A 110,471-nucleotide genomic window follows, 5' to 3' on the forward strand; every position below is an offset into this window, starting at 1 on the left:
GAAGAGAGGGATGTGGAGACCACAGTGTGTGTGTGGTGAGCACAGTACCTTAGGTGCAAACTTGGAATGACTTGTATGTGTACAGTCAAGAGAAACTGCCCAGGACATGGATTTTGATGCTGTAATTCAGGCACGCACAAACACCTGAGGACCATTTCTGACCACAAGCAAGCAACACTTCTGTTTTGTGTCTCAGCCAAGAGGCTGAGCTTCCCCATGTGATGCCGCTGGGGTGCACTTTTAGTGCTGAGCTGATGAAATACTGTCACTGATGAGCTCAGCAAACACAGTGATCTTGAATTATGAGCCCCTGTGAGAGCTGAAGCCACAGTGTGCTTTCCCTATCGGCAATTATTGACCGGGATCTCCGTTTCTGCCCTGTGCTTGCTTTCTCTTTCTTGCCCCTCCATGTGCTTGGGAAGCCTGAGATGGTGTGACCATCTGAGCATACGCCAAACTCTTCAAAGGGCATCTGTAATCTCCTGTGCTAATCCTCCTGCAAGAGGAAGGATGCTTGTAGGCAGCACTTGCAAATCCACACCCAGAATATTAAGCTTGTTATAAAACCTGGCCTGTCGTTGTGTCTGCTGACTCCTGCTTCCAAAGAAATCGTTGCGGGTGAGTAAGTTTCTCCTTCCTGTCCAAGACTTCCCTTGAAATGTTGCTTCAGGTTAAAGTAATACTGCTGTTTTCACACACCCTTATGAGAAGAAATGGCTAGGGACAGCTATCATTGTTCACTGTGCTAATAGTGCTAAACATTATAGGCCACGTTCTTAAAGTGACCTCTAAAGCTGCACAGGACTGCATACACAGCAAAAGCAGGTGGCTTGATCCATGTGTCCAGACATGGACTGCTGGCCCCATGCATGGGGCATACACAGGGCCCCCAGCAGAAGGGCTGAAGTTCCCTTTACCAACACAGACTAGGGCATGCGCCCACATGGCAAATGTAAGGGGGCTTCAGCACCAACTAATACATGCAGTTGACACGAGTTCGGTGTTGCTCTGAAGCTTTAGAAGTGGTGCAAGTGCAGAGTGCGCTGTAAGGTCTGTGTTGTTTCAGCTCCCTGTTGCCTTGTCTTGTGTCGCAGTTCATCTGCTGGGGTGTGGAAGAGCTCCAGCTGGCTGTGGTGCAGTGGTGCAGGGCTGGGACTTGGCTGGCTCGCCTGGAAGCGTGAGGTGCTTCAGAGGTCGCAGGTGGCACAAAGGGAGGGGATGGCGTCTGTGCCTGGAAGGCACATCCACATGTCCCATTGACACAGGGATGGGTGGGCACCAAGGAGATGGCCTGCTCCAGCTGATCTTTGGCAGGTGATCAGCTGGGCAGGTTCCCTGTGCTCAGGAAATACAATCCTATTAACACACACCAGGCAGGGGCTACAGCAACCCAAGGACAAAGGTCTGGCAGAAAGCTGGGACAGCAGCTCAGGCAGCAGCATTCATCTGCTGCTGAGCCTTAGATGCACTCACAGAGGGAGGAAGGTGTAAGTTGGCTAACACCTTTCAGACACATCACAAATTAACAAATACTTAATTCATTAGCTTTTGCCCTGGGGTGGGGACCTATTACTGTGGAAAATGAAGCAGAGGCAATAAAAGCATGTATTTTTGGAGGTGGCCACATGTTACCTGCTGTCCTCTGCCCACTGGGCACTTAGACCCTGCTCTCAGACCTTCCCAGAGAAGCAGCACTGCTAAGTGACCACCTCTGATGAACACACCCAGCACCTTCATTGAAAATCCTGGATACATCAACACAGGAGGCCCCGATCCAGCCTCCCTCATGCCTCTCCCAGGCATGGGACCCTTGCCCTCATGAGGAAGCTTTTGGGGCTGCAGCCTGAGGCTATGTGCAGTGCAGAGTACCTGTGGGTATTGCCAGAAGGGATGTGCATTTATACTGGATTACTCCCGACGTCAGGCTGCTTCTTTGTCAGCATGAGCTGGCTGACCTGGGCGGGAGCTTTTTACAGCCCCGGTCACAGAGCACGGCAGCTTGCTGCATGACGCATGGCTCTGCATGGTGTGGGCTCTCTCACTAGCAGGGAGCTAACTCCTGATGGGACAGATCTGCTCAGCAGCTAAGGCAACGCCCAAGCTCCTGGCTGGGACGCGCTACACAACTTCACCTCAAGCACTCAGCTGGAAAGATTCCCTAAGAGGACTGACACGGGGAAACAGCAAGCAGATGAGTAAATCCTTATCTATCAGTTTCAAGCAGACATCAACTGGAAATCAACTGGACATCAGTAGTGTGCTTTTAGAAGAAAACCCCAGGCTTCCTTTAGAAGAAAACCCCTGTGCTTCCTTGGCAATGAGCACACGCAGCATCCTGCTGCGAGGATCTTCATGCCTGTGACATGCAGGGCACAGGCACAGCAAAGACAAGCAGGGGCTGAGTCACTAGCCAAAAGTCAGCAGTCTCCACAGTTACGGAGCCTTGGCCACACTTTGGTCTACCTGGTTTCCACCTCGGCAGTATTCGTGACAAAAAGTGTGGAAGAGGTTCTCCTTCTTCACAGGGATTATGCTTAATCACAGAGGGTGTTAAATAAATGAATATGCTCGAAGCCGATGGGGACTGTGCCTATCACAGGCCATTAACAACCCAGGAGGAAATGGCAGGTAAGCAAAGAAAGGGCAGAAGGAGCAGGCAAAGGACTGAGAATCACAGTGCAGCAACTCTGAAGGTGCTAGGGCTTAAACAGAAAGACCCGTGCAAGCTCAAAACCACATATACTAAAATTCCATTGTGCAACAGGACATTAGGTTTATTTCTGCCTGTTTAATGGTGAATTCCCAGCTCTGTCAAGTGAGAATGTTTTCCATCAGTATTCCTGCAGTGGTATGTCTTGTCACTATGTTTAAGCACAGATGGTTATGTAGCTTCCACAGAAATCTGTCATGCGGGGTCAACACCAAGCTTTCAATTGCTTTGTCTTTAAAGATAAGGATGATACTAACCTGATAAACTGATCTAAGTCTGCTGACTCCACGAGACATCACGTGGAGATAAAGAAAGAGAAATCAATAAGGCATTAACAGATGCTGGAGCTGCCACCTGTATATCGGTTTGGAACCGTCCCCTGTACTGCAGTTCATAAAATACACCTTAGGCTGCAGTTGCTAACTGGACTAACATACAAAAGGGTAAAGATCTAGGAGCCAAGGACTTGCAGCAGGCTCTGAGTGATACACAGCTGAAGGAGTAAATCAGCTGCACTCCCCAGCAGAGAAGGTCTGAGCAGTCTCTTGACTTCCCTGGTTGCCATCAGCACCTGTACTGCTCCAGACCAGCCCTTTGGGATGAGCTAGATTTAAACTAGAACTTGGAGAGCAAATGATGAAAATAAACTCTGGTCAAGGGTCCAGACGGGAACTAGGGATTGCCTATGTCATCAAGAGTATTTCTGTGAATCGCTTTATGCATGCTACAGAAATTCACCTCGTGTCCCTACAGATAATGAAGCTGATTCAGCTGAATCTGTGCCACAGATTTTGCATGCAGCATCTTAGCTGTGGTCTAAGACAGCAGGGAGCTAATAGCAGCAGTGACAGAAAAATGAAATTCAAGTGTCTATGTGCTTCATCTTTACAAAACCTCTCTCTATCCACAGTAGCTTTTGCTGAGTGACGCCCATGCTACCAGCTTGGGTACCACATCTTCTTCCCTGGAGGAAATGAGTTTGACACACGGGCTCTAGGGGTAAGGGAGGAGAGGCAGCATCACTACAAAGGTAAATGAGCAGAGCTGCTCTGAGATGAGTACCATCAGCCTCACCAAGGGGTGCCAGAGGCCCCTGCCTCCCGTTTATTACAGCACAGGTTAAGTTGCAAGGGCAGCTGGGAAGGAAGTCTTCGTTGTAAGTATTCTGTACCGCGTGAAGTCAAAGATCCCCAGGCAAACGCAGCTAGAGGCAGCAAATCTCTCCAAGGGCTGAAATTCCAGCTGAGTCCCGAATTCACTGTGCAGGAGAGCAAGGGCTGTAATCTGCTAACGACAGCAGATGTGCAAGAGCCATTCTGGCAGCTGCATCTGTCGCGCTGCCTCCCCCACCCTGCCTTGTTACACCCACTCTTCCTTCTAGCCATATGTGCTTTTCTCATAGCGAAAGCAGGCAAGCACAAATGTCAGTCAGGAGGCAGTTATCCGGTAGGACAGTAGCTGTTTCTCCACCCTGTGTTACAGTCGTACTGAGTTCTGATGCTCCCTCAGCCTCCAGGCGAAGGTTCTCAGCACCCTGGCCCAGTGACGGGCAGGAGTAGTCCCTGGGGCATGCTGCAGCCATGCAGCTCCCCCTGCCCTGAGCCCTGCGCTGCTCCTGCTCGGGAGGGGTGCTGGGAGGAATCACGCATCCGGGCCCTGCACGGGGTACTGTATTCCTTACGGATCCCCTCACGCACCACGGGGCTGAACCGCTGCCTCCTTGCTTCCTCCTGTCGCAAGAGGGAAGCAGGTACCAAGAGCTCGGTGCCGCCGAGGCTGACGTCCCCCTGCCCCGTCGCTAACAGGCCTGTGCTTCGGTAGCGCGGTTCCGCGCAGCACGGCCGCACCACTCCCGGCCGCACCGGCCGCTGCCCGACACCCGCGGAAGGCGGCGGGACCGGCGGTCCTCCCGCACGCCGCCGCATCGTCCCGCCGGCAGGCGGCGCCCTCACCACCCCGCCCCTGCCGTGGGTGCCGTCACGACTCTCCGGATGTGAGGTCAGGTGTCCCGCCTCCCGTGGTGATGGAGCTTGCGCGCCCCTCCGCGATGGCGGCGTCTGGTGCGGTGTGGTTCGGCGATGTGGTGAGGCGGCGGTAGCGGGGGGGGACGCGCTCTGCCCGCGGCAGTGGGGCTCGCTCTGACCCGTGTCCCGCCGCAGGTGGAACGGGTGCCATGCCCCTACGATGTCCATCATCGCGTCCCGCCGGCGTCGCTGGAGAGGCACGCCGCGTCCTGCCGGCTCCGCAAGATGGGCTACTCTGCCGAGGAGGAGGTGGGCAGGCGGGGGGGGCCGGCTGCGGGGAAGGGGCACGGGGCCGGGGGTCCCCGCTGGCTCGGGGGCGCTCGGCAGCAGAAGCCGGAGCCGGTGTCGCTGGGGGGTTCCCGGGCCCTTGACTGAGGCGCTTGGTCCCGCAGGCCGAGATGTACGACTCCAGCGTTTTCTACGAAAACCTGAAGGTTCCCACCGTCACCATGGGTGAGCGGCAGCGGGGGCCCCGGGGGGGGTGGGGACGACGACACAGCTGGGGCTGAGGGGAGAGCGGGGGGAACACCCTGGGGGATGCGCGGAGGATGAGGGGAAGTGCCCAGGGGGAGACCCGCAGGGGATAATGCTGCAGAGAGGTCACTGGGGGAAGCTTAGGATGGGGTTTAGGGGAGACCCCATGGGGTAGAGTCTAAGTCTTGGCAGTAGCACACCCCAATGCCTGGTCAGCTTTGCCAGGCTTCCTAAAACTCCTGCGTGTTTCTGTCAGTAGGTTTATTTTCTCACCATTGTAGGTTGCCTTATTTTGCTATGCTTCTGTTGCCGTGCGTTTCTGCTGTGTAGGTCACTTTTCATTTTGAAATCCAAGGAGGAACGTTTTTTTTCCTCTTAGATTATTTTCCAGGTTCTTCCTATGGTCTTGCATCAAGTGCAAGAAGTGGACTAAAACACATGCTTAGAAGGTGAAAAAACTGGCCCTACAATTTGGGGGTATATAAACAGTAGAGAAGAGAGTTGCAATACACATGCATGTCTTTTTCTATATCCCTGTAACTCAGAACCCCCTTTTTTTTTTACTTTATTTTTTTTCCCTCAGTTCAAATGTGTATTAGATTCAAATGATATTTTTAGTTCAGACCTTCCCTTATGTGTAAATACAACGTTCTGAAACATACCGTAATAGAAGCTGGGGAATAAAGACTAACCTTCCCAAGTACTCAGCGTAAAAGTTCTGTGATATTTCTGTCTTCTCTGTCTGCAGATAAAGATCTACAGTTTCAGATTGTTAAACAAGCTAGAGCTCAAAGTGCCAGAGAAGGCACAGGCTACAGCGAAGGTAAGTAACAAGCAGACACTGAGGCAACTGTATCAGGTCTCATGGAGAGCTGTTCTTGTCTCTCCTGTCGCAGCTTCCTCGTTCCACTTGTGAGCTGCTATGAGACTTTTTTTACTTATTTTAAATATTTCTTCACTTGTATTTTTTTGAGCATAACTACTTTCTCTGATTGGAGAGAAAACCTGATAAGAGAAATCGAGTCCGTTGTGCTCACACCTCTAGTTCTCTGCAGGACTGGAAGATCAAAACTGCAAAATCAAGGAGTTTCTTAAAGCACTAGTCCTTCACTTCCTATCCCACTACGTACGCTTTACTTTCTGCCTGCGTTTCCTTCTGTGCTTTGTGGCTCAAACTATTCTAATGCTGCCTTCAGCCTTGTTCTTTGTGTGATGGTTCTTCATGTAATGTTTTGTTTAAGGATTAATTGCTAGACATGAGTTGTTTGTGCTTATCCACCACTCCTCAGATCAAAACACAAGCAACATGTCTATTATTATGTTGGATTGTTGCAAGACTGTCCTAAGCTGTCATGGTTTAAGCCTAGCCTGTAACTTGGAACCGCACGGCTGCTCACTCACATGCAAGTAAAGAAACACATAAACCCTTTAAAGTGGTGCGTTGCAAAGATACATCCATGACCCACTAGGTGCCAGCGTTTGCTACTCACTGCAAGCGTGTGTTCCTCTGTGTTCCAACTGTGTTGGGGTAGTTCTCATTGTGGTATCTTGGCCTATTGCAAGATTTACTGACTTAGTATTCTTTATTTAATTTAAAGCCTTCTTTAAGCTGGCTATGTAATAGGACAGGAAGGCTGGTATTAAGTCTTATAAAATTACAGGCGCATTACAGGGCATTTTTATGGGCTTCTGTGACCCTGTATAACAGTGCCTTTTAAAAATGAAATTCTTGTTTTCATGTTTAAATCTGTTAGTTTGGACTGGAAAAGTTCTGGTTTTGGCTTCAAGTACAGTAATGACAAAACCTTGTCTTCTGCGTTTGTTGCAGAGTTATTGTGGCTCCTCTTCTTTGGTGTCTTTAGTGGAATCAGGAGGTGAAAGAATGCCCAGCTACTGTTAGGTGCTGAATAATGTAGAGAAGCAGTAGCTTTGCTGTTGTGCAGGCTCCTGCATAAACCCCACCTTACTTGCTGACTGTTCTGTCTATCTGGGTATGTCTGTGTCATATCATCTGGGTATGATTGTGCCTTGCATGGAGAAGGTTGCATTGTGGAGAGCAGGATTATGGAGATCAGGTCAATAGTTGCTGGGAATTGGAATGTTCTCAAGTAAAATGCTTTTCTGCAGGCAATATCCTAGAATACTGCATCCTGTGTCCTTAGGGAGGTCACTTTGCTGCTGTTGCAATGGATTGAGAATGGATTTATTATTTGTTTGGAGGATATGTGTTTTAACCAGGTAATGGAAATTGCGAGCATTCAGGGAAAGAAGAGTATGCAGGCAGTGTGTGTGTTTCCATAACATTAGTTATCTGAACTAATCTGAAGTATTTTGAAAGTGCCTTTGTAGCCTTAGCTAGAAATGCCTGTGTCAGCCTAGAATAAAGAGCTCTGTAAAGAAAGTGACAGTGGGAGTGACACTGATATGCATAGTCCCCAGCTGTTTAGTCTCCTAGAAGCTTTCACTGTTGTTGGCAGAGGAGCAGGTATTTTGCAGATGGTACTTTAAAGAAAATTTTAGGAGTAAGACAAACCCACAGGTTGGAGCTCTGCCTCTTCTCTCGTGTAATCCCAGAGCTGAAATTGATGGGACAACACAGAGTGTTGTTTTGAACTAACCTAGTGTGATCCCTTCAAAGCATATGAAAACCTGTAAATAAAAGTATAAGAAAGAAAGGTTACACAGCCTGCATAGGGCTGGGGAGGGATTTGGACCTTTTTTTTTTTTTTTATAATTTGAGCAATTTTTATCCTTTCAGATTCAGACAGGTGAATTCAGACAGTATTTCCTTCATTGTTGTTTGTTGAGCTTCTGTGCTTTCCTATACAGTTATGCTATTTTACTAATAACAGCTGTCTGTTCTGCCTCTAGGATCTTACTCGGTACTGCCTGTAGAAGTTCCCCAAAATCACAAGCGTTTCACCTGTGACCTGACTCAAGCTGATCGCCTTGCTCTTTATGATTATGTTGTTGAGGAAACAAAGAAACAGAGGTCTAGGTCCCAAATAACAGAAAATGACAGTGACCTCTTTGTGGATTTAGCAGCAAAAATCACCCAAGGTTTGAAGAACTATCTGTTGTTTTGTGTTGGATCTTTCATTTTGTGTAGTTAGATGAGTTTTGTTGCAAGCCAAGCAGAATTGCTTGTGCTGTTTTTAGTGTGAAAAGCATGCTTTTCTTAAAAGCCTCAGTGAAGACTTAGCATCAGAAAACACTAGTTTGGTATCCTTTATGTTGTGTTCCATCTGAGAGAGCCTCAGTGCCCTGCTCCAGGCACACATGTTGTGTATGTTGGTGGATGAATCTTTTGTCTTTGCTGCAACTGACAGGTTGCTTAATGTTGCCAACTTACTACGCACTTGAGAACAGTATTTGCTGTAAGAGCTGATGAGATTAAAGATCACTTAAGAGTAAAAGCCAAACAAGAAAGTTTGGCAGTCATCCGATGGAGCTCTTGAGCAATATACAAACAGGAGTGTTGGACTGAGGTCTCTCATCCCTGTTGAGTCATGCCAGTTTGTAACTGTACCAAGTGCAACATAAGCATCAGTGTTACCCTGTGGGCCCTGCTCTGCATGGAGGTAGGAGATAGTGTTTGTGATCTACACAGGTATATTATTTACAGAATCTGGCTTTCTCAGTCTCTGTGCCTTATTGTAATACTGGCTATGAAAACATGGCCTGTATTTTGTAGCCATTTGATGAAATTGCAAGCCCGTATGTTGATTTAGATCACTGTTAGGAGACTGAGATCACGTAAGAGATTTGCTCAGTGGCTTTTTAGTCTTGTGTAAACAGCTAGCAAAAAGGTTGGAGAGGAAGCTTGTGCTGAATTCATAGTAGTTACTAAGTACTGGGGAAACTTCAGAAAGAACACAATATATTTTCTGTTTCAGACTTGTTTTATTAAAGCCCCAGACTTGCATACCTGCAGGTGCTAATGTCCTGCTAATGACCATCTGTTTTACTTCCAATTTTTCACTAGATGACAGTCAGAAAGGTCCCAAGTCCCATCTTGAAATTCTGGCTGAAATGCGAGATTACAAAAGGCGGCGGCAGTCATACAGGGCTAAGAACGTTCATATAACAAAGAAGTCTTACACTGAGGTGAGATCTGAAAATAAGGCGTTTTTTGTACAGAAGTGCTTATTATATATCAGCATGAACAATGCTATACCCTTTCAGGCAAAGAAAATGTCTTGTTTATTTCAGCAAGTTACAAATAACAGGGGCATTTCTGACTCACATTTTGAATGTGAAAATGGCAGCAAGATGTAGTTGACTGTCTGTTGTAAACTGTAGTTAAATAGTACTGACTGCTGTTTAAATTGCTGCTGAAATACCTGTTTCTGCAAATCAGACTTTCCATTCAACCATCCAATTATAGGTTTGGGGGGGGATGTTTACTTTCTCCTGTCTAGTTGCAAATTCAGGCCAGTACCATGACATGCTGCTTTTCTTGTTTCAATATATCTTAATCTCCAGGTGATTCGGGATGTGATTGGTGTGCATATGGAAGAACTCAGCAATCACTGGCAGGAGGAGAATAGGTTGGATAATGCAGAGATGTGTGAAGGAGGAAAGTCAAAGTCTTCAGGAAGGTATGCCGTAGTTGACAAATTCCTTGGGCATGTGAGTGAGCTGATGGCCTGTGATTGTGTCTTACCACCTTCTTCTAGAAGCACATTATCGACCTTGGCTGAGACACGTGCACAGTTTATTTTCTGCTAATGCTATTAATTTCTCGCTTGAGAAGTTCTGCCTGCATGAGGGATGAGGGGAAAAGGAATTATTAGCTTGCTTTCAGGGGTAAGAAGGTAAGTTACAAGTGATCCAGGTGAAGAGGTAGGTTTTGGTGGAGCTGGGGAATCAATAGTGCTCCCTCTTGTGTCCAAATACGTATGCATGTGATAGCTGGGGACAGAAGGGTACTTGAAAATAGAAGTGTACAGTTTCTTCCCCTTCCCTACCACATGACAGGAAATGCTATGGTAGATATAAAATGCTTCAGAAGAAAGGTCTTCCTGAGTTACTAAACATGGGGACCCTTTAAAGTTCTTATCGTTGTGAATGCTGCTGTGCTAACTGGGAGTGTGTTTCATATATACATGTATCTTCCTGTATCACGTAACACCGCACACTCTTCCAAACATTTGTCACTGAAATGAAGATGGAATCATGACCTGGCAATAGCCTATTTGTGCTTCTTCAGAAGGTCTTTGAGATGAAAATGGTATTGAAACAAATTAAAAGGTGATAACTCGAGGTGTTTTCAGCATTAAAATGAAGGTGAATGAAAAGGCCATACAGGATATCAAGCTTGCTGCGTTCTCCAGCTGTAGGTAGTGGCTTAAAGGCGGGTTGTTGAAGAGTTAGGCACTGAAAGCAAAACAGAGTGAACCCCTTCTACTGCCTCCTGTTCCATGGGCAGAGAATGTAAGACTGAGGGGCAGTGTTTGCAAGAAATAACTATTAAATAGTGTGCTGAGAGATGCATATACAAGAAAACGGACTTTGGGCCTCTTTTGGGATGTATCGTGTTTCTCAGGGAGATAGAGAGCCTTAATAAAAGATGCGTTCTCTGTCTTAAACCTTTACTGGGCCATTATATGATAAATGTGGTGCTGAAATCAACAGTGACTATGGAACAGTTTTTATTGAACAGACTCAATAACCTTTGTTTCAGGAAGGAAGACAGGCGGTCAGCTTCGGTGGACTCCCGGCAGTCTGGAGGAAGCTCCAAAGATACTGAATGCACCAGGCATAGGAGAGAGAGCAGCAGGAGTCCAAGTAAACGAAGGAGGAGTCGTGAAAGAGGCAAAGACAGAGATTCTAGGAGAAAAAGAGAGAGGTGAGCAGACATGGTGACAGCTGAAGTCTGCTTCTGAATCAGGCAGCTGCAGCATTGTCTGTAAGAAATTAGTGCAGAGAATTAGACTATTTAGTTCGGTTAAAAAGCTGGGCTCAACTCCTATACTGTGTAACAAGCCAATGGCATGAGACTACTCATACTAAACAGGACATGCTGTGAGATCATAAACTCTGATCCCCACTTCAGGATTTACCCTCACATCTGAAAGGTGACACTTTGAGCTGCATGCTGCAGGATTAGCACAGTACTGTTGCTGGCTATTCTACTCCTTGATCAATATATGCACAGGGGAGCATGCTGTCTGTTTAACCAGTGATGTGGGCTTGTCATGTCTTGTGCTGATCTCTGCTCTAGTTTGCACTGGGACTTGACTTAATCAGTAAGATTGTTTTCACCAATACATATATACACATAATCACTTGAGTAGCATTTCAAAGGTAGTTGCTTTAAAACAGTGTTGGGTTTTTTTCAGTAGTTCTGGATATATTTTTAGGCAAAAGAAAACAAATCTAGGCCACACTTCTAATGCCATCAACAAGGGCATGTTTGCACCTGCAAGTCCATAGGTGTGTGGGACCTGTGTTTGAGCAAAGAAACTATTGGCCAGCAGAAATGTGGCATTGTTCCTGGTGTGTATGGAAGAAATACTGTAGGTAAGTGCACGGAAGGAGATGATTGCTTATCTCAAAACTGGCTTTATTTCCCAGTGATGCAATTCATCCTAAACTAATTGCCACTATGGCACTGCTTGACAAGGCTTTGATTAAACAGCGTGGGAAATAAACTGCCTTAAAGTAGGTTACTTTCTTTCCTTAGAAGAAAGCAGCATTACATTTAATGAACGTTTTCCATTTTCCAAGTATTTTTTTTCCGTCAGATTTTGTCAGTCAGAGCCTAACAGCCCACACAATGTTTATGGTTTTGTTTCAGGGATGAAGAAAAGTATCACAACTATAAAAGAAGAAAGTAGAAGCAAGAACCTGATTATTTTGTTTGTCAGCTGTTCAAAATATGACTTGCACAAGAACTATTATTACTGCTGTTGTGCCAGGGACGGTGATGCTGTGTACATATTATTGGTGCTACAGCTGTGCTGGGAGACCAAAAGTGTGAAGGTTTGTCAGGATGGAAGCAGTATACATCACAAAATGTGTATATTTTTTCACTAATGCATCTCTTAATAAATTACATTGATCTCATCTGAGTTCAGTCTCACAAGGCTGAAGAATGAAATCTCAGAGAGGCTGTACTAATTTGCCTTCCTGGCCCATACATGATGGATAGAGTACTAATTGCTGGAGTCTGGCATCAATCACAAATGGAAAAGGCATGCAGAGAGCTCCCTTCGTACCCTCCCACCTGACACTGTCACCTCTGGGACTGGGTTCCAGAACGGCAGTGCTTCCTGCCTGGTTACCATATGAACCAGAGGGGAGAGGGCACATTTCAGAGTTTTCCAGCAGGCTGAAGTGTCTTCAACTGCAGCTAGTGGTAAAAGGACCACAACGGGAAAGTTGCTGTTCCTAAGCTCAAAGAAATTTAGGATCAATGTCATGTGGCAAAGATGACAAGAATATAGCTCTCTACGGAAACCAGTGGGGAGACACCAAGGACACCTCTAATATTGCCAAATGCCATTCTCAAACACCAGGTGCCTACCCATTTACTTCCAGAAATAACTAGGAGGAGTTCCCATCCTGCAGACTAGCAAGTAAGTGTACATACTAAGGGCATGCAGGAGGATTCACTTAACTTCAGTGAGATATTTATTATAAAATTTCCCAGTTAATTCTTCACACAATCTACTACAGCAAGGTCAGACATCACCAGCCAAGCTTGCTACCTTAACAAAGCAAGTAACTATAAAAGAACAAGCTTTCAGATTCATCTTTCCTATGACACTCTTCTGCTTGCTCGAGTTGCCAGGAGAGGGCACTCCGCATACTCCTGATTTTGGCCTTTTCTGTCGATGGAATCGCTCTAGTTTTGCTGTACACTGTCTCACCTCAATCGTTTCTTCAATGAAGTGTGATTAGATGTCACAAATAAGTCTAGTTCTGATTTAGACTTCTGTACCTACTACAGCTATTCAGCTCAAAAGAACGCTGAACTCATGTCACCTACATGACAAATGCAGTAGCTTTTCTTGTCAGAAAACAAAATGTATTTTAAAGCAGATCCTGAATTAGACAAGTCTATCTAAGAATGGAAAAAGAGGCTTACTTAAGTTATGTGAAAGGTCCTAATTAGAGGGGAAAAAATAAGGAACCATTGCAGTTCTTTCTTGAGTTAATATTTCTTCTACCAGCTCAGTCACAGGGTTCTCATGAACTTTCCTTAAGGCTTGGTAGAACTACTCATTTAAGAGAGCGTGTTCGAGTAGACAAGGTGGTCAAAAGACAAGCTGTATTTGTGTAAGAGTCAGAAAGTCAATGCTAGCAGAAGCATAATGAGAAATACACCAAGTACAGCTGTCCAGTCTAAGTTTAATTCTATTTTTACTTCTTTTCTTACGACACTTGCAAGGTATAGGTAGGAAGATCCATACCAAAATACGGAGTGAAGGTATCACTCCCTAGGTGTAAGCATCAATATTTGAGAGGCACACTGAAGGAAGAGTTCAGGAGTGCGATAAAGAAAAGAAAGTGCCAGGAGAGGGTGGTCTTTTATTGTGATGTGCAAATAACAGTCCTTTGAACACAGATTCTTTTCCTGCACATTTGTTTCTTACCTTTCTTTTTTAATTATCTCACCCGATGATGAAGAGTGGTCTTGATCAAAACAGTGTTGAGGCCTGGCTCAGAAAGTTTCTGAGCAGCACCATGCCAGATTGTTTGTCACTGGAAAAGAATAAATGAAATGCTTTAGAACAACATTTGAACATGGTAAGTCCAAGTGTGTTGGACAAGATAACTGAGGGTTATATTTCAAGCCAGAGCAGGGTGATTAAAAATTGGTTCTTACTAATAAATTGTCAATCTGGTAATTAATGCAAAACAAATAGTTCAGGTGTGTGCTTTTCTGACCCCCCATGTATGTGGACCTGGGTTTGTGTGTCAAGGTTTTGGCAGTGACAGAGGGAAAGGTGAGGGCAGGCTACATGGGGTGGCTTCTTTGAGATGTTGCAAGAAGCCTCCCCCATGTCCAACAGAGCCAATGCCAGCCAGCTACAAGATGGACCCACCACTGGCTGAGGCCGAGCCCATCAGTGATGGTGGCAGAACCTCAGTCAACCTTTACCCCTGTCATGATGGCTGTGCCCAAAGTGAAGACAGACTATTCACCTGAAGGTAAAGGCTTATGGAGAACCCAGAGGTGCTCAATACATTAAAATTGCATGCATGGATTTTTACTTACGCTTCCTCTTTAATTTTGTGGAGGAATACTTCAGCTTCCTCCTTTGGTATCTCTCCATCGATACTGGCCAAATACAAGTAAAGAAATGAGAATGTTTCGAAGGGTATGCGAGCTGCTCCACCTTCTGGGTCCTTTGTTAAGATTTCACAAGCATGTTTCACTGAACTCAGCAAAGACTGCAGGGGGGTTCAATCAAGAAATGAAAGGAACAGTATCAGAGCCATGAACGTCCTTTGCACACTATGACAAAACCCACACTGTAAGCCACTAATAGTGTAAATGAGATGAAGGCTTTATCATGGTTGCCTAGGTTTCAAGCTCAAATGTACCCTCTGTATCACATGGTGTAGCCTGAGCCCTAGTTCCTGTATGGCCAAATTGCTCTGCTACTGTAAAAGCTCCAACATCACTATACCTAGTGACAGAGATATGTGTGTGTATTTATTATCTCAATGGATCTAACTGAATTCTCAGCAGCAGTTAAGAAAGAAAAATCTACAAAAAAGCCCAGAAAATTGATAGGGGTTTGATTTTTATTATGGCATTATAATATTATATTAATTTTTAGGAGTGCTGATATTTACTGCATTCCTTATTTGTGTGCAAGTCCCATTATAGTAGTTAGTGGAAAAAGCACTGAGGCAAAAAGCCTTTCAAGCATATTCCAGTTTAGTCAAAGCCCAATAATGTCTAAGTTCCCTTAAAATCAAACATGCCTCAAGGTATTACTTCCAAATAAATATACTTTGAAAAAATCCTTTATTCAGTACACTGTTATGGTAACACAGTGCCCAATGCATGCTAAGCTATTCAGGGAAATATGTAGAAAAATGCAGCACAGAGCTTCACTGAGTCAAAGACTGGTTGCATGCCATTAAAACAAACAAAACCCCAAACAGGCCTTTTTTAACCCAAGTTGTAACATTTTTGCTATAACCTTTTCAAAGGGTATCCTTACCTATGTATTAACAAGCAAGCAATGCCTTTGGAAAGAGGTAAGTATTTCCTAAGAGTAGAACAGCAATATTTAAAATAAATACAGTGTCTGTTCAATATGTAGAACACAGGCCAGAGAAGTGACACTTTATAATCCTTCAACAGTTTATTTAGTGCAATTCCTCCCGTGGGTGGCCTTTCTGCGAAAGGAGAGGTAGCTGCCTATACGATGGCAGACTTTATCTACCTACCCCCTGCACTTTCCTACCCCACTACTGCCATTCCTGCTCCTGCCACTCCAAGCGGCTGCTCTCTCACAACACAGCAAATTTATTCACATTGCTTTTGCCATCTTCGAAAGAATTTAACCTGTGTGGTCATTTCTCCAAGGCTGTAAAAACACACTAGTGCTTTGCAGAAAGATACCTCAGATCACTGGTGTTCTTAAGAAGTTCAGACTTGTCCACTCTTGTATCTTAACTGTGACCTTATTCAACTATGAACATAACTTACACCGAAGGAAATAAATTTCTTGTGTGTGTCTTCCTCTCTGGTTTAGGAAACAGAAGTTTAGGTTTCATTACATACAGCTGAAATCAAATAATTGACTTGATATCTGAAAGGATGGATAGATGGAGGTAAATTTAGGCTGTCTAGCTCCATCAGAATGAGGTTCCTGTCACTCTGGTTTTGTTTTTTTTTGTTGTTTTTTTTTTTTTAATAAGTAATGTTGCTGTTACTTTTTTTTTTTAATTCAGAAAAGAGCCCAAAATACAAAATCATGTTGGGGGGTGGGATTAGAATCAAGAAATACACAGTTGAAATGAATATATATATATATATACACACACACACATAATTCTACCACCAGGCCAGGACAGCATTCAGGACTTCCAGAGATTGCAATGCTGTCAAAATATTATCTAATATGTACTTTCTTTTTAGTACCCCTTCTTCCCTACTGCAGAAATCATTAGCAGTGTTATACTTCATAAAATCATCAGCATAGTGCATTTTATAATCTCTCATTCTGTGGAAATGCTCTGCTGAGATTTTATTACTGACATTAAAAGAATTAAATTTAGATTTAGTAATGTTAACTGCTTCTGTGAGAATTTAATTGACTGCACAATCAATTATGAATTGATGGTTTAATTTCTCCCTCCAGTTCTCCTTCACAGACATTTATACTGATGCCATAAGCATCATTAATTTGATGCCATAAGCATCATTCCTCCGTGATCCTCTCTCTCATGGTCCAAGCTCCCTGCAGACATGCTTACTCTTCTAATGCCCTCGCAGTAAGCTGAGGACTTAGCTGTCCTTCTGATTAAGCTTTTCTGATCAAAAGCTGATGGGGAACAGAAGTAAACACAGAGGCCACTTTTCCAGCTGCTGCAAAAGCAATCCCCAAAGTCCATTTGCACTAATTGTTCTGTGGTCTACCCCATACATGATCATATATGACCATTTGTGTTTGGATACGAGGGCTGCTGTTGCTGTTACCGTACCTTGCCGAGCATGCTGCACCCAAGTGCCAGAAACTTCATCCATTCCACCTCCTCGCCGAAGTTGTCCAACTGCAGGATAACTTCCAGCTGCTCCTCTGGCAAGCACAAGTGCTTCCATTTCTCCTTCAGTTCTGCAACATTCACCATGCCTTTCGGAGAAAGCTTTAAACAAAATCGTGGTACTGCAGTAAGAACTCTGAAAACCAGAATGAAACTAAGAACACTATCCCTCCCCAAAATACATCAGATATTTGACAATCAGTCTCTCCAGCTATCCCCAATGCATCAGCATTCCTCAACAGCATTGTGCATTTGATAAAGGCTGGTTTATACCTGTTTGTGCAAGACTTTAAGGAGTCCTGGGGTCAAAACAGCATCCATTTCCTCTATTGCTAAAGGCATTTCTAGCCTCTCCTTCACAGGAAGGGTCTCACCTTTTGACAACGCTGAAAAATACCTAAGTGAATGGGAAGAGAACACACTTGAATGCCTATGGCCATTACAGGCTGTACATAAATAAATGCTGTTACAGTCCAGTGAATGAATCCACACACTCTGATGCAGGAGTGGCAGCACTCGGCAAGCTACCCATGCACAAAACTCTCATCTCCCCATGCCCTAGATACCACCTTTCTTTTCAGTGGAAACCGTGATCCTTAGGCTTTACACACTCCTTTTTTAAGATATTCTAATAATTCTTCAGGCATTTACCTTCCTTTGTGCGTGACATACTCAGCCCTTCTTGGCAAAGGCAATGATTTATTAACATCAGAGTGTGCTTGCAAACTGAAGCGCAGGCTTTTCCTATTTGATTGATGAGCACCTGAGGGCTCATTTCCTTAACATTCTCCTCACACACTACCCAAGAAGCACAAATGGCTATTATTGCAACTCTCTCGTCAGTGTTTCTGCTATCTCTGTCAACTCCAAAATAAATTGTAAGACTAGAGCAGAAAGGGAATTAGATTTAGATCCTTTCACTTATAAGGCCACCACAGCCTTAAGAGAAACCACCTCTGCCATAGCTGGCCAGCAATCTGAACTATGCAAGGAAACCTCAGTTTTCATTCAGTTAGCGGTAGGTCTAATTTAAGGGCTTCTCTATTCATCCTCCTTCACCTGCCCTGGCACATATGTCCATGCCCAGGCTACCCCATGTTGTCCAAATACTGGCTGAAATGAACAGCAAACAGCACAGCAGAACTAAGCATTTGCCCTTCTGATCTCTCCTGATTATTCACAGGGACAAGCACTACAACACTGTAACATCCTATACAGAGATGGCCGCATGCAAAGAGTTGTGGTCAATGGCTCAATGTCCAGCTGGAGACCAGTAACGAGTGGTGTCCCTCAGGGATCAGTGTTGGGACTGGTCTTGTTCAGGATCTTCATCGCTGACATGGACAGTGGGATTGAGTGCGCCCTCAGCAAGTTTGCCGATGACACCAAGCTGTGTGGTTCGGTTGATACGCTGGAGGGAAGGGATGCCATCCAGAGGGACCTTGACACGCTTGTGAGGTGGGCTGATGCCAACCTTATGAAGTTCAACCATGCCAAGTGCAGGGTCCTACCCCTGGGTCGCAGCAATCCCAGGCACAGCTACAGATTGGGCAGAGAAGAGATTCAGAGCGGCCCTGCAGAGAAGGACTTGGGGGTGCTGGTCGATGAGAAAATGAACATGAGCCGGCTTCAGTGTGTGCTCACAGCCCAGAAAGCCAACCGTATCCTGGGCTGCATCAAAAGGAGCATGACCAGCAGGTCGAAGGAGGTGATCCTGCCCCTCTACTCTGCTCTTGTGAGACCTCACCTGGAGTATTGTGTGCAGTTCTGGTGTCCTCAACATAAAAAGGACATGGAACTGTTGGAACAAGTCCAGAGGAGGGCCACGAGGATGATGAGGGGACTGGAGCACCTCCCGTATGAAGACAGGCTGAGGAAGGTGGGGCTGTTCAGCCTGGAGAAGAGAAGGCTGCGTGGGGACCTCATGGCAGCCTTCCAGTACCTGAACGGGGCCTATAGGGATGCTGGGGAGGGACTCTTCATCAGGGACTGTAATGATAGGACAAAGGGTAATGGGTTGAAACTTAAACAGGGGAAGTTTAAATTGGATATAAGGAGGAAATTCTTTCCTGTTAGGGTGGTGAGGCACTGGAATGGGCTGCCCAGGGAAGTTGTGAATGCTCCATCCCTGGCGGTGTTCAAGGCCAGGTTGGATGAAGCCTTGGGTGGGATGGTTTAGTGTGAGGTGTCCCTGCCCATGGCAGGGGGGTTGGAACTGGATGATCTTGAGGTCCTTTGCAACACTTAACTATTCTATGATTCTATTCTATGATTGGCAGTGAGTGTGAAACCACAGCTTTGCTCTCCTTCACGTGGCTCACCGGTCCAGACTTTGCCCTGCCACACGTGGCTCGCAGGTTGACTTTGCTCTGCCACAGGTGCTCTCACACCAGAGCATATTCCAGAATGACGGACGTGCAATCAGCAGCAACCACCTACCCATTTGCAGGGACTCCTCTCATCGAGCTAGTGCAATCTTCAAGCAAAGGTCAGGGTATGACTGGTGGCATGGCCATGGCAGTGTCACACCGCCCCTGCTCTCACCAGCCACATACCCTTGCAGGCTCAAGCTACCTTCCTTGGTGTTTGCTGCTTTTGTCTGCTCAGCTGGGGCAAACTCACTGCACATCCATCACCCCAAGCATCTTAAATTAACTTTACAGTGAGAGGTTTATTATGTGTACTGTCACCTAAGTTGCAACTTTTCAGGATTTTTTCCTGTTTCAGTAAAATGTAAGGACACTCCTCAATTTTGTGTCTGGAAACAAAAAACAGAAACCTAAGCAAGCTTAAGAATGAGAAAACTAGTTTCTAGGTTTCCTTTAAATTACCATAATTAAAGTCTCACATGAGAGGAGGAGGAAAATTAAAAAAGAAAAATATTTGGTCTTCAGGACAGAGAAATTAATAACCAAAAAATTAAGATGCATTTTTCTGTCTGGAAACCAAACTATTCCAGAAATATGCCTGCCCTAAACCTCAATGAAACAGGAAATGTATCACCATTTTTAAGGCCCAGAAGCACACAGGCAATATACAGGTTGGTTTAGTAGTCACAGCCAGCTTCACTGTACATTAAACAGCAGTGAGATTTTGTGGGTCCATATGCATAGCACTCCATTGTTATGTGAACACCATACTTACGCAGCTGACCACTGCAAAACATCATGAGGTTGAGTCCTAACAGCAGCTTTGGTGAATTCCTTCAGAATATTAGGTAGCTCAGGGGGGATTCTGATCTGCTCAGCACAAAACATGGTTTCTGGAAGAGGCATGGTCCGTTTGTGTTCAGACACACAGACCTGAAAAAGAGTCATAAAACAGCAGTTCACCGACACACAATGTGAATACAAAGCTGCATGTGCACATGGGGCTCACCTCGTACCCAAACTCTCTCCTGTCCTACTCAACAGACAGACTCGGAAGGGTGAGCAGACAGGCACTGTGCATCTCCAAACAACCTTGGTGTCAACACCGAGCAGAAGACTGGAGTTGAGACACCAGCCACAGATCCGGGTAAGGCTTTAGTATGTGTCTTTAGGTAGTTTTAATCTAACCTTTCTCCTCAAGCCTACCACAGTATAAACTTGTGAAGCTGGTAGTCCAGACAAGTCACACCACTCACGCCCATGTGAAAGCTAGCTGTGTTGACAACTCACTACTGCACACCAAGGAGTCTTGTCGTTTTTGTACAGGAGCTAGAGTATGTGGATTACCAAGTTTATAATATGTTTACGTATTAAAACAAACCAAACCAAAAAAATGATGTAGCAAGAAGTGACTAATCTGTGCTTCTGGCAGACTTTACATGAAAACCTTACAGCCTGATGATCAAAAAGCGTGCTGCAACTGCGCGCTGCGCTTTGCTCATACAGGTAGGTTCGTCCCATTCAACTCCCTCGCTGAACACAGAGGTCACCTCATCTCTGCACCCCTCCTTGCTCTTACCTCCTACTTTTCCGCTCACTCACCCCCACCAGCCGCACGTACCCGGCACAAAGCTGAACCCAACGGCTGAAGGCACGCAGCTCAGGCTGGCTCAGCCGTGACACCGGTCACCCGGTTTGCCGGCAAGCGGGCCCGCGGGCTGAGGGCCGGCCAACCGCTCTCTTCGCCGCCAGGCCCCAGACAACAGGCCCGAACCGCTCCGCCGGCAACAGCCGCCGCTCCTGCCCCCGGCGGCGCCCCGCTGCCGGGCAACGCGGAGGGAGGAGCCGGGCGCGGGCCCCGGGGCTAACGGGGCGGGCGGTGTTCCGCAGCCGCGGAGAAGAGCCAAGAGCCCGCTGAGCTGCACCGCCGAGCGCCCTGTGCAAAATAAGCAGCGTCCCCTCTCTAAACAGACGTGGAGGGGGTTTCGGGAGTCCTCCTTCAAACAGGCGAGGCTTGAACGAGATGTGAACAGACGCTGACTGAGCTGCAAAACAGACCTAGCCAATGCATTCCCTAAAATTCCCGTCATAGCAGCTGCTGCGTCAAAGTCCTGGCGGTTCAGGACTGCAGTGCTGCCGATGGACTGTCGCACCAGGCACAGCACGGGCCGTACCCGCTGCTGCTCCAGACCTGGCAACATGGGCGCAGACAGGGCAGCGAGGGCTGTCCCGCTGCTCCAGCACCGCAGTGCTCTCTGGTTTTGTTAAGCAAGCCTTTTCCTGCCAGGTAAAAGTAGCGTCATTTTCCAGGAACAGAGGTGCTCCTCAAAGCCAAGTGGTTTAACATAAATGAGACCAGGAAGGGTAAGTAATGCCCCTGCCCCAACCTCATGGTATGTTTGATTTCTCCTTATACAGGGGCAAAAAACCTCAAAAGTGGCTACGCAGCTCTGGCACTTGCCACTACTCAACAAGCAAGAGGTAACAGCAAGTAAGCGTGTAAACTGCGAAACCAATGCGCAGCGTTGTGAAATTATGTTGGTACTGCTCCATGCCTGAGTGTTACACTGAATTCCAAACATTCCATTTAGTTTGGAACAGAATTTGACCTTTGGAAATGCCATCTTCTAGAAATGTCTATTATTGAGTAACTTTGATTTCAGCCTATCATTTCTCAATTTATGGTGACTTCCAAACTAAGAACTTATTCCAGACAAGCTCTGCTTCTTAATCAGACTTAATAAAATCCCTGTTAACCATGCAATTCTTTAGTTTCAGTCAATCCATGCAAGAACTGAAACATCAGAGAACTCTTAACTTACCATTATACTCTGTAAAAGCTGTTCCCTTACCCGTTTCTGAAGAGGGCTTCCTTTTTTTGGTGTCCTGAACTTCATACTTCTGAGATTCAACTCTCTGCTTGATATTTTACTACTGTAACACTGTTTTTACCAAGAACCCCGCTCATTGCTCAGGCTGTACGCTGCCCTTTCACAGGGTGAGCAGAACAAGAACACTGCCCCTGCCATGGAGAATTTCCAGTCTAGACATAAATGAGGAGACAGTGCAGTATGCGGAAATGAAATGGCACTGATTAGTATTGTCAGGCAGTGGAGTCAACACACCAGGCAGAGGGCTTCTTACAGAGTCCTCCGAAGAACCACAGGGCTGCTGTGCAGTTTTATGAAGACCTTTGCTTGAGCTTAGGAAAAAGCAAGGAATTAATGCACTCGGCTGAAAAGTGAGTGCTGTAACTGATGTTGGAGCTGGCATCACTGAAAATTTAATGGGAGAGTAAGGTTAGATACAAGGATAAAACTTTTTACTGTGAGAGTAAAGGAAGTTGTGAATGTTCCATCACAGTGTTCAAGGCCAGGTTGGAAAAGGCCTCGAGTAACCTGGCCTCATGGGAGGTGTCCCTGCCCATGGCAGGGGGGTTTGAACTAGATGAACTTAAGGGCCTTTCCAACACAAACCATTCTGTGATTGTATCTTACTGAGGTAAGGGCTGATAGAAAATAGTTACAGGTCTTGGAGGGCCCTTGGAAACTGAACAAATAAGGTAGGCTTTACCCAGCAAAGAAGAGGGAATCAGAGAAAAGATGCAGAGTTTTTACTGTTTTTAATCAAAATAATCTGTGTAAAACCAAAGCTGTGCCACAATTAACTTCTTTCAGTAATCAAAAAATGTCTACAGAGCCATCTGACAGTTCTTTGATGAAGGCCTGTAGAACTGCTAACAGCAGCAGATTCTCAGCACCACAGAAGGGATACACAAACGAGGCCAGGTTGCTTCTCCAACCTCTCCAAGATTCAGTGTCAAGTTGTGGTAAAACCACATGCACACACAGAGACTTTTTCCAGCTTGCAGAGTAATATGACCACTGCATGCTGTATTACTTTAGCAGAGATGGAAGCTTCTGGTACAGAGCTCCCAGCTGTCTTAGTAACAGCCAGTTAACTTACTTACATGCTTACTATCAAGTTTCTATGCCAGAGGAGTACACACAGCACAGTAAGGCAAACTTACCAAAATTTAAACCAATAGAAAAGCAGTGTTACTCAATTCTTGTTCTATACAACTTCATCTTCTTTCCCAAAACACATGCAAAAATAAGGATATAGGGAGATGAGATTTTGTAAAAATTCACAAAGGACAGTTTCAGAAACAAAGTTCACCTGGAAGCTATAAAGCAGTGCAAAAGCAAGCACAACTGTTGATTTGAAGCCAGTTCTCCCTAACAAAGAGTGAATACAGATAATGTAAGTTACAGTAAAATAGCTACAGTTCACACTGCATGACTGGTTCATGCCTCGTTCAGTTTCTTCTGTTACGACTTGCAAAACAACAGCAATAAGAAATTGCAAAAAGTCTTTTTCTTAATAAATTTTAATGTTAAGACCAGTCTGTCTGGATAAAAACACAAAGTTACAAGAACCACACTGCTGCAAATTCCGCATGATATGCAGGAGTGCTCACAATCTTTGAGTGGTAAGACCATTTTGGAACTGTTTATGAAAGATATGTCAAAGAGAGAATCTTGGTGTAAGAAAGAATGTATGTTACCAGTGAGTTTAATATTGTGAAAATGTATCTGTCCCACAATGTACACCACTGTAAATAGTCAAATGCAGTATTTATGAACACCAAAAATATATCGGGCAAATACTGAATTTAGCATTTAGTCAGCAATAGTGAATGAGAGAAAAACATTTTGGTTATTTTTCTATGATTTCAGTTCACTGGAAGTTTCCTAATAAATCGCTCCAAAGGGTAATATTTATGGTTCAAAACCATCAGGACAACAGTGATTCTGTGAGATAATAGTTTCTGACCTTCTGATAGTGAGAGCCCAATCCTCCTGCCACTAGATTCAGATGCATTTGGCTTGTGCTCACTGCCTCCAAACATGAGTACAGACACTGGAAAATGAACTGCCACCATCACAGCCTGAACCACACTAACTCAAAACACATCAGATCAGAGATGCAACATCAATAAAAGGAGATGACACTCTCAAAGCACCTGCCAAGCGATTCTCAAGTATTAATCATATACACATATGGTCAAGTACGGAACACTGAAGGACAGTGTACCGAGCAGCAAGTTTAATGTTCCATTGATCTTCTGATTGCTGCAATGGATACTCACATTTCCCCCGTTTAATCTACAAGAGATGCTGCAATCTAAGCATATGAGATTTGATGCTATTTAAAGCTTTGCAATACTGTTATGTAGTTTCTTTAAAATATATACATAAAAATCCCCTAAACATTACTGCAAAAGAACTCTTATCTACATATAGAAATAGCACAGACTTGATTTGGTGGCTCTTGTTTTACTGTGTCCTTGCAAAGAAATCTGCTAACTTTTCCTTGCTTGTTTAATAGCATGTGTTTCCCTGCCCCACAGGCAATAAATGGTACAAGGTAAATTACTTCCCAAATATTATTCCCATAAAAATTCACAGTGACCAATTCCAAAAGAAAAGAGATACTTGTTGTAGGTCTCTTTTTTTTGTTTGTTTGGGTTTTTGTTTTGTTTTGAAGTAACTGTGCAATATAAAATTCATACTAAAATTTGCAACTTTGGTAACTTACAGGAAAAAAGATTTCAGGCTCTTTAGTTAAGGACCAGGTCAAAATGGCGCTTACACTGCTGTTTCTGTGCAAACACATCAGATAAGGTTCATCCCTCCCCCTGAGGTCCTGAAAATTTCTATTATTGATAAGAAATTGGCTACAATTTCAGTTATGAACCTATCTAATTTTCCTTGGTACCTTTAAATGCTTCCATCACCTAACCTTAGTAAATTATTTACTGTCTCAGTTCAGGAAATCCTGATTCCTAAAGCCGATACCACCCCCTTTGTGTCCCCCCACATGAAACACCCAGCTGAGTCTCAACAAGTACATCTGAATTTTCAGAAGAGGAAGTATTTTCTTGATTTAACAGCAACTGTACAATATTACAAACTCAGACACATGAAAAACAATCAGGCAATAGAAAAATGTACAACAGCTTTGGTGTTATACAAAATAATAAAAAAGACTTGACAGCAAGATACATAGTTCATTATGTTCTCACCACAGCCACTTCATTGCTGACTGTAAGACACTTACTTACTTCTGATATTCTCTGTGTGGCTCTTCCACTCATGAAAACTCATACTATATTACTACAGTAAGAACTGTTATGAACGCCATAAAGTAAGCTCCAAATTTTATAAAAACATCTTGCCTCTGCAGTATTGCTTTGTGGCACATTGTCAACAGAACAGCAGTCCAAAATAAAGTGACAACTAGATTTAATAAATTAATATACTTTTTTAAAGATGTACAATGCACATTCTTTTTAATCCAAGGTTTTAGGGTGTCAGGATACTTCTATTTACACATATACAGACCTCAGACAGCATTGATAACATCAGAAAAATGCAGATAAGGAACAGAGCCTTAACTGCTATCTGGATGCTATTAACAGAAGCCAAAACACTGCTGAGAGCATTACTGGAAGAGATATCCAAAGACTGAAGAAGAGTCTATGAAAAAAAAGGACATGTAAAGGCAAAGGGAAGGTCAAGATGTTTATGACCATCTATTCTTGTGAAGACTGAGGTGGAGTTGTTGATGTGCCTTGTTTACCAGACTTCCGTTCATAATTCACAAGTCGTTGCCCGACAAGGTACCTGGGATTATAGTGAAAACAGTGAGAAATTAACACAAGTTAATTCAATTCTGTAACACAAATGAGCTTTATCTCCTTTGCTGCAGAAGTAGGTTATCAGTTCAGTAAAAGTTGTTCTACATGTGATTCCCCCGCCCCTCCCAACAGTCTTCATTTTTTCTCATCATCAACCATCCTCATCTTGCATGGTATAAAGGAATGCAGGCATTACAGGTTTGTGTTTACAGCCTCAGCTTCGGTACTCATACAAGTTAAATGAAAACGTGAAATATAAAGAATGTGTTTGCATTATTTTTATACCCAGCCCTTTGCTGGATGGCACTTTTAAGAGCATCTTCACAGTGTTTGTTTGAGCCACTGTTCCTTGAACATCTGGAACAATTAATCTAAAACCAGTGATGGCTAAATGAAGTTCTCAGCTTGAAAAAAGAACCTGTCACAATGCAGAACATGTACTGGGTGAGACTAAGAGGGGCTTCCGTTTATAAAGAGTATCTTATAGATAAAAGAGTATCTTCCATTTATAAAGACAGTCTGTTCTGTGTTTATCTACCTGAACTACAGATAAAACATTTGCCAAGAACAGTTCAGGTCTGCCTTAGAGGGTTGTAAGTCCAGAAAGCTTCTCAAAATCCCTTTTAGCCCTAAGTATCTACAACGCCTGCATTCAATCTGAAGTTGTTATCACAATTTCAAGTGTAAAAATTAACACACCCCCCCCCACTGTATACTTACTTGTCATTTTTAATATGTTCATAAAGGCGCTTGAACTGGCGGACTTGGAAGGAGAGAATTCCCATCAAAACCACCACCATAAGCAGAAAAGGATAAATTCGTCGCTGAACAAGGTTTTGCATTTCAGCAGTAACTCCTGCAAAACAGGACACAACCCCCACATAACCTAACATTGCTAAAGTGACTCATGCATCTCTGCTTCTCTGTCTGCTTCCACACTTCGTTGCACTGTAACTTCAGTAAAAGGGATGTAAAATGAATAGCACAACCATTTATCTCACAGATCCAACATAATAGCTACTGTTCTTTTACATCTAAAGCATTAAAACTGGAAGTTTTCCATTAACATAGTAAAAAAGAAAAAAGGGCAGCTTATCAGCTTTTCTTGCTTATTGACTTCTTTATAACTTGTGTCAGAAAAAAAGTGACACTAAAATCTGCATTCAAGTGAGAGGCTGAAGAATAAAATGGGACTTCTTGAACATGTAACTTCAAAACTAACTAGCAAGAGACAACTGTTGATGAAAAAGCACACCCGCCCTGCTTCTAAGAAAATCTTTCTCTCAACTATGAAGAGATAGGAAAGTCTGAAAAAAAAACAACCCAAAACAATTTACATTTTAATACTGAATGAAAAACTCAACCCATATTTTCACTTGTTCTAAGCTTCCTTTAGAATCTGATAAGTCAGAAAAGATGTCCTCAACTCAGTATAGCTTTTAAACAGAGATTAAAGGTTGTCTAAACAAGAAAGGAATTAATCGTCCTTTCCCAAAGTAGCTAGATATCTAACAGGAGAAATGTAGGTATTATGCAGTCCCATACTCTCAATGTATTCTGCACTTAGTTTTTAAAAGCCAGTCAGAATAATATATTGCATTTCTCAAAAAATCCCAAACTTTTAAGATGACACACCAACTCTTAAGGATTTATACTTGCTGGCAGAATAGTGGTGTGTGTTTGTTTTTAAATAACCCAGAACATGAAGTTTTATTTCCACAGATATATTTGCATTGCTCTAAACCATCAGATAATGAAAAGTATTCTGAATATATACATACCTAATAAAGGTACAACACCAGAGGCTATGATGTATGGTACACACAGGGAAAGCAACAGAACAGAGATTACGGGTGCTGCCAGTTTACGGATTATGAAGTGTAAATCAATGTTACGAATCCCATTTGCATATACCTAAGAACAAGAAGTCAGAAGGAGAAAGGATCAATTAAAAAGCCATGCTTCCCACTTACATTAACAATTACAAGGTTTTACACAATTCTCCTTATGAGAGGAAACAAGTGTTTCCAACTTGAAGAAAACCACAATGGCCACATTCAAAGAAGGAAAAACTCCATACTGATCTACATTGGGGTTCCAGGAAATCATTTAAACAGTGCCTGGGAGAGCAACTTAATCTTGAGTAGTATCATGATTTGGTTGCAGGAGTGCAAGAGACCAACTGAAAGATCATTAAACATAGCTGTGGATGGTGGTTTTATGGATGATGACCTGAGATCGCTTTGTGCTGTTAGCTTGCCAAAAGAGGATCCTGTGTATGCCAGCAGAGCAAATCTATTAAAGTTGGTAACACGGGCAGAAAATAGGATTTTACGTTGTAGTTGACTGGGCAGAACAAAGCCTCTGCATGTGGAATCTGTGCCTGAAGAAAAGGCCTCCATAATTCTTAAGTTTCTGCAGCTACTATCAGGAGCCAAGGTCTCAACATGACTAATCACAGGAAAACACCAGTTCCAAATGGCTACCACATACAACTAGACAATGGCCTCTGTCCCACAGCCTGGATGCATCCATTTCTAAGGATGGCTCAGGAGAATGTGTACAACAAACAGCACCAGGGACAGTATTCAGAATGGAAGGAAGAGCTGTTGTATGCATGAAAAGGTACTCACAGAATTAAGATTAATTTCTCCAATGTGACACCTACAGAGATTAGTAAGTGGTTTAATATCTGGGACTATATGCTAGATTTGAGAGGCCACCTCCTGTACAGAGGTCAGGACATGCACCATAGCCATTACATATAAGACAGGGTTGAAAAGTTACTTTCTGACAAACAACTGAGACACTTCATTGAGACAGCAACCACAGAACTTTAAAGATTATTATCAAGAAAAAAACTTCTGCCAAAGAAAGCAACAGGCTGTGACTCAGAACTGCTCACAAAACCTGTTCTGTCTTTATAATCACAGGGGAACAGAAAGACTGTCTTTCATATGTACTCATCTATGAATGAGCTAATCTCTATAGCTGTGGAGAAGGCAGAAATTCTGTTCTTGAGTGGTGGACATAAATAATATCCAGTACTTGGGACACATGTGAATTCATCTGATGAAATAATGATGTTTCTCACTTTAATACAAACCTGATAAAATTGCATATATATACACTCCACAATTGCTTGATTTCACATTTCTGAGGTTTATTTGTTTTATTATTAAGTGTACCTTAATGGATTAGGCTATACAATTTAGAAGGATTCTACAAAACTAGTTGAGTTTTACTCGATTACTCAAATTACTCCATTACTACAACAGTAGCTCCATTTTCCAACTCACACATTCATAAAACATTAAAAATGTATTATATAGACAATATACACGGAAAATTTTCCCCTACCTGTTCAATAACAGTTTTCAACCACCACTGGGGACCCATCAGTGTTATGGCAGCAATTATTTTGGCATGCAAAACTCCAAGAGCCCAGTCCTAATTTTATAAAAGTGGACAGTTAGCATTAACATCTTTTTAAATAGTTTGACAACCAAAAGCTTTTAGAGCAACTTGCTAATATTACTTATAAGTGAAAAGACAATTATTTTTCTTTTTATATGGGATATTGTTTAAAAGATGTGACATCTTCTGCAAACTCATAAGAAAAAGAGGATACTCTCAAGCTTAACTGACATCTATAAAATACTCAGCTCTCTGGAACATGCTAGGCTTTTTTAATTCTTCTTTTAAATTTTAACAGTCCACAAAACCCTACCAGATGTGTGAAAAGCTAAACAAGGCAAGGCACTGTTCCTCAAAAAAGAATGTCATACTATTCAGGGAAGAATTTATGCTTTTTACATAATTTACAATTAGTATGGCATGTAATTAAAAGAACACAATTTAACAACAGGCTTCTAGTAAACTCTGCATGTCATGTGTCAGTCTCTTCTGGATTACAGATATTTGTGAAAAGTTCTTCAATAAAACCCACCCAAATTAGAATGCAAAGGCTGACAAGGGAAAACAAACAGCTGCAGAACTGGTAAGACATCATATGGTAATTAACTTTCTTAAAATGCTGGGGAAATGTATTTTCTTTAAGCAATTATTTAAAAATACAGCTTTTATTAGCATTAGTTACCCCAGATACATTAAAAAATTTAAGAACTTGTTACAAAAAAGTCCATGTTAAAGTTCCTATGTGTTTGCTCAAGCATGTAAACTTTGTATAACTATTCTCTTTTGTGAAAAATGGGAATTATTCCCTATTTCAATAGCTCCCTGTTAATTTAGAACAAGACTCAAATCCCACTGATCTGATGTTTTGAGGAAGCTCTGCCACATGAATGTAAAGTCTTCCAGTATATTTAACTGCAAATTTTTAAAGAACTAAGATGATCCTAAAGCATGTAAAAATTCCATTCACAGCATGTATCACCACTGAATTGAAACCTTGTATGAAAAAAAGTTCAGCTAAAACTCTTGCTGCATAACTGCAGGCAGAAAGCTTTCCAGAAAGGTCAGAGTATATACATCTGTGCTTAAGTGCATACAACTATACTAACTTCTGTATATATCTTTACAATTATGCTACTGAAAAAAAAAAATCCAATCACTAAAATGCAAAGACCCTCTAATGTCATCTCACAGAGTGCAGCTTTTCATACTTTGAATTCTAACCATATCCCTTTGGTTGAAATAATCCTCACATCCAGACTGGATGTCTTTGCCACATAGAAACACTTGCAGAAAATGCTCTGAAGCACACAATCAACATGACACAAGAACTTCCATACTCCTGAATTCTAAGTAAAGAAATGTATCAACAGCAGAAGAATGTGAGTAACTGACCTGCCAAGGATAGAAGAGAGGTGTTTGATCCAAAGGAACTCTCAAAGGTGCAACAATAACTAGTTCAAACAGAAGACCAAGTAAAAGCGGAACCACACCAGCTAGCAGTATAGCCACTATTAATGTCTTCATTATCTAAAAAAAAAAAAAACAAACCAAAGGCACCTAATTAATATCTTCATCAGAAGATTCTTTTAGTTTAAACTTCAAAATGTCATTTAAACTATACAGAGAAAGCTGGAGGGTAAAAAAAAAATACACAGACCTTTAACTAATACATACATACATACCCCTATAAATAAAGTTCTTACATACACAGTTTTGCAATGCAAGTTTTCAAGACTGGGTTCTACTCCAATGCTCCCTCCAGAAAAAGGAATAACTGTGCCTGAATATGTAATATTACTATACTTAGGCAAGAAATCTACTACAGAAATCTTCAAAATCAAAACTAAAACGTGGGATATAAATTTGTTGCAGTGGAGAGAATCTGAACTCATAACAATAATAAAAAATATTTAGAAACATTAATTTGAACAGCACAAAGATCCGACGAATTATCAAGATCTTCCTGAAAATATGCATCAAGCTACTTTGTAGGGACATGTTGTTCATCATCATCTGTCAGCTTTACTAGTTGTTTTTCTTACTTGATAATGTCAAGTTGCTAAATGAGTAATAGTTAAGCCTCCAGGTATATGTGAAAATGTATTCAAGGACACATCACACAGGGTAATCTAATGAAACATACTTTTAAAGGAAAACAGAAAAAAACCCAGGCACATACTATAAAAAACCATATATATATATATATATATATATATATATATATATATATATATATATATATATATATATATATATATATATATGCAAACTTATACTGATGGCTTAATATTGTGCTAAGTGGCTTCCAAAAATATGGTTAGCCTATGCAATGAGAATGTAAGCTGCAAAAGTTTCAAAACAGTCTGAAAAGGAAAGCATAATATACATAACAGAGTAAAACCTGGAAGCAAAACCGTTTCATTACAAGTTTCATTAATTACTGAATGAAATTACATGAAATGTTTTTCTCTGGACTCACCATGAGAGACCATTCTTTAACCTTCTGAAAAATCACTCGGCGACCCTGCGGCATCCAGGCGACCAGCACTGTCACTGCTCGGATAGTTAGCCAACATACATAAAGACCACACGCAGCTGTGTACAGCTCGTGGATTTTGGCAGTCCCCGTCCAAAATGACATTAACCATCGGCCAGCAAATACTGAAAATACAAACACTGTTAAATACAGTAATGCTTTTTGATGTATTAAGGAAGGATGCCTATTAAAAAATACTTACTAAATTTATTGTTAAATACTAATGCACAAATATTATTCAACATAAAGCAGCATTTTAATACTATACCCGTACAGCACGAATGCGTGAAGCACAATGTAAATAGTAACTCAGAGAATGCCAAATACATATGTGGAATTTTTCCCCCCTAAAATGTCATTACACGAGCAATGAGATCTGAACTACAGCAAAACATAGCACTATTCAGAACTCTCTGACAAAAATGGGAGACTCATTTGCTACATTTCACTTTTTAATCATGTTTCTATTCACTAGTATTATACTGGAATTATTTTACATAATAATATTAAAACCATAACACAGTTAATATCATTATTAATACAAGGAAGTAAAAATGTTCATGGTACAATGGTAGCCAGGTTACAAAAATCAAATGAGTTTCCATGTCTTAATTTATTCCAAATTATTTTTAAAAATACCCTACAAAGTGCTTTCGATTTGGTTAAAGTACTTATTCGTACAATTTTGGGAAATGGCATGTATATCACTTCAAAGTCTCCCAGTGACCTGTCATGATGACACCTTCAGAATATTTCATTGAAAAAGATACCATAGAAGAGCTGGTAACAACCTATATATTTTCCTTCTCTAAATGGCAAAGCAGGTGCAAGAGTTTTAAATTCTCTCTCTCTCTCAATACTACTACAGAGATTGTCTCAGCATTTGAAGCCCACCCTTAGAAGAAAATTACAACAAAAAAAAAAAAGAGATGTCAATCTCTGTCATTTAAATACAGGTATTATCTCTCATTATTTACATTTTAGATTATTAAAATATGTTGATGCACCTTTAAAAACAAGATATCATTTTCCATGCTTCCTCCTTTTAACTTAAAACAATAGTTTCAAAACATCTGCCACTGTTGAGCATGGCAATATGCTGAGGTTGTTTCACTGTAGTTTCACAATAATGGACTTACCTGGTAAGGTAAGGCAGATAAGACTAGCAATCAGTAATGTTATGCACATGAAAACAATCAAAAGAAATATCTGAAAGAGGAAAGAAAAAGAAACAGTTTATAAAGAAGTTATTTAACTAAAGCCAATCAAAACATAAAAATGTGTCATCGTAGAAACACAGCTAAACTAGAACACTCAAACACCAACTCACGTTTCACTGTATAAATAAATCAGCAACAAGAAACCTATCCACAGTATACAAAGCACATCTAGTGCTACTTACTTATTTTAAAAGTTCACATCAGTTGTCACAACAGTAAAAATTAACATTTGAATCCAGAATGACTTAAGGGTTTTGTTGTGTTATATTAAAAATAATCTGTTTCTGCACTGATCAGCATGACTTTCAATTAAAGGTTTCTCTGTGTGCCAGATATGCAAGACAGTGGCTTCACAACAAGGAAAAAGCTTGCTGAGAGAGTTCTTCCAGATGCCTTCAGGTTTATGTGACCAGCAAAGCTGGCAGCTAGTTAAGTCAGGTTTACATCTTACCAGAGAATTCTCATGTACTTGATCTCTTTAAGTATTTGTCTCTAGCACCACATGCTATGAAATTCTGTTTCACCAGTCAAAGCCACACAAAAAGCAATGGGGAAACTTAACAGCTTATCATAATAGACTACTGAGAAAGTTAAACCTGTAACACACATTTTCCTTGACGGGACTTTTTGGGACAATGTAGATCAGTCGTATCTCTACATTAGGATCTCCAGTACTGCTTAAAGAAAGGAAAATCTTGATTTTGTAAATTTTATTTTTTTTAAAAAAGATTTGATTTTTTGTACAAACTCATGTGATTTTGTAAACATTAGCCTGAGTGAAGAGGAATGATTCCACAATACCCAGCTACTTGCCAGGTGATAGCCATGTACCCTTTTTCACACAAAATACTCTCTCTAGGGTCAGGGGTCCCAAATGATTGAAGGAAGAGAACTGGAGTAGCTGACAACTGGACTGCAGACAAAAAAAAACCCTCAATGGTGAGGAAAACATGGTGTGAATTGCTTGGGACCAGTACTGTCTAAATAATTTGTTACTTAGGGAATGCCAGGGGAAAGTCAGTCCATGTGGGAATAAACAACACATGAAGGACTAAAGCCAGAATGAAGCTTTTGAACACTACAAACAGCTGTTTCTTGGATTAGTGAGAACATACAAGAGGAAGAGCAACTCCTGATTTGGACCTAAATAATGCACAGGCAGCCAGTCACTCTTAGGAGAGACGCAGCACTGACAGTAACTGCAATATATTCAAAGATCTTGCAAATCTCCCTGAAGTTGCCGCAGCAAACAGTAAACTAAAAATGGCTTCCAGAAGATGGAATAGAAATAGATCAGTGTGTGTGTGTGTGTGTGTGTGTGTGAATAAATCAAACCAATCCAAACCAGACCAGAAAATGGATGAACTTTGGTAAGTGAAATTCAAAACTACAGCCAAAGGGATTTCAGAAATAGCATACCAAAATCCACGAGGAGTAATTATAAATTTATTTGTATAGATAGGGTGTTGGTTTTTTTAATTAAAAAGGATCAACAATAAAGTAATAAAATCTAAAAATCCTCAGAAGAAAGTCTGCAGACTCTGCTGACAACAGTGGATTATGAAAGGAACGCTAAAAGGAATATAAGGCAGTAGCAGGAAAATTCAACGAATTCCATGCATCCGCATTTGTTCAAGAGGCATTCGGAGGTTTGTTTAGAAAAGAAATGAGTTGGAAGAGTTATACAGATTGTTTGATAAAACTGATGATAGTTTATTCTCTTATGTAGAATACTACTACTACTAAAAAAAATTCTTATCTTTTAAGATTAGCAGTATAAGCTTAATTAAATAATAAAAAAAAAAAAATCAAAACCACAGGTTTTTACCACATGCTTATTTGTAACTGAAATAACAAAGGATCAGTTCTGTTGCTTGCTCAATCCGTATGGACATGATGAGTGCATTCTAGTAGAACACATTCTTACATAATAAAAACTGAATATAAACCACCTTCACTTCAAGGTTCTTACAACTTGGATAAAATGAAGGGGGGGAAAAAAAGAAAAAAGAGCACAGAAAAGATCAGGTATTTAACACTGGGGTTTTTTTCCTTCTCAAATGCTTAAAATCCCAACTGAGAAACTAATTAAAATACAGCACTGTTCCCTAATGTAAGTCTGTGTGGGAAACACATTTTGATTAAGATGAAGTTATCAAAGTAGAACCAAGGTTAGTATACTAAAAATTACAGCTGAAGCACCTACAGTGATGCTGAGTGATTCATTACTTAAGTCTTTCTAACAAGTAGAAGAAGGGACGTAAAATTGCATCAGTGAGTTACCATGTGTCTGAGATTGTGCAAGTGCTTGAAAACAATCTCTTGAAAACAGTGGATCAGATTTTCTATTAATTTCCACATTCTGTCGAATGTCTCCAAAGAACTACTTAAAATATCTAGATGAAGGTAAGCAGACCAGAAAAAAAGAGTCTTTGGCAGCTGAATATGAAACTGCTTAGTTATTATCACCAGGTCAGCAACCCAAATTACTGAAAGCTTATAGTATGATGATTTTAGCACATGTCCTTATCCAGAAGCATCCACAAAAATAACTCATATAAAGGTATTTCTAGAAAGTATTTAATGAGTCCCTAGGTTAACACAGCCCTTACTTGAGAGTCATTTTAGAGGGTAAAATCAGGAATCAGGTATAGGGAATTATTTCCCACCTCAGCCGCCCTGACCCATCCCAAAGCCCCAACTTCAAACACCCAGAAGCTCAACAGTATCCTAAAATGCTTCCAAAATTTGCTTGCGGTTCTACTAGGTTGAGAGAGGGGAGCTGGTGAGAGTATGGTGAGAAAGAAAAAGCTTTATTTTATACTTTGTCATGAGAATTCTGGTAGAATCTCCATTTTAAGAAAACTTCATAAGCAATACTGCATTGTACTAACTTTGGCCATTACTTCCACTCTTGAGCTATACCTGGAACCATAGTAAATGAGTTGTATCTAAGTTTATATTTATTAACTCAGAGTTCTGGTAACAACAAAACAATTTATCTATGTATTATTCTAGAAATTGAAGTATTTGCCAACAACAAACTGTATGTATCCAGAACTTTCAAGTATTGTAACACCTTTCTGTGTTTAATATAGATGCAATAAAAGTTCTCCATTACATTCTTTAATAAAGCAAAATACCTTAAAATACACTTAGGCTACAAGACTGAAGTATGCCCTCTTGAAAGCCATGCCTCCTGAACTACCTGTTTGCTGGGGAGTTACTCTGTTTCTCTTCATTACCAACAATTAGGAAAATAAGAACATGAACTAATAGATAATACACAACAATTATGGTAATTGAAGGTCTTAAGTTATAGGCTGAAAAAAAGCTGTATACGAGAATAACTCTACTTTGTAAAAAGCAGAAATACACAAAACAACATGACCCACCACTTGATTTCTGGTAACATGTGGGCCAAATTTGTGCCTTTCCCTTTTCTCTTAATGCGTTAGATATACCCACCCTGAGCGGGAATTTTAAAGGCCTACGATAAGGCTGGAAACCCACAGGTCCTCCTTGTTGAAGTATGGCTTGATGGGCTGCATGAAGACCTTCCCCCACAACTGGAATGGCATTATTATTGCGAGCATGCTGGTTGTTAGCTTGCTGGTTTGCATTGTTTTCATTCTCTTCCTGGTCACCAAGAAGGTAAGAATGGAGATCCCTGTAACAATCAAAGTTTCAGTTTTGTTCCGTTTGATATGAATGATAACCTTACAGAAAAAGAGTCCGACCCAGAATGTGCACAAGCTGCATAAAACTTATACAGGCAGATTCTTGATAAAGTAAAATAAACCATTTTCTGATAATGTACTTAATGTCATCCTAAACACAGAATTTAGAAGAAAAATCTGAGTCTGGATGTAAATTAGAACAGTGGGAATACAGCCACAAATAAATTACTTACCTGTTTGACTGCTTTAAAAACATGGTATTAAAGTTGTGCATATAAAAGGAAAATTGCATCGATATTTCAGTTCACGTAAGCAGGCAGTTCAACTGCCAGCTTTTATTTTACTGCTTCTAAGCTCTATTGGAAACAATTGCCTTCAAGCCTAAGCTGTACAAGGACAGTATTGAACTGCTACAGACACATTTTCCACAGTACAGTCAGGGAGAGTTTTTCAAGAAGATTCTATATTGCTCAAAACCTGTTCAGAGCTTTCCAAGAACATCACCGTAAAGGGAGTCAATCTACTTTAAAAAGTATTCTGTTGATATTTCTGGCATACATCAACCACAAGCAGACATTTATTTGAGTCTGATTAAAAACGCCTAAAACCAATATGAACATTTAGAATCTGATTTTCCTCAGCTTTAGCAGAATTTTTATTAGCAGTAAGATGCATGAAGATATTCTACTGGCAAACAATGGAAACATTTTTCACAGCAGTCTGCTTTTTAAGAAAGGCAAGGGAAAAGATTTTCATCTTTGCTCAATTAAAATTGCTGAAGAGATTTTCACAACTATTACCAGCTGCAACAGCAGAGAAAGCAAAGATATTTCTATCATCATGTCCAAAATTCTCGTCATACTTAAACACTATCAAAGCATGGACAAATTAAAACTGTAAGTTTCCAAAATGCAAACTAAGAGAACAGGGTGGGGAGAGTTTCCTTATGAAAAGCTAAAATAAATATTTTGGATTGCAGTGGAAGACAAAAGTCTTCCACTTATCTCAGTCTCAGATATAGCAAAAAATCAATCTTTGTTTTAATAGTGCTGCGTTGGGACAATCCACAATGAACAAGACATGATGAGAGAATGACAATATACTTTGAAGTTAAATCTAAAATTTTATGGAAACAAAATCAACCTAATTTTTTTCTTGGCTAATGTGGCAAACAACATATGAATTAAAAAATAATTTCAAGTTCTAGAGCTCTGCCTGGCAGTCTAAATTAAAGAACCTCACTTTGTATGAAGATTTATCTGACAAGTATAGTTTTATCCTTCTTTAGAGACTTTTAACTTGAAAATCTCCAATTTAAAAGGCACACACTTTTTCAGTTTAGTGTTCTAAACTTTTGTTTTCTTCTTCTTATAGTAAGAAATGCATGACTCATGGAAATGAACTGCTGACACCTCTAATTTTTCCATATAATAGGAAGTTAACAAGCTGTTAGTGGTACTATTACAGATTTTTTTTCTTTCTAACTAAGCAAATGCTGTAAGAGCATACCAAAAGAATTACTTGTCAAGAAGCAGGTACAACTATTCCTTAGAAGAAGAAAATAACTACAGAAGTTTTATATCACATATTTATCTGTAAAATAGCTTGCTTGTTAGGTAACTCTCCGGAAAGCAGGCTGCTTTCACGGTGTTCTGGAATCCTTGAACTCCAGAACACATGGTAAAAGGCTAAGCTGGACACAATGTTTGTAGTTGATTTTGGTTTTCTGTACTTACAGCAAGTATCCAGCAGTAACAGTCCATGCTCGTACAAGACCTTTCAACCACTGTCTTGTATGTCCTTGTTCTAGCAAAGCTGGAAGCACTACCTGAAGCAGAAGAAGCTCTAGGGAAAGCTCACTTACTGGAGCATCACTAGAAATAATAGGAAGAGCAGAAAGTCAGACATGAGGAACATTCTGATAGTGATCTTTCACACTGAGTCACATTAACACCACCACAATAAAATAAAATACACTGGATGCCAACAGGAACAATTCTTAAGTTTTTTGCTGTCATTTTTCTTTATATACTATTCCGAGGTGAAGTGTTCGTGAGTGTTTAGGCATTAAGACAGAAAAAAATGTTGACAAGGATTGTATCAGAATATGATTTGGTCTTCTACTTGCTTTTATCATTGCTGTTTCAGTTATTGCTCAGAAAGAGAAAGATACTGGTATCATTTAAAAGACACAGGTACAGATATTGTTTTAGTCTCAAAGCAATGATAATCAGGAATGAGTGTGAAAACAAACAAGACAGCAACTTCACTATCAAGAAGTTGAAGGGGAAAGTGTTCTAAGGGCACATAAAAGCCTAATAGCTATCATCATGGAAGTAATATAAAATGCCTTTTATTTTTCTTACTGGCTTTTTATTTTGATGCATCCACATCCTTTACATTTTTATTTTCTAGAACAGTGAAGTTTATAGATTAATTGAAAACAAAAAAGTTACATACCAGTGTCACACTAATGCTCAAAGAGTGCAAATACTTTTTTTTCTAGTTACAGGGAGACTGAAAAAACATCTTTTAAAAAATAAGCGCTTACCTGTAAAGCATAACATTATATGGAAGAAAGTTAGGCAGAAGATATTTAATAATGCGTATAGGAAGCCACAGCATGAGCAGTACAATTGATCCAAAGACAATCTGGAACAAAGAAGTTAGAGGTTAGTCCAAATAGCAGAAACAACCAAACACAGCTCCCTACCAGTCCCTCTGACATGTTGCTTGTGTGTGATGGGTTAACCCTGGCTATCAACCAAGCATCTACCCACCTGATCACTCATTCTCCTCTGTAGCTGAATGGGGAGAAAATACAAGGATGGCAAGAAAACTCATAGACTGAAATAATGACAGTTTAACAGAGAATGCAAAAGCTGAGAAAAAGCCTTGATGCTGTGCAAGCACTCTTCAGCCACAGCCAAAACAGCAGTGTGTTAGCAATACTGTTTCAGCCACTAATACAGTGCAGGATATGGGCCACTATGAAGAAAACAAATATATTTATATATATTAAATGAATATATAAATAAATACAAAAAGCTCCATTCCCTATTCCAGCATGAGGCTGGTAAAAGTTCTGAATTAATTAGCTAAGTAAATTAGAACTGTGAGGGTGTTAAGGCACTGGAACAGGTTGCCCAGGGAAGCTGTGAATGCTCCATCTCTGGCAGTGTTCAAGGCCAGGTTGGGCAGAGCCTTGGTTTGGGTGACATGGTTTATGTGAGGTGTCCCTGCCCATGGCAGGGGGGCTGGAACCAGATGATCTTGAGGTCCTTTCTAACCTAACTATTCTATGATTCTGTGATTAAAAGGTGAAGTTCAAGTAACCATCACCTCTAACACAGTAACAGAACGTATCTTTTAAGACTCTTCAGTAACAAGCAGATCTTTGCAGTGTATAGGGGAGGCAATGTATGACATTTTCTTCCCAAATAAAATTTTGAAAAAAGTCCTTACCACTGATAAGATAAATCTCCTGAGATGTCTATAAATGGGCAAGTGAATCATTTCCTGCACAGGATTAAAGTCTGGATCATTCAAATTCCTGAGAAACCATAAGACACCAGGTCTCAATACCTGAAAGAAGAAATAGAAAATGATATATGAAGAGAAAATTATCTTTCTATTTTTTGGTTTTGATTTTGCGTAAGACTGCTGCAATAAATAAGTTTTAAACGTAATAAGGTTATTTGTTGAACAATGTTCAACAAAATGGTATATAGAACAAAGAAAGCATTATCAGAAAGACATAAAGAAGCAATAACCAATTACAAGCTTATTTCTCAAGTGTTAATCAAAAAGAACTGAACTATATTTAGATTCATTTGCAGTCAACACCTATGTTTAAGGACTCTCTGTAACTAAAAACCTGTAAATAAAATATACTCTTATCATCATTTCCCAGTGCAGTAATTAACAGTGTGACCCTTTTTACATAAGGTTGAAATCCAATATACACAAACAAAACACAGTACCAGCAATACGCATATGGGAAATATTTAACCAAAAGTTCAACATCCAAGGTTCTCTGTGTTCCATACCAATCTTGTTCTTACGGACTTACCTCTCTCAATAAAAGGATGAAGGATGCAAAATAAAAGACGTAAACCATCCCAACTAACCAGTGCAGAAACATTGTGGTACCTGGGGCAGACTGAAAGCTCAATTCTCTATCTTTCAAAGTGGCATCAAACATCTCCTAGAAGATAAGAAGTAAACAAATATGAATAAAGTTTGGCAGTCTTCCACAGTTACTCATTTTGTTTCCCCTACACTTCATATATACTACTAGGCATTTAATTTAAATGTCTGCCTTGTTCTAACACATAAATAATTATAACAATTAGGAAAAAAAGAGGGAATAATTTAAAATAAAAACAGCAAATAAAGATAGATTTCTGATCAATTTCTTTCTTCTGACAGAAAGAAGTAAACTCAAACACTAACATACACTACGTAAGTTACAAACCAGCTCAAACGAAGTGGCACTGTGGTGGAAGCAAATACTTATTCCCTTAAGTAAAATTCTATTTCAACTAAGACCAGAAGAAATTAATTTTCTCCATTTCAAATCAATCAGAAACACTGTCTTTCTCAATTCAAAGTAAACATAGCACCTATCTTGTGCAAAACAGAAAGAGACTGGATAACTATTAAAATATGATGTCATTACCATTTTCCATAAGATGGCTACATAAATAAGTTTATTCAGTACACAAGTTTGCATTTGTATCTAGTAACATAAAGGAAAACAAAATTAGCATTAAACAGTACCTAAAAATCTCTTTCCTGCTCGAAGCACTAAGTTCATAAAAAGAGAATAGTGTTGTCAAACTCTTTAACAACTCTGTTCTCAACAAAACTTTTCCATTAAATATAAACACTGTTAAAAAAGATTTTATCCCATTTACTTCCATTCTTACCAAAGAGCATATATCCAGCCACCAGCCACAGATGAGAGGAAACACACCAATTTCAACCACTACTAACAAAGAAACCTTTAGGAAAAAAAGAGAAAAAAAACATCTCAATAGTTTAACAGAAACTGCTAAGACAATTATAATGTAAGCTTAAATTGAGAGGATTTTTTGCTACACGCACACACACACAGGATTACCTTGACAACAATATAGCAAACTCCTAATAAACGACGTGATCGCTGGAACTTAACAAGAGCTGCCAAACCCTGAACAGTCTTGTCAAGAAAATAATACTGAAAAATCCTTTATAATACAGTTTGATTAACAGGAAACACTATATTACGTGGCTTTTATAAACAGAAAATTTTATAAAAGACAGCTCTGAAAGAGGAAGTATGTATTTTATTAGGGTTCTATTTTTAAAATTGCCCATAACTCTGGAAGTTACAACTTGGATGTGCTGGATAACTCACGTCAACATGCATCTAAAACAAGCAAACAAATACTAGCACCCTTCTTGAATTAAGCACCCAAAAGTTCTCTCAAGAAATAAACAGTTGCCTTTGAATATGTCTGCCATGAGTAAGGATGTTTCAAAACTGAAGGCCTGTCTTAAATGGTAGCTTTCCTTTTTATTCAGTCTGAAACAAATTCACACCTTTTCCAAGAAGAGCTGGATGCATATTATACTTAGGGGACTTGTTTTGTTCTCTTTTAGGAAGTAAACCAGAGACATGCCATCAACTGTTTTACCACATTTGCACTGGACATTGGTATAGTGTGTCTGAAGTTGATGTTAGCTTTTCTTAAACAGAAAATTGCTAACAAATGTTTATTCTTTCTAATTGATTTCCGGATAGTCCCTTTAAAAACATACAGCTCAAATGCAGACATTTTACTCGCGATCAAATCCTTCTAAGCTTTCAGGACTCTGCCGTTGCTTAATGTTCTCTGTGATATCACCTGAAAGAAGTCCATGCTGCAAATTCTCAGTGGTTCAGAGACATGAAAGAGAAACTAGAGCAATCTGCACTCTAAGGATCTGACAAGATCAAAAAGATGTGAATAAATTTCCCATCATACCTTACATGTTTTCATAAGCCCATTTATCTTTCAGCTGAAAGTACGTAGCCCACAGCAATTGTGTAAGGATTGTGAGAGAAAAAACTAATGATTCTACCCTCCTCAGACAGACGAGATCTTTTCTTCTTATTTCACCGAAACAGCAGAACAAAATGGTAACTGCATCTATATCATGTCTGTGCCTCCTCAAAATACAGCCAGAAAATTTATTTACATGTAAACTCTAAACCAAGTAACTACTGACAAAAGGATACATGGCAAACAATTAAAGTCACTGCTAGCAGAACATATCCGACTATAGTTGTAATCAGGCCTTCAAAGTGAGATGCTTGAACCTGGAGGGGAGGTAAAAAAAGGTAGTATTTATAAGTCTTTTAAGAGATTACACCTCTTTCTTATGTAATTAAGATAAATCCCAAATCTCAACTCTTCCAAGAAGAACGCCATTTTTCTTTAGTTTTAACACATTTTAATAATCTACTACTTTTTTTGGTATCACCAAAAATAGAAAATGTTTGTATTTTCGGGGAAAGCCTGACAACTACTTTCTTCGAACATGAAGCAACCTCTATATATGAAATAAAAAGTGTCACCTTACAACACTAGCTTTTGCTACCTAGTATCATCAACTATGAAAATTACTCAGTACACAATTAAAAATATACACGGGGAACGAAAGACTCTTAAACCCCCCTCAAAACATATGCAGTTTTTTTGTAAAAGGAAACATCGCTTGTAATGTATATAATGGAGGAAGTGGGAAAGAGTAAGAGAACATTTTTAATCACAGATTAAAAAACATGAGGAGAAAAAATGAGACACTCCAGGTGACTTTTGCAATCACAAATGTAAGTAGAAGGATGCTGTAAAAATATTGTGACTAAATAAATAGTGGCAGGGTTTTTTTCATTTTGACACTATAAACCAGTACTTACATACTCTTCAAAGCCCAGGCCAACAATGGAGAAATGACCAATATGGTATGGACAAAATGCTGCATAATACAAGTGGGAAGAAAGCAGAAAAAATAAGACCATGAAACAGAGCCTTATTTACAGGATGTGTATAGTAACATGGCAATTATTCTATTTCTCATCAATTTTGGGAAAGCTACTGAAAAAAATTACTTTCTATGTTAATATTTGAAAGTATTATATTACTATAATTTTAGAAAACACAATCAGATCAGAATTCACACTGTAAGACTATAAACAATACAAACCTACACAGAAAAAGATGACAGTCTTTTAGGGTTTTATTCATCTTGCTGTGTGTAAATTAATTCAATTTCTCAGTCTTATGTACTAGGCTGGTATGGGTTTCACAGACTGCTGTAGGAACCTGCCCTGTATATTTACTCTTTCCCATGCACTAAAAGGCTTAAGTAGCCATTTAGGGTCAGGTGGGACTTGATTTAGCAAGTTTCAGTTTTAGTGCTTTAATTCTTAAGAATACTGTGAAACATGTAAGCCCTGCAGAAATCTGTCAACAGGAAGAGAAGATGATGGGGAAAAAGACAATGCTCCAATGAAGGGATGAGGAGCAACTGAGAAGTCTTTACTGTGACTTAACACACTAAGGACAGTTATAATCCCTGAGAGCTCACTCCTGCCAATTTGGAGGTCTCAGGAGGAATGAATAAAAAACCCCACAGCACTTTCCCCATTTTTGGACACCTGTGTATTTACAACAGGATCAAGTAGTTCTTCTATCTCTCTTTGTGGTCTTTTAACCAAGCCACAGAGGACTACAGAATACAACATCTCTTTCCTACAGGAGTAGGAGTCAGTAATGAAGTAAAGGGCTGCAGTAACTGCAAGCTTTTATTTTCACCTTTATTGCCTTCACTGTATCATGATAATCAACTCCAGGCACTACTGCAGACTAAACATACCCTCAAATGAAAAGCCTGATGATTTTCTCTTTCCTCCTAATTTCCATATGACTGACACATTTAAAAAAACCAAAACAACCCAAACCCTAGGAAAAGACTGCAGAGGGCATATATTACCCCAGTCAGTTTTCAGAAAGTGTTAATTTATGCCCCTTTCAGAGGAATCAACAGTTACCAGGAAGAGCAAAAATATAAAAGATAAAGAGAGGATTTGAGCTCTCTTCCTGCCCCATAAGAACAAGAAAAAGTGAGGAGGGGAAAAAATAAATAAATATCAGACTCCTATAGACATCGGACTCATTTTATCTTTTTGATAGTGTTTTATGAGATTATAGTGCACAATTTATAATGCTTTTTAAGTAACTTTCTTTAAATCAGAATTTCTAATAGATAGCTTTTAATGAAAAGTGTGAAGAAGTACAAACTCCTCTGAGCACTAAAGTGAGCTACAAAAATTAAGAGAAAAAAAATAAGAATTAAGAATTAAAGAATTAAGAATTAATTCTAAAGAATTAAGAATTAAAATTAAGAATTAAGTCCAATTTAATTAACTTGTCCAAGAGAACATCACAGGAGAATTTCTGGACTGGCAATTAAGGTTTCAAATGCTTTCCTTCCATCTTATCTTCTAGAAAAGACCTCCTAAGACATCTAAACTCACCAGGACCATAATTAAAATTAAGAGATTTGGCAGTTGTAAATTAGGCAATATTACTTAATAGGAAAGATACTAAAAATAGGCTTGAGAGGCACATATTAAATTTCCAGAACTCCTGCTCGCTTGCTTGGGAGAGTCATTCCCCTTCTCTACCTGTTAGTTTCCCATTTGTTAAAGCACACTTATTGTTCCTGAAAACACATCTATATGACAACTTCATTAACTATTCTTGTTACTAATTTAGTTTAAATCAAGAATTTAGAAATTTCATAGTTATTATCTACTTCTTAAAAAAGCCTGAATTTTTTTAGTAACTAAAAACCTAATTAACTTGTGAGAACTACAGATTAAAATAGACTACGTATCAGAAATAATTCCAGTATTTTCCAATTCTAATTAGAACAGTTACAGTTTCTTGTGAATTAAATATACATAATATTTCTTTTTATTTTCTTAATCAGCTGATTCATTTAAATAACTAGATGCTCAAATCACTGGTTCAGTACATGAGCTTTACTCTGCTTATTTATCTACAGTATGACTTCAGTTTTTAAAGTTCAAACTCTTCTGCCAAGAAAGACCACTGAAAAAACCCATGCAACATCATCAATGTATAAAATGCTCCATCTTGCCACAACTATGCTATTGCTTCTACACACAGTTCTGTCAAATTAACAACACTAACAAGGCTCAAGCACCATAATCCAAAAGCTTTTGTTGCGGAACAGGTAAAGCGGAGGCACAGGGAAGAGCTGTTACTCTCTCAGGTTACTCAACAGGTGTAAGATACCAATAAGAAAGCATTTCTAAATTTGTTACCTCTCTTTCTGCAGTAAAACCAGAGTGGAAATGAAAATTTCCCCTACATATCAGCAGTAAATATGAAACAGGAATTCCAGAAACTTTCAAGGGGGAACTTACTGCTATGTACAATGCATATTATCCTAAGGCAGGTATCTTATCCTTTTAGGGTTCAAATGATTGAGAAATATACACCTATGATTTGGGGATTTATATACACACACATATATGTGTCTCTGGGAAGGAGAAAGAAAAATAAAGTAAAATACACAACTGATCAGAATTTACTATTTTCTAAAATTAATCAAATTTGTATGAACTAAGGAAAGTTGTTCCATAGTAATTTTTGACACAAAATGGAGATACATTTGACAGCTCTATAGAGTCAGCTACATTCTTACCCTGCTCCCTCTCAGTTTGAGCTGAAAAAAATGAATTCTTGATGGAAAAATGGATTCTTGATGGAAAAAGGGATTTAACTATATCTAGCAAAAAATGTAAGGAGAAAAAAAAAAAAATCTGGCCATTCCTAAAAGTACTTCACTTGCTCACTAAATTAAATTCCAGGAGTTTCCTCCTTTAATTTAATAGTATTCAAATATTATTTTCCATGCTCTGGTTGACATCATTAAGCTTTTGGTAGATTTCCTATTTTAAGCCTATTAGCTTAAAGGAACTAAAATGACAAAACTAGAAGCAACAAAGATTTATTATTCATATTCTCAGCTTGTTTGTGGTTCCATTTTTAGATGTCCCCACTTTATCTATTCTGAAAGAATAGCTTTAAAATTAACCTGCATTACTGCTACAGAGAAGGATCTTTATAAAACTCAGGAGCAAATGATACTTACCAAACACAAGTATGAACAATGTATTTAAAGATACCACCCAAAAAACATGTTCCTGCAAAGGGTATGGGAGAAGGAGGAAGGAAGATGACAGTTAGTATCAGTCATTTAAGTACACAACTTTAGTTTTGTATCTAAACTTCTTTCAACTGCCTATTATTACCAGAAATTGCACATCACTTGTCAGAGCCAAGAAATTCACTCTTACACAAAGACCAAAACATGCAGGACAGATTACGAAAGCATCTGTTCACATTCATGGACATTTATCTAGATGACAGTACTTATGTTTGCTTTAATACTCTTATGTTTTTAAAGTAAGCTTTTATTTTAAAATCTATATGAACAGTTCCACCCTCAAAAACAATTACATGAAATATATGTAATTGTTTTATAAATGAGAAAATGTTCATATTTAACAAATATAATAAAATTAATAGTGATATAAATTAGAATAATATTCAAGAAGGAAAAAATTCTATGAAGGAATAAAAAAACCCCAAACCAAATTAAGTCAATTTAAAATCCAGTTTATGGTAAAAATTCACTAGTGGTAGTTATGGTGGTATTAGGACAAATCACAAGAGTCTGAATGAGACCACTATATTAACCATAACATAAGCAAAACTTGAGGCTAGAACAGATGTGTATTTTCAGTGTATACAAGGGAGTACATGATCCAAAGCTACCTATGTCTTTTAAGAATCTCCACTTGTAAACTGCACGAGAGTAGATTCAGACTGGATACTAGGAAGAAGTTTTTTACTGTGAGGGTGGTGAGGCACTAGAAGAGGTTGCCCAGAGAAGCTGTGGCTGCCCCAACCCTGGCAGTGCTCAAGGCCAGGTTGGATGGGACTTTGAGCAACCTAGTCTAGTGGAAGGTGTCCCCACCCATGGTAAGGGGGTTGGAACTGGAGGATCTTTAAGGGTCCTTTTCAACTCAAACCATTCTATGATTCTATTCTGAATACGTATTACATAAAAATAGGGCCTTCAAATAGAATGATGTAATTTTAAAACCTAGTTTTACTTTAAAAAAAAATAAAAGAGCCTTCTATAGAAATTCTTGAAATGCAGGATTTCACTTACTAAAAAAACTAGAGATCCATCAAGTCCAAGCATCTGGGAAAATAAGAAAGTTGGTTTTTTTAATTCATCAGGAAAACTAAGCAACACACATCTAAAATAAGTTTCATAGAAGTCTCTTTAACACCAACTTTTTATGTCCAATACAGGCCTTTTTTTTTTTTTCCTAATTGCTCAACCAAGAGAACCAGGACATAAATTCTTACAGTAAGTTCTCATTCAACACAGTAAACTCAGTTGATCAAAAGCACTGATATACATGTGGAATATCTTAATACACGTGTACTTATATGTTGCAGACCATACAGATAATCAATTTATAGGCTATTTCTCTCTAAGACTTTGAAGACTGACAAAGATCTTCTACATTCATAACATTTTAGTGACTGAACTGTTGTTTAAACACACTTTTAAACAACATTAAAACACAAGAGCAACATTATTTTTTTTTGCTTCCTAATTGCAAGGTATCAGTTTATGTTGCACTGAGAAAATCGGAAGGTTTGTATTTTACCTTCATTGTATAAAAGCAACTAGTAACAGGTTAACGTTGCTACACTATGTAATTAAATTTAGAGCAGAAGTGGTCTACAGCTAGGGAAGACAGGAATCAAATCCCATCACAATGAACAGCTGTTACGGGAAGCATCCACAGAACAGGCAGAAGTAAAGCATCTAGTGAAAAAAAGTAACAAAAATCTCTCCTTTCCCCTCCACTTTGCGGTTTTCTTGCTATTCCAATACAGACACTTCTACTCCATGATTACTGCTGTGAAGAACCAGGAGCAAGGCTATATTTTTTTAACCAGGATTTTGCACTAAGTTACATGTAGTTCACAAAATAAAACAAGATGCAAGTATTTTCAAAAATTCAGAAAGCTTGCATACGATTTTCACAAGATGAAATAACAGAAAACTCTACCCCACTTCTGATGCTAAATGCCAAGTAGATGGCTATTGCCTATGCCAGCATGTAGGATGGGAAATGGTTATGAAGCCAATTTACATTCCTGGAGAGGCATCAAAATATTTTCAATTAAGAGTACATCGACATTTCCCAGCACATAAACTGGGTTCGGAAACATAACACTTTCATTTTGAGATCTGCAGCAGAACAGTTCAGTAAACCTGAATTTATGTACGCCCTTTTTCACTCAAAATCTTTCAAAACAAGAATTTTTCACTAGATACAAAACAAAGTTGAAGACCTGTCACTTATGATGAAAAATTTATTTCTACTACACGGCAATCAGGGCAACAATTGTATCACAGCCTGGGAACACAATGACTAGTTTTACAACTGTTTGCCCATAGGCACTAGTAAATGATGCTGGTAAATCCCACGAAGCTGCTCTATCTACCTTCAAGTAGATTTTGCTGCGTGTGGTGGACTTTGAATTCAAATGTTGGCTACCTCTAAACCAGCTACAAAAAACTAGCTCTTGAGTCTCTACACTACTCTATGATTACAGTGTACATGATTTCATGCTTTAATTAAGGGATTTATGATCCATAAACAAGACAGATGCATTATATTAAAATGCTCCATAACGTTTTAAGAAATACATTTGTCTTTTGCAAATACATAAAGTAGTTTACTGCTTTCATGAATACAAAGATTAAGCATTAATCTACATACAACACCTATGTGCTCCTAATCTGGCCTAATATCCTCAATGCAAGCTGCAATTAATTTCTAAACCTGACCAAGTTGAAAACTTCAGAAAAGTCTGTGCTTAAAATAAGTCTTGTTTTAAGCTGCTGCTATATTTCAAATCAAAGAAACACCTTTTGGATAGTTAACAAGTAGCATAATAACATTTAGCTTTTAAATACAATGAGTTTTAGATCACTAAAGCCTCTTGCTGATAGTTTTCACACTACAAAATGGTATCAATATTTACCCCAAATGGATTTTAACACAGCAATAATACAAATAATTTCAAATATGGGTCTTGATTATTCAATTCAACAAAATGATTCTTACTCACTCGCTCCCAAGTAAGCTCTTCTGCTGCTCGATCCCATTCCAAAGCATTCCAGTTCATATCATCTGAGGAAACAATGGCCATTTTTGCAGCTGTTAGACTCACCCAAAATAAGATGCAACCACTCCATGCTATGTTTTAAATGAACAAAAAGACTTAACATAACATACAACTTATAATATTCAACTTATAACTGCTGACAGCTTTTCTCCAAGCAAATGATTCAGTACTCAAAAGAAATACATGAATTTTACAAAAACAAGGGTTAATAATAAGCTGAAGTAGGAATTTTCACAGCTTCCTTGAATTATGTATGACAGTTCTGTTTTCGATGGTTTCACTTTTATTTCCAAAGAACTAGAACATTACTGTTTTGAGTCACCTGTTACCTTGTGCTCCATTGTTTGCATCTGCTGCATCTTCAACTACAGCATCTTCTTCATCTTCATTATCCTCCTCCTCTTCATCTACTTGTTCTTCTTGAATTTCAGGGTTCTCACCTACAACTGCATTCTCAGCAGCTGGGTTAGCAGGTTGATCCAGCACAGCATTTTCAACGCCTCCATTGACAACAGCCTGAGCCTGCAGAAATACGATTTAGTATTCAGTTAAATTGATCAACCTCACTCCATACATTTATTCTGCGTATAGAAAAAAAGTAAGAGCATTTTAAAAAATTTTACTAATGTCTTTTTCTAGACAAACATTAGATTTGGGACTACTAAACCTTTTAAAAGGGGAAGATAAAAACTCAGACTTCTTCACAGAAAGCTGAGATTGGAAAGAGCCTTTAAAGATCACCTAAGTCAACCCAACCCAAAGAATGGTCAGCTATAGCAAGTTGGTTGGTCCTGTTTGCAGTTGGCTTTTGACTGTCTCCAGGGATGGAGACTTTACAACCTCCCCCAGCAACCTGTTTCAGTAGTTGATCACACTTACAGAAAAGGAACAAAACTCAACAAAACCCCAATCAAGAAATAAAACCCAAACAAACAAAAAAAAAACCCCAAAACCAGTATCCAGACTGTTCTGGTTGGTTGGTTTGTTTGGGGGCTGTTTGTTTCTTTGTTTGCTTAGGGCTTTTTTGGTCTAAATGAAATTTCCTGTGTCCTGATTTGAGCTTACTGTCTGTTGTTCTGTCACTCAATTCTACCAAGAAGACATTGGCTCTGTCTTCTTTACATCTTCCAATCAGGCATTTATACACACTGGGAAAGTGTACCCTGGCCCTTTTCATGTCCAGGATGAACAGTTACAGCTCTCACAGCCTCTCATAGCATGTCAGATGCTCCAGTCCTTCATCTATTTTTGTTGGCTCTTAACAGCATGCACTCCACTATGCCCATGTCTCTTGTACAAGGGCAAGCCTAAAACTAGATACAGCACTCCAGATGCGGTATCACCACTGCTCAATATAGGGGAGCTCTCTTATCTTATGAAAGCTATCATTACACTAGAAAGACAGTAATGCAAGGACAACCCAAGCCAGTCATCAAGCTGAGGATCTCCATCTCTGTCTTTAAGAAACCCTGACATTTATTACAAAAGAAAAAACTCTAATTATTTCCTCCCTATGCACATGTTGCCCATCTCTGCTGCTGCCCAAGAGGGTCCTGTAAGCAGTAAAGGGGTGCTGCATGTGTGTTGGGAGATCGGGGGAGGGCAGAGAAGCTTCAGCTTCAGAAGTTCCAGCAACACCTCCAACTGCTTTGAAAACAATGAATTGTTACCTCATGAACTACAGAAATACATAAGAAAAAAAAAAAAAGCAAGCTGCATCTTCCCTCATTGTGGCTGACAACTCGGCTTTACAAAATTATCTTAAAAAGTGTAAAGATACAGACATAAGAATGTAAAAACATTACAGTTGCTTTACAAAATACATACTATAACATCCATTAAAATTTTACGGAATTTCAAAAACTAACAGTGATATCACCAAGTTTATACAGGAACAAAGGTTCAACTTATACTAATGTACAAAGACACCCTGCAGTAAAAGAACATTACTGTTGGGTTCTGAGAATGTATTCATTCACAACAGCACTTAACTACTGAGCAGTTAAGTTTTACCTCATTTTGTTGACCAACACCATTGAGTGGCTGTTGCTGATTTTGTTCCAACCACTGTGGTGCTCCTCCATGGACAATCTGTTCACGTAACCAAACAAGGCTGATGAATGCACACAGAGTACACGTTACCACAAAACAGCCCTGCAAGCAGTCAGCCAGCAAGTTCTCCCTGTTAAAGAAAAAAATCCCAAACCAAAATATTAATGACAAACATATTTTGCTAAATTAGTAAATTTGGTCATTGTAACTACCAGAAATATAACCTCCTAGTCCAAATCAACAAATAAACTGGTATTTGTGCAAAAAAGCTTTATTTATTTATATGTCATAGAATCATAGAATAGTTAGGGTTGGAAAGGACCTCAAGATCATTCAGTTCCAACGCCCCTGCCATGGGCAGGGACACCTCACACTAAACCATCCCACCCAAGGCTCTGTCCAACCTGGCCTTGAACACTGCCAGGGATGCAGCACTCACAACCTCCTTGGGCAACCCATTCCAGTGCCTCACCACCCTAACAGGAAAGAATTTCCTCCTTATATCCAATCTAAACTTCCCCTGTTTAAGTCTGAACCCACTACCCCTTGTCCTATCACTACAGTCCCTAACAAGGAGTCCCTTCCCAGCATCCCTATAGGCCCCCTTCAGATACTGGAAGGCTGCTATGAGGTCCCCACACAGCCTTCTCTTCTCCAGGCTGAACAGCCCCAACTTTCTCAGCCTGTCTTCATACGGGAGGTGCTCCAGTCCCCTGATCATCCTCATGGCCCTCCTCTGGACTTGTTCCAACAGTTCCATGTCCTTTTTATGTTGAGGACACCAGAACTACACACAATACTCCAGGTGAGGTCTCATGAGAGGAGAGTAGAGGGGCAGGATCACCTCCTTCGACCTGCTGGTCATGCTCCTTTTGATGCAGCCAAGGATATGGTTGGCTTTCTGGGCTGCGAGTGCACACTGCCGGCTCATGTTCATTTTCTATCGATCAACACCCCCAAGTCCTTCTCTGCAGGGCCACTCTGAATCTCTTCTCTGCCCAATCTGTAGCTGTGCTGGGATTGCTCCGACCCAGGTGTAGGACCTTGCACTTGTCATGGTTGAACTTCATAAGGTTGGCATCAGCCCACCTCACAAGCGTGTCAAGGTCCCTCTGGATGGCATTCCTTCCCTCCTGCCTATCAACTGAACCACACAGCTTGGTGTCATCGGCAAACTTGCTGAGGGTGCACTCAATCCCACTGTCCATGTCACTGACAAAGACGTTAAACAGGACCGGTCCCAACACCAATCCCTGAGGGACACCACTCGTTACCGGTCTCCAGCTGGACATTGAGCCATTGACCACAACTCTTTGTGTGCAGCCAGCCAGCCAGCTCTTTATCCACCAAGTGGTCCACCTATCAAATTGATGTCTCTTCAATGTAGAGACAAGGATGTCGTGTGGGACAGTGTCAAACGCTTTGCACAAGTCCAGGTAGATGACATCAACCGCTTTACCCCTGTCCATCAGTTCCGTAGCCCCATCATAGAAGGCCACCAAATTGGTCAGGCAGGATTTCCCCTTAGTGAAGCCATGCTGGCTGTCACCAAGCACCTTGTTTTTCATGTGCCTTAGCATGCCTTCCAGGAGAATCTGCTCCAAGATTTTGACAGGCACAGGCGTGAGACTAACTGGTCTGTATCTAGACGTAATTTTTAATTGATTTTGAGAAATCTGTGCAAAGCAAGTTTCTTTTAGGAAGGCTGTATGTACCTGCATATAAATAGTTTTAATGCCACGATAAACACTTGGAACAGATTTTATTTCCCACTGGTTTGGTTTGTGAAATTACTGTTTAAACACAAATACTCCTGCAAAACAGGATTTGACTCAATATGAACAAAAGCTTCAAGAACAGTTCAGGAAAAACAATCTTCAAGAATAGCAAAGGAAATACAATAGTTGCTAAGTAAATGCTACAGTAAAAGGTCTGTGCAAATGGCTAGATGCACAATATCCACTCCACTGAAACATTTAACCTGCTGAGCTACCCTAACCAAAAGAATGGAACTGCAGGGTTTGTCTTCCACAGCTCTATTTCAGGTAGTCCTTACCCCATATATTATCTCTATACTTTAAAAAATCCTCATTTATCAAAACATACATAATTGTAAAGCAGCAGTAAAATAAAATACACTTAGCCAACTGAAATCAGGGTTTCATGCAATGCAAAGGTACTTAAATTGGCTTAATCAACTCTCATCCCTAATGCCAGGTACCCCCTCCCACTTGTTTCCACCCTTGCACTACTCCTTGACCGCAGTGGATTTGCTTAGGGAACTAACTATAGTATGTTCTTTAAAATACGCCACCATAGCATTCTGCCACCCCTAGAGAAGTGTTAGTCTAGCTCTCAATTCAGCCACACAAACACTTCTGCCTGCACAGCAGAGTGAATACCACAGGGACAGGATGTCTAAAATGAAGAGATGATGCAAGATACTATTGTCATTGACTCTATCAAAGAAATATGTGTCAAAGTATAGCTTCACATGCCATTAAAACCTGACATTAGAGTCCTTTATTTTCTCCCTAGACTGTGAAAACAGAAGAATAGGTGCTCTAGGTTCAGTTGTTTCAGATTCTTTTCAAAAATCTAAACTTACTGGGAGATAACAGGAAAAAAACTGCTGCTAATCTCAATCTAGCATCTCTCTTTATTAATAAAAAAATAATTAAACATAACATCACCTGATGTCTCAAATCAAATAGCCCAAGTGAGACGACTCAGCTGAACCACACAGGACATTCACTCAAAATTTACTAGATTCTACTCATACAGTTTCAGTTTCTCATGTTCAAGATAATAAAAGAAAGTAAGAACCAGCCTGAAACTTTGTTATGTTGGTATTTCTTGCTTTAAGTAAAACTGATTTATAAAAAGACAAAGATAGACAATATTCAATAGAATATGGTGACTGAATCACTCAAAACTAAGTGTCAGGTAGAAGGAAATTGAAAAGGAAAAAAAAATTTAAAAAATCTCTATCACATAGGAGACCCAGGTGGATAAACGTAAACATGTAACAAAGCAAGCAGAATGTGACATCAATATTACTAGCAATATATATTAATATCCTATATGTGGCATCTGAGTCACACTGTAGGAAAACAATTTTTTTTTTAATTATCAAGTATAATTTTCCAGTGTAAGTTTTCTTGGCTTCAAATATAAATCTTCATTACCTAGGGCCCATTTTGTAAAATCAGCTTTCCATCTCCAAAGATCCTGCATAACAGAACTTCAAAGTAAAATGATTTCTACTGTAATACTTTGGCTACATATCTCGTTTTGCAAAGGGTAACGGACAGCTGCTTGAGTAAGATGATGGAAGATAATAGGCACAACTGGAAGAAAGGGGTGTGATGTTCCAAAGCAATCATTTTCACAGTAATCTGACTGGAAAAGTTATTTGTATCGACCTGTTTAAGTACTTACGTTGATAGAATATCTAATGGCAGCGTCAGTAGTGAGCTCACAGAGCCAGTAAACAAGCACTTGTAGATACGACCTGCATGTACAAACAGAAGCATGGTATAAATTAAATTTTGGTTACAGCTTTTATTTTTTTTTTTTTTTTTGTATAACCAGCTTTCTCATGCACTAATGTAAATACACTTTGTGTTAACACAACAGCATATGATAACCTGCTGGGATTAGGCTGAGGGCATGCACAGATGGATAAATTCCTTTTACTCAACCATGTAAGTCATGTACACAATAAAAAAGTGAAATTACCAAAAAAGAATGTAGAATTTATCCTACAATGGGATAACTGCATGATGAGCAAGTTAACCTGGAAGACAAATTTGTTCAACCATACATCTCATTTGGTATGTTTGACAGATTTTTTATGCTGCACCTTCTTCTTCCAGGTATTATAAGAATATTCCTTATGAAGCCAGCCTCACAAAATTATGTGAACCATATGAGAGAAACAGGGAAGGCAAAAGATTACATTAAGAAGTATTTAAGTATTACAGAAAATGAAAGATTACAGGCATTTGAAGTAAGAAGACAAGAATTATACAAAATCAATCCAAGACAGATACTGACAAATTTCAGAAGTAAATGGATTTTTCAAGGTTTGTTAGACTGAATGAATCTATCACGTTGGATATCATCCTGTGCAAATACGCTACCCTTCACAGTATATTAATTCTTAAAGGAATCCATAAACATGGGTACATGTGCAACATTAGAGACAGAAATTAAGACAAAGTAAAAAAAACCTCCACAAAACAAAATGATCACTCGTAAATCAAAATCATAGGTAAGTTATATTGGTTTATTAAACAAGTATTAAACCCCAAGAATGACATTTGTAAAAAAAAAAACCAGAACAAAGACAAAACAAAACGCCCCCAACTCTTATATAACAATGACGTAGGTGGTGACTTTTGGTAACATTTCAGTGTTACTGAAGAGCCAGCATTAGGTTTTCAGACAGTTACGAAACAGAACTACCTTAATTAAGCTACTGAATATGATTCTGCTGTCCTTCAGAAGTTTTAGAAAGAAAAACGCACATTTGCATTTTGAAAGAAAGTGCTAGGAAATCAAGATTCATCTAAAAACCTAAGGAAGAATTTTCAGATATTTTTTATTGCTAATTCAATTTATAAAGCTTGTTTTCTCAAGCCCTAGAAAAGTTATTTTTCTTGCACAGGAAGGACAGGCAGCAGAAACAGGATCACTTTTTCATAGCTGCTGCCAGTATTGTGCTATTCCCAAATTAAGTCAGTGCCAGCTACAAATAAAAGCAAAGAACATATTGAGAAACTGTCTAGGGAGATGCATTTACTGGCTCAGTGCTATTTTGTTCAAGCAGTAATTATTGTTTGGAAAGATGCACTTCCAATCATTTTCTTCACTGAGCACTATATCCCTTTTACTTCTTTTCATCTTCTCTATATGTTTAGCTTGTTGAAACATCAATAGTTCTCTTTCCATTTGTTTTTGAAAAGTAAATTTCAAACTGAATACTACAGTAATTTAAACACGTGCTCTTTGTCTACTGAATTCCTTCAGTACTCATAGTTCTTTATTTCAGTTTTTTTTTTTTTAAGAGGAGCTTTACTAATCAATTTATGTCTGACTGTAGAGGGATTTTGGGTTTCATACTAAAAAGTAAAAATAAATCTTGCACTTAGATTTACAGATAGTTAGAAAAAACAGGACAATTCTTCTATCCTATTAAATAGTATAAAATAAAGCTTCCATGAAATAAGATAATTGAAAAGAGGCATTTTATTGGAATAAGAAGTTTAAAAGCCCATTTATACATTTTCTTCTATCTCTTAACACCTTCCTGCATTGCACTACTGGCATAAGAGTCAAGCAGCTAGAACTTCCAAGCAATAAATAAGTGAAATAATGTCTTTGAACTTAGGATTTTTTTTTTTTTTAATAAACCAACAATGGTCTCACAAAACTTTGCTGCAACAAGCAGCATATTTTCCTGCCTGTAAGACTATTATAGTACAAAAAATTAATACTTACATGCAGTAAGGGGTACTACTCCCAACCATGCAAAGGCCACAAGTGTATAATGAAACCAGTATCGTATTGCTGTGCCAATACTTGTAACCAGTCCAGCAAAGATGTCTTGGATTGGAAGCCGTGAAGGCATATCTGGGGAATAAACTGTGTAGAAAAGGCACTTATGAAATAGTTCTTCCTTTAAAGAAGCATTTATGTAAAATTCCTGCCAAGTACAAAATGCTCGCATTTGGCAAAAGCTTACTAGAAGAATAAACACATTTTATAGATTCCCAAGAGATGACCCAAACAAACAACAGAAAAAACTTCACGACACATTTCTTACATTGTGTACTGAGTGGAATGAGAAAATTAATAAACTCCATGCTCGTTTTTGACTTACAGAAGTTTTCTTAATAGCTTTATAACCTGTAAACTGATTACCTCAAAATAAGCTCAAGCCTGCAAGAAAAAGCAGATTCTAAATTCAGCAGCCCTCCTGCTCAGCAGTACCTCAAAGATATCACTGTCTGTTATTCATAAACTTAGTTCAAGGAAAGAGTACAAGGAACAAGAACAATTAGCAGTTTTGTATACTGACAGTCTGTTTCTGTTAGGTAACTTAAGATTCCCACTTGCTATCCAACAGCACAAAACCAAAAGGTCAAAATGAGAGCACCTCATGCACAGGAAAACAAAAGGGAACTGACTGAGTATTTACAGACCTTGAAATTTACATAGAATGCTTTTTACTTTCAATAGGTATCTATTTCATACCATGAAAGACTTCTCTAAAGGTCATTCCTATTACAGAACACAATGCAAATCTTCCAGCCACTACAGACATTTTCATAATAGTACATTTTCACAACTTTTAAATTCAACACCTATATATTACATAAACCTGTCCTTACTCAAAAGCTAAGAAAAACAGTGACAGAGCTTCTTCTTTTGCAAACAATTAGAAAACATTAATCTCTAATGATTTAATTACATTTCTTTAGCTTCTGCACACTTACACGTATAACCAAGAAGCGGCTATACAGTGTCAATCACAGATTTGAATAAAGAAGATAAACTACAGTTAGGAGTTGCATAAAGACATTGCTGGCTGGATATTTAAGTTATGTTGAAAATAGCTGAGCTTGAAGACTCACACATTTAATTAATGGACTACTTTTCAAAAAGAATTACAAAAAAAAAAAAAAATCACATGCTTATAAAACTTACATTTCTTTATGTAGTTACAAGAATGACTAGAGAAAAGTTTCCCTTCCCTCTCATGGACAACCCTTTGAAAAGTCTGAGAAACACTGCTTCATACAATACACTTGCATCCCCTCATTTTCTCTAATGAACATCTACTATTTTTACCTACACTCCTTATCATTCTTCTACTAATCCCAGAGAGGAAGCTTCTGTAGGAGAAAAAAAACCCCTCTCTTTTCTCTCCAGGGACATTTCCCATAGTTTCTGTATTGTAAAAAACCCCCTCAAGAACACAAAGAAGTAGCATCAATGTGCGTAAGTAGTCAAAGAATGTGGACAGATTAGTGCATTTCAACATGTGGATTATATTTGACACAAATTAACAACAAAACAGTAACCATAAGGCAAACAGTAACTTGTTTTAAATTTCAAAGGTTCTCAGTTGTCAGGTATCTGGCAAGGAACTGGAATTCATAAAAAGAGGACTACAAACATATCACTAGGGAAGCGTAGCTGTGAGAACATAAAGCAGTGAATGAAAGCAGGATGGAAACGTGTTTTGACACTATCTACCAACTTACAATTTTCTTATTACAAAAATAGATTTAGTATACAATTTGGTAGTATTATAGAAAATGCCAGCTGAAACAAAACTGTACTCACAGCAGACACTCAAGAGGCTTATTTTTTTCATTTTACAAAAGTGCATTTTAGTCAACACTTTGGAACTTTGTTAACAGAGCCTACAAGGAAAACATTAACTTCGCATTAATCATTTATTTGTTAGGGAGAAGCTGGGAGGGTTTAAAGTTTGTTGTGGGTTTTTGTTTTTGTTTTTGTTTTTTTTTAGAAAAATGCATATTTCAGGAATTACTCAACACTTACACAGGCAATTGTAGAAAATAGATGCCCATCTCAACTCAGGAAAGCTGAAGTGGTTGTAAATGTTAGCACCGCTACAGACTCACTTTTCTAAGGCTTTAGGATTACAACTGAGCATTCAAATAAATGCACAGCACATCTACTACTCCGAGAAGACAAGCTACATCCCCCAAATTTTAACAATTTGGTGACTTTTGATGATTTCAGGAGTTGAGAGTGGGGCAGGGGAAGACTGCTGATTTTCCTCTGACACAGCTCTACTACTAGAAGCTTTATACCATGATGATAAGATAAAGCCCTTCTATGTCATACAACATTTGGTGTGTGAAATGCAAAAATTCCTAGGACAACAGGAACCCCTAGTGTGCAAGCATAACGCAGCAGTGAAGCTTGCTGCCAGTGATTTTCACAGCTAATCCTCCTACTTGCATCTGTCATCTACTGCCATTTTCTCCACATTCCACCTCTTTATCCACTCTCCACCACCACTGTGAGGCCTGAGACTCTGACCTGTCACAGCTATATACATCCTCTTTATTCCCTTTCACACATTTGTTCTCCTCATCCTTCCTTCATCCCTTAATTGCCATCTCAGTAATCTTTCCTAATTCAGTTTGATAAAAAAAAATTCCTGTATTATTTACCACAGTTTGTCCAAATAAAAGTCTCCCAACTAAAGTCCAATTAAAGGAATAGCTTTTTTCTATTATAGCAAGAAATTCAAACAGACTTTGGTTGAGCATAAGTGAGCTTTGATAGCTTTAGCTGTCCAGGTCATGGACTAGAAAGCTTTTTGGATACTCGGGTCACACCTGCAGAGTGTAACAGCTATTTTACTTATGAATACTAGGTTTGAGTGGTTGTTTTTTGGGGGTGGGCTTTTGTTCAACCCAACTTCTCCCCCTTAAGCCTAAGATTTTCAAGAACACAAATATTAATTTTGTTTCTCCAAACTAGACAGCTTAAGACAAAAACCTGCTGTTATGCTGATACAAGTAAGGTAGGAAAACCACAAGGCTGTATTTAGAAACGTTCCTTTTCCTAGAAAAAATAAAGAAGAACGCAGACAATGATGATACATAGTTTTCAAGGAAACAGTGTGAAAACAGACTTCAGCTGACAAAAAAAATCCAGAACAGGAAAGTGGAAAAAAAGTCCCCAAAGTGATACCTTTAAGTTTATTACAGGAAGCTTTCTCACCATTCCCATTTCCTCACAGGCTATTTAGTAAAAATATCACACAACTGTACTTCAGCAAACACAACAGGGACAATCTGCTCAACTTGAATATTCTAACTCATAGCAAGCTTACAAAGAAATAAAACAAATTAACTTTCAATTTAACCTCTCATAATTTCCCTTGCAAGGAGATATGAGAGGCATTTGGTCATGGCATGGGCAGTACAGAAACGAACTCTTATCAGAGCAGTATCTGAGCAATAATAGGGGCTTTCTGAATACCCGTATGTTCTATTCTGATAATATAACACATAATGATAATTATAAATATTAGTAAATATGAAGAGTTTCATACTTAACTTCTGTTGCTTGCATTAAAAAAAAAAAAATAAAAAAAAAAAAAAAGGAAAAAAGAAGCAGCAACACCAGAAGCACTGCACCTTCTGTATTTATAAATGCCACCTGCACAACAGAAAAAAATGACCAATACAGAGAGAACACCAGGCTCTTTCCAATTCTGAAATTCTCTTGCTTCTCTTTCCTGTCCCACACCTGCAGTAGAATCCCTGTACAAGCCCACCTTTGCAATGAATCATCAGCAATGGGCAACTGGTCCCAAAGCAACTGTCCAAGACTTTCCATGTCTCCGAAAGGCTGAGGGCAACAGAGCTGCAGAAAGAAACTAGAAAAGCAACAGCCTTCTGACATGTATAAAACCCCCTACCAGTATTTATTATGAAGTTTTAAATTTTTAAAATAGTCTTATTTCTCCCCACAGCTGCCACAATGCAACTGCATCCTATTTCATGTCTCACTCTTCCCATCCATGTCTGCCTATTTACTTGCCAATAACCTGAATGGGTGCAGATCTAGTGTGGAAGAAAATAAAACATCTTTCTTTTGATTAGGTAAAACAGTCATTTAGCCTACTCCACAGAATCTCCATACTTAACAGTCCTCTTACCCATAAATTTGCTATTCATTATTACACTTGCAAGCCATTTACATGCCACCTCCCTCATCCATGTGCACTGATCATGAAATAAGAATTAGAATAGGTAGGGCTGGAAACGACCTTAAGATCACCTAGTTCGAACCCCCCTGCCATGTGCAGGGACACCTCACAATAATGTGAGGTGTCACCCAAGGCTCTGTCCAACCTGGCTTTGAACACCTCCAGGGATGGAGCATTCAAAACTTCCCTGGGCAATCCATTCCAGACTATGTAACTCACAAGTAAAACCTTGTGTTTTATAGATGATGGATTAAAGCACTGGTTTGGTAAAACAGGGTTTGTGAGTTACTCTTTAGGCTGGATAAGATGATCTTCAAAAGACCCTTCCAACACAAACCATTCTATGTTCATTTTACACTTCCGAGACATACACAGACTTTGCTGCAGACTGCTAAGGTAAAAGGAGAAAAATGACACCCCTTCTCATGCAAGCCATGGGTTTAACAAAACATACGACATGACGCTCGAATGTATCTCACCTGCATGTTTACCCCACACCCTGAAGCTGGCAGCAGACATGTTGAATTCTGTGCCAGCATGTAGAATTTTCTTTCAGAGGTTTGTTTTTCCAAACTACAGTTTCTAGAAATGCTGAAGCTATGGGCTATTGTGTTAAAGTTTGTCAAAATGAACAGGTAAAAAAAAAAAAAAAAAATCAGCCCATTATACCTGTCAATAAAATCTTATATTACTTCAAATGACAAGCCCAAGAAAATGGGTCACTCAGTATAATTACATACCTTCCTACAGATACTTTTGTGCAAAATTAAAGATCCAAACTCTTGGAACTTGATGAAGTCTACAAACAACATGCAATTACTAAGTGGTGGTTTTTGCACAAGTTTCTTAAAAATACAAATAGATAATTTAGTAATTTACAATTATGCCAGAGAGCTACTAAATTTTCTTTGCCTTTAAATCTGTGACCATGAACACTTTCATATTAAGCTAGATATGTTAGTCACATCCAAAAGGCTTTAAAGATGATTAAAAAAAGTATCAAGGCTTATGGCTTAATAAAAAACCAAAACAACCCCAAACAACAGCTGTAAGTATTTAATGTGGAGAATCTCAGTATGCCATAGGATAGCTTAGGAGCCCAATCAATCCAAATGATCAAAGGAACAAACAGTTCCCAATCCAACAAACTTTCAGATTAACTGTTACATGTGAACAAAGGCGGCAAATAACAAGAGGAAAAACAGTAACAAAACAGGATTACAGGAATACAGTGAGGTCCAAATACATGCAAGCCTTGAACTAGTAACTATGCATGCAGAAATCAAAATCTTACTATAAAATAATTTATAAACTGAAGAGTAGCCTACCCATGTACCCTCCTATTTTACAATCTTCGTATTAGCTATGCTTGTGACATCATAATGACCACTTAGGAAGAAGTGGAGAGAGAAATAAACCCCAATCCCCAGACAAAGATCAGGCTAGTCTACCTCCATATTTGTGTTTTTAAAAATATTTATGTTACTGCTACCTTCTACAGAAAAGAGAAGTTTTGAAAACTATCTTCTCTTGGGAAATAAAGTCTTTCACGGGTCAGTGCGTATGAACATTTAGTGTAGCATCTAGAAAAGTGCACCCTAGCACATGATAAAAGAAAGTACATGTGTAGGGAGGAAAAGAATACACAGTAGCTAGCTCTTTAAAAACTCAGAAAGAAAACATCCAGGTTAAAAAGGAACAATCGCTTTTTAAAACAGCTGCATTAATTCGTAACTGGAGAACTGCAGAAAATGAGTATTTAAAACATAAATTTAGCTTCAAAGTGTGCATTTGAAAATAGAGTCATTAGCCTACATGACTAAACATTTTTAGAGAATGGTGCTATTATCCAGAAGAAAAATCAGTTCCTTTGTACTCCTGCCAAGATGCAAGTTGAACCTTCTACTCTTTCCTTCCTCTACAAACAGTAACTAACTTTGTAGCTCAGGTGCTAAAGAAGTCACAAGATGTTACAAAACTTAAAGAATATATGCCCTAGGAATATTTTATAAATATTCCACACACAAAAAGTTATGCTAGCAAAGGAGCCTTTTTATCAGGATGACAGCAACAGCCTTAACAAGAAAACAAAGCTAAACTAAAAGAGAAGGTGCTGCTATTACTGCACTATTATTCTCTGCACTATTACTGCACGCCTGTTGAAGCACAGATTCTAATTATATACATGTGTTTATGCACCCACATCCTGTGGAGAATTATATCTGAAAAGTGATTTAAACACGACATGGTTATAGACCAGATCCACCTTTGTTCTGGATGACTGGCACATACATCAATCCTGCCTCTTTCCCAGCTCCTGCAAAGAGACCCAGCTTCCAGACTGGACATCCACATTATAGTCCAAATAAAAAAGAATATGAGAAACTAAGGAAACCGTAACTGCATGAGTGCTGGGTATGAGGGAAACAATGAAACAAGAAGTGCTGGGTAGAGAGGGCTGGAGGAATCTGTGCTAGATACCTGACATATGCTACTGTGTGCAGCCTGGCAAAAAACGAAAAAAAAACCAACAACCAAACCAACCAAACCACACTGTGCAATGTGAAAGCCAGGAAGAAAACATTATCAGCTGAAGGTGCTCAGCCTGGGGAGTGGCCAGTGTGTGACAGGAGGATAAGAAGACCTTTGCTAGAGGCTGAATGTGGAGGAAGTACTTTATAACACAGTGAAGAAAAAGGTTCACTTACTACCAATTCCAAGGCTCCTCTGACAAATGCTAACTTGTTAAAACCACAGTAATTCAATTACGTTTTCTCATACATCCATAATCTGCAACTACATTACAAACTGTGCTACCAACAGCTGTGCCAGGCAAGGATTAAACTTCTGCAGGAACATTTCTACTGATAAGGACAGTGAATAAGCTTTCTAGTGCAAACAGTAACACACATATAAAGTGCATTTCAATTAGAACTTCATGTCCTCTTTTTTCTCAAGACATGAACAGTGCAGATACTCAACAGCTTTTTGTTTTTTTTAAATACATGTCTGCACCATGAAGAATTGAGCTCAGCAGCTGTGAAAGAATAAATTGGCACAAATAGATTTAATGCGAAAAACAGGTATACAAGAATCGCCTTACCCATTCAACAGGCAGTAAGTTGGCAATACTAAATAACGAGCCTAGCCTGCCACCAAGCCAAATGACCTCATTTATTTCTACTACTATCGGTTAGAATGTAATTAAGAATCCTCTGGGAACTACATAGAGATAAAGCTGTTCACCATAAGCTGCCTAACTTACTTAGCTGAATCTAACATAACAAGTGATGTAATACTGGACATTTACTATATTTTGACTGAAATACAAGTGGAGCATTTTTTTGCATTATCTGTCAAGACCATTTGAATCAAAACTGACAAAAGTCAGGCGGTAGTGTTGCAGATGGACAGTCCGAAGGTAACTAACAACTGTTTTTCAAATTCAAATTTTGCTGTGGTTTCCCCCTAACATTCAGACTTTCAAACATTCTAAATTTATCAATGAAGCTAAAACATGCCATATGCTGTAATGATGGCAACAAAAGACTGGGACTGAGGCAGTCAGAAAAGGTACAGAACAACACTTCTTTTATGGCTCACGTAAGATTATGAAAGACCAGATTATCCATTATTTAAACAATTCACAGTCTGCAATAATATGCATAAGAACTGCAATTCAAACAAGAATGTATGTTAAAATGCAAGTTTAGATCTACCATGCTGAGTGAAAAAGTAATCATTTCATATACACTAAGAAACAAATAACAAGAGAAATTCTGAAAAAAATAGGAGCAGTAAAACATACTTACTTGGTGTGAAAGCAAATCTGTGCTTACATAATTCACAGTATTCTTTTCTGCTGTGTTTAAGCCACTGAACTAAGCTGCAATAAAAAATGATCATATTAACACATGCTATTACATCTCCTGCTTTACCCCTCCATTAAGGAAAACACAGTAATTCTCTGTTTTCAAACATAAATCAGGCTATTTGTACTATCAAGCAGGACTTCAATCAGCATGCTTATTAATGCCATTTAGGCCATCAAGTAAGTTTCCCAAAGTTATAAAGATAAGCTGACTATGAGAAATAGCGATTCCTCAAGTCCATCACTTTATTTATTGATAAAGTACATTCTTCGAGTATGTTATGAAAAAAGCTAATAAACCGAAACATACATCCCAGCATGGACACCCACAAGTGACACTATTCCTTATAAATACTTTGAGATGACACATATATGCACATAGCTAAGATTTAGAACACTTGTATTTGCAAAAGAATGGCTATTAAAATACCTTCAAGATGAATGTGTGCTTTAGGCCAGAATTACTGTTTTCACTTTAGCATTTCCTTGATCAAACACACACCTCAAAATGATCCAAAAGTACTAGGGTATTTTTATTTCTTGCTATGAGGTTAGTTATTCTTTTTATTCACAACTAGAACTGGTCAGAAAACACCCCAGCATACTGACTTTTCTGCTTAGTTTTCATAAAGCTGACATATGAGCAGAACTGTAGTCCTAAACACAAACAATCGTCAGTACTTCCTTTTCACATAAAAATCACTAAATTCTTTGTGAACTGTAATGGACCATCACATAAAAAACATCAAACCCCTAACATTTCTGGCAAAACCTGGATTTTCTTACTAGCTAACCTGAAGACTTAGGATGTATTGGTTTTAGAAACATGTGATGTCTTATTAACAACAAATAATTAAAAGCCCCACAAAGACAGAACTCACCATTCCTGATGAATAAATTTAATACTGCCAGTACACACACATGGATGATAGAGAGGTTTCTCAGGAGTTCCTTCAGACCGACAGACTCTGCATATATCTGCCGACAAGGACACAAAGCTTATTACACTGCTGCTTAAAGAAGTCAAATTTACAAGACAAATTATACAGTTAAATTCTAGAAGCTTTGCCATGTAACAAAATCAAGCTAGAATACATTGAAAGAGGATGAAAGATTTCGTCTGAAGCAAGACATGAAGTCTAACAGATCACCAAAAAAAGCAAGAAGAGCATTATCTGCCTGTTTGCGTTGTTAAAAAAAAACCACCACACCAAAACCAACAAAAAAAAACCTCAAAACAGTGTATTTTTACCATTTCTAGGAAATAAATACAGTGAAACTCCACACAGAAGTGCTCTTTGTCTAAAAACATTATTGCTAAACAAACATAACTGTTAAGGATAATCTTCCAGCAAGCAGAGACTTAAAAATGGGAAAAATTTCATTTACATTTTGGACAATTTAAATGAAGACTGAGGGGAAGAGATTTACTAACCCTAACAATGACTTAGACATGGCACTTGCTACTCTTGAACCTAACATGGATGGTCCTTGGTGCTCCTGAATAAAGGAAAAAAATAATCCATCAAAATAAACAGAAATAGGTATTCTGCAAGTATTAAGTTTACCCAGGTTGAATAAGGCCATCCATTTAGCAGTCTACACTCTAGTCACAAAAGGAAAGACATTTTCCACTTCTTATTTCATGATTTCAATTTCAGTAATATTCCAGTAGGTCCCATACCTTCTTTATTCTATTTTTTTTTTTTTTTGACATTTTCTTACACCTGAGAGTACAAGATGTTTTATGGACAAAAAAGGTTTACACTCAGTGTAAACCTCTTCCTCTAAAGAACAGTTGGTATTTTAATACCACTCAGTTATCCAGAGCATTTAAATACACAACTAAATATAAATAGAAAACAAGTATTTGATTTCACAGAATCATAGACAAGTTTGGGTTGGAAGTGACATTAAAGATCATCTAATTCACCCCCCCTGCCACAGGCAGGGCACCTTCCACCAGACCAGGCTGCTCAAAGCCTCATGCAGCCTGGCCTTGAACACTTCCAGGGATGGGCATCCACAGATTGCCTGAGTAAATTTACTTATGGAGAAATTATATCTTCCCTTTACTACTTCTTTTACTTCTATTAAGAAAATGAACATAACCCATCTATTTTTATAGAACATTTTAAGTTCAGGATTTTCTCTTTCGTAAGTTACTTGTCTATCAACCACCATTCAGCAAACCTGCATGACTGTAACATGCAGAAACTGTCACACATCAGAGACCCTCATGAGAAAATTACCAGCTTAAAGTACTGACGCAAGAATATTGAAAATATGTAGTTCCAAGTGTGAACCACTTATCTTTGTTCTTGGTTGAAACCTCCAGAAGTTAATGTTTTTTACAAAATGTTCCAAAAGATACCAAACATTCAAATGTGAATATTCTTCTATATCCATAGTCTGCACAGTATTAGTAGTTTCTACACAAAAAGTGTAAGCATTTAAATGATTCTAAAGTAAAAAAAATAATTTTCTATTTATAAAAAAGAGATTTAAAATTATTTGCATAGGCCAAACCCCTCGAATTAACAAAAACATGTATTCAATACCATATTAAAGATGCTACAAAGAGACATAAAAGAGTACTTCTGTCACAGCCATATTAGGCAATGACATATCGCTGCAAACATCAAGAGCCCCTGGTTTCTCAGAGGACAAGACCGACCAGACCCACCACTTCAACTAACAAATGATTTTTTTTTGCCATAGAGATTGTTTCCAAATGGCTGCTCAGGACAGGTCTCTTCATCTGAGAGGCAGGACCCACCCACCGACTGCAGTATGCCCACCTTTCTCCAGCATTCCTTCCAACAGAGCTATTTCAACTATAGCAAGCTGACAACTTTGTACACTGGATAAGCCTCATAAAGGGTCAAACGAGCACAAGAGACAGGATGTGAAACCGCTGCTCTAAGAACACTCTGGCATGAAAGACAGCAAGTTAAGAGCACACTGCTCTCTGGAACAGCCCCAGAGCACTCTGAACCCACTCATTAATGGTCTGTTGGCTTCCACAGCAGTTCGCTTATCCTCAACACTGCTGAGAAAAAAAACACATAATTTACTGGAAGCAAATTAATTCTTTCTTTGGAAAAGGTTTTCTTCTGCTAGCTTACTAAAATAAGCTAAACCTACATTTTAGTTTTTCAAAGGATATGAGAATTTCTAGATATTCCCACTTGTTTTATAAATCCAAATAAACATATTATAAGTTTAACAATCTGGACTGTTACACAGCTGATATCTTCAAATCGATAAACCCTGCTGAGGGCCAAAACGTAAAGCTACTTATGACCTACTGTCACATTCAGAGGGAATTCCACTGCGTCATACACGCTGTTTTTCCATTTGCACAGACACTTTGTGCCCTGTCCTTCATGTATGTGTTTTGGAAAGAATGACCTTGGGTAACAGTTCATTTTTGTTCCCCCAGAGAGCAATTCTCCATCACCTCTCTAACTGAATGTTCACTGTTGTAGCACTCAAAAATGGAGATTATGTTATTTTGCAACAAACTGATTTAACTAGAAAGAAACAGAGGCACCTCTCAGCAAAACCTGGTATCTGGCCCTTTCAGGTGCTAGAGAAGAAAGTCACAATCATTCTGAGGTGAAGCTGCTCCTTTGATCTATCCTTTATTATCCTCCAGGGCCTTTCTTATCTGAGCTCTCACCATCCAGTCACATTTTCTAGCTCCACAATGCAATTCAGTCAAGCACGAAATCCATCAGAAACACAACGATCATAATGGCATTAGTGGGCTATCAACACCTAAGGAAGTGCATCTGACAGAAGTTCAGACACACACTAACACCAGAGCACAGACTTCCTCTTCCTTAAGGCACAAACACAGTCTTTTCTGCTACTCTTGTTTAAAGCTTTATAACCTTGGGAAGCCTCTTCAGCATCCTGGCAAGTGTTGTGAAATTCTAATAGTGGGAACTGAAGTTTGAAACTGTAGAAGTTGTAACATTCTCGTGGTATTTATGGAAAGTGAGTGTATATATAGACTACTTACTTTCATGCTACTATTCAGAGCTTTCAAGGGTAACATTGATAAGGCTACAAAATGATATCTGAGACTACATGTATGTATTTGTGTGTTTATATATATATGTAAGAACAGAGAAGTCAAAATTCCAATTCCAACTAGACACAAGGGTTTAGTTAAACGAGACAATGCCTTTAGATACAACAGCCCTCTCTGCTTTCTCTTTATTACCACTGTTAATAACAGCTCGTTAGGTACAAAGGTACAAAGACGGTGTCTGAAATCCACCAAAATAGATTCACCAACTACTGCAGTGGTGGGAACTCAGCTGGACATTTCCAAGAATCCACAGTTTGCAACAGTCCAGGTTTCTCAGGCAACTGCAGACCAAGCAATCAAAACTTCAGGTTGCTAATTTCACCAGTGTGAGCAACTGTTGGTCTACAGAGGCAGGCCAAGGTTGCAGCAACCAGTCTGAAGAGTTGTTAAGATATTAAACACACTAATATTTTGATAAGTATTAGTTTGGACAAGCACAAAAGATGTCTACAGCACAACCTAGGTGCTGCCTTTCTTCATCCAGCGTTTCATGGCTTTGCATTCTCTTTAGTTTTCTTCTTTTTAATTCTCTCAAGCTGGAAAATCCAGCACCACTAGATAAAAAAAAATACATTCAGAATTATGCCAAAGCAACAAAAGCCAAGACACAAAGCACTTTCCTTGGAACTGCTTCCCCGCTGCAATATGTATTTGTAGTTATTGCTTAGGATGACAAACAAAGCTCAAATACTTCAAGAAACATGGCACAACACGTATCCTTTATTTATTTTGGTTTACACTACAATACGAACTACTGGCTTATCAAAGTTCCACATCATCAGCTTGAACTATGCAGTTCCTCAACAATCTCTGAGCCGAGCAAAAGTGCTGATGAAACATACCCGCCTTTATCCCAAGTAAAGCAATAACCTTAAAAACGCTAACTACGCATTAAAAGAACATGACTATGACCTCTTTGACAACTTACTTTTTAAAATGAGGTAAGTTGCTACGTGTTACTCCCTTGTGGAAGAGACAGTGAAACATGCAAGCATCATTTCGTTATTTCATTTTTCAAAGCACATTTTCTCAGCATAAAGTTAAGGCTGCAAAACAAGCAGCAGCTAAAGCTTCTGGAAGTCTATATTTTGCACTCGCTAAGCTACAGGGCCGGGCACAACAGCGTCTGCCACCTAAGCGGAGCCGGAGACCTGGGGAGGGTTTCACAGAGGCTCGGGCCGGTCCCTCCCTCACGGCCGCCCACGCTGCGCCGCCGCGGGCGCCCCGGCTCCCGCAGTTTCCCCTCACATCGCCCCCTCCCTACAGGCGCACGGCCGGCGGCGCCTCGCACCGGGTACCGACCGACCCGACCCGACCCGCCAGCCCTGCCCAGCCCCACGCCACGCCGGGTGCGGGGGGCCCACAGCACCGCGCTCCCCGCCCCCACGGCCGCGCAGCGCCCAGCTCACAACGGCCGCGGTTATGTAAGGGGCACCCGCGCCAGCCCCCACGCGCGCCGCCCGCCCCCTCTCTCTCTCTCTCTCTCTTTCCCCCCCGCCCCGCGCCGGGCCCAGCAGAGGAGGGGCTCTGGGGCAGTGGGGAGGCCGGCCCGGGCACCTGCAGCCCCGCTACACCAGGTATCCCCGCTTCGGGCGTAAACAGCGGCCGGCCCGCACAGCGAACACTGGGCCGCGGGATGTTCCCCCCCCCACGGACGCCCCACGTCCACCCTCCACCCCTCGAGGCCGCCCATGCAGAGCTCCCCGTCGGCCGGGACCCGGGGGTTGGCGACGGCCGCGGGGCGAGCGCCCTACCTTCCTCGACGGTCTCCATCTTGCCGGGCTGACGCAGCGCCGGGCGAGCGGGTGGTGTGACCGCGGGGGGCGGAGCCGCGCGGGTACGCGGTGCGGGCACCGTAGAGACCGCGCCACCGAGCAGATGGGATAGAGCGCCGCTCTTGCTGCGGGCGCCGCCTGGTGGAGTTGGTGGAGCCGGGTGACCCGAGAGAAAGGGGCCGGTGTGAGGCGCTGGGCCGGGCCACGCAGGGCTTCAGGGCAGCCCGATGGTCGCTGCTGCGTGGCTGCCCCCCTCCGGCAGCGCCTAGGCCTGCCGCCGCCGGCGGGGCCCCCCGCCAAGGGTGAGCGGGACGGGGCGGTTGGTATCCGTGGAGGCTCCCGCCGCGGCAGGAGGACGCGTTCGTGCCCTGGGCAACGGTCGCACCCGGCAGAGCGCGGGGGCAGGCACGCTACTGCTAATACAGGTCCTACATTGCAGCTCAAGCCAAGGGCAAACACGGCGTGCAACTTGAGGTCGGACAGGCTTTGGGGATGGTGGGTGCCGCAGGGCGCCGAGCTCGTGGCCCTGCGAACAGCCTTCCACCCGTCATGCGGAATGCGCTCCGTGCGAGTGCTCCTCTTCAAACCCCACCTCTCCTTCCTCAGCCCGAGGTTTCCAACAGGAAAATAGGACTCTTCAGTAAAACACAACAACCTCTTTCAGCTTAATAATGCATGTTTTCAGGTCTTGCCAGCCTAAGTAGCTGAGGCAGCATACATTAAAACTTTGTACTCTGCAGGGGGGACAGAAAGTTATCAGATGGTCTCTGGCAAGCTGGAAAGAAGCTTATTAAGGGAGAAAATGCAAGTTCGTTCGTTAAGGATAAAGCGAAACTCTATGCTGATGAAGTGCATGCGTGTATGTATTATTTCGTTTTCCATTGTGGCACCTATTTTTACCCTTCTAGTTGATCAACGAGTTGTAGCAACTTTCATCTCTCAATGTCCAAGCAGTTATTAAATCCTTTGCATTAAGCCTTTGGCCATCGTGTCAGCAGCAGAGTGGATGGTAGTTAAAGTGTGGACTTGGAGTGCAGAGGTGGCACGTGGACAAGTTACACTTTTATAACTCTTTTTCCCTGAACTTTAACCACACCAGTGCCTTCAATAGTATTGTTTTCAAGCTGGTGCAATAAATGAGACTGGTCTATGCAAGCAAAATAAGACCAGGAAATTGTGAAGGCTTGGTGTGACTCTCCAGTAGCTGTATAATTACAGCAAAGTGCTGCAATAAAACGTGGGCTACGCTGTTACATTCAGCTCTTCCGTGTTCTCCCTCTCAGAAAGGCAAGGCGAGAAAACTCCTACTTAAAACTTTAAAAATCAACTTTAATTTAAAATCAAGCTCATTTTCATCTTGACAAATTATATTGGCATGTTAAGAAGTGCAAGCGCAGTGCTGAGGATATGAGAAATTCCAATATATTCAGTTTGTCTGAATGAGGAAAAATTGATTAAAAAAAAAAAAAAAAACCAAGAAATGGGGCACTTCAGTTTCCAGGTGCATTTGTAATTCCTACTCTTTATTTCCCAAACATGTAACCATTGTTGTTACTCTGCTGCAATAAATCAAACGTCATAAAATTCACCTTTAAGAAGCCATGGCAGGATTAATGTATGTAATACTCCAATTTCAGTCATTCATGGTAGGCTTTTTTAAATTAGATGAAACCTTTTGAAATGAGTCGCTGTAAGTTGCCAGTGAATAATTTCATTCCTGCCTGTATCTATTCAGTCATTTAAATTACATAACAGATATTACATGTACACCGTCTTCTCAGCATGTAGAGAGAATTAATCCCAAAATTTTGTTCTTAGTGCTTCAGTATGGGCTACACAACAGCTCACCAGTAACCCTGAGCTGATGGCAGGCCATTATAATTTAAACAGAAAAGGAAAAAAAAATTATTATAAGTTAAATGAAATTAAATCTCTCTCAGCTTTCTTGGTGGTTTTGGTGAATGTATTATTGATCCTTGTATATTTGGTAATATGTTAGGTGTTCTTCACCTGAGAAATACACACGGCTTAAGTAGTTCTTAATTTTTGGTACAGAAGAGGATGTTAGGAGATTGTTATTAGCTTCTGTCATCTCAGTCAAATGCCAACAGCCACTGAACAAAGGTACTGGAACAAAAAACTCTGCTCCAAACAAGTTATCTATCTGGATAACAGAGGAAATACAGAAATTCTACAGGTGAAAACTGAAGACAGTAATAGATGTAACCCAAACCACAGAAGGTTATGGCAAAAGGAAGGGCATATATAGAGTGGGTGGGAGGAGTAAAAGACAAGATTATTTCAAACATGGTTTTATTTTGGTAAAATATTTTGGGTTTGTAATATTTCAATACGTAGATTTTTTTTCAAAAACTCTCTTAAAAGAACACAAAATATATATTGTAAAATTAAAACTATCCAGCTTTTGTATTAGGACATTTCCGTTTTTAATTCCATTTTAAAATGACTTCGTTAAAATGCTTCACTTACATTTTTTAGAGTTATTTTGAATGTTCGGAGCATTGAAAAAGCAAAAGCTAATGCTTTTCAGGGTTGTTTTGGTTTTTTTAGCTTAACAGTTCAAAATACATTTATTTTCTTACCCAGCTGTTTGGCTTTTTTCAGTGCTGTCCTAGTTCTTTTCCTCAGCTGGTTTCCTGACTCACCACAAAAATGGTTCATCTGGTTATGAACAGCAAGTAACAGAGATATGGAAACCAGTAGACTATCTTAAGGAAACCCAAATGTACATCAGTTTATATGAAAAGAAAAAGGCAGTATTTGGGGTGAACATGTATCTGGTTCCTGAACAACTGATTCACCACTGCTAGGGAGGTCTGGCACTTTCATGGCAGGAGAAAAACTTCTAGAGCAGGCACTCTGGTATATAGCACAAAGTATGGCCTCCAGAAAATTAGCCTGGCACAGTCAGAAAGCACAAAGGTTTGTGGAATACAGAAACATACAGTGAAAGCCACTGGCACCCTGGATCTTCCCCGTGCACTGCAGGGCCTTTTGAGACCATGCTTCGTGATGACTGTCCATTTTGCCACTACATCTCATAAAGCTGCCCCTAACCAACAGGTAGCTGCTGTGCAGGTAGATTCCCAGCCTGAAGACAGGGAGCAGCCGTCTTGGGTGTACTGCGTACACAATAATGTTTACTGCTGCACCAGGAGCATGGCCCAGGCAGTTACACTGATGCTAAACGCTGGCTCTGAAGCCTCAGTATTGATCAATGTGTTTCCTTCCCACTGGCATTTGCTTCTTACTGAGCAAGGCTATGATCAGCAGCTACCTGAGTAATCAAACTTTCTGAATAAAAATGTGACTTGTGATTCCTGTTTTGCACACCCACTATGTGCTGTAAAATACGTAGTAGTACTGCATTGAACATAAATTTAGGGACAGACATAATGACTCTGCACCATCAGACACAGCCATGATATAGACTCCAGATCTGCTTATTTTAGAAACTACTTCTGAGGAGGTGCTTGGCTATGCACTAGGGTTTGGCCTATGAATTACTGACATTTCAACCAAGAAAAAAACTATGCCCACTAGATTTTTCAGCGAGAGATGAGGCTTTTCTAGAGTTTAAAAAAACCTGGTCTGGAATTATATTACAGGAGAAATCACTGCTTAATAGTTTTGACTAATAAGGAAATCAAGTCTGTTTATATAAGTCTAGATTTCAAGCTAGGTAATACTTGAGTGATTGACACCTGTTTCCACGCAGAAAGAAAGTATTTTCAGAACTTCACGACTCTTCTCAAGGTTTGCAGGTTGTGCATCATCAAATTATGTTGCTTAAATGCAGCAGGGACCTTTTCACATGTATTAGTTGCAGTGGATTTTCTGTTTAAAACATAGGCCCCGTCAACTTGGTTGGGATTCCACTGTCGTGCTGCGAGTGGAGCCAATGGCTGTTTTTAATCTACTGGGGATTCAAAATGCTGTGGCAGCTGTTGCTTGGTGAAGAACTTCTGTGTTTATATCAGTAAAAAAGGGCTGTATTTGTCTTCCAGAATATCCCATTCCTAATAACTGTAGTATCATTTGAGGCATACAGTTCTTTGCCTGAAATGCTTCCATCAACTTCAAGTGAACCTTTTGGATAGCTAGATATTTGTGTCATTAGATTAGAATGATTTTATGTGTGTGTATATATATATATGTATAGTTCTTGGTCTTCTTGGTAATAGAGAGTGTGGTGTGAAACGTTACCATTGTTAAGAGACCGCTTATAAGTCTTTTTGAGGGCATGTTTGTTCTCATGTATTTAAGAATCTGTGAAAATATCCTTACAGATGACAGCAGTCAGGGATTATCCTCAGTATTATCAGGAGCAATCTTGTTTTGCCAGAAACCTTTCTGTTGACCTTCCATGTGTTATTGGAGGTTATGATGCCAACCAAATTAAATTGAACTCCTCAGGGCAAGGTTCATTTCTACTTAATTTAAAACCATGAACGCTGCCATAAAGAGAACATGTCTATTGTGCAGAATGACCCACGTAGTTAGTGTAGATACTTTTTGTAATGACACCTACGTTACTGCATCTGCTTCTGCTGCACTGACTAGGAAAGAAATACAGAAGGACTGTGATTTCTAATGGCTTATCATTACTTTTTGTCAAACATTTACAGCAACAGGAAAAAACAGCCGGAGAAAAGTGAGCTATGGTCTAAAGGTCAGAGTTACTACAGGTTGAGCAGGGTCAATGACCTCTGCTGTCTAATTTATGTAGTAACTTTCACTTCACTGTAGCTTGGACACAGAATTTGGGCATAAACCCCACCTTTTGCTTGTTTCCCTGTAACAATAATGTATTTGCTGTGTGTGCACTGCCTTCAGTGCAGGGTCTGCAAATACAGTGAAGAAACTGCTTAATAATGCTTTTGGTTTCTATAGAGGAGAGAAAAATGCTTGGCTCAGTGCAGTAGATTTTCAGTTGGGTGACTGACATGGAAAATGGAACATATTTACTATTCAAAATCTAAATTTTATTGACTCTTCTGTGTGGATCAATTAAACATTCTGTTACACTATTTTTTTAATGCAGTTGTGATGGCACATGGGCCTCTGCCAGGGCCCCTGCCTGGTTAAAGGTGATAAAGAAAGAGACATCTCACACGGATAGTGATAACACACAGAAATGGCAGTACATGGTATTTCTCATGGCCTTTTCCTCACGTGGTCTGGAGAGTATCTGAGCAGCTCAGTATCCCTGTTCAGCTCCTGAGAGCAAGCCTGTTTGGAATCTGCCCTTTTCAAAGGAGAACATCTGGTAAAGTCCCTACTTCAGAAGTGAGTGTCTAACTTATCCTTGCTTTGGAAGGAAGAATCTTCTGAGAGCCTGATTTTCTGACTCATTATCAGCTGAGCCCCGAGAGCACAAATTGCTGTCACAAACCTGCACATTTTAACCTGGATCCTCAAGTTTGGTTCCCTTCCTCCTCTCTCCTCTTCTCTCACTGATCTTCTACCAGGAAGAAAAGCAGGGGTCTTCAAATAAGCACTCCTTGAGGGGAGCCAGTTCCTGATCTTGCTTCTATGGAAGGGCAGGGAGTTCTTCAAAGGCCTGAACCTCACAGTAGGTTTAAAGAAAAGAAGGGCTCATAGACCACTGTTTTCTTCCCTCAACCTCACACCTGATGGGGGCAAGCTGAAGCTGGGCAAATAGTTTCTCCTCTGTAGTGGGGTCTTGCCATGCAGGAGTGCAGGAAGAACAGCCAGGAGCTGCACAAATGCAAAGTGTGGTGGAAAGGATTGTGGTGAATAGCATGGCCAAAGTGAGTGTGGAGGGTCGGGAAGAGTGTGTGTATGGGTGACTGACAGGAGAGAGGCTAGGAAAGAGACTAGAAGTCAGGAAGAGGTAATACGAGGAGGTCCTTGAAAACGGGAAGAAGGCAAGTGTCACAGCTATCTTCGAGGCAAAGAAGGATACCCAGGGAACTACAGGTCAGTCAGCCTAATTTCACTGCACAGGAAGAGTATGGAAGGTGCAGTGAAATAGCCTCCAGGCAACAGAGACCTGGAGAGCAGGAAGGACAGGAGTGTGGGCAGATCCAAGAGGGCACACAGCCCGGTGGGTGCCACAAGAGGGCACCTCCGCTCCAGCCCCAGGAGGTGGGCAGAAGCTGAGAAGAGGGTGTCAAAGGGGATGGAGCACCCAGGGGCCTGAGTTGGGCCGGCCGGACAAGGACCGTGATGGTATGCACCCGACTGTGGCCATCTGGCAGTTTGATGGGCTAAGAAATGCCCAGCTGCCGATGTTGGGAAACCAACTGCTTCAAACACTGCCATGTGAGTAAGCCTGTTACCTGAGGAGCCCCAGGGCATTTCTAGGTGTCTAAAGGCTTCAACATGTGAAACAGCACCCTGCACAGCTGCCCTGCATCTTGCCGGCACTGGTGGCAGCCAAATGAGTGTCTTTCCAGGAGCTGCGGAGCTGCTGTCCTGCCTCAGGACACTGTCCCTTGCTGTATTGTCACTAGAATAACCCCCAGATCACATCCCATGACTGCCAGAACCCCTTGAGCAGGGTCAGTCGTTGCTTGTGCTCAGCTGGGGCTGGAGGTGGTTGCAGCAGCTGGGTGATGTGCCAGTGGCTGATGGTCTCTGCCTCCAGTCAGCTGCAGAAAGTCCCAACTCCTGCACCTTGACCCTCTGTTTGGGTGATATGGGAACAACGTGCCATATGTTTCTAAGCTTGCCTTACTGATGAGGGCCTAGGTAGGGGGTCACTGCCACCCTTCTGACATTCAGTGAAGGTTTGGTTCAAATCAAAGGAAATTATGTGCAAAATGCTACCTGCTAAAGTGTCCTGTTGGTAGCATCAAGCAGTCCAAAGTCAAGAGGAAGGAGAAAGGCTTTGGCTCCCCACCAGGAAGGGGGCAGAGGGCAGGGATGGGGTGTGGGAGCACTCTAGCACTGATGCAATGAATGGTCTCATGTTAGGAGCCTGTTGTGTGAACCTGGCCATAAAGGATTTGATCTAATCTGGCAGCATGTCAGCACAGTCCTGCTGAGCAGCATGCATGTGTGAACTGATGTGTTCTCACCAACAGCCTTTATCTTGCAGTCTAAGTAGGTCAAGAGAGAGGGGTCCCTAAGCTATCTAGTTTGTCTGGGCAATGGGGGCCTGTGAATGTAAGTGAAGGAATCTGTACAGCAAAGAGAGTTTTGTGCCTGGTTTTCTGCTTTAGATTTTATCAGCTGTACTTGAAAACTGTTTTGAGAATGTATGCTTATGTTAAATATGTTGATGCATTTATGTTATACATCTTTTCTGATTATATCTGAAGTGTTCTTGGACCTACATTATACTTCAGATTGGCTGGTATGTTTTGGATGTAGGATCAATTCCAGATCAGCTATCATGACCAAAAAAGGATTGAATTTAGATTGTCACTGAAAGACACATGAGAAGAGAGACATTAAAGAGCTCTTTCTGGTTTTGAAAACCCATATTCATAATATGCAGAACAAGAAAACATTTACTAAAATGTAGTTACAGTTCAATAGTTTTCCATCTATTTTTCCATCACACTTTCCCTGTCTGCTATATTCCAGTTGCTATATTGATCTCTGTCAATTCCTTAAAGGTATTTGCTAATGTCCCCCTTCAGTATCATATATAATTACAGACTCTCAATAAGATTATTTGCCTGTTAATTTTCAGTTATTTAATATGACATTTTAATGAAAGTTGAAAGCTGAAAGATACGAATTTTTACTCACCCGGATGTCCATCCTAAATACCTGTTCTGATGAAATTGCCATATATATTTAGTATTGTGCTCCATGGACAAATCAAAGTCCCTCGTGGAGCCTAGGGAATCAAGTGAACAGGGTCTTGGGAAAGTGGTGTGAATTGTAGGACTGGGACCTGTACTGGTTTGGCTCTTCTGAAGCTGGCTTGAGCTTGGCTTCTTCGGCATCTCAGTCATGCTCATTTTGTTTTCAATACAGAGACAACAAACTGGAAAAAAACATCTATTTCTTGTTTTCATTAAAAAAAAAAAAAGAGGGGGGGAAAAAAAAAAAAACAAACAAACAAAAAAACAAAAACCAACCCCAAACCAACCAAACCCTAGTGTATTCTTGTTTGTAAAATTTGCATGTAAGGTAAATTGAGAGACATTTTCTACAAGAGAAAAGAAAGTTACAAGTGTGACAAGGAGCTGGCTTTCAGCTGCTGTTGGGAGATCACAGAAAGAAGTGTTCCTCAAAAAGATGCGTTATCCAAAGAATATGAAGAATTCCTAACAGCCTTTGAAGCCTGAAGATCCTCTGGGAGATTTTCAGGAGTAAGCAACATGACTGCCAGTAGTTCAGCTGCCTGAAAGACAAACATAAACACATCAGAAACTACTCTGAACTATACCCAGGTGAAACGTGCAGAATCTAGTTTTCATTTAGGGAAACCAGCCGTTTCCCAAACTCCACAAAACCTTTTTATCCCATCAAAGCAGAAAACGTAATAATAAACCTTTTAATAAACCTATGTTATAAGAGCATTTCATGTGGTAATGAAGAGCCTTAATTGCAAATAGTAAGGCAGAAGCCTGTTATTTAATTTCTGACTTTCTATTTGCATAATTCACAAGTCGACTGAGGAATGTGCAGTTTCATTGCTGTTCCTCTGAGTCATGCTATGCTTACTGTTGGCTTTCAGCTCTCATAACATGTAGTTTTCTATAAGAATTTGTTTAGCTGTCAGAGTTTTAAGTTTAAAAATATTGGCATTTATGTCTTTTCTCACAGGAAAGAACTTACCACAGCTGTATAATTGCAACGGAAATGGTTGTGCTCAGCTAAATCATGGATTTTAACTCTGAGGAAGTGAAGTGAGCAGGCTGTGATTTTTTTTTTTTTAGGATAAACATATATAGAATATCTATCTATCTGTCAAAAAGTGTAGTTTTCATGCTGATTTTGAAGAAACTTTAGGGGAAGAGATCAAGCACTAATTTCTGCTTAAAACCAGAGAGGGAGTGTTGGAATAATAGCATACTGATATCTGACTGGAATGAGAGGAGGAAGCCAGAGGCTTCTGGTTGCTGCTTACATGAAAGCCTAAGTGTACACTGGCATGATCTCATAGAGAAGACAGAGGGTAAGAAGTAGCCACTTGGGTATTGCAGTCTCCACACAAATGAGCACGGTGGAGCAGTAGCTTGAATGTGGATCTCTGACCCAGCATATTTATGTTAAAACTTCAAGGCCATACTGAAGTCATATGTCCTGGATAGCAAGTCCTTGGTCCTTCTTTCACGACCAGCCTACCCAAGACTTCCTCCCACAGTGTTATTCCTATCTCCTTTATATCGAATTTTTATTTTTGCATTGACTTTCAGACAAATGCTACTCCAGTAGTATCAATCTATCACTCTCTCATTGGTGTGTGGTGGTGGAGACACACTATGAATTCTTTCTGCGGAGAAGATGGCTGATTTTCCTTCTTCCCTCCCCTTCCTTATCCAGAGAACAAGCTGGAAGATCATCCACACGCTGGAGAACTTTGTTGTTTGTATCTGAGCTTACAAGAATGTTTTCACACAGAGGAAAGGAAACCCACCGGGGTCTGGCTTGGTAGAAGCAATTGGTGATCTCGGTTCCCTGTGCAATCCTACATGCAAGCTGGGACATCTGGGGAAGCTAATAAGTTGTGGTTCAGACTGTTGGTCTCTTTGAAGAGAGCTAGGTGATGGGGATTTGATTCCAGCTTGATGGGGAAGGGTTTCTGGTTTGGGTTGTTTTTTTCCTCCTGAACCAGGAGAACAGGCTGTAATGAACAGACAAGCTTGGCCTGAGGTCTGAGCTGCAGCTCAAGGCAAGGCTCTGGAAGGGGCCTGCCTTATGGTAGCTGCTGTGTCAAGTACAGACAGGCCATCATCTCCATAGCTTCCTGGGAAAAAGAAAAGGAAAATCAAAGCACCCTAGAAAGGAAACTTCTGAAGGACTGAATAAGGTAGTCCTAAGCTTTGTGCCTCATGGCCCATAACTTGTGACCTCTCTGAGATCCCATTGTGGGTCTATCAGGCAACTGAGGTCCATTTCTTTCAGACCAGAAGGAATCAGAATGCTGTGAATTGTCAGGGCTGGAGGCTCTAAAATCAGCCCTGAAGAGCAAATCTTATAAGGCCTTGAAGTTTCCTGCTTAAGCTTGTGCTGAAACCTTCAGTTTGAAACTCTCTAGTTCGCAAACAAGCTGTGGAAGAGCAAGCCTGAGAGTTCAGTCCTTGTTAGTACAGCTGCTTTGGCACAAATAGCCCTTGCCAAAGTTTTAACTGACCAGACATCTGGGTGAGCGGGGGGAGACAACCTCTTCCACATCATGGTGTTGGATGCCACACGTGTCAGACCTCCTCTCTGACGCAGATGGACAGTGAGTGCAGTTTGGTTGGCCTCCGTGGTCCAAATGCTCCCTTCCACACATAATGCACGTTGCCCATGTGCCTGCCTGTGCCTGCCCTGGGCAGTGCTACGCAGGAGACACACGATGGGCTGGCCTCTTCCCTTTATCTCTTCTGAGATCCTCCGTTACGTGTTTACTCCAGCATATGCTGAGAGACTCTTAGAAACTGATTTTGTCAAACTGGCACTGACTGCAGGGTGGGTACACTCACTCCCAGCACAGACTCCACCATTTGCAGGATTACGCTCACATGTAATTTCTTTCTGCTAGGCCAAAGTTCATTATTTCACTTTAGAAAAAGGGTAGGAACAGGTACTGTCTGTAAATGTATTTAATAAAGTACTTTGGTTGCTCTGAATTGATTTATGCATAGTAATTACCTTGTAATATAATTAGAAGCTCCTATGTATACTTTCCTTAAACTTGCTGCTTTGATGTTGCACTTGGGCGTCTGTATGGCTTTGTAGGATGCAGTCCAAAGCTGATTGGATCCAGTCCAAGATTACTAACACATAGACACGTTTGCAAAACAGGACTTTTAAAGTCGAGCAAACATGGGAAGAAGGTCTGGTCAAACAGTTCAAGTGCGCACTGGAAGTTTACAGAGGAAAAGCCATATTTCCACTCATGAAAGTTGCCTCTTCTGGAAAGTGTGGTTAATTCTACTGGCACAAGGTGCAGCTTCTTGTCCAAGGCAAATTGTTTGTACTGAAGACAAAGAGTGTGTTTGTATCTCAGAACAAACACAGCCTCAATTACAAACAAACAAAATGACCACCTTCTTGCTGATTATTCCCAGACAGTTCCAGAAACATAAGATGAACATTAGATGAGTTTTGTATGAGACAATGCATTTTATGGGGAAAACTCTGCATACAAAATTCAGCTTTCAATGACTAGATATGAGGAATGAATTAAGCTTTGAACGTCATAGTCTGACTGGTGGATAACTGAAAGGAAAATTACTTCTTTTGTCATTTCTGGAGTCCAACTTTTTGTAGTTTTAGAGAAGAAGACAAAATATTTGCTAAGAAAAAATAAGACATATTCTTAAACAATGCAAATAACAGATGTTCATGATTTTAGATAAGGAAATCAGCCCTTAAACCATGCAATTATCCATGTAATCTTAATTCTGTTGTCTTGCTCATGTTTCTATTTATGCTGTTCAGTGCAACAGCGATGCTGCCTCTGATCTGGGGTACGTGTTTCAGAGCCATTGCTCCAAAATGTACTATTTTCCTTATATATTGCTATTAACATTCATTATTGTTTGGAATTGTGTGCCTTGTACTGAAATTCCATTAAAAGTGTTTCTTAATAAAGTGATGAGCTACTGAATAACCTAGAAACACCTGGGCAGCGTTAGGTAATTTTAATACGCCTCTTTGCCTGTCACCTGCAATAAAACAGTTCTTGTTATTGCTTTGGCATAATTGAAGTTACACTCCACCCTTTTTCTACAAAGTTCACAAAACACACCCCCTGAAATCCCACAAGCTCTGTCAGCAAAATCAGGACATTTGAGACTAAACACAATTTATTTTAGGTAGAAATTAATCCAAACCAGGCATGAGAAACCCAGAAGCTGTTGGCTCAACCAGTTCTACATGCCAACAAGCATGTTAAGAGCATGCCTATTGAATATGATTTTTTGCAGATGATCTGTCCCTGTGATCGGAACCACACTTTTGATTTTAGGGAGAAAAGGAGTTGTGTGTTCTGAGAGCTGACCCTAGCTTACCCAAAATAAAAACCAGAAACAAGTTGGCACCAGTGGCTTCAGATAACTCACAGAAATGGAGTAGAGTGGAAAGCCAGGGATGCAATGGGGAGATGGCCAAAGGGGAGAGACAATGACAGATTGTGTCTTTTATTTTTTAGCAGCAAATAAAAATGCATGGCAAGAAATGCAAAGATTAATAGCAAAGAAGCAGCAATTTCCCTGGCCTGGGTCTTGGTGTCCTGTGAGGAATGACGGGTGCCCTGCTCAGGGAACATGGCGGTGCCTGCCAGTGCGACAACAGATGGAGCAGATAAGGTCACTCCCACAGAGGAAAGACTTCGGAGCCTTTCTTCTTAGACACATGAGAAAGCATGGGAAAGAGTGGGGACGTGGCTCACTACTAGCCAAATCAGAGAATTCCTGGAGACTTTTTTTAATGCTGCAGGCAAAGGCAGCAACAAACTCCCAAGAACCACACTAGGTAAACGGTAAAGAACAAAACTGTGAGACTAGTGTTCAGCAATGGCAGTGAAAGTATATGTTAACCTCCTGACAAGACTTGATTTGCAATAACAAGAGTTGGTCCCATTTCAAAGGGTCTTTATTCAAACACTGACTAGAGACTAAAGCCAGAAACCTGAAATCAGACTTGTTAAACTATATTTCTTCCCTCCCAAGTGATGCCTTGGTAGATAAGTTTAGGTATGCAGCCTTTTACTGGATGGAGGGAAAGGAATCAGAATAACATATGCTATACTGAAACAAGAGCCCCAAACCCAGCTCCAAGTTACAAGCCCACTGATAAGGCCCTCTTTTCACTGAATGTGTGAGAGGGACTAGCTCTGCTGTGCTCCTGTAGCCACCCAAAGTCCTGAAGGATGACTCCTTGCAGGAGCTAGCTACAGAGCCCCATCTCACCATGCCTCTCTGCTAACCCTTCATGAGAGCCTCTCCACCATTCCCTCTCAAGTACCCTTACTGATGGTAACTCCTTACCAAGGCTGCTATTGCCAGCAGAGCCCATGCAAGAAGGGAGAGGAGCCTTGCCATCCCTCTTAATTTATTTGTCTGCAGCTTCTAGGCTGCAAGCAGATCATCGCTCATCGTAGTTGCTTTGAACAGGTTTTTCACAACATAAATATAACATCTGTAATGATTTCAACTTTCTGAGAAGTCTGTTGCTACCAGCAGCACTCCAAATACTGTACCAGGTGATGGTAAATGTGACATGTTTGAGCCTGTCCATTGGTCTCTCTGTTGGACTCTTTCCCTTCTGCACTAGATGCTAGCAATGTACTTGCCTTTCGGGGTTTTCATCTATCAGTAGTTGTCTAGGAGAGAATACCCTTCTATTTTGCCTCCAGAGAGCAGGCTCGCATGTCCTAGGATGTTGGGTTTTATGTTAACATCCAGCTAAAATTACAGCCAACAGCCATAAGGATTGCGGTGAGCTGACCCTGGTTGGATGCCAGGCGCCCACCAAAGCTGGTCTATCACTGTCCTCCTCAGCTGGACAGGGGAGAGAAAATACAACAAAAGGCTTGTGGGTTGGGATAAGGTCAGTGAGAGATCATTTTGTAATTACTATTATGGGTGAAACAGATTCGATTTGGGGAAATCAGTTTAATTTACCACCAACCACATCAAAGCAGGATAATGAGAAATAAAACCCATTTCAAAAACACCTTCCCTCACCCCTCCCTTCTTTCCAGGCTCAACTTTACTCCTGATTTCTCTACATCCTCCCTCCTAGTGGCACAGGAAAACAGGGAATAGGGGCTGTTGTCTCTGCTACTCCTTCCTCCTCAGGATGAGGACTCCTCACACTCTTCCCCTGCTCCACCATGGGGTCCTCCATGGGCTGCAGTGGCACAACTACCCCACCATGGTCTGCACCATGGGCTGCAGGGGAATCTCTGCTCCAGTGCCTGGAGCATCTCCTCCCCTCCTTCTGCGCTGACCTTGGTGTCTGCAGAGCTGCTTCTCACACATTCTCACTCCTATCTCTGGCTGTAGTTTTTCCCGTGCAGTAACTTTTTCCCCTCTTAACTCTGTTACCCCAGAGGTGCTGTCACCATCACTGATGGGCTCGGCCTCAGCCAGCAGTGGGTCTGTCTTGTAGCCGGCTGGCATTGACTCCATCAGAACTCGAGGGAAGCTTCTGGCAGCTTCTCACAGAAGCCACCCCTGTAGCCCCCATACTACCAAAACCTTGGCACACAAACCCAATAGAGAATTTATTTGGGGTTTTGTTCCACATTCTATAAAATTTCTATGAATTTTTTCTATAAAATTTCTATAAAATTCCATTTCTATAAAATCAGGAGCAATTGGAGGAGTACTGGTGAAACTTTCAGGGTGAAAGACATAAAACCAGAGAAAAAACAGCTGTGTGTTTCACGTGAAAGAAAAATTTGACAACTGTGTGTTTGATCAAGTGAATCTGTTGTCCTCATTCCAACCTGCATCTGCCTTCTTCCCCCTTTTTTTTAAGCTGTAAAAGTAGAGATATTCACAGCAGGCTTAAAAAATAGAGGTATAAAGTTTTTGAGGCTGTAGGAAATGCATGGATGCAATGAACTCCATAATCCTAAGTCCATTACAGAGGTGATTACATCTTAATGGGAATGAGAGTCTCTTCAAGTATGTGAGATAGAAATGATTTAGGATTTGCAGATCAAACACAATCAGTGTGCAGGCAAAGGCTTGCATTACAGCAGAGCAAGTCCTTTGCTCTCCTTTCACCCTAACCACCCAAATTAGAGATGCTGGGCATGAAGACAGGATTTACAGTCATGAGATGCATGTGGCATCAGATGTCTGCTCCTGCTGGCCCAATCTGTTCTGCAAGTTCTGGGAAAACTGGACTTCAGTCTTGTGGATCTGCATACAGCCTGCCCAATCAGATGATGTTAGATAAGCTCAAGGAAGACGCCATTAGTATCAAAGTATAAACCAGATCTTTTCAGTGAAGTGTCCCCACTCCCTCCCTTGCAACACAAGCAATCTTTTTAATGGTTTCTTATAGATGTGCAGAATTACTGACAGGTATGACAGGACAAACGCCCTCTCTTTGTGGTCATGACAAACCTTAATTTTAAGTTGTGTGTAGCACACAGAGGTGGTACTCCTCTTGGCTGAGTGATGATGCACTCAGCACAGCAATCCACACCTGCATGGGGTGGGTAGGCTGCTATTAAACTCCGAGATCAGCACAGTTGGTGGCGTCTAGGGGACTATCCATTTCATTCTAAAGAAGGCACCTATAGGGTACGAATCATACCCTAAATCTTGATGACAACTGTGGAAGTGTAGACACTTTGCTGACATGTAGACATCCTCATTGTAAATGTCTGAAGTTTGGTGAACTGAATCCAGCCATCACCTGTTTTACACAGTCTTCAGATTGCACAGCGGTCACTACCACACAGAGTACCACTGAGAATGTACAGAGTGACTGTGGGACTTGTTTGTCATATACAGTTAGGATCAAAATTTCTTTGCTGATCTTTGACTTGAAATGGAATTGTCATTTTCTTTGAGCTCTTTTGTCTCTCTCATTACTCCTCTTCCAATGTGCACGCACACACAAACCACGTGCACACACAGAGAAAATTAAAGCTATAGTAGACATCAGCCTTAGGGCTAAGCTAATGCTCCTTGCATACAAAGCCATTATGGAAACAGAAATGGAAAATTTCAGTGAGACACCATCAACAGCAACCAGCTCATACTCAGATCTTTCTAACTTGTTGAAAACAAGTCTAATCAAAAATAACCTAGAACACTTTTGGACTTGTTGGGAATACTTACGGGTGTGGCTGCAATATGTTTAATCTCTGGGCTAGGGAGACTTCCATCACTTTTTCATGCTGCAAGTTTGCCTGGACAGATTCATTTTAATTCAGCACAAAGTCCATTAAAGACATTTATGATGGCCAACAAAAGTGCATGAATATACTACAAGAAAACGTATCTCTGAATTCAACAATGCATCAGCGAATGCATCACTGACGCTAAATGTCTCAGCTATATAAACATTGAGTAAAGATTCTGCAGTATCTTCAATAGCTGCATCACACACAAATCATTTGCTTTGTAGTGTACAGGTCTGGAAGGGAAATTTTCCCAGAAAACTGAAATGTACTGGCAATAAGACTCAGCAGTCTTGTTTGAGCCACTCTATGCTGTTTTGTTAGGAATCACACATATTCAGAGAGATGAAAAAAGAAAAAAGAAAAAAAAAAGTGCATGATAGTGTATGCATCCTGCTTTCTGAACTTCTGGAATAATAAATAAATAAAGCAACTGATGTGGAGGTGCACCCTGCCTCTCTGCATGACCTGTCCCCACCCCTTCCGGCTGGGATGACTCCTGTGCTAAGCCTCTCCTCCTCACCTCCCAATCCCAAAGTCTGCAGAAGAGTTGAAGAGCACCTGGAAACTGGATGGGCAGCAGCAGGAGCAAAACTGCCAGCAGAACTGGTTTTCTTCTTTTTGTGTTTAGAGAAATCTAGCTGGTATCTCACTGAGCAGAAGAAGCGAGCTGGGCTAAAGCAGGATCCTGTACTGCAGGTACGTGATGGCGAACTGGTCCACAAAGACTGAGCTGGCAGTGGAGCAAGGCTAACTACTTTTAACTGTGTGAAAAGGGAGAAATCTGAAACTGCTAGGCAATTATATATAACCCTTTGAAAAGGCACAGAACATTCAGCAAAACCAACTCCTTTAAAAAGAGGCTTTCATTTCGGTGATGCACAAAGACAAGTGTTAGGGAGCAGATAAGGTGAAGATGAAGGGTGTCAAATTTAGGAAAGGCTGGACTTCATTTTGAGCTCTTTATGCAAGCTGTAGCACAGCAACAGTGGTGAGGACACTGATAACCATTTTATGTTCATCAGTAGCAAGATCGCATTAAAGGGCCATAATAATTTATTTTGCCTTTATGGTGATGAAATTCCATTATTTCTCTTGTTTGGTCCATTGGTGCACTTATCATTGAAATAAATTACTGCAGGAATTTAAAATGTTATCACTGGATCCAGGAAAAGGGCAGAGATGTCACATCTTGGCATCACTAGTCCAACATGCTGCCAAACATCACAGTGCATTGAGATCACGTGCTCATACTCACTTTCTGAGAAGCGGGGATTATCCTTAGGACTGTTTGCGCCTGTTTTACCTCATTGTTTTTTAAAGATTTTCAGCCTTGCCTTCTTGGTAGGGATTTGGGTTTTGCTATTGAAAAATTAAGACTTGGCATTATTACCCATGTGATTTGCTGTTCCCTAAAAATGGAGTAGTCTGGGTCTGTTCTGCCACCCAAGGGAGAGCCCACCTTTGCCTTGTGATAATAATGAATTACTCTCTTCAGTTTTTATGTTATTTGCACAAAAGCTGAATGATATCAAAACAACCAAGGAAGAGCAGGACCACTGGTGTGAAGGACAAGATACTAGAAGGCCTTCTCTTAATAAGCAGGAGGATGACAGCAGACTCATAGGTATCAGTCCTTGTTAGCAGCAGGCAGCTCTGTTCCCATTCCTTACTTCCCACCAGGCCCTGCATCTCCACAGTGATGCCGAAGCTCAGAGATGAGGAGCGGGATGCTGCCTGCTTGGAACTGTGCTATGGGGAAAGCAGGAAAAGTGTAATGGCTGAAATTGGTGGGAAGAGAGAATGAGGTGAGGCAGGATAGGCAGGAAATATCCTGGCTTGTTGCTTCGCCACACTATGTTGCGTGGGACAAAGCAGGTGGCAACAAATAAAGCTTCTGACTGAACAGGATCCCATCAAAGACTTCTAAGCAGTTCAGGTGTGGCTGACTATTTACTAACGTTCTCCGCAGCCTGGTGCCTGGAGGAGAGCCATCTGGCTGGGCCTCAGTGAAGATAGGCCAGAGAAATGATTTGTGGGAAGGAACCAACAGATATGGAGCAGGCTGTTTCACAACCTTTGCAAAGCTTAATTCCTCCTCAACACTACTTCCTTGAAGGGGACACCATCGCTTGTGCCCTTCTGAACAGATGACCTTAGCAGTGTGAGGCTGTGGCTGCCATCTCAGAAGCCAGTGGTGTTAGCTATCTTTGGGAGCGCCTGTGAATTCTCCAGGCAGCCTCTTGCACTTAGAGAAGCTCATTTATCTTAGTTTAAGAAAAAGAGGTAGGAAGCACTTTTGCATGGACAGATCTCTCTCAGTCATTTTCAGGCTTATTATGTGGGGCATAAACTAGGAAATACTCTCCCATGCATGTTACAACTTCCACTGTCATATAATGCCAAAACAACAGAGGTTCTAGTCCTGAAATCAAGCTATTTCATGATTCTTAGCACCAGTTCTGACATTCAGATGTTAAGAAAGGTGAGAGAACAATTAACAAATGTAATCAGCTCTCAGTTACAGCACAGACCTTATGATGTGAGGTCACGCACTTCAGGGCTATTTCTGAAGCAGCTTGATTCTAGCAGTAAAGCCACATTGGCCCAGTTCCTGCATTTCTACACCACACTCTATCAGCCAAGGGTTATGGTTGTAATCAAGCATATTTGCTTAAACTCAGTACTGCCTTGCCAGATCTGGTGACAGCAGCCTCAGGGTTGGGAGAGGAGGAGGAAAAACAGTGTCTCTGCACTCACTATACGTTGGGAAGAAAGCTGATTATCTTGTGTATAAGGGACTCTAAATGCATATAAGATTTACATTCTCTTGAGTCTGTTAATTATGCAAGCTGGAAAGTGCTGTGTAAGGGATAAGTGGTCTCCGCGCCATTGACTCTGTTCTCCTTCAGCCTGCCTGCACCATGTGTCTGACACCAAACCTGCCTGTACTGCCTAGGCAAAATTTCCGATTACTCAGTGAAACCTTGCTCTCTGCTGCTGTGGTCAATGAAGAGCTGGGGAAGGTATATGTTTTTACCAGAATTTGACACACTTCCACATTGTGCATGTTACAACACAAACAGAAATAATAGGCTGATGCAGAAATGATGAAGTGGAGACAGTCATCATGTATATGCAAGTGTGTGTACTACGTCTCCAAGGACAGGTTCAAAGTCAGTACATGGCTAGGAAATGGTACTACTAACACTGCCCCTGCAGACTTGCATAGATGCATTATAACACTACTCTTAATTACAGGATCACATTCTACTTTTTGTAGAGTCCATTCCAACCTACTGACACAGACAGTCAGAACAACTTTTGGCTCTAATACCTCCAGCACAGCTACTGACTCATTGCCTGTAATTGCTATTTTGGGGGAAGGGACAAAACTAAATACTCTGACATATTTTGAATGAGATTTGCATATCTATTTGTTGTCTTGCAATCCCTTTCAAAGGCATATGGGCCTAAGGCATTAGAATCTAATTTACAAATCTGTATTTCAGTCCTTCACCAACTGCGCCCCATACATTGGCTCCCAGAACAGCTGTGATGCTGTTACCAAAAGCACAGATTAGCTAGCAGGCACCAGCACTCAAAGAAGTACCAAACACTTTTCAGTAGCAGTTGAGTGCTGTGGTCCTTACCCATCACATAATTCAGAGAAATAAGCATAGGATTCCCTATGAAGACATGCATGATGGCTCCATGAGTGGGGAAAGAGTGACACTGACATGCCTCACACTAGTGCTGACAGAGTGGTATGGCAGCAAAACAGATGTGACATGAAAGTCAAGACCTACATGTGCAGGTTGTTTGTAATTTTATAACCTTGCTTTTGGTATTTGTCTTCATTCTCAGGTCAATACCACATAGCGGACTAGGAGCCATTCTGCACAGGAACACTGCTTTTGCTGTTTTTCTACTTTTCTCCTTTCAGACAAGGATGTCAATGTTATTTACAGAAGTTACTGAACTACTTTCTGCAGATGATATTTGCTTTTATTGGCCCTTAATAAGTGTGTTCATAAATTATTTTCACCTTATTGCTCTCTCTTTTTTGTTTTTTTCTTTTTTAGGTTTTCAAATGGCTGATCCTTTTCTGTATCATACTGGAGACAGATCTGGATATGGGTGCCTTGGACATGAAGTACAAATTGAGCACATCAAGGCATATGTCTGTAGACCATCTTTTTTCACAGACAAAGCTGTGATTGTGATTCATGACATATTTGGATGGATGTTCCCAGACATTAGATACATAGTTGATTTGATTGCAGGCCATGGATACATGTAAGTAACTGGTTTTCCTATCATCTTGATCGTCAATGCACAGGTAGATCATCAGGACCAACGCTAGGCATGACATTTGATGTTTCCTATATGCATGCATGTGGCAACCATACCATTTCAATCTGAGTGAATAAAAACACAAAGGGACAAAATGTTCCCATGAGGTTTCCGAAGCTACTAAAACTGACCCATCAAAAATGGCTATCTGAGCACAAAGACACAAGGAGAGTCACAAAGTGTCAGTATTTATGCTTGCATGGCAGTATAGCTGATTAAAATATAAATGCTGAAATCTATCTTTAATTTGTATAAGCTCTTCAGAACCAAACCGTTTAAACAGCTGCTTTAGTTTTTACTAGCAGAGAGACATATATATGTATCTAGAATCAGGAGGGTTGCTTTAGTCTTAAATATGTCCAAGCGTGAGAGGTGGTGGGTTTTGGTTGGCTGGTTGGTTGATTTTTCCATAGAAAGGCATATACTTTTAGCTCTGCTGGTTGCCAGAACAGAGTGAGTAAAATACGATTCAGATAGTAACCATGAAGATGTGTACTCTGGAGTAAAAGACATTAGGAGACATTTAGACATCCACAAATCTCCTAGCCTGGGTGTGAAAGTTGACTTGATTCCATGTCTCATACAGCACTATCTGCCCAGACTTCTTCAAAGGGACAGACCCCTGGAAAACTACTGATCACTGGGCTGACTTTGCTGACTGGATGAAACATCATGATCCTACAAAAGTAGACAAGTAAGATACATATTTGTAGTTCAGCTTTAAAGAGCACTCAGCAAACAAGGGGAATTTGTATGAAAAAATGTGTCACCTCACAGCAGGGCAAGCTAGCTGCATGCACAGAATTGCTTATTCTGGGCAGTTCTTCTGTGGTTCTGGGCACTGCCTTGGCTGGGATGAAAGGATCATCTGCTCTGTCCATCACTCAGCTTATTGTCCCCATCTTGTTTTCCTGGGCCCTCTTCCAACTATTATACTGGCCATACAGGCTCACAGCCAGTGTTTCAGGCTATGAAATACCCAGTAGTCTCACCCACAAGTACTGATTCTGCATCCAGTCCCTCAAGACAAGGAGGAAAACTCTTCCACAACTGCCAGTTGCCACTTGCCCATCTTTCTTTCTACCTTGTAGATAATAATAGGTGCAGATGATATTCTCCTGAGCAGCACTACATCAAAATTTGCAAGACTGCCCAAAACCTAAGGAAATAGATGGCCCACTATCTGCAGAGCCTAGCAGTCACTGTAACAAGGCTTCCCTGAATTATGGGAGGCATTACTGTTTCTTCAGCATCTATCAATCCAGTGTAAAACTTCAGAAGATGATAGTGAGGCAGTGCCACTCTTACTCAGCTATCATCTTGTCAGCTACAAATATTAATCTGGCCCTTTCGAGTGGTCTCAGCAGTCCCAGCCTAACTTCAACATGTCTCAGCAATGCTTCTGACCACATAGTTGCAGAAGCTGTGACCGAATCACTAACATCTATAAAAAAATCCAACTCCAAAGAGTGAGCAGATTATGGGCACTGTCTTAAACAAGTAAGACCTTGAGGACATGCGTCTTTTGAGGGTTCATTTGTAGGTGCCCTCAAGGGCAGTTCCATTGCTCTTTCAGAGCATGAGGAATCCACATACCTATGACTGACATAGTTACCCTTCCAAACAAACTGAATTTGAAAGAGCCTAGGACACGACCTCCTCCTCATCTCACTCTCATACCATTTTTTTGTCAGCCTAACCAAACTCGTGATGACCATACTAATATACCTAATATTTGAAAATACAGTTATTAGTATGTGCAGTCTGTATTTAAAATTAATTTAAAACTCTGTAGATATGGAAAAGATAAAACTATTGAGTCCTAAGAAGTTAGCAATTAAAAAAAACCTACCTGCTCTGGCCTATATTAAACCCCATTTTCATATTTTTTGCATTCTACCTCATGCAATGCCTGTGTTTTTGTTTGGATTTTTTTTAGGGGTTTTTTGTTTGTCTGTTTGTTTTTAAAAAACCCCATAGTTATACCAGCAATTTAATTTTGAGTAATTGCTACTTTAGTATAGTATTATTGCATGTGGGCTTGGTAGGATATTTCAGTCCAACGCATGCAACAGGAATGACATACTCAGGATAAATCTTTATCCACATAGGTGGACTCTGTAGAGATAGCGAAGTGAAGCTTATCTATTCCTACAATCCATAATGCAAGATGTTGTTCTACTTGCAGATATGTCTTGTCTTTAGTTGTCCTGTCCTAGACAAAGTGATTCAATTAAATATTTGCTTATTTTGAAACAAAGGAGCAGGTCACAATTCAGGTAAGTATTTAATTACCTACACCTGTACTTCCCTAAACTAGAACTAGAGATGTTAACTCCTGTTTAAGAACATAAGTCACTGCTCTCGGCTGAAATGTGTTTTGTACAGGCATTTCCTGTTTTAAATGAATGGGGGTGCAGACACAGAAAAATTCATGTATCTCTTTTCATTTTTTTCTTAAATTGTAAACTATTGATTCTGCAATAGATTCCTTAGTTTGCTTTTGTTTATATGTCTTAGGGAAGCTGATGTTGTCTTGAAGTATCTAAAGGAACAATGCGATGCAAAGAAGATTGGTATCGTTGGGTTTTCCTGGGGTGGAATGGCAGTACATCACTTGATGCTGAAAAATCCTCAATTAACCGCTGGGGTTTCCCTCTATGGTAGTGTAGAACACATGAAAACTTACCTGGGCTCACATGACTATGCATAGTGTGTAATTCTAGTTATTGCTTTGTAACAAATTCTGTAAATGCTCAACTCAAAGATGAGTTGCAGATTTTAATTATGGTTATTTCAACAACATACTATATTTGTATAAAAATTTAATAATTCTGTAAACTAGAAAAGATTGCTTCCTTTTGCATGGTAATTTTTTAATTTTTTTTTTTTTTTTTAGTGCTTGGAGAGTGGGGAAATATATTTTCCAAATGCTTTTTTCTCTACCCAAATAGAAATTGTCCTGATCTAAAAAATGTGTATAATGAGTAAACCTAAATAGAAATTTTGTGGTTTAATTTGCCATTTATCTTGCAAGAACATTAACCTCACTGACAAGTTCTTTCTCTAAAACATTCTAGGAATAATTAGGGACTCTGAAGAAAGATACAATTTACTAAATCCCACATTTTTCATTTTTGGTGAGAAAGACCACACTATTTCTTATGATCAGGTAAGCTGTTGTACTGGAAATGCTTTTTCTTTTCCCATAGTTCTTTTATCCCACACAGAAACTGTAGCTTGTTAGAAACCATTTTCATATACAAAATGGACGGACTGGGTTGTTTTGCTTATATCTGAACTTTCCCCATACCTTGCTCAGATTATTCAAAGCTTCCTTTTTGAGGTGAGAAATGCAATGAAGACCAGTCATTGGTCTCTGAGTGGCTGCACAAGCAGAGTGTGAAACTGGGCAGGGAGATCCAACTGGTATGAGCCAAACACCTCAAAAACTTGGATACTACTGCTATAGATGAGAGAACAGGTAGCTAAACCACTGAACTTAGAACTGGAAAAAAAGTAATTTCAGCTCAGTAACTGACCTTTCTGATGATGTGGGCCAATCAATGACTAATTGCTTTTGGTATGAAGACAAAACGAACTGTGCTAGAAGAGTGGGCATGAATTTTGACTAAGATTATGACAACTTGTAGATTCTGTTTTGACCTTTGCCTGCCATCTATATTATGATAAAACTCTATCATAAGCATATCTGAGAGGCTGGATAAATATACGGGTAAGAAATTGGTGCCCTCCTCTGTGCATAAACTCTTTCTCATCAGTGACAAGGATAACATACCACCTCTGGCATAGTTTGTTGTGCAGGAGTAGGGTCTAACTCAGGAATGGGTGATGTACTCTGGGAATGCAGAAGCCAGTCAATATTTACTTCTGTGTTATTCAGCACATGTTGATCTGTACCTCAGACATGTGTCTCCTCTGCACAGGAAAACAAATCCTTCACTCCCTGTCTCCTTTTTATGATGAAAGTATCTTTTACCCAGGGGCAAAATTATCATAAATGCTTTTTATTCATCATGTGCTACACATTGAAAACATACCTTTTTCTCCTGAAGTGTTCTCTCCGAGCTATCTGTATGGATTGTGTAAGAAAAATTCCTGTGTAAAAAAAAAATATTAACTGAGCTTGCAGGGACTTTTTAATGGAAACAAGTACCAAAACGTGTCTACACATGTATATAGGTACAGAATCATATGATTAGTACTCCGTAATCATGTGTGCACTTATCGTCAAAAGATCATGCACTGAGAGTCACTGAGGTTTAGGGAATATGTTCTTTCAAGATCAGAGCTTAAGATTAGGTTATAAACCCAAATCTCCAAATAGAAATGCCCCCATTCCTTATAGCAATGAGATTTACCAAACCATCTTTGCAGCAATGTTGAGATTCTTAGACCTATCCTTGCTTTCAAAAAATGTTTCAGTCTTATATTCCAAAGGGGGGTTTTCCCATTTGCTAAGCAACAGAACCTGCCTCAAGTGTGACAGTGGAGAAAAGACAAAGATGTACAGATGTGAGAAATGCAAGTTTGGCAAACTTACAACCACAACATAATGGAAAAATGCTTTCTTTTACAGATCACCTTGTTGGAGGAGAAGCTGAAACAGTACTGTAAAGTTGAATATAAAATCAAAGTTTATCCTGGACAAGTTCATGGGTTTGCACAATTGAAGCCAGAAGATATGAAACCTGCCGATAAACCTTATATTGAAGAAGCTAGAAAGGATATTATTGACTGGATCAAAATGTTTGTTTGACAAAAGCATGAAGTAACACTAGGCTTCAAGATTGGTGACTTAATCTGAGAGAAGAAAACAGTCAAGGGAAAACTATTTGGGTTTGAAAATTGTCATAAACAAAAATAGGAACATTTTAATTTATAATTCTTAATTATTTTTTTACAAGTTTTATAGAAGACTGTGAAATCAAAGTTGGACTAAAGGATGATTAGGAATTAAAAAGTTGCTTGAACTTGCTTTGCATTTGCCTCATTATTCTGCATTATGACATCCATCATAACGATACTTTTTTATCCCTTTGTCTTTGCTAGTGAGCATGACTTCACGGTGACTTTACGGAAATAGTTTCAGGCTTTATTTTGGTGTGATGGTGGTTATATGTGCCAAGATGGAAATACCCTGGTCTTGCATACAGATGTTTGTTTTTTATTAACGACAAAGCACTTGTCTCAGGTATACTGCTGTAGTGGGCAGAATTTCCCAGGTGTGAAACAAACACTTGTTAAGCTATGTTACTTATGTTAAGGAGCTAGGAAGGAAAGTTCTTGTTAGATGGCACCTTCCTGGTATTCTCTTCACAATATTAACTGGGGCACTCCTAGTATTCCTTCATCTACATCAAGGAAAAAAATTACCTGTCCCTCCTTGGCTGTGGAAGGAACCCAGGCATGAACACTGTGGAAACAGTGGGTTTACTGTCCTGGTCCTAACTTGGGTGATTGGTCACAGGGCTGACAAATGGGTACTCCAGTCAGTGCTCATTATACTGTTTGCTTTACAATACATTCCTTGGTCCTCTCTCAAGTTCTTTCCTTTTATCACCCTTATGTCCTCCCAATTACACAACATATAAACAACTATAAACATCCCTGTTTACTCTGTTTACTGCACTGACTCCAGTTTTGTTGACCTGCTGACTTGCTTTGGTTTGACTTGGGTTTCTTGGGGGGTTGTGGCTTTTAGTGTATTATTATTATCAATTTCATTGTCTTGGTAATGACTTGGCAACTTGTCTTTAGTCAGAGATCCTATAAGGGACCCACATCCCTTTTTATTTTCTACAGCATCTGTTGTTTTCTCACCCCATTGCCTTGCTAATATAGCCATAAAACAAGGCTAGCTATCTGTGTGGTTATGACTGTCTCTTTGATAACAGGCATGTTTGTCAGTTTCACACATTGCTATCCTATCAGTGTAACCCCACAGTCACAGTACGCTGCTTGTCTGCATGCCTCAACAGACTGAGTATGCTCAAGAACACCGCTGTGAGGAGCAGTGATGAAGTTAAGAGGCGCCGTACCTACCGCAGTGCTCAGTTCTCAGGTCAGCCAGTCAGTGTCCATATGGCCAGTTAGCATGCCTGTCTGCACCTTTGGGCAGCTGTATCAATGGCGGCGTGGCTATAGACACGGTGATGGAGGATGTTCAGTAAGGAGAGAGAAGAAAACTCGAAATGTAAAACACAGGCCTCGTGTTACAGCGTGTCCCATTGTAACCACATGCGTGTTTCCAGGGCTGACCTTGCCGGGGCGCTGTGCTCCTGCATAACGGCAACTGCAGCCGCATGCATTCTGTTCCCCTCACCCACCTGCCCAAATAGATTACCTCAAACACCGAGGCAGCAGGATTAAAGGTAAAATACGTGCACTATTAAGCGGCTCCCTGGCCATGCTTTTCAACTCCAGACCAGGCCTCGGGCAGCTCTGGGCAGGCCTGTGTGTCACCAACCCTCCCTCCCTCCCCTTCCACCCGCAGGACTGACCGCTTCCCTGAGAGGCGGGGACCCCAGCCCCGCGGCAGCCGAGTGCTCAGGCCGGGCCGGCGAGGACGGCGCCAATGACTGCGGCCCACGGCTCCCGCGGAGGGGCGCGGCGGGGGCCCCTCTGGAGGCGGAAGGAGCTGGGCAGCCGGAGCGCGACGGGCGTGGGGGGCTGAGGGGGTGCCGGGCTGCGACCGCCTTCGCCCTCCGTAGGTCGCGGTGTGGGCAGAGGGAGCTCCGTCAGGACGGCGCCGGAAGGCGGGGCTGCAGCCGGAGGGAGGCGGAGTGCTGAGCTGTGCGGAGGGGAAGGGTGTTTCCCAACCGAGCTCTGGAGCAACCCGCCTAGAGAAGTGATGGAGTCTCCCTCTCTGGAGAGTTTCAAAGCCCCTTCGGGTGATGCCTGGAATAGCGCCGTCTGGCTTAGGAGCTGTTCTGGCCCGTGGTGGGGGGTCGCATGGGAGGGCTGCCTTCCAGGGCAAAGCTCAGCCTCCTCCCCGAAACCCCTGGGTCAGCCTGGTGTTCCGTGCGTGATAATCGGAGCCTGTGTTAGCCCATGTCCCCAGATGGCCATACCGGCCCTTAGCTGTATCTTGTGTAGCCAGGGCCGGGTCTTGCAGCATTCCCATGTGCCCCCAGGAGAGCTCTTGGCATCGCTCGTGTCTCCACGTGCCTTCATGACCTCAGAACAATCCTGCAAGTAATGTGGGTTTGTGAAGGGAGTGCCATACGTGGTATCATGTTTGCAGGAGATGAGGGGTCATCAGGGCTGTCCCAGGGTGTCTCCAGCCATGCTGGGGATCCCGGCTCTGCTGCTGTGCATAGCCGATGGACACAGATGACGTGGCTTCTGTGCCCTTCATCAATTGTTTCCAGGCTTAGCTGGTTGACTTTGGTGGTGATGGATGCCCTGACCTCATCCCCGTTCATTCCCTTCTGCCCTCATTGCCCCTCCTCAGCGTGCAGGTAAGGAGGTTGCAGGCAATATGTAAGCTTTCCTCCAGGTCTTTAAAAGCAGTACTGAGCCAGGATTCCTCTCACCTGCAGAAAGGGGAGAGACAGAAAAGAGGTGTTTTCTGTGCACAGCCCCTAGCTGTTCAGCCCAGATGTAACTCTCGTTTTGTTTAGGTCTGCTGTAGATGGCTGTATTAGCTAGCTTTTCAGCACTGTATTGACAGCACTGTGGTTAACAGCTTCACAGCCATACGCGCTCCAGGAAACGTCCACAGGATGGGGCCCCTCTCCTTGATTGTTATGAAGAAGGCTGTCAGGGTGTTTGGCTCTAATTACAATAATCAGCACTCTGAACGATCCCTGTCAAATCCGGCAGTAAGGCACACCACTGTCAGAGGAAACTTGGCTTCCTAGTTAAGTGGGAGTCTGTAGCAAGCAAAACTGCTGAATCTTGTCTCTGCGTGCAGCAAGGCACTGCAGCCTGCTGGGTTAGTGTAAAAGATGGAATGTCCTTTGGACTGTAGTTGCTCAAAGGGAGCCCTGGTTGTTATACAGCATTGTCACATCCTACATTTTATTTTGCTCTACTGAATGTTTATCTGTTTATCTCCTCTATGTGCCAAATTCAGTTTGCCTTGGGATAGCATTAAAACTTGATAAGCCAATGAGTTGGAAGCGGCATGACTTGGATTGTACCCTGGAGGTATTCTGTTTATGCTTGCTCATCATGAGTAAGATCTTTTCTCTCTTATAAACAAATATAAATAGAGGTATACTAAACTGTTAAAGAGAATTTTAACCATGACAAACAGTATTAGTTCCAAACTGGTGAATTAATCTCCTTGCAACTCGTTTATCTAAATATGATTAGAGAAATAGTGCAAAAATCATATTAAAATGACTGAGCAAACTAAAACTCAGTTGGGAGGGGTTGGCCTTATGCCACCTGAATATATATCACTGAAGAAGTAGCATTCAAACAATAGCAACTGGTAAATCTGAACTTTTGCCATCCCAGTATCACTAGTGCTCATTAAAGGTAGAAGAAAACTTTGCTACGGTATGGACTGTCCTGGAAACCATTTTTCCCAGTTTCTTCTTTGGCAGTCCTATCACTTGGGGATCAGAGCCGGTTGGATGAGAAAACAGGGAGTTGCAACACTCATGAAGTGACAAAGGAGCTTATGTGATAGCCTAAATCTTGAAATGGGGAATGGTGAATTAAGGCCAGATATGGGCTGTAAATAATACCATGTGTGGCCTTGATAAAATGTGACAGAGTGTCTCAACTGTGAGCCTGCATAGTGAGTAGCTCTTTGGAGGAAGGCAAGGCATGCAGCATTTTGAAGTCATGCTGAAATTCACACTTTGTAAAGCTCTGACAAAAAAGTGAGAAGAGATAGCAATGCATCTGATTTCTTAGGTGGGGATCAAACCTGGGGAGTTGCTATGCTAAAAGTCTTCGTGTCTCAGCTGCAACAAGTTTGAACTGTGTTTCATTTGAAGTTTTACAAATGCAAAGAGCTGATCTCACCTACAAGTGCAAAGAGCTGCTCTAAACTGCAAATGCAGTCAGATCTCTAAACTAACGACCTTCCGCTCATTAAACTTGTGGTGGTTGAATTACATAAAGGTGAAAATTAGAATTCAGTTAAAAAGTAATTTTTAAACTCCTAGCTTCCTGCAATTTTTATTTAAATGTATTTTAGCTGTACCAGATAAATGCTGCGGAGCGTGGGGAGAAAAAGGTGTTTTGCTCATGGTCTGCTCAGCATCTCTGTTAATCCCTTCTGTGAACTATTCTTATGGACTTTTGAAAATTAGTTTAATTAGTATTTTTCACCAAGCATTCAAAAGCCTGTTCAAAGGCTGTGAATTTTGGCATGATTGTGGAGAGAGCCTGAGTAGGACAAGATGATTTACCCCTTCCTGTGAATAATTCCCAAACATTCTCCAAGCCATTATGTTTTTTAAAAAACTTGTTAATGCAGCATTTTGGTTTTGTTTATTAAAATCTGTCAATACTCTTATTTCTGTTTAAACACAGGTTGTGTGGGGTGGGGTGTTTTTTTTTTTAACAGATTTATTTTATAAGAACCAAGTATTCTGCTTAAATAGAAATCAATTTTTGTTGGCTTACTGCTCACATGAACTGCTGGTGAAGGCAAACAGTTGGCAAACACTATGGTAAAGTTGTTCTAAGCTGGTCAGTTACACCAAGTATGTTTGAAGTCTCACACCTTTGCCTGAGGTTTGTAAAAGGTCCTTCTGCCTCACTGTAATGCTGGCAAGGTTGCAGTCAGTCTGACTGGAGAGCTAAACTCCAACTGCATCTCTTGGAGGTTATGTGGCGATTGACTGCAGAAGGTCAGGAGACAAGCTTTGTTCAAAAAAGACACAGTTGAGAGGCGTCCTTAGAGTGGATGATTCTCAGTGATGGTAACCTCTCCATATATCACCCCAAAGTGCATTGTCCTGTGAAAAGAGCATAACCGGTGTAAAGAGACAGGATTTTTAGTAACTTGTTTTATTATTCACTGTGTTTTCTTGTTTTGTTTTCAATACCATTTACCACGTTCCACATATATGTAGCAGAGAAATTGAACGGGGAAGGGAGTATTGGAAGTGTATTAAAGGTCTTATTTGACATCTGTTTGAGTTAGTTATAAAATCTAGAAGGGAATAAATGGCTAAGATATATTCCTAACAAAAATAGTTGCACATTGAAGAGTATGTTTGATTTTTGTTGCCACCATGCTGCATTTCACTTTAGTCAAGGGACCAGCCAGACCAAGGAGTATTGTTCCAGTGCATGCATTTACATGGGAAGAGAGACTAGCTCTTGTTAAGAAGCAAACAGTGCCGTTTTGATTGGTTAAGAGTGTGGCAGAGTGAGGTTAAACAGCTTCTCAGACTGAGGTATTAAAAATGCTCAGTGTATGACCATCCACTGCTTGGTGGAGGGGGAAGAGTAGGGAGCACCAAAAGTTAGCTGGTAGTAACAAGATGCTACAGTGTCTTATCTCCAGTTGAAAGGAACAAGGAATTAAAAGGAGCTTGAGGGATTCTTCTGAGAAGACATCTTAGGTCATAAACTCTTCAGAAACCTTTCTTCAGGTTTGAGAAGTGGAGGAGTGTCCGGTTTCTCCTTTACGACGCATACTTCTAGAGAAGTTATGTATTTGTGATGTGTGAGGGCACGTTAAATGCACAACACTGGTGTATGTCTGTATTCCTCTGACCACTCTCAGTTCAGAACATGTAGTGTGCAACTCTCAGAGAAAAGCCTCTGCTGATTCACGTTCTTAGAGTTGATTTATCAGAACTTTTAGAGATGCCAGTTAATGATGAGTTTGCTGGAAAGGGGCCATACACAGCAGGGGATACAAGGAACAAGCAAAGTGCATGCAGGCAGCAGGAGCCTTGGATTCTCCATAGAGGAAGGGAAAGGGGATACCCAATATTAAAACTTGAAGGGAAAAAGTAGTCAGAAAAGCAACATGCTGACAGTGGGGTCTCACAGGAGTAACAGTAAGAGGTTCCCAGGTGCTAGCCTCTGAGGAGGAACTGTAAGACCGCATGAGAGGAATAGTTATGAGGCGCAGGGTGTGGGGACATCACATGGAAATGTAGCTATCACATGCAGGGTTGCTCCAGGCAATGTCAGGCCTGGCATAAACCCTTCTTCTGCCCTTACTGCACACTTGGATTATGCTGACTGACCTGGAATTTATGGATATTTATGTCAACCAGAAAGGGCTGTTGCCAAGAACCTGTTCACAATAAACATCTGGAGCTTTCTCTTCTAACCTTGCAGTGTCAAGTAGGTATTACTTGATAGTGCAAGGATTATTAGTTGTCTGCAGGGGACTGTGGCGACTGCATGAAGATTATGAGCTGTAATCAAAGCTGTTACTCCAAATAAGTTGTATGAGCATTTGTCCTTTTTGCTTTCCTGCAGATTCCTAGATGGCTAATGAATCGAGGTCCTGCCCATGTGATACTGGAGACAGGTTTGATTATGGAGGCCGTGGGCAGGACGTGCAAGTCGAGTACATCAAGGTATATGTTTGCAAACCACCTGCCAGCACAGACAAGGCTGTGATTGTGATTCATGATATGTTTGGATGGAACTCCCAAACATCAGATACATAGCTGATATGCTAGCAACTAATGAATACTTGTAAGAAACCATTCCTTCTCCAAGAAACCATACTCTTTATCATTTCTAGCCTTCTATTAGACCTGTTATTCCCGTGCATGAGAGGAAACTATTACCAGAGCAGTCTGAGTGATTTATTTCCATAATACAAAACCACAAAGGAACATTGTTGTGAAATGTTGCAGAGTACAGCATACTTCCTGTGTACTTTACTGTTTACAGAAGTGACTGCACACATAGGATGCATGATGCAGTAAAAACTGATTCTGATGGTTTTCAGTGTGAGATGGCTTTAGAAACTAGTTCTGAGATGGAAGTGGGTATTCTGGTTTTAGAACTACTTAAGAAACAGTAATTCGAGCAAAATTGTATGATAGGATTTAAACAAATTTTCATCAGCAGAAATTTCATAAATTTTGGTATGATATTGAATATGCACATTGAATATGTGCATATGAATGATTCATATGCACACATGGGGTATTAAATACAATCTCCTTCCTCCCTGCAAATCTTTCACACTCATTTTTGGTCCCTAGAGCAGTTAAATTCCAAAATGCAGCAACATCTTACAATAACAAAAATGCAGCAACATCGTACAATAACTGGATATGCCGCAGGGTATCTGCAGTGTACATTTCAAGCATTCATATAGGGTTGGGACTGGCCTGCAGTTCCAAAAAACAAACCTCCATCTAATACTGTAGTAGTCTAGTTTTGAGAGAAGGTGCCTTTAGTGCTCTCAGCCTGTGGAGCATGACGGAAGTCACTTCAGCGGACAGCTGCCATGTGGCTGAGGTTTGTGGAGGTGAAAGGAGCTTTATATCTCTGAAATAAAGATACTACCTTTGTGAGGATTAGGGTTTTCTGATACACTGAACAATTAATTGATCTATAGTCTGCTCCTTGCTACTGTCTTTCCTGAGGACTTGACATTCCCTATTCGGCTCCATAATTGGAATTACATTTGCCTCCTGACCAAATGCAATCATTCCCAATGTTAGACTGGATGCAATAATTTTTCCCTGTAATTCATGCCATGTTATACTTCTTTTTGTAATACCTTCTTTCCCCCAACCAGTACTCCTAATACAGCACGGATCAAATGACTGGTGTTCCCATTGCTCTAGGCAGGAAGACAGCTAAGAGTTTTCAGGCATCAGTGTCTGAATGAAGAGTGGCCATGTGTGTCTTTCCCTACTGCTTCAGGATGTTGCTGATCTGGTGCACCAGTGTTTATTGGGAGGAAAATAGCTGGATTTTTTCCAGTGCAGTGTGGGATGAGGAGCTATGAGAGTTGTATTTCAGAGACCATATTAAGACTGATGGCTTGTAGTTCTTATCAGGCTAGTTTGAAAGGGAAAGAACATGTTCTAGGTGGGGTTGGGATGATTCACTTTCAAAGCAATATGTAGCCTTTCTGACACATACTTATCCAAAGGCTGTGCAATTTTGCCTCTGCCTTTCCAAACATGAGTTTACCTGCCATATATGTTGATCTGCTTTAGGCCAAACTGATCCAGTTGTTTCGCCATGATCATTAAGATACATCCAGTGTGTCAGAGGAGAGAGAGAGCCAAAGGCAATGACTGCAGTTTCACAAGGACCTCATTAATTCCCTGTGGGCTGGGAGAAAACATAGCAGCACCTGGGGCAGCCTCCAGAGTCCCTGCTTGTTTCCTTCTGTATGAGGAGACTGTGTTATCCACTGGAGACTGCACCACCACAATTCTGCTGCTGGTCTCACAACACATTTCAGCCAAGGTCATCCTGAATCATGGTTTGGGCATCCCCGTGGTGCAGGAACTCTTTAATACTGAGTGGCCTCTTACTGTACTTTCCTTTATCCAGTCACTAAATGATGTGCACAGTAAAACACTCCTCCCTTTCTCCCTACAGGTTCTCCTTTCACTTATTCTTTGCTGACCTCAGTCCATTTGGTGGGGTTTTTTTTTCAGAAGCTCATAAATAAGCCTCATGATGTGCTCTGTAGTAAAGAGCTGTTTTATGTAACTGTCTTTGTTTAGATGAAACTCATTAATGATGGTTTTATGCTAAACGGTACCATGTCATATGCAAAATCTAAAACTGTTGTAGTTGTGACATAGTTTGATCTTCTTTTGCAAGATAATCTGTTGTTTTACTGTGTGTAGTTTCAGATTATGTACTTAGAGCAGGTAAAATACTAGGGACAAAAATATTCATGTTTTCCAGATTTGTATCACAAATTGTGATTGTTATGTGCTTTAGTCATTGAAAAAAAAGTCTATGTAGATGTCTATCAAAGTTTTCTAAAGCTCATAAGCATTTCTGTGGAATAGTTAACGATGGTACTTAAAAACATTACTTTCTCAGAAAGTAGTGAGAAAGAAATCAAAATTATGCCTGGATAGAAAATTTCCCTGCTATGAAGGGCTAAAAATATTCATGGTGTTTGATTAACTTAATCAATTTGTTTTGGTTTTTTGTTTGCATGTGCAGAACCATCTGCCCAGACTTTTTTTGCAGGAAGAGAAGCTTGGAAGCCTTCTGATGATCAGTCCAAGTCTGATGATTGGCTGAAAACTCGAGATGCCAGGAAAATAAACAAGTAAGATGTCAGGGAGCTGGACATCACATTGCTTGGATATCACATCTGCTGTCAGATATTGGTTTGTTTGCTTTCTTTTCCTCTTTTTATTTTGTTTGTTTGTTTGAGGTTGGATGCAGCTAATCTGTCAGTGAAGGTGGCGTTTTTTAATGACTCCTTAGAAGTGGGTGGAATTGGTGACCTTTTATTTTGCCTTGAACAGAGTTCAAGGACAAGTCTCTCAGTAGTGGCTTAGTGAAGAGTTTTGTCATCTAACGTTGATAACATAGACTGCAAGTTGCTTCCTCTGCCTCAAAAAGCTTGGCTTAAAAATGACCAGTGACACAGCAGTGAGAATGCATGTTTCATATCTTGAGTCTCACTGAGACTGATACTTTAAGATACCGTACGGAAAGAAGATGAGCTTTTGACTGCACTGTAGTACTTGCCCAGCATGGTGTAACTGGCCCCAGGCAGCTGATGGCTGAATCATCATAGAATGGTTTGGACTGGAAGGGACCTTAAAGCTCATCTAGTTCCAAACCCCTTCCACTAGGGACACCTTCCACTAGACCAGGTTGCTCAAAGCCCCGTCCAGCCTGGTCTTGCATATTGTCATCTGTTGTCAGGGCACAGTGGGCACTGGTGGCACCAAGAGGAGTGTCATGTTTCCCTCTCATATGTGCAACACTGCCCGAGCATTTGCCAGCAGAGACCTGTCACTAGCAGAGGCACTGTGCTGCTCGAATAACACAGAAGGAAGATATTGGCAAGACAGTGCTGAGAAGGGCTCACTAATTAGAGACCAAATGAATTAACTTCCTGGGAGAGCAAATCTCTCTCTTGGATTGTTGGAAGTAGCTATGTTGAAGGCTGCTGGGTTTAGGTGTTTGGTGAGAAAGCTATGGGAGACATAACTGAATCATTTTCACAGAGCTCCTGTCTCAGAGGGGTCAGTTATTGGGGAAACGTTTTAGTTTAGAGTCTGTCCCTTCTGTGGGGCAGTGGGAAGGAAGGATTGGGCTCTGCCTCATGTTCCTTACAGATGCTTCACATGTTTCAAGTGTCAGCTCCAGTGAAGACAGATTCTTTTGGCACTTAATTTGCTTCTGTGTGTGCTTGTGTATTGACGGATCCTGTGGTATTTGCGAAGCTGATGTACTGAACGCATATATAGCTTGAGTGCCCCAGGGGGGTGAGATGGTGGGGCTGAAAATACAGTCTTGAGGTGATATAAAAGACTTAACTGCAACCTCTCTCCCACCAATACTTCCTTTTCACTGCCTCTGCATGGTAACACTTGCTTCAGGGCTAAATGGGTGTTTTCAGGACACAGCATCTGGGCAAGGTGCATTTTAAGATAGATTGTTAATTCTGAAAACATCTACCATTTTTGTTACACTGGCTTTCCTGCAGCAAATCTCTGAGACACTAAATTAGAGTTGTTGTCAGTATTTTGACTCCCTAGTGAATAGAATTCTCTATAAAGCTTGTTATTACTCTTTCTATTTACATTCACAAAGCAAAAATGTATCCAGTTTCTCAGAGAATTTTAAGCTTTCTGAGCTCATAGGTAGGTGCTTAATCAATCATCTACTTTGCATCCTTTCTCTTCAGTGTATGTTATTCATGTTGCGGTTTTATTTGATTCCATTCAGTTGCTTGGGGTTTTTTTCTCTTTCTGATGATTTCAGATTAGCAACCCCTAATATTTGTCTGAAATAATAATTTATTTAAAGTATGTGAAAGAAAACATAGGAGCAGCATGGTGTGTGGGACAGTTATATGCATTTCTGTATTTTCATGTTTTCAAATACTGATTTTACTATGGATGCTTAATTTGCATCTGCTTATGTGTTTCAGAGAAGCTGATGCAGTCCTGAAATATCTAAAGGAGCAGTGTGGTGCTAAGAAATTACTGGTTGTTGGTTTTTGCTGGGGTGGTATTGTTGTACATCACCTGAGGCTGACATATGCAGAAGTAAAGGCTGGTGTAGCTCACTATGGTGGCTAAATACAATAAGTGAAATAAATAAATACAATGATAAAATACAAGCAGGTACATATGCATATGTATGTAGTGTAACGTAAGTTCTTGATCTAGCATTGTTTCTTCAAATCTGGCTGTCAGCTGATGAAGCGATATTTTCAGCAGAGTAGGAAGGATACTGTGCAAAGAAGATGGTGGTGAGGGTATTTGTTCCTAATTTCAGAATAGGTCATAGCAGCTATGTCTTTATTTCAGGTCTGCACAGACAGATATGTTGTCCTTTGGTCACCTTCTCAATTTAGCTCCCTTTTTCTGTTTACTACTGCTCTGTATACTTCACCCAGGAGCAGAGAGTGTTATTTTTGCTCTAGCTACTCTGTAAAGTTAGATTTTGGTTATTTTAACACTAGCTTTCCTTTTATGCTATGCTTAAGAAACTGGAATAGCTAAGCTGCCCTTCGCTGGTGTTCTCCAGAAGTAAATTTTGGACTACTCACTAAAGCATTGACTTTTCTAGTCAGGTCAACAGAACTCAAGCTTGCTTGCACAGAGGGCATAGAATCATAGAATCATAGAATAGTTAGGGTTGGAAAGGACCTCAAGATCATCTAGTTCCAACCCCCCCACCATGGGCAGGGACATCTCACCCAAGGTTTAGAGGACTAAACCATCCCACCCAAGGCTTCGTCCAACCTGGCCTTGAACACTGCCAGGGATGCAGCACTTACAACCTCCCTGGGCAACCGATTCCAGTGCCTCACCACCCTAACAGGAAAGAATTTCCTCCTTATATCCAATCCAAACTTCCCCTGTTTAAGTTTTAACCCATTACCCCTTGTCCTGTCACTACAGTCCCTGACAAAGAGTCCATCCCCAGCATCCCTATAGGTCCCCTTCAGGTACTGGAAGGCTGCTATGAGGTCTCCACGCAGCCTTCTCTTCTCCAGGCTGAACAGCCCCAACTTCCTCAGCCTGTCTTCATACGGGAGGTGCTCCAGTCCCCTGATCATCCTCGTGGCCCTCCTCTGGACTTGTTCCAACAGTTCCATGTCCTTTTTATGTTGAGGACACCAGAACTGCACACAATACTCCAGGTGAGGTCTCACGAGAGCAGAGTAGAGGGGCAGGATCACCTCCTTTGACCTGCTGGTCACGCTCCTTTTGATGCAGCCCAGGATACGGTTGGCTTTCTGGGCTGCGAGCGCACACTGAAGCCGGCTCATGTTAATTTTCTCATCGACCAGCACCCCCAAGTCCTTCTCTGCAGGGCCGCTCTGAATCTCTTCTTTGCCCAGTCTGTAGCTGTGCCTGGGAGATTTTGTTGAAACAGAATTAAAGAAATGAGCAAGCAGAATATTATAGATGGTTTTTGTTGGTGGATTCTAACTGATACTTTCCTATTATGTTCTTTTGAAGAAGTCTCAGATTTCACCTGGCAGTGTCATGTTTTAATGTGCTATGAAATACTCTCCACTTCCTTGAGATTTTTCTTAATGCTTGAAATAAATTAATCCAATGGTAAATTAATCTGTTTGTTTATTATGGCCATTATCCATCTAAGCAGTACATAAATCACAAGTCCAAACTTTGGGGACAAAATACATTGTTTGGTGAAGCTTATTTTCACAGACTAAGCTTTTTTGACATATGACGTAAGTGAGCATATCTTCTTTCAAAATTTGTGGCTAACATTATTCAGATGGGGTGCTGCTTTCTCAGATTACCTTCCTGAGCTGGATGTGGCCACTGGAGCAGTGTGTGGAATGGCCACTGACGGACCGTCTTATGACAGTGGCTTCTACAGTTTAGTTATGCCTCATGAGGAGAAAAGCTTGTGTTCATTAGTTTGAAACCAGCTGCCTAGTACCTGTGCTGGCTGCTGGTACTTCCTAAGTTGTGAGAAAAAAAGGATCTATGTCCCTTTTCACCTTCTCAGTGCTACTGATGAAGACTGCCATGTGATTTAATGGTGAGAAAATGTAATTTTGGAAAGTCTTAATTTTACTAATCTCTCAAAGATACTGTCAGAGAAGTATACATTGTGGTGTGCTTCTTGTAAAAGTAACCAACAGTACTAATAAACATATCTCTGTCAATGAGATTTTAACTCT

General features: G+C 40.6%; 4 protein-coding genes and 1 long non-coding RNA gene across 10 annotated transcripts; 2 read left to right on the top strand and 3 right to left on the bottom strand.

Moving 5' to 3' along the window:
• Positions 1 to 4,705: 4,705 nt before the first annotated feature.
• SNRNP48 (small nuclear ribonucleoprotein U11/U12 subunit 48) lies at positions 4,706 to 12,284 on the top strand. The gene is made up of 9 exons (XM_065667619.1): positions 4,706 to 4,793; positions 4,870 to 4,983; positions 5,127 to 5,187; positions 5,957 to 6,031; positions 8,080 to 8,268; positions 9,194 to 9,315; positions 9,694 to 9,809; positions 10,895 to 11,059; positions 12,011 to 12,284. Exons 1-9 carry the CDS (start codon positions 4,734 to 4,736, stop codon positions 12,048 to 12,050), a joined length of 942 nt encoding a protein of 313 aa, XP_065523691.1. The 5' UTR covers positions 4,706 to 4,733; the 3' UTR covers positions 12,051 to 12,284.
• ROPN1L (rhophilin associated tail protein 1 like) lies at positions 10,846 to 21,186 on the bottom strand. 4 transcript variants are annotated; one of them, XM_065667623.1, is made up of 7 exons: positions 20,893 to 21,186; positions 20,089 to 20,246; positions 17,218 to 17,341; positions 16,885 to 17,046; positions 14,438 to 14,613; positions 13,812 to 13,920; positions 10,846 to 11,117 (listed from the first exon to the last, which is right to left on the bottom strand). In XM_065667623.1, the coding sequence occupies exons 2-6, from the start codon at positions 20,217 to 20,219 to the stop codon at positions 13,857 to 13,859; spliced, it is 657 nt and encodes a 218-aa protein (XP_065523695.1). In that variant the 5' UTR covers positions 20,220 to 20,246; positions 20,893 to 21,186; the 3' UTR covers positions 10,846 to 11,117; positions 13,812 to 13,856. The 4 variants fall into 4 exon arrangements, with proteins under 4 accessions (XP_065523695.1, XP_065523693.1, XP_065523694.1 ...); XM_065667621.1 differs by having other exon boundaries at positions 10,846 to 11,040; positions 20,935 to 21,158; XM_065667622.1 differs by having other exon boundaries at positions 10,846 to 11,040; positions 20,916 to 21,158.
• Positions 21,187 to 22,916: 1,730 nt separating this feature from the next.
• Positions 22,917 to 71,899, bottom strand: MARCHF6 (membrane associated ring-CH-type finger 6). 2 transcript variants are annotated; one of them, XM_065667624.1, is made up of 26 exons: positions 71,764 to 71,899; positions 66,789 to 66,885; positions 65,849 to 65,922; positions 57,773 to 57,916; positions 55,709 to 55,781; positions 52,229 to 52,397; positions 50,545 to 50,737; positions 50,159 to 50,220; positions 48,171 to 48,203; positions 47,085 to 47,136; positions 43,816 to 43,874; positions 43,135 to 43,215; positions 41,995 to 42,063; positions 41,801 to 41,875; positions 40,942 to 41,076; positions 40,335 to 40,454; positions 39,421 to 39,521; positions 38,606 to 38,743; positions 36,658 to 36,859; positions 33,109 to 33,178; positions 31,913 to 32,109; positions 30,826 to 30,960; positions 29,377 to 29,466; positions 27,798 to 27,930; positions 26,737 to 26,872; positions 22,917 to 26,002 (listed from the first exon to the last, which is right to left on the bottom strand). In XM_065667624.1, the coding sequence occupies exons 1-26, from the start codon at positions 71,780 to 71,782 to the stop codon at positions 25,912 to 25,914; spliced, it is 2,748 nt and encodes a 915-aa protein (XP_065523696.1). In that variant the 5' UTR covers positions 71,783 to 71,899; the 3' UTR covers positions 22,917 to 25,911. The 2 variants fall into 2 exon arrangements, with proteins under 2 accessions (XP_065523696.1, XP_065523698.1); XM_065667626.1 differs by having other exon boundaries at positions 31,913 to 32,094; positions 71,764 to 71,897.
• A 7,332-nt stretch (positions 71,900 to 79,231) lies between these two features.
• LOC136008410 (uncharacterized) lies at positions 79,232 to 98,929 on the bottom strand. Of its 2 annotated transcripts, none has more exons than XR_010610082.1 (4): positions 98,692 to 98,929; positions 98,234 to 98,329; positions 96,229 to 96,286; positions 79,232 to 80,131 (listed from the first exon to the last, which is right to left on the bottom strand). It is a non-coding gene; the product is annotated as an uncharacterized LOC136008410 (long non-coding RNA). The 2 variants fall into 2 exon arrangements; XR_010610083.1 differs by having other exon boundaries at positions 98,230 to 98,329.
• LOC136008409 (carboxymethylenebutenolidase homolog) lies at positions 91,905 to 96,947 on the top strand. Its single transcript, XM_065667627.1, has 5 exons — positions 91,905 to 92,110; positions 92,754 to 92,861; positions 94,688 to 94,830; positions 95,248 to 95,339; positions 96,768 to 96,947. The coding sequence occupies exons 1-5, from the start codon at positions 91,905 to 91,907 to the stop codon at positions 96,945 to 96,947; spliced, it is 729 nt and encodes a 242-aa protein (XP_065523699.1).
• Positions 98,930 to 110,471: the final 11,542 nt, after the last annotated feature.

This window comes from Lathamus discolor, chromosome 2 (genome assembly GCF_037157495.1).
Source record: "Lathamus discolor isolate bLatDis1 chromosome 2, bLatDis1.hap1, whole genome shotgun sequence".
Taxonomy (NCBI): domain Eukaryota; kingdom Metazoa; phylum Chordata; class Aves; order Psittaciformes; family Psittacidae; genus Lathamus; species Lathamus discolor.

What these genes read in the sequence shown, in the direction of transcription:
- SNRNP48 (XM_065667619.1), top strand. Translation starts at nt 4,734, where the DNA reads ATGGAGCTTGCGCGCCCCTCCGCGATGGCGGCGTCTGGTGCGGTGTGG. An exon ending in CGGTGTGGTTCGGCGATGTG is followed by an intron (nt 4,794 to 4,869) that starts GTGAGGCGGCGG and finishes GTCCCGCCGCAG; the next exon opens with GTGGAACGGGTGCCATGCCC. An exon ending in AGGCACAGGCTACAGCGAAG is followed by an intron (nt 6,032 to 8,079) that starts GTAAGTAACAAG and finishes TTCTGCCTCTAG; the next exon opens with GATCTTACTCGGTACTGCCT.
- ROPN1L (XM_065667623.1), bottom strand. Translation starts at nt 20,219, where the DNA reads ATGCCTCTTCCAGAAACCATGTTTTGTGCTGAGCAGATCAGAATCCCC. An exon ending in GTTTTGCAGTGGTCAGCTGC is followed by an intron (nt 17,342 to 20,088) that starts GTAAGTATGGTG and finishes CCATTCACTTAG; the next exon opens with GTATTTTTCAGCGTTGTCAA. An exon ending in CACAAAATTAAAGAGGAAGC is followed by an intron (nt 13,921 to 14,437) that starts GTAAGTAAAAAT and finishes ATTCTTTTCCAG; the next exon opens with TGACAAACAATCTGGCATGG.
- MARCHF6 (XM_065667624.1), bottom strand. An exon ending in ATTGTTCATACTTGTGTTTG is followed by an intron (nt 43,875 to 47,084) that starts GTAAGTATCATT and finishes TGTATTATGCAG; the next exon opens with CATTTTGTCCATACCATATT. An exon ending in GTTACTGCTGGATACTTGCT is followed by an intron (nt 36,860 to 38,605) that starts GTAAGTACAGAA and finishes TGATTGTTACAG; the next exon opens with GGATCTCCATTCTTACCTTC.
- LOC136008409 (XM_065667627.1), top strand. Translation starts at nt 91,905, where the DNA reads ATGGCTGATCCTTTTCTGTATCATACTGGAGACAGATCTGGATATGGG. An exon ending in ATTGCAGGCCATGGATACAT is followed by an intron (nt 92,111 to 92,753) that starts GTAAGTAACTGG and finishes TGTCTCATACAG; the next exon opens with CACTATCTGCCCAGACTTCT. An exon ending in CGCTGGGGTTTCCCTCTATG is followed by an intron (nt 94,831 to 95,247) that starts GTAGTGTAGAAC and finishes AAAACATTCTAG; the next exon opens with GAATAATTAGGGACTCTGAA.